Source organism: Drosophila eugracilis, unplaced genomic scaffold (genome assembly GCF_018153835.1).
Source record: "Drosophila eugracilis isolate 14026-0451.02 unplaced genomic scaffold, ASM1815383v1 contig_2147, whole genome shotgun sequence".
Lineage (NCBI taxonomy): Eukaryota > Metazoa > Arthropoda > Insecta > Diptera > Drosophilidae > Drosophila > Drosophila eugracilis.
In genome coordinates, this window is record NW_024573030.1 from 2,574,473 (window position 1) to 2,700,409 (window position 125,937).

General features: G+C 38.0%; 14 protein-coding genes and 1 long non-coding RNA gene across 16 annotated transcripts; 8 read left to right on the top strand and 7 right to left on the bottom strand.

The window, feature by feature from the left end:
- The first annotated feature begins 1,326 nt into the window (after positions 1-1,326).
- Positions 1,327-2,238, top strand: LOC108104980. Its single transcript, XM_017211353.1, has 2 exons — positions 1,327-1,600; positions 1,667-2,238. The coding sequence occupies exons 1-2, from the start codon at positions 1,358-1,360 to the stop codon at positions 1,976-1,978; spliced, it is 555 nt and encodes a 184-aa protein (XP_017066842.1). The 5' UTR covers positions 1,327-1,357; the 3' UTR covers positions 1,979-2,238.
- A 3,877-nt stretch (positions 2,239-6,115) lies between these two features.
- Positions 6,116-6,380, bottom strand: LOC108104982. Its single transcript, XM_017211354.1, has one exon. The coding sequence runs from the start codon at positions 6,297-6,299 to the stop codon at positions 6,180-6,182; it is 120 nt and encodes a 39-aa protein (XP_017066843.1). The 5' UTR covers positions 6,300-6,380; the 3' UTR covers positions 6,116-6,179.
- Positions 6,381-25,948: 19,568 nt separating this feature from the next.
- LOC108104951 (protein phosphatase PTC7 homolog) lies at positions 25,949-28,205 on the bottom strand. The gene has a single exon (XM_017211317.1). It carries the CDS (start codon positions 28,067-28,069, stop codon positions 26,960-26,962), a length of 1,110 nt encoding a protein of 369 aa, XP_017066806.1. The 5' UTR covers positions 28,070-28,205; the 3' UTR covers positions 25,949-26,959.
- A 2,973-nt stretch (positions 28,206-31,178) lies between these two features.
- LOC108104962 (mitochondrial import inner membrane translocase subunit TIM14-3) lies at positions 31,179-31,914 on the top strand. Its single transcript, XM_017211328.1, has 2 exons — positions 31,179-31,457; positions 31,530-31,914. Exons 1-2 carry the CDS (start codon positions 31,275-31,277, stop codon positions 31,719-31,721), a joined length of 375 nt encoding a protein of 124 aa, XP_017066817.1. The 5' UTR covers positions 31,179-31,274; the 3' UTR covers positions 31,722-31,914.
- Positions 31,915-35,587: 3,673 nt separating this feature from the next.
- Positions 35,588-36,401, bottom strand: LOC108104955. Its single transcript, XM_017211320.2, has 2 exons — positions 36,092-36,401; positions 35,588-35,993 (listed from the first exon to the last, which is right to left on the bottom strand). The coding sequence occupies exons 1-2, from the start codon at positions 36,149-36,151 to the stop codon at positions 35,775-35,777; spliced, it is 279 nt and encodes a 92-aa protein (XP_017066809.1). The 5' UTR covers positions 36,152-36,401; the 3' UTR covers positions 35,588-35,774.
- A 563-nt stretch (positions 36,402-36,964) lies between these two features.
- On the top strand, positions 36,965-37,631 carry LOC108104953. The gene is made up of 3 exons (XM_017211319.1): positions 36,965-37,064; positions 37,129-37,218; positions 37,286-37,631. Exons 1-3 carry the CDS (start codon positions 36,993-36,995, stop codon positions 37,475-37,477), a joined length of 354 nt encoding a protein of 117 aa, XP_017066808.1. The 5' UTR covers positions 36,965-36,992; the 3' UTR covers positions 37,478-37,631.
- A 1,647-nt stretch (positions 37,632-39,278) lies between these two features.
- Positions 39,279-39,733, top strand: LOC108104956 (phosphatidylinositol 3-kinase 2). 2 transcript variants are annotated; one of them, XM_017211322.1, is made up of 2 exons: positions 39,279-39,378; positions 39,436-39,733. In XM_017211322.1, exons 1-2 carry the CDS (start codon positions 39,304-39,306, stop codon positions 39,613-39,615), a joined length of 255 nt encoding a protein of 84 aa, XP_017066811.1. In that variant the 5' UTR covers positions 39,279-39,303; the 3' UTR covers positions 39,616-39,733. The 2 variants fall into 2 exon arrangements, with proteins under 2 accessions (XP_017066811.1, XP_017066810.1); XM_017211321.1 differs by having other exon boundaries at positions 39,280-39,378; positions 39,433-39,733.
- Positions 39,734-42,252: 2,519 nt separating this feature from the next.
- LOC108104958 lies at positions 42,253-44,030 on the top strand. Its single transcript, XM_017211324.2, has 2 exons — positions 42,253-43,372; positions 43,436-44,030. The coding sequence occupies exons 1-2, from the start codon at positions 43,207-43,209 to the stop codon at positions 43,492-43,494; spliced, it is 225 nt and encodes a 74-aa protein (XP_017066813.1). The 5' UTR covers positions 42,253-43,206; the 3' UTR covers positions 43,495-44,030.
- A 112-nt stretch (positions 44,031-44,142) lies between these two features.
- Positions 44,143-48,282, top strand: LOC108104950 (sodium-coupled monocarboxylate transporter 1). The gene is made up of 5 exons (XM_017211316.2): positions 44,143-44,872; positions 46,411-46,570; positions 46,629-46,694; positions 46,764-47,854; positions 47,918-48,282. The coding sequence occupies exons 1-5, from the start codon at positions 44,634-44,636 to the stop codon at positions 48,165-48,167; spliced, it is 1,806 nt and encodes a 601-aa protein (XP_017066805.1). The 5' UTR covers positions 44,143-44,633; the 3' UTR covers positions 48,168-48,282.
- A 2,704-nt stretch (positions 48,283-50,986) lies between these two features.
- Positions 50,987-51,629, bottom strand: LOC108104959 (exocyst complex component 5). The gene has a single exon (XM_017211325.1). The coding sequence runs from the start codon at positions 51,605-51,607 to the stop codon at positions 51,395-51,397; it is 213 nt and encodes a 70-aa protein (XP_017066814.1). The 5' UTR covers positions 51,608-51,629; the 3' UTR covers positions 50,987-51,394.
- A 1,025-nt stretch (positions 51,630-52,654) lies between these two features.
- LOC108104961 lies at positions 52,655-53,094 on the bottom strand. The gene is made up of 2 exons (XM_017211327.1): positions 52,991-53,094; positions 52,655-52,925 (listed from the first exon to the last, which is right to left on the bottom strand). The coding sequence occupies exons 1-2, from the start codon at positions 53,036-53,038 to the stop codon at positions 52,791-52,793; spliced, it is 183 nt and encodes a 60-aa protein (XP_017066816.1). The 5' UTR covers positions 53,039-53,094; the 3' UTR covers positions 52,655-52,790.
- Positions 53,095-66,949: 13,855 nt separating this feature from the next.
- On the top strand, positions 66,950-68,092 carry LOC108104963. The gene is made up of 5 exons (XR_001772326.2): positions 66,950-67,083; positions 67,147-67,437; positions 67,513-67,681; positions 67,738-67,881; positions 67,935-68,092. It is a non-coding gene; the product is annotated as an uncharacterized LOC108104963 (long non-coding RNA).
- A 13,704-nt stretch (positions 68,093-81,796) lies between these two features.
- On the top strand, positions 81,797-82,228 carry LOC108104960 (basic proline-rich protein). Its single transcript, XM_017211326.2, has 2 exons — positions 81,797-81,894; positions 81,972-82,228. Exons 1-2 carry the CDS (start codon positions 81,832-81,834, stop codon positions 82,104-82,106), a joined length of 198 nt encoding a protein of 65 aa, XP_017066815.1. The 5' UTR covers positions 81,797-81,831; the 3' UTR covers positions 82,107-82,228.
- A 118-nt stretch (positions 82,229-82,346) lies between these two features.
- On the bottom strand, positions 82,347-83,791 carry LOC108104952. Its single transcript, XM_017211318.2, has 3 exons — positions 82,718-83,791; positions 82,518-82,653; positions 82,347-82,468 (listed from the first exon to the last, which is right to left on the bottom strand). The coding sequence occupies exons 1-3, from the start codon at positions 82,934-82,936 to the stop codon at positions 82,350-82,352; spliced, it is 474 nt and encodes a 157-aa protein (XP_017066807.1). The 5' UTR covers positions 82,937-83,791; the 3' UTR covers positions 82,347-82,349.
- Positions 83,792-118,074: 34,283 nt separating this feature from the next.
- LOC108104979 lies at positions 118,075-122,648 on the bottom strand. Its single transcript, XM_017211352.2, has 3 exons — positions 122,335-122,648; positions 118,713-118,888; positions 118,075-118,647 (listed from the first exon to the last, which is right to left on the bottom strand). The coding sequence occupies exons 1-3, from the start codon at positions 122,384-122,386 to the stop codon at positions 118,252-118,254; spliced, it is 624 nt and encodes a 207-aa protein (XP_017066841.1). The 5' UTR covers positions 122,387-122,648; the 3' UTR covers positions 118,075-118,251.
- Between the last annotated feature and the right edge of the window lie 3,289 nt (positions 122,649-125,937).

A 125,937-nucleotide genomic window follows, 5' to 3' on the forward strand; every position in this document is an offset into this window, starting at 1 on the left:
ATTGAATTGATTTCCCTTGTAATTTGTCACTTGACTCTCATTTAAGCAAAAATAATAAAGCAGTTAGTGTGTAATTTTGGCTAATTTGAAAATACTAAAGTTGGAAATAAGTCCATTATATTTTATATAATTTTCCATTTGAAAATAGTTCATCAAGTGCAACCAACTAGTTACTTGCCTTTCGATTAGAAACCAATAAATAAGCCTGAAATATTTGCAGCAAACTTTCAGAGACACTTAACTTTTGCCGTGTTCTTTAAGGGGAAAACTGGGATATTTATGGTGACCCCTGTGAAACTTTCACTCCAACTTCGTAATACCAGGGGCAATCAATGCAGAGGGCCAAAAAGAAACAAGTCAAGACAGTTACCTAAATAACTTTGCAGCAAGCGGCAGCAGCAAAAGTAAAGAACGGAAAACCAGTGGAAAACACGGTAGAAACAACGGCAAACAACAACGAAGAGGAGGAGTTTGGCGGAAAATTAACGGTAAGACCGGTCGTAAAGCGGGTATAGCAAGCAGCACGGCGAAAAGTTATTGAGCAACGACCTAAAACAACAAAATCCTTAGCCGCTGAAATTTCTGGCCTGTGATGGTTCGATGAATTTATTACTTTTGATGTTCAAACACGAAAACTGCTGCAGGCCATAAAACAAGGACCTCCTACAGACCTCCAATATTTCTCATTTATACCCAAACCACCAACAAATTTTATCCATCAGACTTTGGCGGAGTGAAGCAAATGCTATTAAAAGTTTACATGTCTCAATAGAGTGTTAAGAGATTAGTTGGCATAAAATATTTCCAGAATTTCAACGGAAAAGTTGAGCAGACATGGCTACAATTGTGGGATACGAAAGTGGGAATAATGGCGGCTTCGAAAAATGTTGTATAATTAGTAAAAGTCTTACAACAAATTACAATCCATAGATTACAATAAAAAAATAAAGAAATATAAATGAAATGGAAAATTTGATTAAATTTAATTCTTTATACTTGTAAAATAAACTTGTTGTTATAAAAAATATAAATATTTAAAGCATTGTATTTAATTATTACGTAGAACAACTCTTATTAATAACTGAAGTAAGGTCATCAGAATGGTGCCAGCAGAAATTTAACAACTATATTGCGAAACAAGCCTCAACCTTGTCGCAAAATGATGACAAATCACGAACTGGCAACACACACAAACATTGCGTTATTATTAATGCAAGATACATCGAGATAAAGCCACATCATAATAGCATTCGAACAGCGATTTAACGTGAGATTGAGATTCTCTGACATACTTTGTAAAATATATATATTTGGTGATCTTTACATTCGGTGAACCAGTGTAGTTAACTGTAACACAATGGCTAGTTGCCATTTAAGCCTGGGTCTAATAACCCTTTTTATAACGACATTTTTGTTTCAAATATGTCAATCGGAAAAACCTTATAGTGTGGAGCTAAACTCCTTTGAAAAGGACCAATCCATTAATAATCAAGATAAATGGGTAGATTGGGGATCCCTGGGTATGAAAAAGGTCTCACGTAATCAATTTGTAGTGAATGGAGACTTTGAATTCAAACTGAATATGGGTGATGAGCAGAAGGTAAATTAGTGTTTAAATTTAGTTTAAATAAATATGTTTTTTTAATATATATATTTTATATTACAGATTGTTCTTGCGGTTTATGTATACGATCCCAATACCAATCAGAAGGGTAACATGGTAATGGCTATGAAGAAACCCTTCTGTGAGTTTATTAAAGAAGATAAGGATACGTATCCCAATGTTAAGAAAGTCTCCAATTTACCGGATCAAGGAGAATGCCCGTTCCCCAAGGGCAAATATACGATCGACAAATATGAAATGCAAACAAATTTTCTACCCGACAATGCACCCAAAGGTGATTATTTGCTTCAATTATCTTTGATCGATCGTGAATTGCCAGTAGCTGGACTTGTGGCCACTGTCACCCTTACATAGGGGATATTTATTTTTATTTTTATTATGATTTTTTTTTGTTTTTAAATATTTTCCGGGTGGATCTATTTGATAAGGCAAGAGTTTTTCTTCATATTTAAATTTATTTTTACCTTGAATATATCAATATTACGACTTGGCTTTCAAAGACAAGAAAAGGGTTATGGTTTCTTGGGAATGAGGGGGTATAACCACCAGTCATCAAGTGCAATATGCCTGAAATGACAAATACAAAACCAATTGCACCGCAAAATTTCAGCTTCAACACCTCATCTAATTGAAATTTCCAGAAATATCCTGTCGAGTAGATGGCCTGGCATTTGTCTCATTGGCAACGCCCTCCCCCCGCCCCGTTCCCATTTTTCCCACTCATCGTTATGGCTCTTCAGAAGTAAATTTAATGATATGTGCACGACATTTTCCCCCCATTTTCTCTATTTGCATTTTTTTTTTTTGCTAAAAATGATTATCTCCGTATTACAATCCATTGATTCCACTTAAGCACCGCTAGAATTGGACCACATGCTGGGTGTTTGGAGGGGGGTTTTTCACACACATGCGACACTTAATTAACAAATATACATTACGAACACCCGCAACGAACAGCAATTGGTTGGTCATGTTATCCCAGAAGCCCTGGGTATCAAATACCCAAGCCTCCTTTTTCTATTTTTTTGATGCACTCCCTTTTCACCACGCCAAAAAGAGCCAAGCTTAACCCTTTATTTGCCACGTCCCATCAGCAGGACCCGGGGGTCCACAATGATAACCCCTCGCAAAAAAGGGGGGGTTTCACGCGGGGTTGGCATGTGTTTAATTGAAAAATCATATGCAGCGCGCATAATTATGTTTATTGCAATAATCCGATGCAAATTTGCAAAAACTCAAACTGACACAATCACCGAAATGCTTTAGACGTTGGCAAACACCAACAGTGGCGTAGCGTTAAACGAGAGGGGATGTGTTAGCAAGTTTATAAACTGCTAAAGAAAGAATGGGGAGTAATGGTATATAAAGCTTAGGCTTAAGGCATTAAATTGATTATGCGTCGTATTCATATGCCTTTCATTCATTCATTTTCCTAACTACGACGCCACTGTATAACCCCACAGTCCTTTGCACTAGGCAACCCCTTCTAATTTCCGCCCCCATGCAACCGGTTGCTGTTGCAGCGACGCCCTTGCGCTTTTCAGCAATTGCAACTGCAACTGGAACTGCCTGGTGATTTGTGTTTGTATCCCTATTCTGCATGTGTAGTTGTGTATTTGAGTACCATAACTGTATCCGCGTATCTGTGTATCTATGTGTATAGGCGGCGAGAACGTATGTGTAACGGTGTTGTTGTTTTTGGTTGCTAGCGCGCATTAAATTGCTCTTTAAATTGCACATTTCAACGCCTACTGATTATGACAGATAATTATGTTATCGAGTGTCGCCACACGCCGCATTCAACCCTTTAACACCCACCGAAATCTTCTTACCCCTTTCCAAAATATGTATCTATGTTATGCAAAATTGCTCATTTCGGTGCATATTGAAAGATGTGTTTTTGGCTTGAGTGGTTTGGAAAATATGTCTTTCAGATTGATCTTAAAAAAGGTGTTTATATATCTTATATTTCCTGTTAGCAAGTTGGTTATCCCTTAAAGATATATTTCATTATTTTCCTTAAGAAAACACCTTCAGCGAAGTCAAAGTCAAGTGAACTCGCGATGAGTAGAAGATGGAGCCCAGGTGGTAGCATGTGTTCGCTTTGGGGACAGGTGTACTCCCTTTACAATCCACACAGAGAAACACACCTTCTTGCCGTTTCATTTCCGCAGGTACACATATTTTTAATCATCATTAACAATAATTCGAGAAATACTTTTAATTTTGTGTTAGCGGCAGGCTTAAGACGACATGTGGCGTCAAGGGCGGAGGTTTCAGTGGGGGGCGGGCTTTTGGAAATCGTTAGGTTAAGGTTTTGTTTTCTATTCCCCCTACTACCCCTTTATATATATATTTCTTTTTTTTTTTTGCGCCTCAATGACATTGCACTTACTGTCTCCGCCTTCAAGATTTATGAAAAAATTTCCCACCCCACTCCAGGGGGAATTGTTTTCGACGCCTTTGCCCGCGTTCTGTTTGTTGCTTTTCCTTCGGTTCGCGTCGCCTTGTTGTTTTTTTTTATTCTGGCATTTTCTTGTGTGCGATATTAATTATTATGGGCGCCCCGCCACCCACACAAATATATCATAAATTAAAAGCTGGGAAAGTGGCTGCCGCACCCCCGTCCATTCGTTCACTTAGACAATTTTTATCATTAAACGCATTTGATAATTAAAAATTGTCATTTTTTAGCAGCCCCAACTTTCAAAAAAAAAAGAAAAAAAATGAAAAATATTAAATTACCAAAGAGAGACGGGGGTTTAGGGTGAAGGGCATTTATCATTTTGCCAACTGTTTGTTTGATAAGGGAAAAGCCAACCGAAAAAAAAAATATTGTATATATATATAAAGTATATATACAGACATAAATAAAAATTAATTGGTGAAAAGAGGGATAGATAGAGAGAGAGGGAGATGAGCAGTTGAAGTCACATAAATATTACTTAAAACAGATTCGGAAAAGCCGAAAAGTGCCAAGCCACTCTCTTTATTTACCTTTTCCGGTTCGCTTTTCCTAAGGTTTCATTTCATTAAGTTTTACAAGCTCTTCGATTGCCTCACCAAAAAAAAACAAAAATAAAAGTATAAGAAACAAAAACCTGACGGGGGTTGGGGGGAAAACGAAGTAGACAACCGTTAAAAGTAATGCCAAAAGTGGAAACCATTATAATTGTTGTTAAATGAACCAGATAGCAAAGGCAGACGGATGTGGTAGGGGAAAATGCGGAAAAGCTCTTGGCAAATGTGTTTCCAATTGATGGAAACCCGTCCAATTGCGAAGGTTTCCACCGCCGGCGAAAATGGCAACCGAAATAAACAGTGAACACAGATGAAGGAAAATGTGGGTAAAATGGGAATACCGAAGGAAAATAATCTTGAAAATGTACATTCATTTTAATTGCTTTAATCCAATGATCATAAAAAGTAAATTGGTTACACAGACGAGGGTTTATCTTTAAGCTTAATGTTATAAAATTACTTTCTTACTTGCTAACTTTTTCTAGTTCTTATTATCTAATGACATAATTTTGTTAAGAATTATCTTGTCCTATCTATTAATAGCTGCCCCAAATAAATAATCAATTTAATTCCAAAGTTTCTAAAGGATATTATTGTCATTTCTCTGTTTGTGGAAAAATTTCCCCGGCCTTGTCATTTTACGCGTTATTACCACTTTTCGAAGGAAATAAAATATTATTAAAATTATATTTCGCTTGGCACACACACACACACACACACAGAGACGAAAGCACAGGCTGAAAATTTGGTGGCTGTAAATCAACGTCTCGCCGCCACCAAGAACGAGACGGCACTAAACGAATCGAAAGGGAGAGGGGGGTAGAGTAAAGTACTTTCTCTACTGGCTCGCCTTTTAGATCGAAAACTTTTTCACGTCTGTAGTTTTGCATGTATATAACGCTTTTCCTTCCTCTCATCGTTTTCACCTTGGTTACAGTGCAACGTGAAGAATTTTATTTGAATTTATCAGACCGCGACTCGTGTCTGTTGTGCCTTTTTGGCTCATTTTCCTGGGACTCGAGGCAAATAATTGTAAATATTTGATACACAATAAGGCAATAAAAATAAAATTGAAAATTTTTCGCTTTGTGCGCTACGTTGCCTTTTATTATAATCATCATCAACAGCATCATCAACAGCATCATCATCATCATCATCATCATCAACATCATCCTCCCCATTTCATCTGGGATTGTGTCGTAAAGGAAATTGATACATAAGTCATTTTTATTGGCATATTCTTTTGTGTAATTACATTGCAGGTAATTTAAATTTCCGTTTCGAGTTTTATCCGTGGATGCTTCTGCTGGCTGGATATAATTTATGCCTGAGAAAACCCTATTAAAAATTATACGCAATTTACGTAAATCGCATCGATTTTCAAGTCGACTGGAGATGAAAAAAAAATGTATGGAGAGTTTTTTCCCATGGATGAAAATTCGAACTAAATCGAGATAAAAATTAATAAAATTTTGAAATATTGCCGATTAATTTTTTATTGTTTCCATTTTCCAGGCGCCCGTTATTTCCCCGCTTAGTTTTCCTGGATCCGTTGGAAAAAATGCTCCAGGACATTCACACATATGCAGTAGATAAAAATGATCTTGAAACAGTGCATGCTGAACTGCAGCAGGATTAAGCGATCACTGGTCATGGCTGATACAAGCTGGGGCAGCTCAAAATCAAGGAATACGGGAGCCAATTAAAAACTGTATTTTATTACCACATTTTTTTTTTTTTTGAATATTTATAACGAAATTATTTTGACGTTACAGGAAAAGTGAGTGTCTAAAGGAAGGTTGTATTTTAAATTTTTAATTAAATGCCAAACCAAAATAATATGTTTATCTTCTTAAAAACCAAGAAAAAAAACGGATATAATTATATACCGCCTATTCCCTTAAAATATAATTGCCCAGCGAACAAAAAAGTAAATAACTTAAAAGTTTCACCAGCTCCACCACTTAACCGTTCAATTTGGGGTTCCGAAAATCCGCCAAAATTGGCCCCTATTTCCTTTACCCCCCCCCCCAAAAACATTTTCCTCTGTATTACCAATGTATGTGAATTTTCTCAGAGCTTTTTTGGTGCAAAGTTTTTGCGGCTTTTTCAATATTTTATGAGTCAAGCTTTTGCGTTAACACCTTAAGTACGGAGGGCATTGCGGTTGAAGGGGGATTGAAACGAACCCCTCAAAAAGGAAAGTTATTTGTGCGTTTGTGTGAGTTTGCCAGGATATAACGCGCAAGTTGTAAGTTTTAACTAGCGAACAACTTGCGTTGGACCAAAGGACCCGGATTCAGGAAGCCCCCCTGTTACCTATCCCTTCCAGCCAGTTGCCACCCATGGTAACCACAAAATCGAGCGCAAGGAGGGCTAAGGAAGTCAGGAAGGACGACTGTTGCGCCTGTTGAGCAAGGATGTGTTTTTGTTGTTGCCGTGGTTGCAATGAACCATCGAATATTACACACAAGCAAACCAAGAAGTTCCCACACTCCAAATATTTCCCTCTCACTCACTTCCTTTTGATTTTTCCCAGGCACAGGAAAAAATTCGAACTAAATAAATCGAAATATCAATATACAATTTATTAATTTGCTTAAAAAGGAAAAAATTACAATAAAATTACCCAAAATTGGATATAGAATCCAAAAAGTTCTAAAGGATCCTGAAATCTATGATCACAAATAATTAATTATTTCCTGTGCAGCACCTTGTAGACGTCGACAGCGATTTATTTCCCAGGCAACTTTAGTACGACGCCACTTCTCCCGGAACAATGCCCATTCATACGGCCACGCCTACGCGCCCCCTTACTCATACGTACACAGACACACCCACTTATTTGGAAATAGAGAAATCTGTGTGGGGGGAGGGGTTCATTTTTGGCGCTCCAACTCAATGAGTCGAAATTAAACAATGCAAAAGATTAAGTGCAGATTTGGGACTTTATCTGCTTGTGCCATAAATTGGTATTTAAGGGATACCTCACAAATGTCTATAGAACAAGCATACACACACACACACACAAATCTATGGTTATATCTATGGAATAGCAGCTTATGTGGGTGGCGCCTTGAAGTATGCTGCAAAGTTTGTTTTGCCAACAACAGATCACAGTACCCAAACGCAACCACACACTAAATTGCTTGCTTCCTTTTCGCAGGTGGCAACCCTGGCAGTATTAAACAAGAAAAAAACGCTTAAGTCAAGTGCTGCGACTATAAGATACCCGTTTCTGTTTTATCCAATTTACCTTAATATATTAATTGGCGAAACGCCAGCTTTTGTAGGGAAAAGCATGTTGAATAACGGATTGTGACGTCACAATGGGGCTTACACCCTACGCTTCTTAATAAATCAAGAAATAATGAAGAAAGAAGAAGAAATTGAGACCGCATGCCTAAGCCTAACTAGCTTTGTATAGCTTTTGTCATACAGTTCCTGAGATCTCAGCGTTTATACGGACAGATGGACGGACAAACGGACATGTTTTCATCGACTTGGATATTGATCGCTAAAAAGATAATATATATATAGGGAGCGCTTCCTTCTACCTGTTACATACTATTCAACGTATACAATATACCCCTTTAATCTAACAGTAACGGGTATAAAAAGTGTAGGAGAGAAGAAACCGAAAACCAAATGCAGCACAAGTTTTCCGTTTTGTTGTTTACCAATACCGTTTACCTCTCTCTCTCTCTCTCTCTGTTGGAAAATTCGAGGAGATGAAGGAGCGCCGAAACATGCACAAGATTAATTGCAATCGGTGTTTTGGCATATGTTTTATACTTTGTCTTCGGCTTTTGCCTCCAACTTCTACATTCAACTGTGTTTTGTGTGTTTGGGTTTTCTTTGTAGAAGTTTTTTCCAACCAGGGAAAATAGAAAATTCGGTAGGAAATGGAAGGTTTGGGACTATTTTCTCCGGCCAGGTGAGTGCACTTGGCACTTGAGAAGGTAATTAAGCAACTATTTATGGGGTTTTTCGGCGAAGAGACACCAAACACATGTACATGGAAAGTTTCTCCAGTGAAGAGCCCACAAGAAAGTGGGATGATAATTGCATTTCAAGTTATTCAATACAAGTCAGCATATAAGATTATAGATTTAAAAACAAAAATTATATTTTACATTTTTTCTTGTTATACATTAAAAATTTATAATTCCCCATCTATACTTCGTAACACCCGGGCCAATAAATATAATTATAGCCAGATCTTTTTGGGCAGATTGGCCTCTTAAATGCCTGGGTCCTTTGTACCATTGTTCAGCTGGATTTTCCCAGTGTCTCCACCTCTGCTGGCGTTCCTTATTCAATTTCATTTGCAGGCCAGGGCCATAATTCGATTGCCTCATGTCTTAATGGCATAATCCTGGCAACAATAACACAACATCGTTCGTGGCTTCCTTTTATCCTGTCCACCCATACACAGGCTCCCATATGAACGCGTACGAGTATTTCTCTACCTCCTCCTCTATGTGGCATCAACACCATATCATTTTGATTACTTTATTATTGGTGGGCATGCACACCTTGCCGCCCCATCTCCGGTTATTTATTTTTCTCGTTTCTCCCGATTTTTCCCCACTGATTATGGTACTTCCCCTTTCGACATAGACCTTCTTCTCATCTTCCCTCAGAAATTTCTGGCATTATCCCACTTTACTTATTAGAAGCAATAATACAAAGGGTCCAACCCCGTCGAAAAAAAAATTTCTTGTTGAGTATTGGGGGGTTATTATGGTGGAGTGAAATAAAAAGAAAAAGCAGCAGCAGCAGCAGCCAAGAAAAATAAATCATTTTTTCTGTTTTTGTTGTTGATTTATGCGTTTATTCGATGTCTCTCATTCCAAAATACTCATTCTCCCTTTGTTTATAAATGTATCTCTGGTACTTAATACACTGAAACTATTTTTTAGTATGAACTTTTTAGTTATACAAAAGTTTGTTTTATGTAAGAATTACTAGTAAACTTGGTAACCATGACTTCTCAATCAAAATTATAGAATTTTGCTCATAACTAAGCCAATAATGGTTAAAATGTGACTTAAAATAGTTACTATGACCATAATAAAGACAAAAATAATAACATATTTTTTTCCTGTGTACTGGCTTCATTTTAGCTCCTGTTGATAATGAGCCAAATCATTTTTCGTGAGATAAATTTCGCCTCGACTACGGCGGCATATAAGTAGCTGGAAAACTTATGTTCTGACCTGGCCCCAAACTCCGGTTCCTAAGCTAGTTACTATGCTTTTGTCTGGCAAGTCATTCAGTGGCCTCCCGCCTACCGCCTCCTTTTTGCTAACCCCCTTGCTCACCTTGAGAAGATTTCGTTGGGAAAATAGGTGGAGGAAATGAGAGAGAGGTGGGGTAAGTTGGCGTCGACAAGTTCGAGTTTTGGTGCGCTCCTTGAAAGCGTTATAAATCATTGACATGATTAAGCGACGCGGCACGACACGACATCCTTTTGTTGTAGTTGTAGTGCTGGAATATATATGTATTATATATATATATATATGTGTGTGTGTGTGTCTGTGGAAAATGTAGGAGGGTCTACTGGTAAACGAGAAAGTTTTCCAACAATCCATATAATCCAGCAAAATGATAATTTAATATCGAAAATTGTTTTTATTGAGTTGATTTGTAAGTCGAATTTGGGCGGGGACCAAGAATGGAGTAGGCACATGGAATCCACTAGAGATTTCAGTTCTTGAAGACTTTGACACTAACAGAAAATCATTTAAGCAATTACGTTGAGTTTTGGATTGTATTTAAACAAGTTATAAACTCCATTTGAGGTCACTTTAATCCCTCTTTAATATCTGTAAAGATGACTCCCCTGAGCCGAATCGTATGAAAATTGTGAAAAATCCGTACTTTTCAATGCAGTTGGCTGGAGAATTCGTCGTCGTTGTCGACGTTTTTATTTTATTTTTTTCTCCACTCGTCGTACTTGAAAATGCGATACTCATTCGCCACTTTGGCCCCGGCATCTTACATAATATTCCGTTTGCCTTTGCACTAGTGTCTTCCGACTTTTTTCCTGCGCACCCCAACCAAAAACCCTTTTCCCAGGACGTTTCCCATACCCAATTTTCTACCCATTTTTCCTTGGCGTTTTCACACATCAAACATATTTATGTGTACTTTAAGAAACTTTGCTAATATGTTAAAACTGTTCATTGACACCGAAAAATGAGCAAAAAGCGTGCAGGCATAAAAAAGGCCAAAGAAGGGGTTCAAGTGCTTTTCCGCTCTCCGCCATTTTCAGACCCCTCTCTGTTTGAGTTTCGTTTGCATGGAGGAGATTTTACTCATATGTGTTTGCAGTGTTGGAAAACACAAACACAAACTGTGAGCTTATTAAACGGCAGACGCCCACGGTTTTTTTTTTTTTTTGATGCTGCGGGGTAAAAACGAGGAGATGAGAGTTCTAGTCAAATAGCAGAAATAGAAACAACCGAAACAAACTTTGTTTGCCGCTTCTGCAATATTAACTGTTAATTATGGCAGTCATTTTCACCCATAAGCCATCATCCGGTACACCCCCAACGCACCCAGCACCCAGCACCCAGCCCAGCCAACCCATATTCCATTTCTATTTTATCCGGCCGTACCCCCTTTTTTCGTCTGTCAATATTTGTTGAAACACTTTCTGATAGGCGAAAATGGTTTTTGAATATGCCCGAAAAAGTTGTGCAATTGCAGAATTTCACAATTGCAATTGCTGCCACGCTCACTATTTTATTAGAAAAGTTTCCATCAACGATCTCTGGACAAGCGCTCCCCCAAAATGTTTGACTTTATGCGCTATTTTTTTAATATTTATTATGGCTGATTGCGATTCCTAGAAAAAGTCAGTGAGAGCGCCGCCATACAACAGGGTCCCCCTTTTGTGTTTGCATTGTGGCGGGCAAAAATGGTCGAAGAAGAATGAAAAAAAAAAAGAAAAAATTATATAAAAGTTTAGACAGAGGGCTGACTGCATTCACGCATTATAATTTAAGTGAAACCTAAATATTGATGTAATAAATTAATTTCTGTTAAATGGAAAGATGGAAGACAAAGTCTAGGCGAGGGAAAAAAAACCCCAGAGTTTTGATTGCAAAATAGAAGAAGGAGAGGAGAAGTTAACGTTTGAAATTTAAGAATTTTTAACATGATGGTTTTGGAGTAATTCAGATTTTCTTAATCGAAATTGATTTTGTTTTTAGAATGTAAGAAATAGAACTATTTTGGTAAGTTTTTTACCAGTTAAGTAAGAGTCCATCTTTTACTTTTCTGTCCACTGGGAATACAATTTTCATTTTCATTCGACAAAATAACAAATGACGAAGATGATATTTTTCTATCCTGTGGTGCACCGAAATTTGCCAACCCATTGTCTTTAAATGTAAAATTCAATTTGTAATTCGCCGAAGGGAAGTGGGAGCTAGCTACACTGTAGACGAAAGTTTGATGCCATTGAATTTGGATTATGCAACCCCCATTGTAATGTCGCAAATCTTAGGCTGTCTTTCTCGAGTGGTGACCCCGATCTCCTGCCTTGAGTTTATGTTAATCTGAAATTCAAATTGATTCTGTCGCTGTCCGCTTTTCAATTTTTGTTTGTTTTTCTTTGGCTTCCTGGTGTGCTGTTTTATTTGCTACTTTTAGTCTTCTCCTGAATTGAATTAATTGGTGTGAAATTCAATCATCCTCTTTTTAGTGATTTTCTGCATATTTTATCCTCCTATATAGTCAAGCAGTATCCTTTGGCCTTAGCATAGTTTATAAACTATTTATGGACTGTACAACAACAACAGCAAGGAAAAAGGTCAACTCAACTATGCAACCTCTTTTTCTGGGCACATAACTTCGATGATGTCTTCGACATTCAGTTCTCCGAGACAACAAAGAGAGCAAACAAAAAAAAAAACAAAGAAGAGGGAAAAGCATCTTCGTTGGCCTGTCTAAAGTTTGCAATTCTTGTGGGAACACTTGATCATAAGTTGCACATTTTTCACTGATTTATTCTGGCCTGCTCTTGTGCTCTTTTTGTTTTCTTTCCAACGTAGCATCATCATCTTTTGCATACTCTCAGGTAGCTGGCAAAAATTTATAGAGTCCGCCGGAAGCGGAAACCTTGTTTCAGCTCCTTGTGATTCCTTGTCCTTCCTGGGTTGCATTTCAACCCTCAACCCTCTCTTTGCCCATCTCAGCTCTGTTTTTTTTTTGTTTTTATTGTTGATGTCCTGGCACTTGACTTTGGCCAACAAGCTCTTTTGGGCCATGAGCGATATGCGATGTTAAGCGTGGAGCCAAAGTTGCCAACTTTCGCCAGGTAGTAGATAAAGCCGAGGAATGTCTGGCACGGCATAGCATGGGGTTAGCTCGTATGCCATCCTTTGCGGCCTCAGAGGGTTAATCCATCGATTGGATGGCGGATGAGGGGGTGCAAATGAAATGCCGGGTTAAGGAAGCGTCCGGTGACAGAGAAGGTTACCAAGAAAAAAAAAACCAGAAAGGAGTATCTGGGCAAAAGTGCATGTTTGTGGATTGCATGAAGCGTATTAGATTGCGGGTTAGGCAGGTGAAATGTTGTTACTGAATTAGCACTGTTGGCTAAAGTGATTTAAGGAAAATGTTGAGAAAAGTAGATTTAAGGTGACGGAAAACAGTTTCCCTAAAGCTAATAATGGAACTTCTTTATTAATAACTTAGAAATGACACCATTTTAAGACGAAAGGTTACCCTAATTTAATGAACTCTTAAGTATATATAATAATAATGTAACATTCATAATTTCAATAGTTAACCTTTCAGATCTCTCAGATTATATGGCTCATAAAATCCACCTAAAATAAAGTTGAAAACTTATATGTAGCAGACAGTTTGTCAACTTATTATGAAACCTTCCGGTAAATCTTGGGCAAATCAATTCCCTTTAGTGGCATTTTCCACATACTTTTAAGTATGCACTTGCAGCACTGGCTTAATCCACTACTGCCTTCACCCACTCTATACCCAAGAACATAACCACTTAGAGCACGGACCGAACAACCCACACGACACACCGCTGATATGCCACAAATTTGTCGTTGTCTTTTGTTGTTATTTTGCTGCTAAGACAAACACACCTTCGGGTGTTTTTTCGAAGGGGGCACAGATGATTTTAGGTGTTTTTTTGGGGGGATGGGCTGAAGCGATACAAAGTTGAGACGAGCGGTAGATAAAAGTTAGTTTTTTGTTGACTTCAAATGCACAGCTACTCTCTCTCTCTCTTTCTCTGTCTATCTAACCCTCTTAACCCCTCTCTGAACATCTTTTGTGGGTCTGTCATGTGTCTTCCACATACAAACACACATCCGCACACATACTCGAATCGTGTGAATTATTAAAATCTAATAAACCACAAGATTTTATGTTACACGGAACTCGTTCATCGTCGTCGTCGTCGTCTTTGCAGCCAAAGTTTCGTGTGGTTTTCTTTGGTTACGCTATTGAACCTTAAATTAAGTTTGAACATAACTTCCGACTCAGCCACACACGCACACACACACATCCTCACACCCACAGGATACCTTTTCTTGGGCTTGTTTACATAGGTAAGTTTAATTTTCCTGTAGCACACTTTTCGGCGCCCGGCATACAACATGTGCGTCCCAGCGATGCCGCATTTTGACCATCATAAATAGCGAATTTCAAATATTACTCTAACAGAAAGTAGCTAAAAAGATGATACGATTTGAAGGCAATTTGAATATTTGAAATATTGAAAGGATTTGTCAAAGGATGGGCAAAAGATTCTTTTATTCTTTCTATTAAAGGAGAATTCTTTTTTTCTATAACAATTCCCATATAAAATTGGAATTGAAAATATTATTATTAAAATCTAAAGAACTTGAACTCAATATATAATAAGTTGCCAAATCTAGCATCACTGGTGCGTCCCTACGTATGTGTGTGTTTGCTCATAAATTTCCTTAATGTCTAAGTGTGAAAATCTTTGCCGTTCGATGGTGCTTTTCACACCTTCCGGACCTTAGCCTTAGCCCCCAATGGCCCAGTGAAATCAAGCAGCAATGTGTAAACTTTCAATAGGTTCGTTAAAATTTTATGATTTTCCTGGTTGGTGGGGAAAACGTGTTGAAAATTGTTGAGCCACTTCCGACGCCCCAAGTTGTTGCTTTCCACTTTGCTGTCGATGAGATTTTTAAGGTTTTCTTTTTTTTTGTTGTTTTCAGCTTTTGTTTTTTTGCGGCTAACTTTCTTTATTTTGCCAAACTTTCCTGCACTTTTATTGGTATTTATAGAATATTTATAAGTTTTGGAAACCGAGCGGAAAGTTTAAGAAGTTTTTTTTTTTTTTTGGGGGAACTGCTTTGGATTAAGTCCTCTTGATTGGATCCCATGTTGCTGGTCATTTTTTAAGTGCTTTTTGATTGCATTTTTAATTTTAGTATTTTTCATTTTATATAATTGCAGATAAAGAGGAGTTTAAGCACTAAATAAAGTAGTAATATTAAGTAACATAATCTTCCCATTCCATTTAAATATTTTTCAAAGTTCTTTTGAAAGTTTTGAAACTGCAACTTGGTGGCTGGGCTTTGACAGCTGCATGTACATATGTATGACCTCTGGGGCTTTTTTTTTTTTTTTTTATTTTTGGTTAGGGAACAGCTGATTTGCCAGGACTTCTGCAGATTCTCCAGCTTGTCTGGCAAAGAATAAAAGTAGTTGAGAACAAGAACTTGTACTGCTTGCAGGTTACAGGTAAAAAGTAACATCAGAAGCTGAAGAAGCAGCTGTCAAAATGACAGTTGAGAAAACAAGAGAGGGCTCCTATGGAGTAGGTGCTGCTGCTATATAAGTTTTGCCCAGAAAACTCAGGTGAGACTTTTGCTGCGCCTGTTGCCTGAATGGAACATATTTCTGGACTTCTGGATGGCTGTTAGTAGCCAAGGGGGTGAGAAGAAAACACAAGGCAGCCAGCCGTCAGCTGGTCTCAACTTTTGACTAAACTAATTATATGCGAAAAGAAATCAAAGCCCGTGTGCACTTGAGCACTTCTGCCCGTACACGCCCACAAGAGGACTCGAATGACTTTGTACTCTTGCCACCCCCCCGTCCCCTTTCTTTCTACTTTTTTGTTTTCTTCACAACCGAATAGCCCATTCCTTAACCCCTGTACGACACCCAGTTCCGTTTGATGTACGCGACTCACAAAAGGCGATCGGCAGTCAGAGAGTACAACAATCAAAATACAAACTTCTCTCTCCCACTTGACTTTTCCACAACAACAATTATCAGAAAAAAGCAAAAAAAAACTGAAGTGTTTTTTTTTGCACGCATTTTCAATAAATTTTCAAGTGTTTCATTGTGGTTGTTTCTGATTTGGTTCGGTTTTTCTGGTATTTTTTGGGTGCTATTTGTGAGGTCTTAAAATTATGGATTTAAGCAGGGGAACTCTTAAGAAGTGTTTGGGTTTGATTTATACTTTGATATTTGAAAGATTTCTTTTTTTAATTTCCTTTGATAGTTGCTGTAATTAACTGATAAACTGATATAAAAACAACAAATAAAACTTGTGTATGGTTTTAAATGCTAAATAAGTGATGATGTGTTAAAATGTTATCTTATAAAATCTTGCTAGTATTTGGATTTCATTTTTCAAAAAACACCCCTTTTCCTTATTCCTCTTTAAAATAATAACCTGTTGCTCCCACCCACTGATTTTTGACCTGAGGCCTTTTCAAAGCCCACCCCAACCCTCCTCTGACCAAGGAAAATCTGCTTTCTTCCCAACCCCTCAGCTGCTCGCGGCTTTTCTCGAGTTGAACACCAAATCAACCATGCAAATTTCTTAAGCTCACCACAAGACGGCGACGCCCCCACTTGGAAAAGCGAAGAAAACACCAATGCCACCCACTAGTCAAAAAAGTCCGCGAGGCACAAAAACAGGAAAAGCAGGGAAGAAAGCAGGAGAAGTGGGAAAAAGCTGAGCCAGCGAGGCGGCAAATGCGTCAACTTAATTAGCAGCGTCACGTTTTGTGGTGAAAATAGGGAGGTAGTTGGGAGGTTGTAGATTGGGCAAGCCATATTGTTTAATATTGTATTTTTTTTTTTTTTTTTGGGTGATGCTCCCCATTTCCCAAAAAAGAACACCCAAAGCTACCCACCTCCTCGATTCGGTTTCGTGCTAATTGTTGCGCCTCGCACAAAATTAATGAACTCAAGTTGTTTGCCGTTGTTTTTCGGGAGGTTTTCCCTTTTTTTTTTTTTTCTTTTGGCTTGTTATTTTCGGTGAAAATTCCTTAACGGAAATTGATACGTTTAATGTGGCCAGGGTGGTGGAAAATGCTTCGTTGCTGGCACTTGAATGACATAATCTAATTGAAAAGCCATTTAAGCGTGCTGCATGATAATTTTCCTTTTTTTCCCCCGCTTTTTCCTGGGCAAATGAAAAAACTTAACGTGATTTGAATTGATAATTTGAAACAATTATCAGAAAGTTGAATATTGAAGGCGGCCAGTTTGGCACGTTTAGTTAAATGAAGTTTAATGTGACGATGGGTAAGGATAAGGACATAAGATATATGTTTATGAAATCAGTTTAAGCCAAAAGAAAGTGTTAAGTTACTATCTACGTTAATCTTTTCGTTGCACCCACCTTATCTTCAACTGCATTGTTCATCAGTTAAATCTACACCATCCACAATTTGGGCGTTTTGTTTTGTCTTTGGTTTAATTGAAAAATGTTGTCCCTGCTGCTTGTCAACATTTTGATTTCCAATATGTCGTCCTTGCTATGTATTTTGTTTATCCCCCTTTTTGGTTGCCCTTTTAATAAATGGCCGGCCAGTATGTGTGTGTGTGTGTGTTTGTGCTGAGTGCGAATATTTTTGGCTAAAAATTTCACACGTCGCCCGCGACATATGTTGCCGCCTCCTTTTTTGGTCACTGCCGCCCCTTTGGTTTTAACCACTTCCGCACAGCCATCAAATGCAGAGGTTGTCCTCTGCAAAATTCTCTTCTCACTCTCTCTTTTTGACCGACTACTCCCCCTTACCGTTAAAACTTTCATAGGCCGCATTTACCGTTAGCATATCAATAATACACACTCGAATTTGGATTCGGATTCGGATCCAGACGGGGTACACATAAAATATGGCAACGGGCGTCCGTCAACCTGCACGTGAATGAGAACGTGACACCAGTGACGCCTGCCAGTGAGTCAGTGTTGCCTTCCTGTCACGCCTTCTTTTTATAAATACTGAGAAAAAAATCCATAGCCAAGCTTAGTGGTTAAATCATAACTCAAGAGTGGATAAGGAGGAAGTTGGCTAAACTTAAGATATGAATTTAATATTTGGGAAAGGGAAATGGATATAGAATTTTGATATCTTTTCTTTCCCCTCATGACATTTTCTCGCAGTGTACTTTTGGCCATCTGGCCGCTGTTACTGTTCTATTTCGTTTGTAGCGAGCCGCGAGCCGTTTGATTTCACATTTCATGCAAATTTTTGGTGGGCAGACGACAGGCGATGTACAGGAGAGGCGGGGTGTGGAGTCGCAGAACCGACTAGCAAGGACGCAGGACGCAGGTCGCTGTCGCATCATCGGAAATGAATCATTTGCTTCGTTTGTTGGCATCCGCTTGGCGCTTATTTCCGTTGCATCTTCCCCAAACTCAACGTTTTCCCAATTTTCCACAATTTTCCCTCCACGAATTTTTTGGGCCTAAAACCTGGTCTCCGGTTTTGCCGGGGTTTTTCGGTGGACATGTGTGCACGGCACGCTTCCGTGACAAAACACGAACCGAAATCCAGGATCAGGTAGAGGTTGGTTGTGTTTGGTTTTTTTCTTTTTCATTTTTGTTTGGGTTGGTGAAAATATCTTTGGAAGAGTTTTCACGGGTTTCTTTTTTGTACTTATTTTTTTGTCAGCCAACACCTGTCTATGAATGTGGGTAATATATATCCCGAATGGGCTATCGGTTGGATAGTGTCAATCTGGAAAAGGAGCCCGCATGTGTTGCAACAACTGACGATGGAAACCCATTACACTAACCCCCCCATAATCACGAAAAGTTAACCCCCTTATTTCGACCCTTTGGGGACTCTTTTATGTGTCTGTCCCGTCCATCCATCCATCCATTTGTGTCCGCACTCATTTGAGTCCCGCATAAATCAATTGCACTTGTCATCAACTCAATTAATTTTTGGCAAACAAAGTGCAGTAAATCAATTGCTTTGTCAGCTGGGCCAACGGGTCATGGCATGGCCATCAGAGCTGCCCTTTAACCCCACTCGTTCATGGTTTAACCCATTAAATGTAGATGGAATAAAAATGAAGGGAACATTTTAAGGGAAAACGATGGTAGATGGCGAGGATTTTAAATTGAAATTTTTAGAATTTTTGATTCTTAAAATCATAATTATCTTTTCTTTTATGAATTCACAAAAATATTTGGAAATATTCGTGAAATAAATTAGTTTAAAAAATATTTGAAAAAGTTAATAATGATAGTGACCATTTTTTCGATTTATATTTTAAGATTTAAAATGAAATGATTTTGAAAACTGTTATTTTCAAGCCTTGGCAATCGATGGGTTAACCCCCTTTTGCTGGACACACTTTTTTCGCCCATTGCTGTGTTTGCTTTTGTAGGTTTTGCTTTCTTTCTGCGTTTGTCATTGGCATTTTTTCGCCATTCTGGCGCTGCTCTTTTCTCCCCACATCGCGAATATCGCAAGGATATTTTTTTTCGGGTTGGGGATGATGTCCATTTTATGAGCCTTCCCCATGCATGTGTTGACACTGTATCAAATGGGGTTAAAAAGTGATTAAAGTAGGTTTGGCAAATGTCAACAATGTTTATACCATCGGCAGGGCAGGGTCCTCGGACCTTGGTCCTTGCGTTTTTTTTGTCGTTCTGTCGAGGGCTTAGGCGTGTAACTGTCGTCGGAGTGCTCTTGACGTTTCGGTATGTAGTCCAGTCCCCCATTTCCTCGCTTTTTTGTTTCTGTTTTTGTAGCACCCTTCCCTGGGACAAAACTCGTTTGGCTACCAATTCGATTTGCAATTTTTTACACAATATCCTCGATCCATCACCCCTACCACTAACCACCATGAAAATGCACATAGATATGCGACATTGTCCTTTGGGGAATTTCCAGGGAGTGTCAGCGTTAAATTATGCCATTTTTTTGTTCTCCTTTCGGTAAATTGAATTTATGCATTTGTTTCCGAAGTTTTGGGTGCAGTGGTACAGGTACAGTATAACCCCATATCGAGTGTTAATTTAATGTGCCTACCAAATTGGTATTTCTTCTTTGTTAATAAAGAAAATCGACTTTGTTTTGTAATGGCAAATCTGAATGTTAGAAATTATGATAAGCTTAACCTTCTCACTTGGAATAATTTATAATTCTCAATTGATATCCAATCTCTTTGCTGGTCTTGTGTAAATCTCAGTGCCTAGTGCCAAAGAATATCGTCCAACGATGCCATCATCTGAAAGTATTTACTTAGCCCAAAGCCCAGCAGCTCCCCCAGCTCCTAGCACTTTCGTCTCAAAGCCTTTCGGTCATATGTCATGCTTGGGCAGGCGATTTATTCTCAACGAAATACTCTTAAAAATGTTGCGTACATAAGATGCAAAATGCAATGCAAAATGCAGGGCAAAAAGAAAGAGAGGAGATGGTGAAGGGATGTTGAGTGCACCCAGAAAGCCAAACAGACAGACAGCCAAGAGCAGGGCAAACAACTTGGATTTTTGGGATAGCCCTGGCTAGTTGCATATATAAATTACACACCCACATATATAAATTACCTTTTGATAAATCTCAGTCGTCGTCGTTTTTCGGAGGACCGACAAAACAAAACTGGAAATAAACCCCCCTCTTACTATCCCACTCTACCAGATAAACCATATACATATATATAGAAAAACAAACTCAAGGGGGGGCTAAAAGTGGCGTTCAAGTTGACTTTTGCACAGTTGAGAAATCTTTTCGAACGTAAATCAATCCGTGCAGCTACATCATCGTCCGACTGACGACGCTTTTCCGGCTCTGTTCAGGTCCGCTCTTAACCCCGAAACTCTCAACCTCGGTTTAGGCTTATAACCCACCACCCACACACCCACCACCCCAAAAACGGAGTGCTCCAATTGCTTTTCTTGATTGTTTTGTGGGCTGCTACTGTATAGCTGCTACTACTACTACTAGCTGGACCAGTGCCACATATCGAAATGCAAATTCAACTTGCAGTTAGAATATCTTACAGTGATAGAAGGGGGCAGGCAGTTGGGGTTAAGGCGGAGCCTGCTGATGCTCATGTGTATGTATGTGTATGTGCGTGGGTTAAGGGTCAACAAAACAAAACTCCGCAAAACGATAACGACACTCATCATCAACCAAAGTCGGATTTTGGATGCCGGTTCTGTGACTGCTCCAACGCCACCTTTACCCCTATGCCTTTTTGGTGTTGTTGTTATTGTTTTTGTAACTGTCGTCCCTACGGTCCCACACTTGACCCGTCTTTTCACATGCATTTCAGCAACGCAACAGTAAACGCAATTTTTGGCCATAGCCACAATTCGTTTACTTTCAACTGCTGGCTGCAATGGATGCCCATAGTCGTCGTAGTCGTAGTCGTAGTCCTTCTCTTTTGGGTTTTCTGCCACACACAAACATCACACTTTCCCAAAAATGCTGGGGTACTACTACTTTTCCTCCTGGTGTTCCTACTCGACAACACCCAAATCCCTAACCCCCCTTTTTCTGTGACTTTCCTAGGGACAATTGCTCCTCCTCAGACGTTGTTGGGCCGTTTTCCGTTTTCGTTTACGCATCGTTTGAAATTTCTATGAATTGTAGATGCAATCGTCCAGGCCATGGGTCCTGCCTAAGACTCATGTGTTACATGTGTGCCTGTCTCCTTGCCACCCCTTTCGCCCAGGAAAAGTCCATCCTCCCGCCAACTGGGGGTTATGGTTCACGAACCCAACCGACCCCAAAAGTCAGTGGAGTGCATTCACTTGCAGTGCATTTGGTAAGCTCACGACGAAGGCAAAGTTGACGATTCTCCTCCAGTTCTGTTTTTGTGGCCAGGCTTCCAGGGTCCACCAGGCAATGCAAATTGAAAACACCACCCTGTGCCCCCTTGTTTTTTTTTCGGGTGGATACGTGGAAAATCCTACACCCATCTCCCTTACCTATGTGCCCACACATTTCCCACCCATCTGAAGAAGATGAAAGCTGTAGAAAGAAATGTACAGTTGGCCCCGTTGGTTGGCAAAAGGATTAGAGTGAGAGGAAATGGAAACTGGTACCGGTAGCGGGGCCAATCTTTCATGACGAAACAAATATCCTCATAATTCAACAGGAAAATTGCCCGCAGTTGGCAGACCCTGAAGGATACACTGCAAAAAAAACTTAAACAATCGAAATTTCGATCGTGTTGAATTTGTATACTTTCTTAAGAACTGAAATTTAACTTAATAATTACATTTTAATATAGCTATTATTTTAGATTTATGGGTTTAAGATAAACTTAGGGATCTTATTTAAGTTTTTTACATTTTTAGATTAAGACTAAAAAGTATAAACTGTTAATTTACATATCTACATTCTGTTAACGGATTTCAATAATAATATTCATTAAACTCTTAATATATTGTATAAATCTTATTTTTTTAACATCTTATAGCTATAAAACTATTTCTATTTACGCAAATAATACCTTAAAATCTATGTTTTACATAATATTTTTAATATATATTTTCTCTTAGTGCCTTTACAGGGGTCCTAGGAGTTTTAGGGGCCTGAAACTGAGCCCGGGCCTACGAGGTTTTTCTGCGGCATCGTTTGTTACGCCTCCGGTTTTGTGGGCAAGGGGATCTCTGAAGGGTATGTGGCATAGCTTGTTTCGGTGGTCAGAGATGGGGGAGGTGGGATTTTGGGGAGGTTAGAAAAGGAGGTGGACCCAGAGATCCTTTGTTGGTTTCTGGTGATTTGCTTTGTCAGTGACAAAAATAATAACAGCCAGCCGCAGGCGAAGCCAAAGAGCTCCTTTTTTGCCCAGGCCACGTCACCGGTTCTATGGTCCTGTTTTCTGCTCCTGATTTGGATTCGGATGAGGATTCAGATTCTGTTTCTGCTTCTGTTTCTGTTTCTGTTTCTGGCCATGACTATGGCTATGGCTATGGCTACCCATATGTCAAGTGCTTTGGCCAGCATGTGTGTGACCATTTTTAATTACCACAATTTGAATTTCTTGAATAACTATTTGGATAAGAATCACTGACAGAAACAGAAAACAGAAGCGTAGGAGGCCTAATGGATGGGGCACACATCACAATCACACCACACACCATACACACACACACACACACACATAAAATCCTGTTGCGTTTTAATACCTTGGTAGAAAACAAATGTTTTGAAAGTTGCCTTCTGTCTGGCCAAAGTCGCGTCTCATAAATAATCAAGCAATTATTTTGCTGTCAATTTCAACACGGCCGCCGAAAACGCAATGCCAACGCCTAAAACGAACGGCAGCCAAAGGACGAAAGAGCTCTCACTCTCTCTCTCTCTCTCTATGTTCACAGGACTACTTTCGAAAAATATAAAAAGGAGTGAGCTGGGCACATGCAACCCGCTGAGTCCTTCGGACACGCTACACGGCCTCAAGGAGCAATAAATTCTTTCTAGTTGCCCCGGCCAAGAAATCCGAACACTAACAAATCAAATTAAGAGCTAAGTTAAAACAAAAATAAATTATTGATTAAATATTTAAAGCCTTTTGGATTAAAAACTAAAACTAAAACTTAAACCAAATATAAAATTCATTTAAAATTAACAATTATTTTCATAAGTTTATAATTTCTTAATAAAATCTTAGATATTATTATTGCGTATCTATCTACCTATAGAATCTTAAATATTTTTTCCAGTGTATTGAATTCACAAAGGCGACGCCAACTGTGAGGCCTTCGAGTCTGGCGGTCCGTGGCCATAGTCTGTTGATTTTGTCGAGCGGCCAAAGGATCGCGAATTGTAGAACAGAAGAAGAACTTAAAGCCTTTTGTGCAACGGTCCCCCCGCCGTCCGGTTACGTTTCGATTTCACAGCCGTATATCACTGCGATTTCAGTTACAGAGTCCTGTGCCAGTGTTGCTTCGCAGTAATATATATGTATCTTGATTTTTCCCCTGTTTTCTTTGCTTTTCCACGCACCAGTCGGAAGTCCTTTAGCAGATTATCTGGGCAGGCGAGTCCTGCGAATATTCCGTGATTTGTAATTGAAGGGCGTGTTCGCTGTTCCCGAAAAAAAAAAGAAAAAAAAAAGGAAAAGCACTCGAGCGGGGAGTTAGGAATGGAAATGAAAATGGATCCATGCGCTTGTCTAGCTGATTGCATTCCTTTCGAAAGGAAGTCGGAAGGGGCCATTAAGTGATGCCAATGATTAACAACGGAAGTATAGATTTTGCCAGACTCGTTACTTGAATTTGGATGTGGAAAGGGCTCTAAGGCAATGGCAATGGAAGGCTCGACGAATCGATGGCCTTGGCAGAGCTCCTAATGGCATTTGGCCATAAATCAAACCGCTGCCTAATTGTCTAGAATTTAAGATAAAATAGCTTTAAGATAGACACCCCAAATATGTTAAAGAAAGTTTATTTAAAAAAGATTACAAAAAGGATTTCCTACAATTAAAATATCTCCCCAATTAATAAAACATTTTAGTAATTAAGGATAATATTTTTATAACCCCAAAGGAAAAAAGGGTAATCTCAGCTCAAAGCTGGAATACAACAATAAACGTAAATAACTTTCAATTGAATAGTTTTGTAGCGGCAAATTTATGTTCGTCGCTAAAATGGGTGCACAATTCTGGGGGCCGTTACAAACCGAAGAGAGTGAGAGGACACCCGGAATTTTCGCTCGACAATGGTCCGCCATTAATAGCATTATTCTTCCAGGAGCTTCAGTAACACCCAACCCCACTCCCCCCCTTTAGGACCGACCTATAAAATTCTATATATACATATATATATAAAACTCAACCCGAACAAACCCCATCCTTCCTGTACAACATTTTTGCCGAATGCCCACCCCTCCTCCCCTCTCATATGGGTGTTACGATTTTCCAGTGCTTTTTCGTCTCATCTCCATTCCTTTACCATGTTTGATTGTAATTTTGTAATTTTCCCAGTTTATTATCTGTCAACATTATCGCACACACACTCGACCGAAAGGGGCATTAAATTCTTGGCCGTCGCCATTGCTCTTATCTTGTGTCGCATAAAACGCAGAGCGAGTTTTCCACATTTTCAGCACGCACAACAAATAGACTCATCGAATTTCTCTTGTTAATTGAAATAAAACTATTTTGACCCCCTAAATCGAGTCACAAACTTTCCATTTATTTTTGGGGTTGCAAAAGTTTCTCGATACTTAAAAGGCTACGAAATGTGGAAAGTCTTTAAGATATTTTCAGTGATAAGAACTGGATTGGCGACACATATTCCCTAAAGTAATTAAGATTATTTGGCAATCAATGAGACAGATTGTTTTTTCATATAAAAAATAAAGATGATAAATCAAATAGAATAACTTTTACCTTTGCTTCTTCTTGTAATCATCCTGACATCACTAGATCCGAATTGAAATTCTGCATTCTCGTTGGCCACTTCTGCATCGTAATACTAAGTTTTTCACAAAGTTAGTGCCAAGTTTTGGCCTAACTAAGTAAAAGCCACTTAAAAAAAGAATCACCAGTGAGTCCTAGAAAAAAAGGAGAATGAGACAGAATTAGAAGAATGAAAAAGAGACGAACTCATACACACACACACACACACACACACGAAACTCATAAAAATGCTTTGTGGTTGGGAACTTCTTTGCTCTTTTATTTTTTGCTGTTATTTTTTATTGTTTGATGGCAAGGTTTTTGTGTGTCCTAACACCCTAAACTCTTACTTCGAGTTCTTAAGCTTTGCCTCGCCTCCTGCCTTCTGCCTCTTGAGTTCTTTGTTATTATTTTTTCGTTTTTTGGTTTTTCTGCAAACTTTACAAAGCATTAACACCTCATAGATGGCAGTCACAAAAGCGGGGTTAAGAGCTCAAAAATAAAAACAAGAAGAAACGCTATAGCCGAGTGCCGCGACTATAAGATACCCATTACTATTCGAATCCATACTTTTTGTTTGAAAACATTTAACATTGTTAACACTTTCAGTTCGTATAGTTTCTGAGATCTCAGCGATCTTAGTTTTGTCGTGATTTGTGGGCGTTGGAGTGGGCGTGGCATGCTGCTGAAATAAACAGCGTAGGTACCTCAAGAAACTGCATGCTTATTGCCAATCGTGTATATATTGTAGTTGCTGAGATCTCAGCGTTCATAAGGACATACGGACGGACATGACTTAAACGACTTGACTTATTGATCCTGATTAAGAATATATATACCTTACAGGGTCGGAGAAACGCTTCTTTTCTACCTGTTACATACTTTTCAACGTACACAATATACCCTTTCACTCTACAAGAAACGGGTGTAAAAGTTAAACTCGAAACTCAAATATCGTATGTCACGACACACATTGGCAGGACCAGAGAGAAAAAAGGGAGCAAAGAACTTCGGTGCAAGGAGTGCACGTAGATGGAAGAATTTTATTAAGTTTATTAGGGCCACGACACTCACTTGACATTTTCCACAGATTTTTGTTCCCCAACTTGTTCATGGTTTATTGAACACTTAGCGGGGTTTCTTTGAGAGAAAAACAATATGTAAAAGCAGTGATACTATAAGGAAGAGACTATTAAAAGGTTCAACATAAAATATAACCATTATATAATATATTATAAGAATGTTTGTATTTGGAACCGATTAATATTTGTCAAGTTATGTATTGGTTAAATGCCTGATTCCTGATGAATTCAAAATTTTCACATAAAAGCCATAGTATTTAGTTAAGCCAAGATTTTATTACACTTTAAACAATTTAGATATCTGATTTTTGTATATACATTGCAATGTCTTCGAATAAAAGTTAAAAACCAAGAGCAGTATTATTGGCTTGGATGACAGACTGAAGGAAATGGCGTAGAATCAAGGGATAAAATAAGAACTGATTCTTTTTGGATGCTAAAGCCCAACTTCTCCAAACAGCGTTACTAGCAAATGATTGGGATTGTGGTTGTCTTAAACATTTGTCAGTAAAGTCTGCAAGAAATGGGCTGTTCATTTGCTTATCTCTATAATTCCTCAAAATCTTCATTCCATTTTCTCCGGTGTTGGGTATTGAGTCCACTAAACAATAGTAGCTAACAGGACAGTAATGTCATCCGGTTTTCCGCCCGATAACTCGATATTCATTTTTCGGGCATTCTGGCTAAATGGAGAATCGTGCTTAGGATTCAGACTTAAAATTCGAGCCATGAAGGCCAGCGCATTGGCGAACATTTGAAGACGAACAGGATCCGAAATGCCGGACATTTCCGTAAGGACCTCGATGAGAAAACTTTCCGGTACATTATCATATAAACCATCGGTGGCCAAAAGGATAACGTCGCCCAGTTCCATTGGGAATTGGATTCTATCCACAGTATCTGGACCATCGGATATTACGTTAACGTCATGACCAGGCGGTGGCGAGGCCAATTGATAGGGGGTATTGAAGCAGTGCTGCTGTTCCTGGGATCGACAAACTACAGAGCCGGATCGCACCACCAGAAAACCACTATCACCTATATTAGCAGTATACAGGGTACTGTTCCTTCTATTAAAAGTCAAAACACAGGCAGTACAGCTGCCCACAATGGGAGACTCTTGCTTCAGAAGATCACAATAGGCTCGTTCTAGCAGTAAGTGCGGTCTTTCCGGCTCAAAATCCTTTAAACACGACAATCTTTCACAGGATCGCATAAGGAACATGCTAAATTTACCAGGATCAACGCCATAATTTCGCCAACCGCCAACGCCATCGGCCACGCCCATAGTGTATGCTTCCGAATTGGAAGACATAAACCAGGCATCCTCACCGAATTTTCCACGCCGATTTATTATTGAGTCCTTGGCAAATCCGCAAACCACGCTAACTAGTTCCAGTGGCCGAGTTTCGGATTTTCCCTCGATTCCAAGAAAATCACCATCGGCACCTGAACTCCTTGATTCCAACACCTCCTTTTGGGCACTCAAATTGGAATTATGGCGTTGATTATGTTGATTTATAAACATCCAACCATCACCATTTTCTTTAGGATCATTTTGAGGAAGTTCTCGACCATTAAGCCCCCATAGACGTCGCAAAAACTGACTACCTCCATAGGTCATGGCTAGGACTATGTCGAGTAGTTGCTCGCAGCATTTAATTAAGGTTCGCCGGATAGTTCGACGGGATCCACTGCAATCCACATCCATTGCCCTGTTTTCTTAACAAACTGCTGTATATTTATGATCCACAATTGAAGTGGTTTATGTGTGTTATTCAAACGAATGCCGAACGAAAACTAAACTTTCGAGATGTATAATTTTTAGTTTAAAATTTTTTACTAGAATAGCAAAGCCACCTCTTTGATGTATTTTATCATTCTATAAGCTAGCTTATCCTATAAAAAAATCATATCTGTACAAATTCATTTTAAGCTACCTATTATAATTTTTGGAAAACCTGAATTTACTCGCCTGCCTTTATTCCTTTATCTCAATTGCCCTACCAACAACAAAATCATCTGGATATGGAGGCCGCCCGCCTCAACTCAATTATGCACAATTACGTACACAAACAGATACCAAGTGGTGCCACATGGGAAATTGGGTATGGGAATGCCCCTCGAAGCACCATCCTATAACAAACCAACTGAAATTTTTGGGGCTTCCCCCGTGGACTGTGCTGTTTTTTTTTTGGCCGTTGTCTGAATATCGGAAGGCAGTAGCTGCAATTGCAGTTGCATTTCCAGTTGCAGTTGCAGATGTGGCACTTGAATTGCATGCATAGCTCATTGCTTGCCACTCGACTGGGATTAAGTGGTGCAGCTGCAATGCGGGGTAGAGCGCAGGTGGTGCTGCACTCAAAAAAAAATCGGAGCTGTTATTAATCTGATAAACTGATCTTAGGAATATTTTATAAAATATTTCATATTCTGCTTTTTAGATACAAATTCTAATATGAAAGGATTTTAGGTTTTTAAGTTAACATTTCTTTTACGGTGTGTGGTTTTTGAACTGCCATTGAATTGCTTAAATACTCTTATCGTCGTCATCGTTTAATAGCTTGCCTTTTTTGGTTGCCATGTCTACTTGTGTTTGGGATTTGGATTCCTCTGCCCAGCCAAAAAATGACGATGCAACATATGCGAGTGGCATTAATAAACGGCCTGCTTGAACGAGAGAATGAATGCATGAATGAATGAACGAATCACTGACTGGATTGGATGCCTGATATGAAGTGCAATCAATGCAAAAACGTTTTCAAGTGGCCAGCAGCCAGGACGGGAAGCCAGTTAGTCAGTTAGTCCCCCCACATCCATCCATCCATCCATCCATCCATCTATCCAGCCATTTATCCAACCCATCCAGACTAGACAATCCCAGGCACCAGATGCAGTACTAGGACCCATTCCAAAATATGGGGGGCTTGGAAGAGAAGGGGGATGGGTAATATTAGATGCACACAAACCATGTGCCTGGTGGGTGTCGGTGTGAAAGGATTATTCACACACTATTGATTTCAAATTGAGTTGACTTCAAATCCGTCTGAATTGACAGCAGAGCAGCAGCCAACAGCAGCACATGGTAACTACGTACATATACATATCCCATTCCCATTTCCAGATTTCCCAACCGGAAGTTGACTAATGAATTTAATTTGCAGTGGGTGTTGAAGCAAATGGGAAAGCAAGCTAACAGGAATCACAGGCCTTACAGATCAGCGAACCAGGAACTGACTGATTGACTACTCCATCTATATGCCTGCCTTGATGTCTTCAAACCTGATGTGCCTGTAAGTAGGCAACTGTTTGTTGTTTGCTCACTTGAGACCTCAAATTGATTGACATTGCAATGAATGCCACAAATATATTACACCCAAGGTTATGATGCTTTTCTACATTTCTCGTTGCAGCAGGAAGAAATAATTTCTTAAAAGATAAAAAAAAATATAGAAAAATCAATAATACTTTAAAATAGATTAAATTTAAGCTTACTGATTTAATATTTAACTTGTACAGTAAAACTCTACAGGGATACTTTAATATCCTTCGGGGCACTGACACTGTGTGGTGGTCAAAAGGACAAAGGGACCTGACCGCAATTGTTGACTGACCAATGATCAATTTAATAGGAAAACAATATTGATAGCCGAGGACCACTTGGCAGGAATTTCCTGTCCTGCAGGAACAGGTCCTACAGGATGCTTGAAAAAGCGGAAGTGTTGCGGTTTTTTGGGGTAAATTCCAGAGGGGTACGGGAGTTACTACTCTAGAGTTTTGTTTGTTTGCCTCGAAAACTTGGCAAACTTTTGGTGTTGTGTGGGTTTGTGTGTGTGTGTGTGTTTGTGTGTGTTGTAACTAAATTTTCAAACGAAAAGGACAAAAGGGCAACACTTTCACTTCGTCTCGGGGAAATCTCACTGTTTGGTTTCTTGTGGTTTATTATTCACGCCTGAATTGATTGTAAATTAAAGTTTGTGTCGTTGTGCATTTTGAGGTCAGCCTATGGCAAAGTTCTCTTTTGCAAGTGTGTGTGTGTGTGTGGACTATGGGGATCTTGGGTCCTCAGGTCCGGCCTTTGTCCTCAACTTGCCCTGTTATCCTTTGTATGTTGAAGTGTCCGGGTGCTGGTTGTATAGTATAGACCGGGGTCCAGCCATATTAGAAGCCAAAAGGCATTCGAGTGCACATAAGACGATTACACATCATTTAACCGACGCACATTGCAAAACTATAGGGCAGGCAAGCCACCCCCCTCCCCCTCCTAACCCTTACCAAAAGCACATCCTTACGGATTCCTAAAGGTCCTGTGTAATTGTTGCTCCTTCTTATTGACTGCTGCATATTGATTATAGCACCCGTCGCCTTGGAGTTTCCTTACCAAGTTCATTTTCCTCCTTGACTTGACTTGACTTGATTGCCGGCATTTGTCGTTCTTGTTTAAAATTCAATCGCTGCACTCAACTGTGCACGAAATGTATTCATGTGTGTAGCTCTCTCTATTTTGGGGGTTTTTGTCTTTCACATATATGTATATATATTATATATATATATATATATATGTAGCAACGTGTGTTCGTTTTGAGACAAAATTAATTTGGTGTTAATAAAGTGAAAGTGTGGCCGGGCTTTGAACCTTTTATCTACGTTATGGAAACATTAAGTTTAAGAAGGCTTAAATTGATTGCTCTTAGAAAACTCTAAAGGGGACCATTTTGATTGGTTCCCAAGTAGGGAAAGGGTAAAGGTTGTATATTTTTTTTGAGTGATTGAAGAATTTGATTTATTTTTATAAATTTCAGATATGAAAATACTTTCGTTTTATAATGTAAGAGAAGATTTTTTAGTCATCTCTGAAATTTTCCACATTTGACTATTGATTTTTTCGATTCGTGCAACGATTATACAGTTTCTAAATGCAGACCAGTAAATCTTCCTCACAATCTGTTAGCAATTCGTTAAACTTGATGGGTATAGCCATGGCCTGCGGCTTTGCCGCTCACATTATTAGATCACCCAACAGCTCCAGTCGGCTTGCTCAGCTATGGTCACGCTTGGGGAATATTGGAACCAGACGCTTTTACAGCGGCGGCTTTCAGGTAAGTCGTAGAAACCGTTTAAGTTGAAATTTATATTTGTAAAGAATATCCTTTAATATCTTTAACTTTTAGGAACGAATGTCTGCCCGCAAAGCATCTCAAATACTGGGTTCCAGTCTCAGTGCACCATCGGGCCGAATGCAAGCTGCCCACCGACGTGTCATCCTGGCCAATCATCCAGATCGCAATGGCACACCATATTTGGCGGTTAAAATCAATGAGGCTAAGCAAGTGCTGTTGGAGCAGAGAAATAAGTCTAGATAGGGATATTGATACGGGATAGGGAAAACTGGAGACGACTCTTAGATAATAGAGGATCGACGACTATTACTTAGATAAGAACAAGTCAAAGTGAAAATTCGCCATGTATATACGTGTGGCTTTTAGAAATTTAAGTCTAACGATGTTTGTGCATTTTAGCTAAATTCATTTTCAAAAGATACCCTTAATAGGATGATATTAAATTATTAAGCAGCTTGTCGTATTTGCACAATCTATGGTAAATGTGTAAACATTTTTAAGTGTGTGGTATGGTATGGTATGGTATGGTATACATATGAGTACTCATTTTGTTCTTTTTTTTTGTTTTGCTAAAAACCCTGAAAACCTGCTGCTAGTGTCCTGTCCACAGAGGACTTCCTGGCTACTTTTCCGATCCTTTTTTACCTGTCCCACGCACGCCGCAAAGTGCCTGTTCGTTCGCCAGGGTGAAACGTTGTGTACTTGGGTCAACTGAACTGCTTTCTGCTGCTCCTTAAGCTGCCAAACTTTTGCCACTTGGTCACAGTGCTCGTTGAGTATTTGCAAGGGGTGGGCCTTGCCTTACAGGGTTAACCCCTATATATGCGTATATATCTCTATTAAATTACTGGCAATACAACTTGAAGCCTTGTTTAAAATGGTAATTTTAGATAAAGAGCGATCAGATCATGTTTAGATTTAGCTTTTAGGTTAAGTAAATGTCTTATAAAACCGCTAAATGAATCATAAAAGAGTTCAAATTGTTTGTAGAATCAAAATTGCATCGTATTTACGAAGCTATAAAATCTCTGCTGGCATTTTAGACTCTAATGGTAATTAATGGGTTAAGCGCTAAAGGATGCTACTGGCCAATGTCCAGGCATTCACTTGACGGTTGTTCTTCACGTCCCTAACGAAGAATGCAACTCCTTTTCCAGTCTTCTCTTGGACATCAACATCAAAGTTGGCAACTTTCGAGTTGAGGAATTTTCGACAAGGCAAAGGCAGGCTTGGACTTGGAGAACTTTTGTTACTTTACCTTACTTGCCATGAGAGAAAGGACGAAGGACTCGAAGACTCGGCAACCGAAAAAGGAGGTGGAATTAGAGGCGGCAAGTTTAATTGTTGTGTGTTGTTGTCCTGCCTTTTGGCCCTGGCACGAGTATAAATTCAACCGGCACTCAGGTGTCCTTAGTGGTGTTCTAATTACTAACAAACTTAATTTGCTACAAGTTATTTTCTTGCGGACACCGCTTACTCGTACTACCACTAACATTTTCCCCTGTCTTTTTATGACCAAGACCACTTGACTCGCCACTCCTTTTGGCCAGGACACTTAAGCCCACGCGAATCCTGGGCTCTTCTTCACGAGAGTTTTCGCTGCGCCAGAACACGAGGGTCGCAGAATCCCTCCCAAAAAAAAAAAAAAAAACGAAAGAAAAACTAAGCTCAGGACTAAGTCGCTAGATAGGCTCCCAAAGTAAGCATTTTCCTGGCATGCAAATGAGTGAATGTCGAAAACTTACATTTCCAGTTTTAGTAGTAGTTTTCAAAATGTTTTTAGGATAAATATTTCTAACATACATTCATCATCATCCGCTTTAAATTAATCTAAAAACGTAGTTTAATATAAAATGTAAATAGCTGATTATGCACTTAAAACGAAATCAAAACATCGCTTAAATATTCTTATTCTAACTATTACTTTAGGCTATTAATCACAGCTCTTGGAGCCTGAACTTAAGCACTGCTTTTCTTGAGGGAAACCACAATCGGTGTTAGTTATCTCCTTGGGTCCAAAACTTCGAATGATTCTCCATCGGGTGTACCCAAGATGTACTGGCCGCAACCGGCACTTCATTGGCCAAGACGGCAAACGGTGCCAGTGAATATGGTTTTTGGTTTTTTAGGGTTGGGGGCTTGAGTTTTTTGGTTGTGTCTCAGAACCAAAGAAGTCGGGGCACTACCCGTTGTAAATTATGCGCTTTGGCTTACAAATTGCATGTGCCTGGCAGCATGAAGCATGTGGCCAGTCAACTGGCTGACTTCTGCCGAGACTGTTGCTATTCTGTCCCTTGTTTTGGTATCGTCACCTACGTCCAGCTATTTTTCCCTTTGATTTTGAACATTTTTTTATAGCGTCAATAATGGGTATTACGGATTTGAGAGTATTTTTTATATTGAAGAATGGAAATTTGGCTTAAACACCACTCTCAAAATTCCACACTCTTTACTAACACCAAAATATAATAAATATTTGGTTTGTAAGATTTAAAATTTAAGTTTTTGATAATTAAAACTTTATGTTTTTTAATATTTTGAAACTATTTTGATAACAAACTTATATTATTGTGATGAGAAAGTGTCCTCGCTTTTGGTTTTGTATTTTATAAAATTAAACTAAACCAAAGCAAATTTTTCTTCTTTTAGGGTATTAAAAAGTTTAATCACCGTGATATTTCGTTTAGCACTTGCATCTACAGCCTCCAACAAATGCGTGGTCAAAGTTGTTTGCATGTCCAAGAGAAAGAGTTCGTAGCTGGGTATTCAAATGAGCGGCTTGCAACTTGTTTTTGCGGCAAACTGGGGAACTTCTTGGACATACTTTTGCCCCCGACTCAAAGGCAAATATTTTATGCTTTACGTGGTTAGGTTACTTGAGAAATTACGTGGCTTCTAGCGCACTTTCTACTCCGTTTTCATTGTCTTTTTTTTTTTTGGGTGATGTGGTGGGTGGAGGGTGGAGGGAGGAGGAAAAAGACCCTTCTTTCTTGCATTAGTATTTAACATGAGCTTCTGCTGCCTAAAAGTATGCAAAGTTATTTCTTGTGTGCGTCTTGTGGGTTAAATAAATGCTACATCCTAACTCTAAACGCATTCAACTTGACTTTTTATCTTCAACAAAGGACATCTTCTCCCTTATACAACATCCTCATCCCATTTTGCAGCCAAAATGTTTTTGTGTACTTAGCGCAACCGCAAAAAAAGTTGTAAAAATCGTGTAAAAAATTCTCGCACACAAAACGTGCAAAATGCGTTTTATTTTGTGGCCACACTGGACTCTAATAATTTATTTTAATGATAATGCATGCTAGTCATTTCAGAGTGGTCAGCCGAAAGTTGCTTTTCTGGGGTTCTCGGGGTTAAGTAACCGCGCTATTTAACTGACTGACTGAGTGTCACATTCTGGCCGACCAAAAAAAAAAGTGTTTATAAAAAGCACTCATCCTACCCTTAGCGAAAATCAGTTTCTAGGCATATTCTGGTCGCCTAATGATATGCCTGAAATATTAAGTGCTGTCGTCACGCCCACTTGGACAGTTCGGCGGGGTGGCATGTCGCATATAGCATCATTGTAAAACCCTTTCGGCAAGACAAGTGCAAAGTTTTACCCACAAAAACTTTTATGCTACCATAAAACTTGTGCGTTTTTCTACAAAACAAAGAAGAAACATTCAGCGAAAAAAAAAACAAAAAAATGGGATAAAAACATCCGAAACAGAAACAGAGTTGGTCTCATTTTTTTTTTTTTTTTTTGGCTATCTCCATCCATTGGTTAAAACATAATGCAAATAAAAAAGTTTAACCTAAGGAGGGCCGCTTTTTTCCACCTTTTAAAAATTTTTTTTTTTTTTTTTTATTACTTTCCTTAGGAAACTACTTGGGTTGAAGGTTGCTTTGGTTTTTAAAAAACGGGGAGACCTAAACCACTAAGTTGGGTGGGTTATTGGTGGGAGGATGTTGCTTTGGGCCCCCCAGGCCAAAAGCAAAAACAAAAAGGTTTGACCCAAAAAAAAACCTCGAGGGGAATCGTTCCTATACCATACAATAATGGTTTCTTATAAAATGCAAGGCAAAAGTAGAATTTCATCATGTAAAAATAGTTTTTCTGGTCTATAATTTAAAAATGAAATGCTTGTTAGGTTGCTTTTTACGCTGATTTGATTATATTTATAAATATTTATATATCAATTTAATAAATACTTTGTCAAAAAAAAATCTATTAATTATACTGACATTAACTTGATTATTTGGTCACGACTTAAAATTAATAATTCTTGCTATGAATAGGTTCCTCTATCTTCTCTTAATTACATCGACCTTTTGTAGAGGAGGAACTCGTTCCCACAATTGTCGAAAGCCTGCATCAGCTTTCCGAGGATTGAAATGGGCAATCGTATCCCTGGTATAACCAGTTAAAATTCCAGGCACCTCGGCAGAGGACTCCTCGTCCAAATGATGAACTTCATCTTCGTTTCCAAAACCGAGGTCATCCATTAACTCCAATGCAAGGGCCTGTTTTATATATAAAATTTGTTTCAAATCCACATAATTTGTCTTTTCGCCATTATAATTTTTCACAGAAATAGCAAATTTATTGATTTTCCACTTACCACGTGCAAGAAAATGGTTGCCATTACAAAAATGGCCAATACTTTGACGACAAAAGCCATGACCAGAAATTGGTAAATAAGTAGTGAGTATGTTTTTGTTTTTGGGTTTCAAATGCCTCACAACATTTTACGTTGAGCGGCGAATACGAACTGAAATAGCAAAACCACCAGCGTATTGAGCCCAGCAAATCGGCTAAATAAGGCCCAACGTGCGCCGCGTACGGAAAAAGCTTCGTTGACCCTGCTGCTTAACACACTATGTATAAGTGTAGTGTATACGGGTATATAGTATATAGCGTTTTATTTTTAGCCCACGGCGTCATACCCACCACCGCCCACTTCTCACCTTTACCATTTAACTGTCGACTCTGTTGACTCATTCAATTGCCCGCTTTAATGATGGAAATTGCTATATGCCGCCGCGTTTGATTTGTGTTTTAATTTTCATCAATGGCTTTGCGAATTATTGACCAGAACGTGAATAAAAAAAAGAGTGATAAAAAAACAGCGAGCAATTTGTGTTTAATGTATGGGGCCAGAAAAAATGTCAGTTTTTTGTATGGAAATTATGACCACTGGTCAGGTCATTGTGGTGGTTTTTGGTTATTCACAAAAATATGAAAATGCCAAATAAAAATAACTAATTAAAAATTATCTTTTAGCAATAATAAGAAAAATAAATTACAATTTCTCTTTTCATATTTAGTATTACGCTAAGACTTTGTTTGCAGATATTTATTATTATTGGAAAAGATGTTATTCTCACGATTTTTATTAAGATCACGACTTTAAACCCATCAACTTTTTTTTAAACTTAAACGTAAGCCAACAATTTGCTCCATTTTTTAGTATAAATACAACATTTAGAAGTTTCCAAAATCAGTTTAAGACAACATTCAAGATGAAGATTACCATTGCAATTCTTGCCATTTTTGTAGCCGTTTTATGCAACGTTCAAACTTCGGCTGCTGTAGTAAGATCCCTTATATAAATATCCTGGAAAATTCTTCAATTAATAAAAACTTATCCCCATCTAGTGTGATGTCCAAGCGATTTATAATCGGACTCTCGAATTTTGTAATAACAACTACTTTTTCAATATTTTCTTGTGCTCCAGCGTATCTTTCGTAAGTTAAAAATATATATATTATATATTTCCTACATCTATATACTAATAATTTGAGTTTTTTTTAGGGTATTAGCAATGCAAACTTTGTAAAATTGCTGCAACAGCAAGAGAAAATCTTCTGTGCGATTCCATTCTTTGGAGAAATATGCGAACTTTGCAATTTTGCTCTACTCATTTCCGATAATTCGAATTCAACCATTTCAGCGGGCAACAATTCAACCGCTGGTGCTCAGCGAAGTTTGATTTTCCAGAACTAATATGGTCTTCAAGGCACTTTTTGATGACACAAAGTAGCCGAACATCAAACCAACCGGACCAGAATAATGAATTTAGATTATTGCACTAAAAAGCTGTTTGAGTTTATACTTTTGCATGCCAGCCTTTAAATATATAACCGAGCATTGAAAAATATTTGACGTGTTTTATTTTAGGAAAACATTTTAACCTTTTTTAAAATAAAGAAGGAAAAAAGTTTTTCAAAAGTTGACCAAGAAGGCAACAAAAATGTGAGACCAATGGAAGTCGAAAGAATTTGTAGCTTAAGAAATTCATAATCGTCTTCACAAGTCAGAATGTATAAGCTCCTAAAGGGATTTTGATAAGCGGTATTCCATCTCCGAAGTTCAAAGAACCATTTATTTGATCAAACTATCCATGATTTGGCAACAGTTAAATTATGTGATCAACCTATTTATGCTTTTCTAATTCGTTTCAAAAACTTAATTAAGCTCGACAGCCCCAAAACAAAATTTAGTCAATCAAATTATTTAGTGGTACCTCCACGAAGAAGATTCAAAAATAAAAATCAAATATTTTTGGTATATTTTGGTCAATATCGTAATATTGTTTCTGTATTAGGCTTAAGCTTAAAGTGTGGAAATGATTTCGTTCTAAAATCACAAGGATCAAACTAAGAAAACTGAACTGGATTAGGTACCAGTATTCGACAGAATCATACTATATATTAGGTTGTCAAAGAAGTCTTACGGTATAAAAATGGTTACAATAATGCGATTCAAGTCAAATATGCGCCGTTTTGTTCGATGACGCCTTCCCAACGAGATGCCAACTTCATAATGCCCCTCTCATAGAAGATCGCTTCCCTTTTGGCAAAAAACTCGGAGCGTGGCGCATCTTCGACCACCTCTACACCAGGACGAAAACGTTGATACCATCGTTGTGCGGTGGAAATGGAACCTGTATCGGGTCCATAAACTGCACAAATTGTATTGGCGGCTTGAGATGCATTTTTGCCTTTATCGTAGTAGTACTGTAAAATATGCCGTATTTTCTATTTATTTATCTCCATGATTGCGACGCTTTAACTCACGAACGACTAAAACGAAAAGACAATCAATCAAACACGTGTTAGCGCGTGAAATGAGCTTTCCAAAAAGGTATAGTACGACCTGATTCGACGAATAAAACAAGAACTACGCGCTTTCAGCGCCAACTAGCGAAAATACCGCAAGACTTTTTGGACAACCTAATATTTCCAAAAATTCCTAAAAATAATATCTCTGTACTTATCCAGTCTATCATGCGGACGTAGGGAACATTTAGTACTTGTTGTGCTTCTTTAAAGGACAAGAGAGATGATAAATTGGATTAAAAATGCCATTTTGATAAATATTTACAAATTATCATAGTCATTTCTTTTTATGTCGGTCGTGTATACCTCATATTTCGTGGAGGGCCATCTCTGCGCCAGAAACGTGATTTCTAAGCGATATAAGAATGGAAATTTGCGACTAGGAAACTGTACTACCAATCTCAACCTTCGATCTTGTCTATAACATTCGTGTCCAACTCTGTTTTATTGTCTAATTTATAGCTACCTATTGGAAAATACACTAACAAAAATACACCTATCAAGCGAACGTTTCTTTGCAGTTTCGTTATGGAGTTTTGTAGAGCAAACTCATTTCATGTTCATTAAGATAATGAACTAAAATTTCCTATTTTTATAAGAACACGACTTCAAGTAAATGCTTATCGTTGAAAAAGCAAAGTTAAAGAAATTCTACCTATAAATATTGAGTTTCTGAACTTAAAAATTCAGTTCAAATACTTCCAAGCCAAAATGAAGATTTTCTTACCCATTCTTGGCCTATTCCTGGCTGTCTTCTTCAGTTCGCAAGTCCCAACAACATCAGCTGTAAGTTAACAAAAAACTCTTTGAAATTTATTCATTATATTGTTTATTATCCAGCAGCTGTTCTACCCCAGCCCTTCAAGACTTTTCTGCAGATATTTTCCAAGTTTTATTTTGTGCAGTAACAACAATGACGACTCCAATGGATCTAACTCTGGCGGATCAACAGAATCGAGTGCAAGCAACTCAACAACTCCTACACCATCGGCAAGCGCAGCTACAACTCCAACAAATCGCTAGATCGGTCTTCAGTTCTGCCAGTACCCTGGCTTTTTTTAAAAATTAAAATGCACTTTATCTATAAATTTTTGCACGCTGGCATGCCAATTCCTTAAATAAACAATTTTAAAAGATTTTATTTCCATAATGTAGTTACCTTATCCAAAATACTTCTCACCTCTATTTTGAGTCCAAAGTCCACACCTTTCAAAAGCTACCTTCTGGTAAAAGTTCAATTAATTGCCAGCTCTATCGGGGAATGCAATCGTTTATGAACTCATAAGTACATCAGCGCCTCCGCCCCATCCCATTTTTGCCCCAACTCTATAATACGTGGGTCTGTATTTAGTGGACATAGTTAAAGATCGTTATCCAATTAGTCAAAAGCTTGTGTAATAAATTGCCCGAATTAAGGTGTGGAATTTTAATTACATAATTTACGCGTGCGACGTTGCGTGGCCATCGAAGATCCGAGGGATGGTTAACATTAAGTCCACTGGAATTGGGAATCCTAGTCGAAATATGAACCTGGCTAACAAAAAAAAAGAAAAAAAAACCAAAACGAAAATAAAACAAACAAGTCAAGCGCAGTCGAAAAAGTGCGTTTGATAGCTCATCTTAATAGAAAAGTACACGCAATTTGGGTGCGCGGGCGGGTCATTAGAAAAATGACAGTAATAACAATAATTATGAATTTTATCCGATTAACGGGAAGAGCTAACTAACGGGTGTATACACATATATGTATATATTCAAATATTTAGTGCAATGCGTGCCATTGAACAATTAATTCTTATCTAGTTGGGCTGATGCAACAGTCCCTTCGACTTTCAACCCCTGACTCCTGACTTCTGAGTGCTGACTACCCGACCTCGGTGGCATTTTTCACATGTCATCGTGGTCGAAACTGAAAGAAAATATCATAAAATAAGTCTAACAAATACATTTGTTTAAAAAAAATCTGAAAATTATACAATAATAGCCAAAGTAGCTAAAATAAAGAAATCAAGCTAATAAGAAATGTAGCCAAAAAAATGTTTTCCAGAAAAAACAACACGAAATAGGAAACGGTACAGTAAGAAAATAAGAAATTCTTTATCTTAAGAAGAGTGTTTTATAAAATAACTTTAATAATAGTTGTAGAAACTAAGTTTAAGAACTATTTTTTCTTCTAGTGGACCGCCAACTGTGGAGCAATTGCGTGTCAAATGCGCTCAATTTTGTTATGACAATGCGATGTAATTAGGGGCCACGCATAGGCCCGATGACGATGCCAGAGCCCATAATATATGAGTCCTGCTCCCAGTTTCTCCATATCCTCATTTCCCTATTTTCCACTTTCCATTTTCAGTACCACCAGCTAGCTAGCTAATCGCTATCCCAGTTTTTGGGTGTGTTTCGCGCACTTGATAAATATTGTAAATGGCAGCACCCATTACATGCCTTTCCCAGTGACGATGACCGAAGTGTGAATGACAGTGGCTCGCTAAAAAAAAAAAAACAAAAAGTAATGGGGGGGATGGAATTTTTTTTAGAAGGGCGTTTTTGTTTTTAAGACGCTGATGGTGATGGTGGTAGTGGTAGACATTTGCATATGTTGAGTGTCACTGTGGCAAGGAGTGTTTCCATTTCCATTTCCAAATTGTTGCAGACTTATTTGCGTTCAGGTAAGGTTAAAAAATCAACTGAGTGGGTTGACTGGTTCACTACCTCCATACACAGGCCTTCTTTTGGCTTAAGAGATTTTAAGGAAACATTTTTAAAAAGATTGTTAACTACAAAAATATGGTATATTCGTATAAGTTTATATCACACATCAGTTAAAATTTGGCGGCAGGATATGCAATCACAGGTAGCACGGCCAAAAGAGGCTTAGGAAAAATCGGGGGTGTGGGAAAGTGAGGGGGCAACTAATTAAAACCACTTAACAAATGCTTTCTCAACTGTAAAGTTAGCTATAAACAACGAACACACTTATACACACATATATTTACAGAGAGACATATGCAACTTGAAACAAAATTAAAAAGCAAATAATTTTCATGGCATTTCCCGAGCAGCAGGCACGAAAAAAACACACACTCACACGGGGCGCAAAGAAAACAAGAAATTCCAACATAATTCCAAATAATATTACAACACCTGCGAAACGGTTTTGAGTGGCCCGCCAAAAGTGGGGGACGAATATATATATATGAGTATGTGTTCGTATGGGAAAAGGGCTTTTTCTTGAAAAATTGCTCCACTGGAATTAATTAATTTGCCGTTGACGCTGCTGCATTGCAAAAAAAAGAACATACATATAAATAAACAAGAAATGCGAGAGAAAAATCAGCCAGCGAAATATTAAAAAAAAAGATAGATATACTGGCATTCGCACACATAGAGATTGCAGAGTAGTAGACGAACTCAATGGTTTATGGCTTATAAAAACAGAAAAACATAAGTAAAATATATCTATCAATATAAAAAATCAACCTTCTTATGTTAAGTATTGAAACAAAATCTTCAAATTAAACATTTTAATCTTTTTTAAATATTTTTAAAAAGCCGAATTATTTTTATAATTTTTTAATGTGAAAACAAAACCCTAACTAAGAACATCTTGCGCATTTGGCAAGTGGTGTGAATTTACTGCGTACCCAAACTGCAATGCCTTTTCAAGGTGTAAAACGTATATAATTTTTGATTCTGATTTGCCTGTGTGTATATATGTATGTATCCTGGTGGTACATTTGTGTGAGTGTGTCTCCAGCTGTATGTGTAGTGGCACTTGCTGCTCATTTTATGCTTCGATAACCACTAAAGTGCAGACTCTTTTTGCTACAGCTGAAGCTGAAAACTGAAGATTTTTTTTTAGCTCAGAAAATATATGTTATAAAGAACATTCAATTTTATTAATTACGAAATGGTCAGAAATAATATTAACAAAATTCTGTTATTTCGAAGAAAAGTGAGTAGAAACCAGATTTCGGAAACCAGATTTTTATTAAGAGGTAACATCAACAACTTTTGATACAAAAAAAGGCCAAAAATTAAGATTTTTAACTGTGAAAGCAGTTTTCTTGGAAATTTAATAACGATTACAACGAGGTACGGCATTCCATATTCTGACCATTACTGGCTTAGTTATTGACAAAATACTTTTGTTTTTGGGAGAAAATAGGAGAAACCAATTCGCAATTTTGATAAAGGGCTTGCGATAAAGTCAAAAATTGTAAAATTGCATTTTGAATGCATATCTGCTAAGAATTAAAATTTTTACAAAAATACTCGATTTTCTCGATAATAATAATGGTTAAATAAGCATGTAGAAATATATTTCTCTTTTAAAAACACAAATTGCTTAGTTATTAAGTCCTTAAAAAATATTTGGCGATAACAAATAATTATTTAAGGTATCGAAAATTTGAACATCATAGTCAGGTCAAATGATGTTCAACATATTAAGCTGAGATAAAAATCGGTTACTGGTCATTTGGCAAGTATTGAAGCATAACGACTGAAACTTTTAAGTCCAGTAATCGACCATGAAAATATCTTGATAATAATGGGTCTATAAAACAGGTTACTTCTCCCATATCACTACACAGTTGGCTCACAATCCAAGCCATGAATTATACATTTTTTGTTTTTTTGGTACTAACTTTGGTCCCATTTATGGGTCAGAGATGTTGGGCTGCTCCTTCGGCCGATGATTTGGCAAAATTTGGTGAAATGGAGAAAACTATCAAGGAGTTGACCAGTTCGATCCTGGCCATGAGTGGAGCTACTCCTGGTAAGCTTATAATTTAAAGTAAATATATGATCTAGGTATCTATAATTTTTATTTAATTCCCAGGATTTAGTCCCGGCAATATAAATGCCAACAATATTTGGCCTGAAGATCTACAGGCTTAATTTTGGGATATAAACTTAGTTGGCTCGGTCTACTAAATTGTGTTTAGCAGTTCTGCAGTTTATTTTTTTTGTGTGTATATTTTTTTTCTTCTTTTTTCTGTGGATAATAAAATATTTAACGCAAGATTAACGTACTATATAACTTATCTTTTTTTTCCAAAAAATTAATTCATTCTTGGAACAAAACTAAAAAGAAAAATTCCAAAATCTTATCGTCTTTGCATCGTCTTACACCCGCAGCTTCCATAAGCAAATCCGAGACAGCAAATCCAACACTGCTGATCGTTTTTATGGAAAATTGTAGTGCGATGGCAGGGGGCAGACAGGCAGTCACACATTGCCGACTAAATCTAATCAAGTTAATTTACACAGTCGCACCCCAGAAACACAGAAACAAATTTGTGCAGAAGAAACCCAAATAAAATACCCAAAAAAAAAAAGATTAAAAAAGAGTAAAGATAAATCTAGTCTTTTAGGATGTTTACCAATAATGAAGAAAATAAGGAATACTTTTGGATATGTATGAAATTTTTGGAAAAGAGTATAGATCACATTTGTTATTTTTTGTTTTTCTATAATTTATATAAAAATATTTATTTATTTTTTTTACGTGTAAATTATTTGCTTTCTAAGTCCCTCGATTTTTGAATTCTCCAAGGCAAAGACAATGCGTTGACTTAAGTGCCATGCTGGCGACTCAATTTGCTGTACAACCACTGACTCAATTAGCCAAGTGGGTGGTTATGGATTTTTAGGGGTTGGGGTTGTTGGTGCAAATCAAAAATCAGCTGGTCCAGCCAGCCGACTGTCAGCTGTTGCTCCAGATCTAAGCAAAACTTTCAGTCGCCATCGCAGCTGCCACGCGAAAAGTGACGACGATCTCGGCGTTAGTTGAGTGTCTGTGTGTGTGTGTCATAATATCATTAATAAAAATATAAAACAATAATAGTCGGTGTGTGTGGCAACAGCACAATTGCACTTCCATCTCACTGTCATCTGAAATCTGAAAACCAAAATCCCAACCACCAGTCACCTCTGATGCGTGCCTTCGAGCGGTGCGATCGGTGCGCTTTTCTCACGTTTGTCTTATTTTTTTTTTTGTTTGTGTGTGAGTTGAGTTCGAAAAAAGTTCCGGGAAAATGCACGTGGACGAGCTGAGGGCCAGTCTTCAGAGCTTTGGATGGCTGGATTATTTGGTTTTTTGCTTAATGTTGGCCATTTGTGCCGTAATCGGAATCTATTTCTGCCTTCAACTGCGTAGGGAGTCCAGGAAACATAAAGATCATGGTGCCGAAGAGGCGGCTAACAGTGCTGCCTCCTATTTGGTGGGTGGCAGGCAAATGAAAATCTTTCCCATCACCATGTCATTAATATCCAGGTGAGAATTTAAAGAATTTTAGAAGATTTATTAGAGTAAGAAGCCAAAAAGTTTTTTGATTCTTGTATAGCAGACTTTTGGGCAGAATCTCATTTAGATAAAAATAAAATTTTTTTTTTTTTTTTTTTTTTTTAATTACTATACTTTATAATTTGCCATCTGTTTTATAAAACGAAAACAATAAGCAAATTTGTTAATTACTTATAAGCTAGCAGGATGGTTTAGACTCCAGTGAGCCTAATCCATATATACAAGTACAAATAATATTTGCAAATTTTTACAAATTTTACATGTTTCTGTGAGGCAGATCTAATATATGAAATCTTTTTAGCCGCCTGTGGGTGTCACCGTTATCCAGTAGGCCAAGTGCTAGTATGTTTTCGTGTTCGTGCAGCCTGTTTATATACTTTTCAGCATTTGCCGTCATGAGCTCCTTGACTGTGGGTATTTTGAGATCCTTGTGGATGTCGAAATTGGTCATATACCAAGGTGCGCCTGTTATGGTACGAAGGACCTTATTTTGGTACCTTTGCAGGATTTCAATATTAGAATTGCTTGCTGTTCCCCAGAGCTGCATCGCGTATGTCCATACTGGCCTTAGGACAGCCTTATAAAGTATTATTTTGTTTTCTAGGCTTAGCTGAGAGCGGGGTCCTAGCAACTTATGAAACTTAATTGATATTAAGCCGAAAAATCGAAAACATTCAATATGTTTACTATTTGAAAAATTAAGAAAAATATCCACAAAAAGCCATAACATATTTATTACCTTTAGAACTGTAAATTTCATTAATAAAACCTAAAAAGATAAATATACCAAAAGAATTTCCCTCAAATTTAACCACTTGCTAAGAATATTATATAAACCAAATGGGAAACCCCTTTCTTCTAGAAGCGCCTGATTAAGAAAGAATTAATTCAAGTTTCTTAACTCTCTCTGAAATCTATTCAGGCATTATAAAAAATATAAAGAAAAAAACCATTGCCGACATAGTGTAAGTCGCCGTTTGCTCTAGTTTTCAGTCGTTAAGTCAGTCGCTTATTTTTAGCATACTCGTTTAGTTCACTCCTATCAACGCACCAAATCAAAATGTTTCATAATTAATAATTGGCTTCCACGTTCGTGGGCCTCCAATTTGAGTTACCCGCACATATGCAGGGCATTCAAATTGCCGACGCTTGCCGTTGTTGGCGACTACGACTAGCTAGGAATCTACATTCTCATCATCCCCTCAAACCCCAAAGCTCCGAAATCCCCGTACCTCAATCGGCAAATCCAACGACTAAGGAATATATGGCGAAACCACTAAGGAATTGCGACGACATTGGTGCTAATTGAATTGTATAAAACGCACTTTGATCTCCCACAGATGATGATGGTTGATCGGTATGAGGCTTTTGCCGAAGGTCAAGGCAGTTCTACACAGAAAGAAATTTCTATTTAATAGGGTTTAGAAATAAGTTTTAACTTACTGTTAGTTTAAGTATGTAAGAAGAAGTATGTTGATAAAAGTAAAAAATTATTTCCATTTTTTTAGCTTTATATCTGGTATCACTTTACTGGGCACTCCCACAGAGGTGTATCTTTATGGTGCACAGTATATGTACATTATGGGATCACTGGTCCTGATGGGTTTTTGCATGTATTACTTCTTTCTTCCGGTCTTCCACGAACTCAATTTGATATCAACTTATAAGGTGCGTTTCTATATATCAACTATGTTAGTTTGTTGTTTAAAATATTTGAAATTTTTAGTATTTGGAACAGCGATATAACAGAAGCTTAAGACTCTTTGGATCTGTCATGTTTATTGTGGCATCGGTGAGTTAATACTTTGGTTTATATAATTCTGAAGATCTGTAAATACTTTTTTTTTTGTTATATTCCCAGCTTCTTTGGCTACCAATTGTGATTTATGTACCGGCTATAGCTTTCAATCAGGCAACCGGAGTTAATATCCATATAGTGACACCCATTGTTTGTGTAGTTTGCATTTTCTACACATGCATTGGAGGCCTGAAGGCGGTGGTTTGGACGGATGTCATCCAAACATTGATTATGTTCGGAGCAATGGCTTTGGTTTTGATCAAGGGAACATTGGACATTGGCGGACCTGGAGTTGTATGGCAAAGGGCCAAGGAAACAGCACGCTTGGAGAGACCAAATTTTAGTACGGACCTGAGCGAAAGATATACGTTTTATTCCTTGGTTTTGGGCGGTGTAGCCCATTGGCTTAAATCGAATGCGATTAGTCAGAATATGATACAGAGATATTTATCACTGCCAACGCTGCGAGATGCACGGATTGCCATATGGACTTTTATAGCTGGTGTTTTGGCCTTCTTAATGATCTGTGGCTATACGGGTCTTTTGATTTATGCCACTTATGCGCAATGTGATCCCTTGGAAACAAAATTGGCTCAGAGGAATGATCAGCTTTTGCCACTTTTGGTGATGGATACATTGGGTGCCTATCCTGGTTTGCCGGGAGTTTTTGTTGCTGGTGTATTCAGTGCGGCCCTATCTTCATTATCTACCGGATTGAATTCTCTGTCGGCTGTGGTTTTGGAAGATTTTGTTAAAACTTTCAGAAAGAGTCCACTTAGCGAAAGGCAAACTGCCTTTGTAATGCGTAGTGTGGTCGTGATATTTGGTATTATTTTCGTTGCACTCGTTTTTGCTGTCGAGAAATTGGGTGCAGTTCTACAACTTACCATAACCCTTTCATCGGTGGCAAATGGTCCACTTTTGGGTATATTTACCGCCGGAGTTATGTTGCCATGGGTTAATTCGAATGGTGCTTTACTTGGAGGATTTAGTTCATTAATTGTTATGGCCTGGATGTGTGTGAGTGCCCAGCGGGATCTGGTCACCGGCGATCTTGTCTATAAGAGGAAACCCTATTCCACGATGGGCTGCAATTATACTTTTGCTGGAGAACCGCGGGAGTTTGCCAGTCTGGCCTTCGATGGCCCTGTTAGGTAAGCAATAAACATTTTTTATACTGAATAGATCCAAAAAAAAAACTTTCTGTTTCTGTTAAGTTCCAGTCCTAGCGCACCTTTCCAGCTGTACCGCATCTCGTATCTATATTTCACTCTCTTCGGAGCTTTGGTTACCATTATAGTGGCCCTTGTTACGAGTCTTCTTCTACGGGAATCAGATTTGGATGGAGTGGACACCCGTCTGCTTACACCATTTGTGAGACGTTGGGTAGAGAGACGTCGCCATCGCCGATCAGTGATTCCAGATTCTGGACAAAAGACCAGCAATAAACAGGAGACAAAAACGTGAAGGGGAATTTAGATGGCAGTTTCTGAGGAGTTTGAGAAGGCTGACCGGCATCATCCTGGCAATGTTCCTTTTGGTAGCTTAGCAAATATTTAAAATAAAACACAATTCATAATTATTTGGGTTCCTGTATCCTGTGCGAAATGGGTTCAAAGCAGTTTTCTGCGTTGCTTTGCTCTGTAATTAGAAAAATGCCCGCAGTTATGGTTCAGGACTGGAAAAAAGGGGCGGGGAGATTGGGCACATGTAACCCGACCCGACAAATCAAAGCGCCAGCTGCCCAAAAGAAGGAAAATCACAAAAAAAAAATGGGTAAGGAAATTTGAGCTATAAAAGCGACAATTTCAATACTCTTATTGAGTAAGGCAATTTGGAAAAGTTGAGAATTCAATGAATGAGTAAACAATATTCTGAAAAATTGCGATGATTATTTATTAATTCAATAAAACGTTTCTTGGAAGAACTACTAACTAGACCAGCCATATTATAAGAATTCAAATAAAATATTTATTTCGAAGATTTATTTCCAAAAGCTTATAAAGTACTCCAAAGGCTTATACTAACGATATTAAATATTTTATAAGACTTTTCCTTTGGCTACTATGCACTATGCCCCCTATCCCTATATATATATAAAAAAAAAAAAGGATCAGAACTAGAGAAATCCCCCAGTTTTGAGTTGGGGGTTCTGCTTTCAAGTGCCTGGCACAAATGATTGGGCTCTGTGTACTCCGTCTGGCCAAGGTCAAATGGTTTGGGTTGGGATTCTGTTTATAAGTTGGATTGGGTAGAGGGCGGAAAAACCCAAAGGGTTCCGTTTTCACATTAGTTTAACCCTGTGCCGTTAATTGAATATTTACTGCTTTTCATGTGTGGTCAGTCTGCATCCGAGTGTGCCCAACTATTTTGTTGGGGTCACCAAAAAAACCCCGCAACATTATTTGTATGTTTAGGTCGTTTATGCAGCAAATTGAATTGTTAATGAGCTGACAAATGTATGCGAAATTAGTTTTTGGCCTCAAACTAACAAAATTACAGTTTTACAATATATATATATGAATATATATTAATTTACTTGACCCCAAGTTTTTTTTTTTTATAGATGATATATATAAGTATATATCTAGTTAAAAGAAAGAACTGGCTAACCACTCCCAAATTTTGTGTCTCTTAATTAGCCGACTGCAAAAATAATTTTGCACAAAAGAGAGAGAGACGTCGGCGAAAATGTCATCAGAATGCATAATGACAGTTTCCGGACTGTGTGGATTTTTAGGTTTTTTTTTTTTTTGGACAAAAGCGGAGTTGGAACAGGTGCGCCACCTCGCGGCATATTCAAAAACTATGCTGTATGCATGGCCAGTGACAGGGGTTAACGGAGCTAGCGGTTTAAGGGTTAAGGGGCCAGAGGTCAGTGCAGGGGTAACAGCGACAGTTGTCATATGGGTGGATTGTTTTTTGGCCACGGCAGGAAACGGAAGCTGGCAGCGCTAACGTGCCAAACTGCCAACTACAAAAGCCAGCAAACTTCCTCGCTCTGTTAACTTGTTTATGTCGCCGTGTTGCTTTTGTGTTACTTATTATCCTCAAACATAATTTGCCCACTCTCTCTCTCTATCTATCCCTTTCTGCAGCATATTACCCTTTTGTTTATAATATTCTCAAAAAAAAGGTTATACTAAAAAGTAAAGTCTTTGTAAAATCTATTATTGCATTTCCAAATTAGTATATCTTTTTTTTAGTTTCTAATTCAACTCTAAATTCATTCTTTAATTATTTTGTATTAAATTTTATTGATCATTTGATTTTTTTTTAACAATAAATACTAAATAACTTGCATTTATTAAAATTCAAAAAAGAGTAAAAAAGAGTATTGTTATTCCCAGAATTTCCCCAAAAGTCAAACCTTTCGCATATGTAGTTCCTTTTCTTAATTTTCACAGTTTTCAGATGCCTGTTGGCTATATAAATGCCAGTGACAATTTGCATTTGGCCAACCTCAGCCCTTAAACCCTCAACTCACCTCTACCTTCTTTTTTCGTTGGAGCAGAGGGGGGTGTCAGGAGGGAGCCAGGCACAAAAGTAATTTTTGATTGTTTTCATGAAAATGAGCATAGAAAAATTATAATTAAAATTTATATGGAAATTGTTGAAAAAAGCAGCCACTACAAAATGGAAGGCGAGAACAATGGCCCACTGATGTTGTTCCTGTTGTTGTTGTTGACCAAAAGATTTCATCTAAAAGAGACCCAAGAAATGCAGTGGTCGAAAAAGAGGGGCGCCGAGCTGCGGGTTTATTGTTTGCGGGGAACATGTGTTTTCTCCACAAAATCCCCATCCTTGGTTTCCCCCTCAATCTTTTTCCTGCCAAAACAATGTCAGCTTACAGAATTAGAAGTACGCCGAAAGGGGTTAAAAGGATGGAGGTTTAGAAAAGTGTGCAAGGCGGCCTCTACCTGCGCACCAACGCATATATGTATTAAAATAAGTATACCTAACGAAATCGGAATTTTTATCTTAATAGATATATCAAATATAGCTCATAAAAAGAACTATGTAATATATTATTTACTATGTCATTATCAATATCTTAAAAATCCTTAAAAATCTTATCAAAATGCCTTGAAATATTTGTTATATATTTGTTTGTTTTTTTCTCAGTGTAGACAAAACACAATAGTTAGAGGAGCCAGATGGAAAACGCATGCCGGCTGCTCATTTTCTTGTTGTCGTTTCATTTTTGGCACTTTTATGCGATAAAATATTTAATTATATTCGGCAGCTTCGTTTGTGCATTGTGCGGTGGACTTTTACAGCCTTTCTAGCCCATTTTACATCACCTTGGGGAGTGGGCGTGGCTGAAATTGCATTTCTACTGTCTACTGTGCAATGATTTCGGATGCCTTTTATTTTGATAGTGTGGTGTATACGGGCTTACAGAAGTGATTACAAAAGGGTTCACAGAAGATTACCATACGACGTTATGGTGGAGTGGAATGTTGTACCCCTTTCTGTTTAACAAAAGGCTTGGTTATTTTATGTATATTAATTTTATTAACTGATTGTATATTTTGGATTACCACTACGTATCATCATAGTAGATGTTAATCTGTTATTTAATTTAAGAAATAACACAAAGTTTTTAGCTTAGCCGTGGTTTACTTTAAGAATTATAGAAAGAATCATATCTTCTGTATTTAATTATATCAATTTGAAGTAATTTTTCCTTTCTAACCAGCTGCCACTGTAGTTGCTGCCGTAGTTGTTGTGGTCGTAGTGGTTGTTGTAGTTGTCGTTGTTGTCGTGGTCAAAGGTCGCTTGATTATCGTAATCCGTACACAACCGGCATGATTCGGATGATCACCAATGGGTGCGGTTTCACTAAGGATTAAACACTCCACTGTAATTAGCAGGATGAATATATATAATGTAGACAGCCTCATTGTGATCCTCGGCTATGAAACTTCAACGAACAACTGATCGTGTTTCATGGCGGTTCCATTCATTTTTATAGTTCGCACTCTTCTTGCAGGCCACAATGCCCACAATTGGCCACAATGACGGCGGAGAATTGGATATGCTGTATCAACAAATGAGATCACAAATTGCAACCTCACCTTTGTGTCCATGGGTTTTATGAACTACCCATCATCAGAGATAGCCATAATTTCATTTAATAAGCTCAAAAGTTTTGTCAAATTAATGCCGATTTATGCCGACGAAATCGATTAGGAAGTGAAAAATGCATTCATAAAAATTAAACAAAGGGTTGAAGATTTTAGATCAGTCATTAAAAATTGACACAATGGAATATTTGTTATTAATAAATTTAAGTTTGGGTTGGTTTGGAAAATATATTAGTTTGTCAAAAAAGTCTTGCGGTATAAAATTGGTTACAATAATGCGATTCAAGTCAAATATGCGCCGTTTTGTTCGATGACGCGTTCCCAACGAGATGCCAACTTCATAATGCCCCTCTCAAAGAAGCTCGCTTCCCTACTGGCAAAAAACTCGGAGCGTGGCGCATCTTCGACCATCTCCACACCAGAACGAAGACGTTGATACCATCGTTGTGCGGTGGAAATGGAAACTGTATCGGGTCCATAAACTGCACAAATTTTATTGGCGGCTTGAGATGCATTTTTGCCTTTATCGTAGTAGTACTGTAAAACTTGCCGTATTTTCTCTTTATTTTGTAACTGTAACTCACGAACGATTTAAAAGAAAAGACAATCAATCAAACACGTGTTAGCGCGTGAAATGAGCTTTCCAAAAAGGTATAGTACGACCTGATGCGACGAATAAAACAGAACTACGCGCTTTCAGCGCCAACAAGCGAAAATACCGCAAGACTTTTTTGACAACCTAATGTATAAAATCTACTTCGATATTTATTTATTACTAATCTTTGTTTTCAAAACCAAATATTTGTAATAACTAAATATTTTTACATATATCTTAATACATTTAATTAATTAAAATTCCTTTCCTTTTTGCTGGAATATTTTTTTTGTATTTTTTTAAGGAATTACATAGATCTTATGCTAACATTAAAGTTTGTTTCAAAGGTTCGTCAATAGGTTGCCGCAGGAGTTTATTTTTCCAATTTTTTTTTCACCAATCTGCTTATCCGGAAGAGCTAGCGGTGGTTGTGCGAGGTGGTGGCGGAGCACCACGGGGTGGTGGTGAACCAGTGGTGTTGCGATGATGACCAACAGCCTCCAGGCCGTGCACCAAATTCACTCCAGCCATGGAGGATTGCTAGAAAAATAAGGTGTATAAAATGTATATATAGAATATATAGAAATATCTGTAATTTTACTTACCAGCAGACAGAAGCTCAGGGCCAAAAATAACAGCAGATAGAAACGCATCTTGATGTTGAATGAATGACATTGGCCTCGAATACGGCGCTTTTATGGACCCAGATTTTGTTTACCCGATTTTAAACAAATATATATATGGAGGTACAGAGGTACCTCTGTAATTGCTCACGTAATTGGTATGTCACATTATATTTCTAATTGAGGTGTGGATTTTGTAATAATATTATTTCAACTGGTCAGCAATTATCATGTGCACTGAAGCTGTTTTTCGATTCGAAAACTGTATATTGGTTGCAGTTTATATAGGGTCTAGGTCGCGGATACATTTTAATTAAGTTTTTAAATAAATCTTCTTTTTGTAAATGCAGTTTTCTTATAAATTATTGATTTGAAATTACCTAAGACTGAAATTACTCTTAAAACATCACAACAAACTAGATTAAGTATTAAGTAGAATTTTTCACAAATAATATCCGTGTATTATTTGATTTATATTTTCAACTAGTCCCTAAGCAACACACACTAAGCACGTTCCAAAACCCCCCCCAAAAAAAAAGAAGCGCTTTTGATGCTCGACTAATGAAATGTATCTCAACGAATTGATGTCCCTTTAAGAGCAACCACCACCGAATAATAACTAATGCCATAAGCCACTCCAGATTGCGGAACTCGTGACTTGTCGTCAGGCATTTGATGAACTGCCACAGGATGTGGATATATAATATATATATATGGTAGATTTGTATTGGCATTGAGATTTCAGATTCCACAATCTAGATAAGCATAAACGTGTCGGGAAAGTTTTATGACCAGTTCCTTTTACCTCACGCAAAAATCCCCCATCGAATCATGTAACTGAACTTTGACATATTTGCAACACAGAAAAAGATTATGTTTTTACACAGAACTTTTTGTAATTTATATTTCATAATATTCAGCCGACAAAAAGATGTTAATCCATGTAGCCCTTTAAAAATATATTTATTTAATATTTTTTTATGTTACTTTTATTACTAAGATTTTTCTTTCTGTGTAGCAAGAAACTAAAACACAGTCATAAACTACCGAATGTCAAAAAAAAAAGCAGGGGAAAAATCATAAAAGTCCCCAAACCGAAGTCTGTGGCCCACTTTTATTGGATTTTTACGATAAGCCGCCTGGCTGCGTGTTTTTTTTTTTTTTTTTTTTTTTGCCAATGATGATTCGAAAAGCACTTTGGCGCAAATTGCAGCTGTTATCATTGAGGAAATGCCATAAAGGTTCGTCCTTTATTCCATATATATATATTTTTGGTAGCTACACAGGCACAAATCTGGCGAGTGTCTCCGGTTAGAATGCAAATCAAACAAGCAATAAATTGAATCAGGACATTGTTGAATGTAACAGATAGCTCGAAAAACAATGGGGCAAGGCAAGCTAAGCTGAACGCATGCATATCCTGGAGACATTAAGGATATCCTTGAGTAGATGCAATTTTCTAACCAATATAATTCATAAATTTATTTTCAATCCTTTCCGCACATAAATTTTCATATTATGCACACTCACTCACAGACAGTGACCGCCGTTGCCGTCCTTTACCTCGACCCTATTTTTCTCCCCCAGGCCTATTGTCCTGTGGCATGTCCTGTGTGCGTTTGGTTATTATTTGTCGTCGTGCTTGTCATTATTTATATGGGCAGGCGAGAGATAAGTTGCTGCAATTGTGGCATGCCACTCTTCTCCCTTTACCATAAGCCCAAAGACCTCCTTCTATCCAGGTCCTTCCCCAAACCCCCCCGTCCCCCGCCGCCAACAAAAACAGGATGCAGTCCAGGTCCTGGCAATTACACAAGCACAGATTCAAAGATACACGGATGCAAAGTGTCCTTCGGTGTGTGTTTGCAGGTTGTTGGCCCAAAACTTTGATTTATAAATGCCAACACCGAGCAGGTTATACAACCACCTCCCCCCTCCCACTCATTGCAGCCCACAGTTCCCCCAAAATTTCCCCCAGGAAACTGCAGTTACTTTTGGCTGACAAACGTCCACAGAATCTGAGGAGTGCAACTCAAGTGGCCATTAATATATCAGTTCAATTCATATTTGAAATTTTGCATTTCCTAACAGGACGAGAAATGAGGACGAGGACGAGAGGACAAACCAGAGATCCTTGCCCAGCTGGCACCTAGATATATATAACCGTTCCTTCGCCCCGGTATTCCCCCACCACCCATCCCACGCATACGATTATGATTTGTGTCTTACTTAATGCACAGAGTCCTACGAATTTCATACACTGGGCGAAATGTTCATGAAAATTTGTGGAATAAAATATGCCGATTTATTGCAGAGTTTATTTGATTTGTACATGGCTTATGAATTAGATAAATATATTGACAAGTTTTAAAGGTTTTCTTTAATATTTTTATATATTTCTCTCAAAAATGTATTTAACACTGTTAAATATTTCGATTTTAACAAGATATTTCCTTGAGATATTACAGAACAAGATTAAGATTTCGTATTTAAAATTGCTTTTTTTTTCTTCTTTCAACATTTTCTCACAGTTTAAGAACGGTGCCTAACGGCACAGAACCGAACTGGTTAGCTGTTAGCTGAGTGGAGCCGGCGTCGTCTCAATCTGATTGATTTAGAATTCCAATTGAGACTGCATGAAATATGTTTGCTTCGTGTCTGGCTTCTGGCTGCTGTCGTTGCAATGGGGCTCCTTTGGCAAGTCCTTCCCAGCGGCACAGCATTTATGCATGGGCATATCCTTTTGCGAAATTTGCATTTTCGAACAATTGCAAACGGCAGCAGCAACAGCAGCATCAGAAGCAGAAGGAGCAAAACAGCAGGAAGAGCAGCAGCAGGACAACGACGACGACGACGACGACTTATTGGTATTTCATTGATTTATGACACTTTCGAAACAATTTGGAAAATCACAGATTAGCAGCCAAGTACAGCACTAATTATACCCTGCGGTTCATTGGCAAAGCACCTGCAACTGCCAGCACTTTCTTTTAAGATGGGGAAAATTTCAAAAAAAAAAAAAAAGGGAAGAAATTCTAAGCCTTTGTCATGTAAATCTGGACTAATTGCAGACATGGGACTAACTAGAGGGTTGCATTTTAGTTGAATAAAAATTAAAGTAAATAAATTCTTGGTCGGCTCCAGTTGTCACATTTTATTTTATTTACCTCCTTAGACTGGTAGAGTGAGATTGTAAAGAGCCCTTTGTGAGTTGCCTTTTTAAATGGAAATGAAATTCATATAAATTTGAAAGCTAGCTTAGGTGTTAAGGACCAGTTAGAAACCTTAACCATAGCCTTAACCCAATCTCTAACTTAAATTGAATTTAATTGCATTTTTCTTTTACTTTAATAGTTACTTATTAAATTTGAATCTTCTTTAAATCTAAGGCGTAGGGTATCTTTAGATTTTACCAAACCGAATCAGATTAACTAACCAAAGCTCCTGCATCATCATCATCAACATCAGGAGACCTGCCGACTCGAACAATTGAACTTTGTCCTCCGGGCTATCCCCCCCTTAACCATGCCTCTCGCCTGTGTGCCTTAAGTGGCCTTCCGCACTTTCTCTGCCATTTCTGGCCATCATCTTTGCCGAACGGCGACTCCAACTAAGATTTATATGTCAGGGCAATAGGGTGCGGCAAGCTGAGCCCCTTCTTGTCCGAAAACTTCCAAGACCCCAACCCGCACCCTTGGGGACTACTGGACATGCAGTGATTAGGCTACCAGGCTACCAACGATTTGTTGCATGTTGTTGCAATTGATTGTTGCAATTTCAATTTTGAATTATGATGCCTGCTGCTTTGCCTTTAGGATCCTGGGGGCATCCGTTTCCGTTAAACCTCCCTTCGTACTGCTGATGCTGCTGCTGCTGCTGCTGTTGGTGTGCAGTGTTGGTGTTGCTGCTACTGCTGCCTGTATGCAATGTGTTGCAAGTTGCATTGGCAGCGTCATTCAAGTGTTTAGTGATTTATTGAATGCCGTTAGAGTTGTCGTTGTTTCTCCTCTGCTGCAATTGCAATTGCATTGTTGCAATTGCCTTTGGCCATATCGTCTCTGTCTGCCCAAAACCCAAATTCTGAGATTAGCACAATGGCTTTGAGCACTTTTGACAGCTAAGATTTGTTTATGCCCAAACCAGTCCTTCTCATTCTCATTCTCATCATCTCCTCTCCCTCCTAACCCATTAGCCTGCGTCTGAGAGATGTGCTCTTATCTTGCCGGAAGTCTGGGGCACTCGTGATTCATGTCTTTGCATATTGGTAACAAATTTGTGGTAATTGATTTGAAATTGATTAATTAAGTTTCCCATTCTTGGGTGCAATTTAAACGATGACTGTGCCACATTTGGCGTTAAACAATTTAAGGTTATGGGGTAAATGTAAAAATTTCTTCATTAAGGATCATAAATGCTGATTTACAGAGTTTTAAATCTGAATTAAATCATAAGAAAAGGGATCAGTAAAGGCAATTATTGCATCTACAAGGACAAAGATCATTAGAAAAATATAATAAGTTACTACTTCTTATTACCCTTTGGTCTAGTTAGTCAAGTTATGTCAACTTATAGTCATGTTATGGACTTCAAAATTCAAATAAAAAGAAGTAAAGTTAGATAATTGATAAATTTAATACTCTTAATGGCCGTGTGTAAGCATTTTAGGCGAAATCACATTGAAGCCTGTAAAATTTGCGCACAACGTGTGCCAGTGTCCTTGTTCAGGGCTAAATGTCCTGGCTGTTGGCTTCAATTTTTGGCAGGCGTCAACCACATTTTGCAGCCACAAATGGCGGCTATCGTCAGCCTGCCACATTCTGTCTTTTAACCCTATACCCTATTGCCAATAAGCCCCTTTAACCTTCCAACGAACTTTGGCTTGTTTGAACGTTATCGACACGATTTTGACATATTGAATAGCAGTGAAATGTGGCCTCCTGCCGGAGCCAGACAACATGACTGACGTCTGGCAGGATTCCGGATGCTGCCGAATCGGTAGGAGTTTGTATTTGGCCCACCATCTCCACCATTCTCTTCTTCAATTTTGCGGCTCCACTGGCGCGCATGTTTGTGGCTGGCATTTTGGCATTCAGCTGCCAAATGGTGCACATGCAAAAATATGCCAAAATTCATCCAACCATCCATCTATCCATCCATCCATCCATGTTGACACATTGCCTCTGTTCTCTGCCCCTGGAATCTTGCTACTTGTTATCCTGCTCCTGGGTGTTAACATATATCAAATATTGACAGTTTGCTTAGCACACACTCGCAATCGATCCCATTCCCCCCTCTGGTTTGCCACCACCCTCCGAGTGTGTGGTTTCCAGTTTTTGGCAGACGGTTGGTCGGTTGATTCGGGGAAAATCACAAAACTGTTTTGCGATCGAGTGATAGGGAAAGTCTGTTCTGTTTTGTCGTATATATTTAGAGAATGTATATGTATTTAAGCATGTATGTGGAGTTTGGTAAAACAGGGATTATTCTTACATCTTGTCCGGTGACCACAAAACATTCGCACATGTCCGAGCACTTTGCATAATGTCTCTCTACTTTTAAGACCTTTTGATTGAGATAATTAGTTATAGGCCTATAAAAATATACATAAAATGCATAGATGGCTTTATAACATCTTTGTGATTGACAAACTAAAATGGTTTCTCATAATTAATGTAATTTTTATAAACCCAAATGAAAATTTCTGGAAATCCTAAGGACAAGATGATGTTCGTCCACCTTTTTGTAATCATTTTTAAGGAAAACTGTTGAGTTTTCCTTCCATGGAAAACTGCGCCACAGCGTTTTATGGTTATGATTTATCAATGCTTTTAACTGCAGCCCCACTGGTGGTGGCGGTAGCGGACGACATAATTTGCATAAGACGTTTCCTCAGCCGGCAAATGGAAAATGTCAATTGAGGCTGCAGTTTTTCAGGAGGATGTCATGATTAATGGCTGTGATTTTTTCACATTATCTGCGCCAGTTTTTGGAATTGTAATTTAATTTAGAGGCAACAAACTGTCCACCCACAAGGGTCCTATGCAAATGAGTGGCTTTGTGTTTTAAGCCGGGAGACTAAGTACAAGAAAAGCGCTGAGTAAATGGGAAAAGTGTGATGGGAAAAATCGAGGGTTAGAGAAAGAGAGAGAGGAAAAGAGAGGGCAGAGACAATTGTCAATTGCATATCCTTTTCGCATTAATATTTCATTAGCAACATTTGTGCGGAAGTTTGATCTTCTGCATCAATGGTTTGTAAAATTGACTTGGCCCAACAACAACAACAACAACGATAACAACAAAGTGGAAAGTCAAGGCAACAATGTTGCCCTTTTCCCCGCAGAGTACAATGTTGCCTTATTAGATTAATTTCATTTCAGTTTTATTTTTTGCCAGTTCGTTCATCCTGTTGATTCAAAACGACTCGGGAAATTTTCTCCATCCACCAACCCCCCAGGATTTTGGGCTATGCAAATTTTCAATTTTTTTTTTTTCTTTTTTGCCAACCCTCAGAGCTCTACTTTCAATTTGGCTGCTCGCTGGCTCGACTCTAGCGTAATTTTCATTATTTATATTTTTTCCATTTTACTGATTATGATTTAAAGCCTCGGTGCCTTACCGACCCCCCCGTCCACTTACAGCGCAGTGATTGCCGCGTATCAATTTCGCCAGCGGTTTGCCAATTTCTCAAAAAAAAAAAAAAAGAAAACAGCAGCCAACACCGCTATTTTAAATAAGCCATTAACCGCAGTCGGGCCAAGGGGGCGAAAGTCGCCCGTCGCCTGTCCTTTTGGGTCCTTCGCCGATGTTCAATATATCAAAAACAGTTTCACAAGGAAGGAGAAGAACCGAAGGTTCATTCAAAAAGTTCTTAAAAATATTTTAAAACCTAATCAAAAATGTTAACTATTTTATCTCAAAGAATATTTATTAAAATTTTAGAGAGAATTTTTTATTTGTTATAATTTAAGAGAATATTTTAAAATTATATATATATTTGACTCGGAAGATATGTTTAGAATAGCAGATGCTATATTCATACATCTCTTATGTTCCCTTTCAAAGAAGCAATCATTGTGGCAACCCTCGCCAGTTGTTGGCAACATGACTGATATTTGCATGATGCCCGCTAACTACGCCTGTCAAGTGGGATTTTGTGCGATTTTTCTTGTAAGCGAGCGCGACCCCCGGATCGAACGGTGCCCAATCCACCATCTCCACCCCCGTCACTACACGACCCTTCGACCTTGTAAGGGGAGGTGGGTAGAGAGCGCGGTTGCTTGGGTGGTGCTGCGGCGGCATGCATGCCGAAAATTGCGTTGTTTTGCGTGTAACCGCGCGTGGTAATCAAACACGCAGAGCGGCCTGCGATCCGCATTTTGTTGGCCAAAAAATGGGTGGTGGCAAGAGGATGATAAGGGGGGGGGGGTCTGTAAGTGGGTGGCTGCGTTGTTGTTGCTTTAGCCTTGGCTTTGGCGTGCCGTCGTCAATGTCGCGGCTTTCATTCGTCTTATTTTCTTTTTCATTTTCAGGATAGTAGAATTATACCCTCTAAGAATGTTTTTTGGCCTTGTTTATATTTTTATATAAGCTAAAACTATAATTATCTTTATCAATATAGCAATTTCTTTAACTTAACCACTTAATGGTCTAATATTTAATGAAACTTAACTTTATGGTTTTTCTTTACTAAATTATAGAATTTTATATATATTATAGGGTAACACTTGCTTCGATATTTTTCAAATACCAGCCCACTCTGCTTAGCTCGCTGAGCTCTCTTTATTTTTTTCGCGGGCCTTCGTGCAAAAAAAAAAATAAAAACCAAGAGGGGTTACTTTCGACTCGCGGCTGTTCGCAAATATGTTGCCAATTCGGCGGAGCATTGACGTTTGCCTTTTGTTTGACGTCTAAAGGCCCGTCTCCCCCGTCTCCGATGTTGTACCATAGCACAGGCTATAGCCGCCACAGCTTCAGATTCAGCTCCATATCGGCGTCGTCAAACAGCTCGACTTAAGTTGCTAACGAGCTGTGTGCGTGGCTTTTGCCATCGGCGGGCTGGCGCAACATTAATAAAAATAAAAGGAAGTCGGCATACAAAATTTTGCATTTTTTTTTTTTTTTGCGTTGGCTTTGCACTTCATGGGTTTGGCATTTTCCACCTCACCCCCACTATTTCGTTTTTTTTTTTTTCGTGTAATTTTTCAAATATTGTTCAATTTGCAAACGCGCGTTTAACGATGTGTGCGTAATTTAAGTGCCGCTGCAGGGTATCACAAGGGGCGTAATGGTAGGGGGTTTGCTTTTTTTCTTTGGAGGTGGGAGAGGCGCCTTTTGAGGTTTCACTTTGATGCTGCTCAAATGGGCATTCGACATTCGACATTCGACATATTGTGCAATCGCTTGCACACCATCAATTCAAAATTTGATTTAATTAATTTGTTTAACCGAAAAAAGGTACAAGCTGTTAATTGAGAGAAATCAAAGGAGAGACAAGTAAAGGTTGCAATAAGTTCTGAAGTACTAAATGTTAAATAAAATATTACAAAGTTAACTTTCCAACTTTATTTCATGGCTTACTCGCTTAATTTCAGCACCCGAAATAAGACATTAATTTGGGCCTATTTATTTCTTCGGATTTCCGTTGGCTAACCACTTAAATAGTTTTTATCTTGTAATTACCGCCAACGTCAACAAGTAGACGCATCCTCCGCCTGCTCTTTAAAAATAGTAGTAGCAGTTTTTCCACCAATCTCTTAGATTTTTCCCTGTAGTAGTAATTTTTTGTGCGTTTTTTTTTTGTTCAGCTTCCTGCTTGGATTTTCTCCAACTGCGATTTGGCCCTGATTTGTTCAGCGAACCATTCCCTTCACATGACAGGCGGCGGTGGCTTTATTTTTCTTTTTTCTTGGGATGAGTGTAGGAGCGTGAGTGGCCAGGGGGGGGGGTGGTGGTTTCAGTGGGCGTGGCCCGACCAAAGTGTCCACCAACTGCTGGGCATTGCGTGTGTATTACAATCATTTTTAATTACCGGCGTAAACGTAATTATGAATTTTTATTTCGCATTTGCTTTCCCAGCCTCACAAATTTTTCCTTTTTTTTTTTTTGCTCCTTTTTCCTTGCAGTTTTCCTCATATTTTTTATTTTGATTTTCTTTATTTTTTTTATTTTTGTTTTTACTTTGTTTTACTTATATTTTTTGTTCGCTGTGTGACGTTGGCTTTTTCTACTGCCTGATCCGGTTGCCTGATATGCACAAAGGGGCTTCAAATGTGTGGGCCAAAGAGAGGATGGCGGGGCGTGGCCAGATTTTGAGTTTCTTAGAAAAGAGGTAGGCGGGCGGTTGGATGAGAAAGGAGGAGGAGAGGTGGGTGGCGAGGCGATGTCACAATCACAAGGCGCGACCGGTTGCACGCAATTATCACAAGTGACGTGGAGCGGATATGCTGGGCCAGCATTCTCCAGAAGACCCTACACCCTCTACATTCCCTTTTTTTTTTTTACCAAACCTACAACCCTCTCAACCACCAATCCTTAACCCCTTGCACTGACTCCCTGGCAGCGAATAAAACTGTATGCTGTATGCTTTCAGGCGCCACTGCGCCAAATGCTTCACGGCAGCCAAATGGCCACCAAAAGTGGGGATTTTTGTAGAAAAAAAAAAGAAACAGAACGAGGAGGTTGGGTGGTTTTGGGGTCCTGAGATTTTTATGGTTGCCCGCAGCGTAGGGCGCCTCATTACTGGCTACTGAAAAAATGTGGGCGGTAGGAGGTGCTCATCAGCCTTAACCCTTTTCCGCCAGCCCGCCCTTTTACTGCCACTGCAATGCACGAAACAAAAATATTTCTAGTATTACAGTATTATAGTAAAGTGAAATTGATTTTATAGACAGTAAAAGTAAGTTTAATTTGCCTGTACCGGGTATGTATGAACTTTTCAGACCGATAAAAAAAGGCTTAGTAGTTCTCAAAACATATTTAAGAAGTCCTTAAAGCATATTAACTTAACTTTAAGTATTACTTTTTTTTCAGTGTACTGCATCCCTAAGCCTCCGCCGCCCTCTTTTCCTTTATCATATATATTTTTTTGTAGTTTAAGCTGACGCTGCCGCTGCCGCTGCCGCGTTGCATTTTAGCTTCTTCATTGCGCTTAAGGACTTTTGACTTTTGTTTTATTAGTTGTGACCTGCTCGGCCTCCTCGTTCCCTGACCGCCTAGCAGGGGCCGCGGCCCCCCTTTGACGGACTTCTTACTTAACCAACTCATTTTTTTTGTTCAGTGTTCAGTGTCTCCCTCTCATTCTTACCCATTGCCAGCTACCGTTGTACCGCTGTCCCTGTCTGACGTAGTATTTCTCATATTTTTAATTTCTGCACTTTGTCCCTATTTATCCTGGCGTTGGCAGTTTTTAATTTCTCTGCTTTTCCGGTGCAAAGTTAATGAATAATTGTGCGCACTTTTGCGGCAAACGGAGACGGCAAACGGCGACAACTCCGCAGCTCAATGTGTGGAAGAGAGAGAAGGTATATATATATATATATATACCGCGAAAGAGAGGGTTATATGGCGGGTGGAAAGAGATGGGGTCATACACGGATAGTGGAGATAGAGTGGCGCGCTGAATGGCGCAAAGTGTGATTGCATCCGGCGCCTTAATGAGTTCTTGATTTAATTCTTTTTCAGCTGCCTTTCGTTTGGTTTCTTCACTCTCTCTCTCTCTCTCTCTATCTATGCAATTCTTCGCCACACTCTCTACCAGATTCTACCCGCCCACTGACGTTGATTTCTTGCCATTTACAGAAAGTCCACTGCCGAGGTCGCTTTTCAGTGTCATTGTGACTGGAAATTGGTTGACATGGCAAAAAAGGGGCCAGGGGGGGATTTCCTTTCGAAGGGAAGAGTGAAAGCCAAAACGAAACGGAAGCGGAAATAAGCCAAAAAGAGATGGCAAGATATAATAAAAAAAAATAATAAAATCCTTTTTAACCGATAAAAATGTTAAAGAAAAGATATTCTTCCAATGAATATTCACTATAGACTTATCTGAATTCTAAATTCCCATAGAAAGGCGTCTAAAATTAATTCGAATACGTTAATAAAAAATGTAAAGCCCCCACCATCTTTCTGTTCTTAATTTCCCATCTTCAAAAAAAGCCCTGGCACTCCATCCAAACACAGGGTTGATCTTCATCGACACTAATTTGTCTTCAATGAAGTACAAAATTCGTCGCTCAAGTGGCCTCTTTCCTACTCATTTTCCAAACTCCCCAGTTGACCATTTTCCCGCCTCTACTTGACTTCAGGAAAAGTGCGTGACCAACAACAGGACAACAAAGGCCAGGACAATGACCAGGCGACAAAAACAGCCGGCGACACAAAAAGGCAAACCTGAAATCCTGAGACTCAAACTCAAATACAAACCCAGAAACACAACAAGAAAAAAGCCCAAAGAAATACGGGACGCAACGAAATCAAACTGAAGTGCCAAAATGACAACGGAATAGGAACGGAATGCCAGGGAATGGAATGGAAAAGGCAGAAAATCCAAAAGGAAAGAGTCTCCAGCAAAGTCTGAGCCGGAACAAAGCCAATGCGTAATCAAAGTGCTCGAATGATGGGCAAGGAGGAGAAGGAATCACCTTCTCAGACCCTAAAGACCATCTATAATACACTCGAAAAAATTCAAGAAAACCCTGTAATTCAGGCATTTGAAACTGACTTAAATCTAAGATAAAGTAAAACTTTGTTTTAATTATTAATTTTTTTTTTTGAGTGTCTTTTCGAAGCAGGAGCCACAAACCAGATGACGCCACATCGTCGTTCTCGTCTTCTTAGGTGGATCAGCAGCAGCCATAGCTATTGCTATATAGAATATGGATCAGGGAGTTTCGGGTGGTGAAGGGTGGACCTTCTGCATGGGTCCCATTCGTCTGCCTGTCAGACACAATGAGCATCATTGTGTTTTAAGTGCGTTTGTTGTCCTGCCTCGGAGTCCTTTTGGCTAAACCCGAACTCCTTCCTATTCCCATCCTTTTCTTTTTTTTTTGGCTTTGGCCCTGAACAACAACCGGGTTCCACAACGCCTGGTTCGTTTGGTTGTGTATATTTATTCTTTTTCTTTCCCATCCACATTTTTGGCATCGGCTTGCCATGTATTTCCGTCCTTGTTGCAGAAGAAAGTGGACAGCCACCAGGCAGACACTTTACTTTTACCATTGTCTCTCCAATTCGAACTCCATCTCTACTATACCCCGCTTTACGAACTTATCCCCCCCCCCACCCGATTGCCAAATGAAAAGCGTGTTCAAATTAATTGATTAAAGTCCATTACAAGTTGGCTACGAAATGACAGTGGCAATTGTATGAGAAATGACTGCTCAGGAGGACTCTTGGGCGTCGCAGATGGCACTGAGGCGAAACAAATCGGAGAAGGACATTGATGATCCATTAAAAGTCGCGACTAGGGATGAAGCTGGGCTAGGATTTCACAAGGACTACACATATGGCAAGGCTCATTGACTCTGACAATGATTTCAATGATATCAAAATGAAATGAAAGGGGGGCAGGGGCAGTTATGCATAGATTTGCTTAATATTTAATTTTGCGAATAGTTAAATAAAAAACACCAATGTTTTGAGTTCAATGGTCGTCTTTATATCTATCTTGTCTTCCTATTGCCAATATTATTTCATCTAAAACAACATTATGTTAAATCGCTCAATCACAGACTGAATCCATTTGGTATTTCCTCATTTTCCTTGTTTGCCGAACCGCGGAGTTTTCCTGGACCCAAAATAAAAGGAAAAACCGTAAGTCCGATTGTAAGGATAACATTTTCCTACATCTCTAGTAGTAGTAGGGCTGTTGGATTTTATTTATGTTTGGCTGGCCAAAAGAATGCCCCTGCAATTTCTCATTGGTAACAACAAAACCGTGAGCGAATGTCAAGGAGTAGCTTGTCCTGCGGAAAAAGGAAGTGGCTCTTCGTGCACGCCGAACAGAACAAATCAAACTTGTAAATTAGCAATACTCATTGACAAATATTTCATTCAGACAGTCGACCTGCCATCTGCCAGTTTCTTCCTGAAATTCCAGGATTTGGGGTATGGGCATTTTATGAGAGGGGGGGAAAGGAAAGGAGTCTCTCTCCTTTCTTCTTCTGGTTATCATCGGTTGGAGTCCCTTTGTATTGTTTTTTGGGTCGAGTCTACACAGAGCGACGACTATGCAATATTTCAAACACGAACTTTGCGCGCCAAAGATTAATTAACTTATGTCAAAGTAATTTTCAACGTTCGTTAAGGCGACACGAGCAATCGTCCATCGTCCTTCGTCCTTCCTTCGAGGATTCTGCAGCCAAGCGAAATTGATTGTCAGTCATTCAAAGACATTTTTTCTTATTTGGACTAAGGATGGCTGGCAGGGCTCAAAGATATTGGCTTTTAATGGGGGTTGGCCGGCAGTTCGCCTTGTGGCTTACCGAAGGTCAAAGTTGGGGGCCCATTTCTCTGGAATATTGTTAGTTATTCGTGGGGGGATTCCAGAACGGAGCCGCAGACACAGTCAATAAGTAAATAAATGAATGTAATTACAAGCTAAATAAACACCAATGCGATTAATGTGGATTTCCCTTCAACATAAACGAAAATGCCAGAAAAAATAGGGAATACATGTTTGTCACGTGGCTTTACTTTTTGGTTAGCTTTAACAGCATACAAAGGTTGTATTTTAATATAAAAAAAAAATTGTTTTAAATAAAGTTGGTGTTTTGGCTATTTGTAAAAATTTTTAGTATCGTTATATTGAGATAAAATTCACATCACATTGAAAATAAGGACAGCTTTCTATGTCTTATGATTATTGCAAAGTCAAACCATACAACAAGGTAAGTATGATATTAATCGACAGGGCCATGATAATAATGTCAAATAGAGTTTGAACCTAAGGGCCCTAAGTACTCACTAAAATCAGTTTCGTTTTCGGACTTGACGGGGCAACAGCTCTGGTTTTTATTTGTTTTGGAAAAATCTTGTGTCAAAATTTAGTGTTATTAAAATGTTTTAAACTAATTTTAAAGGTTAAAAAAAAACAACATAAGGGAAATTTTTTAAAAAAAGCTTCAATTTTGAATTATTTGTAGATTTGTGATTAAAGGACACAGAACACAGAACACAAGATGTTTTTGCATGTGGAATAGCCCGCAGTTTTAATGAAACGACTCCATCCGTCTAAACTTTATGGACAAACCACTACATCTCACACCTCGGCAATTTTCGGTGCTGATGCTGATTACCTAACAAAGTCTTAAAACTATATAAGACTATATTTAACTTGGCTTTTATTCAGACTAATTGGCTATACTACTACTTTCACCAATCAAAAATGCAAAATCGGAAAAACTGGAATGTGCCGTCGAAACTGAAAACATTAGGTAGGTAATTATGATCTCCATAGGAGACAATTAGGTTCTTACTCCAACTAACCAAAGTTTCTTATTTAAAAACAGTGGTTGGATGTCGTACATTACCCTGCGGTTAGGGTTGGTTATGAGCAATAATAATGAAACTGTATCGTTTTAGTCTGAGCTACAAATATTCCAGGTATCCAAACTCTACTTTGATTCGAATTACAGTATCATACAATTCGGAATGTTGCATAATGCAACGAGTTACAAGGTTGGTTGGTATAACCCTAATTACATTTTATATCTTATACTATATTCTTTTAACAGCTTTGCCACATTTTTACTGCGTGGATACCAATATTGCATCGTACTAGCAATATAAACATTGAACTTATGCGTCGAAGTATAGTATCATAACAATATTTCATACACTATAATGCTGAAATATTGTACAATACAACGAATTATAAGGTTGGTGTTTTGGCAGTATTCTATAATAAATTTATATCCTATTCTTGTAACAGCTATACGACATTCCCACAACTCACTGCGGCGATACCGGTTTTGTTAAATCCGATTTTGCACCGTACCAGTATAGAATGAATATTGAACTTCTGCATGGAATTATAGTATCATTACAAAAACATTATACATCAAATTTAAATAAAAATAAGGATTTTAAGCTCTGAATGCAGTTTTCGTGGACAATTAATAACCATTACAACGAGGTATGGCTTTCCTCTTCGATCCATTATTGGCTGAGTTACATCGCATTGAGTCGCATTGTAGAAAGGCAAAAATTCCATTCCAAATTAAGACAATTTTTTACTATTGTATGCTATATATTTATTAAATAATTATAATAAAAGCAATTGTATTATATTGTCTTTTAACGTTTTGTCAAACATTAAGCACTTCAAAGGCATTTTCATCTCGTTTTTTAAAACAACTCTTCACTCTTTTTGGTTTTGACAAATATGCTAAGAAGTCGTGGCCGCAGATTCTGCATAAAGTAGAAATTTACACATTCTTAGCGAAATAAATACGCGGCTCAAAGCTAAAAAAAAAAAAGGTACATACAACAAAAAACAGGGCTCAAAGAAACATGCAGATGTGGCGAATGTGAAAAAAAAAATACGCCGCACAAACTTGAGTGAAAATTCTTATAATTTTTCCAACGTCCGCACACACATTTACACAAAGTAACTCAGGTCAGGCGACGGTTTCTTTCTCCTTTTTTTTCGGTGGTAAAGGCTTAACAAAAAATGCTTTTTAACATTTAAGATGGTGATGGGGGGAAAAGCAGGTTTAAGAAATGCTTTGGTTTGGCAAAAAAAAAAAACACACACACACACAGCCTCCAGAACATAAAGAAGATTTCAGCTCGTCATTTATGCGTTTATCTGTGGCCGCCAACAAACGCGCAATGTGGCAAGTTCCCTTTATCACTTCACCGCTCGCTTTTCCTCCTAAAAATGTGTTGGGATGAGGCAGCGGCTGGTTGTATGAGCATAGGGTACGACGAGTGATGCTCTTACGGCTTTTAAGCCTTTTAAGTTTTAATAATATTTATTAGAGAACTTTTTTTTTAAACGTTGATACTAAATATTATTATTCAATCTAATTTTTTAACTTATAAGCCGTTAAAATTGAGTAAAATGTATCTTCTATATAAATATTTTAAATATTTACTGAAATTGTAAAAAAAATATCCATAAAATGCCTTACAAAAATCATATTTTTATATTCTTGAGCAGAAATAATTTTCTTTTTGTGAATACCCTACCCTATAAGTCGTTACAACCGAACATAAAAGACCCCAAAATCGCGGAGTCTAAGTGACAACTTCCGACAGATGCAGTGCGCCCAAAAATTATGCAAATAGAGGTAGGCAGCAGATCAGCGAAAAGGACTCGCAATTCACATGTGCGACCGCTCCGCAAATCTTTTCTTTTACCAAGGCCTCAAAAAAAAGTAGAAAAAGGCCAACAGTAGGGGTTAAACAAACGGCACGTGGGTAAGGGAAAAATACGCGAAAATTATATTTAAGATGACATTTATATATACATATTTTTCTTTTTTGGATAGGAGAGGAAACATTTCGAGTCAGCTGCGGTTCTATCTGCGTGTGAGCCTTGTTAACCTGTTTCTTTGTTTGCCGGCCGTCTGGTAAAAAGAACAGCGGCCAATTAGCCCAAGACTTGCCCGGTTTACAAGCCATCTCTTAATTAGGAGTGTTTATGTTTATTTGCCAAAGGATTTGCCAGGGGAACAAACAAAAAACAGAAAAAAAAACCAAGTTAAAATAAAGGGATGCACACAACTTGCACTAAGCCTGGTGTCTTGGCCAAAATCTTCTAAGCCCTTCATTCTTGGGCGCTGCTTTTTTTTTTTTTTTTGTTAGCCCCATCCTCTTTTATTTTTCTCTATTATTTTTGTCCTTTTTTGTGTATGTTCTGCTGGTGCTTTTTAATTAACATTTAACACGTTTGTGACCCCCCAAACTCTGGTTAGCGAAAAAATGACATACATCAAAAGCGAGCAGAGACAGACAGATTAGGACAGTAGTGGGCGGAAACATCCAAGCCCCGTCTCCAAAAAAAGTGACGGGGGGCGTGGCTGCCATTACACGCGTTAATTTCATTAAAATTAAACACATGCATGGCCAAAAACAAAGGTGCCATCTCACTTTGGTTGGGTTAAGTAGCCAGCTGGGGTAATATAAAAATAACATTAGTCCTATGTCCCTGTGCAGGACACCTTTTTTGCCACTCTCGCAGGTATTTCATCCCATATTATTTTCCTTTTATTTTATTTCATTTTATTTAACATTACCGCCCCTTTTTTGTTTTCCGGTCAGGAACGAGGCAAAACCTGGCCGACAATGAGCTGCGTTCTACGTGTGCATCCTTGCGGTGCCATTTTACCATTTTACCATTTTTACCATTGTGCTGCGCTTTTTTTTTTTTTCCTTCCCTCAAACGTTGAATTTGTGTATCTCTGTGAGGTACGTCTGTCTGTCAAACGTGGACTGCATACTTTAAGGCTCACTATGCAGCGCACCTGCACCTTTTACCATAACGTCCTGCAATTTTTCCGGAGATTTTTACCTGCAACTGATGGTTTCCCAACCCCCCAAAACCACAAATGTAATGCCGAATGAGATTACATGGCCTTAGAGCAGCTGCTATAAATTGTGACTGTCTATAAGTGAGTGGCACTTGACAAATCGCCCAAGTGCATTCCGCTAGATGCGTCAGTATTGCTTTGGTACAGTAAATATTGTTTATAAAGTCTCATCAGATTGTACATATATTTTTTTTGCATACTTTAATATTAATTTTTACGTATTTATATATTTTCCATCAACCTATAATTTCTACAAACCCTTTTCTTTCTCCCAGTTTTGAGTTTCCCCACCACAATCCCAGATTGGAAATCAAAACGAAAGCCCCAAAAACTTTAAAGCAATCAATCCCGTACCCACACAACCCCTACTCCATCATTCAATTCAATCCGTTTGGGCAATTCGCAGGCAAAACCCATTCAAATCCACAAAACAAATAACCAAAGACGAAGACGACGCGTATTTCTGCTGGCAAAAATTAAAAGCAGCAGCTGTCAAATGCATTTGATTTTTAGTTTTTCACCCTATCCGGGCGAGTTAGCTACTCCCCTATCTTTATACACCCCATTCCTTAGCACTATTTTTGGGGCATCTCCCACAAAACATAAAATAGAAAATTATACTTCAGTAAATAAATTTGCCTATGAAATCAAGTTTCTGTATTCATGGATGTGTTTGCATGGATGTTTGGTCTGAATTTCGAGCGACTTTTCGAGTATATTTCGTATGGTGGGTGAGGCAGCATATATATGTGCGGAAAAGGTGCGATTAATTTGAAGAGTTTTCCGATGGACAGGGGGGAAAATCGGTACGAGCAGCCACTTGTGAACAGCATTACTTTAACAGTCTAACTTAATACTCTCCCTTATGCGGATAGATGTTGTGTTTCTTTTTTAAAAGATTGGGAAATATATACAAATCTCTTAATATTATTTATTAAATTTTGCTCATTGGTTAGTCTTGAATGGTAAGTTTTCTTTAAACTGGCTAACTATCATCCGAGATTTCCCTCGACGATGGCTAATTTTTTTTCTGATTTTAGTATCCCACACAGATGTGGCTGTCTCTTCTTTTCATTACACGTATGTATGTGTGCCTGTGTGTTAATAATAATAAAGTGCGTTTCGCGGCAAATATTTGGCTGTCCCAAGGATCCGCATTGAAATCCTCATCCGTATCCGCTTCAAAATCAGACAGCCGACCCTTTCATCTGAGTGCGCCCAAGAGTATGCAGGGACTACTGTGGGATGTGTGCAAATGGTTGTTTTTCAATGTGTGTGTGTTTGTTTGCCTTTAAGTTCCTTCCGCAATTTATTGTTTTCGACATATTTGCGGCTGTTGATTTGGCGCGAGGTTTCCCCACCAACAAAACCCCAAACTTCTATTTGTAAAATCTCAAAGTAACATGGAAATTTGTAGCTGTCTAGGTCTTTCTTCGGTTCTTCGCTCTTAGCGATGGCATTGCTTAATTAACGTGAACACGATTGCATCTGGTTTCTTTTCGAATTGGCGTGAGAATGTCTGGGCCGAGATTTCGATTCGGATTTTGAACAACGGGCAATGGGGCAAGTAGTTTTGTAGTTGTGATAAAGTTGCCAAAATTGGGCTTAATTTAAGTGGAAAATCCATCAATAATTGGTTGAAATATCAAACCAAAAAAATATTTAATATTATTTTGCATTCTCCTGCCGATAATTTCCACTTATGGTTGTCCAATTTAGTATATCTTATTTGATGCATCCACCTGCCTCCCAATTGGGAGATGCATTACATTGCCGTTTAGATGCTCTACCTGGACTAACCTCTGAGTAACCTCAGTTGGTTGCCTTTAAAACCATATTAGGGATTTTTAGCCGAGAGGGAGATACAATTTAAGGAGAGAGAGAGAGAGATTGCAGGGCGACAGGAAGTAAAACGGAGCGTTGACAGTAGACAACATAAATTAACCAAAGTTGTATTTAAATCAAATGCGATTGTCATCTACAAGCGATGATTACCCATCCTCCATTTTCAGTTGGCAAGCGAGCTTTTCCTTCGAATTTCTAACTAGTTTTCCTACCAATATGACCCATTTTTGGGCTTTTCGCTAGGCTGAACGAACCGTACTCCACTCTCAACCTTTGTTTTTCTTTTGTTTCGTTCGGCTTTTCATTTTGCCTATCGCAAATGTGCGATGCGGCAATTTTGGTCTGGTGCCTTGTGATCTCATTATACACATGAAGAAAATTTTTATTTTGATTTCCACAATTTGAGATTGAAATGAGATTTCAAAACCCTTAAATTCATATTTAATTAACAATAAAAAAAGGTTAAAACTTTAATCTTATTTCACTTAAGAATATAACAAGCGTCTTTAAATTTTTCCATTTTCTTGCAATTCCTTGAAGTGTATTTATGAAGGGTAACCACTGTACAGGCAACATCTATCAGCGGCCACAAACATAATTTGCCATTTAGGACAAATTGATAATCGTTTACAAGTTTTGCTTGGGGCACGCACCAAGTGCCTATCTTTCCCTTGGCCCCCCTCAAGCTGTCTCTTTTTACTAAACAGCTGCTGTCTTTGTCTTTTGGATCTGCAGCTAATTTGCATACAATGGCCAAGAGCCAAGAGTCTTTGGTCAGGTTGTTAACTTTATACGCACTTTTGGCCACATCGATAAGCGCCACTTGTCGTGGGTTAAAGTTCGTTTTTATGGGGGGCTAAGGCTAAGAAGAATTGCCCAAGAAACCTTTACCGAAAATTGCTTTTTAATATCAAAACTAAGGCAGCAGCAGAAGAAGAAGAATTGTGAATGAAAATTACTTAATAAGTACTTATTTTTCAATTAAATTAACAATAAAAAGTATTTTTTTCACTTAAAAATAAATAAAATTTTTGATTTTTCTTTCCAAAACTCACTCAATTTGTTGCATATTATTTTCTCTGTGATTTTCTCATTGAATCATACTTATTTGGTTTTCTCTCTGGTGATTTCCCCTCAATGAGCGAAAGGCATATCAAGTACAATGAGCATTTTCGAATTTCCCCATGTTCGAAAAAGCTTTTAACTCAAAGTCGAGTGAAACAGAGAACGGGAGAGAGAGAGAGAACTGGAAAAGGGGAAATCCCTGAGTGATTCAGTGGTCACTCAGTGCCGTCACATGTTGGTGGTTGAGTCGCAGAAATAACAGGCAACAATCCCGAAGGAAAACCTCAAGCCATCGAAAGAATGGAGTTGGAACTCCTCTAGCTGGGGATCTTGATTTTGTTAACTATTGAATAAATCATAATTATGGGAAAGCTTGAATGCAAATGTATTTATGTCTAGCTTAAGAAAAATTCCAAAATAGTTAAATAAGTCTGCAGTTGATAGAGAAAAGTAATTTAAGCAGTTTAACTATTTTAACTATATGGTTAGGTTATGGACTTTGGACTATTTAATACGATTGTCTGGACAAGCATGGCCGTGCATATGTTGGGATAAGAGAAAGTGTTCGAAAAGGACGCAGCACACCAAATTATGTCGTCATCATTTGTCAAAACAAACTTTGTGACATTTGCTGCGAATCGCATCGAAAGTGCGTGGCCTTCCGGCCAACGTCCAACGGCCATTCTCACCCACTACCACGAACATTCACCCACTTGTGTGGGTGGCATGCCTTATACCATACAACAAGTATCGTTTATTGACACGCTATGCCCTTACTATAGTTGAATTTAAAGGAAAGCCAATTAGGCTTTAAAACAAAAATACTACTTTAAAATCAAACTAGACTTACAATAGCCAAAAGTAAATTAATAAAAGTAAATTAATGATAAAGTTCACATAGTGACTGTGAAACCAAACTCCTTGAGGCTGTGGGATCAACCGAATACTTTTATTTAATTTCATAGTTATTAGAACAAATTAAAATAAGCAAGTTGGAGAAGACGAAAGACGAAATTGTGACACTTTAAAGAGGGCTTAAAATATCCCTTGACAGCCTAAAGAGATACCCTTCGAGGAACCACTAAACAAAAAACTGGAAAAATAAGAGATTCGAGTTCAGTTTTGAAATATTAGCTTGTCAAAAAAGTCTTGCGGTATATTTGATAGTTGGCGCTGAAAGCGCGTAGTTCTTGTTTTATTCGTCGCATCAGGTCATACTATACCTTTTTGGAAAGCTCATTTCACGCGCTAACACGTGTTTGATTGATTGTCATTTCTTGTAAGTCGTTCGTGAGTTAAAGCGTCGCAATCATGGAGATAAATAAAGGGAAAATACGGCATATTTTACAGTACTACTACGATAAAGGCAAAAATGCATCTCAAGCCGCCAATAAAATTTGTGCAGTTTATGGACCCGATACAGTTTCCATTTCCACCGCACAACGATGGTATCAACGTCTTCGTTCTGGTGTGGAGGTGGTCGAAGATGCGCCACGCTCCGAGTTTTTTGCCAGAAGGGAAGCGAGATTATATGAGAGGGGCATTATGAAGTTGGCATCTCGTTGGGAACGCGTCATCGAACAAAATGGCGCATATTTGACTTGAATCGCATTATTGTAACCAATTTTATACCGCAAGACTTTTTTGACAGCCTAATATTTTGGTATCTTTGAAATGAAAGAACTCATTTCCCAGCAGACAAAAGCAACACAGTCGACAAATTTGAACACGTTTTCTCGCAGAACCTACTTAACCCATGCTAGCAATCCAGAAGTAAAATTTATAAATAATTTATAATTATTTAAATATAAATTGAAATTTGAAAATATTTCAAGAACCAACTTTAAACATCAAAAAATAATGAATGAAACTTTTAGAGTACCCCGCACACAAATGGTTATAAATGCCATGTGACTGTTCGCTGGTGCAAATTATTATGAAATACACAATATTCGCTGAGAGAGGAACGAGGAAAAAGAAGAAGAAGAAGCATACTTTACCAAAAAAAAAAAAAAAAAAACAAAAAAACAAAAATGAAGTCATTGAGCTGGAGATGTTTTCTGCCACAAAAAGAGAAGGGTAAGAGAGAGCATGTAGAGGATGTGAGTGTGGTGTGTGTGTGTTCTGCATGGAACCCTTAATTAAATAAATTCAATATGCGCAACGGGCAGTCAAAAGCCACCCAAAAAAAGTCCCTGCTCGGGACTGCCACCAGCCCACCACCCCATTCGCTCCAACGACAGGGCAAACCCAAATATCGTCCTGGGCTGCCCAACTACAAAATAATATGGCGAAAATGTTCGTTGGAAATCGTCATGGATTTTAATATTTAAAAGCGTTTTCAAAAATTTGTCCCATGCCTGACGAACCAGTAAGAGCAAGAGAAAGACTATGAGAGAAAGAGACAGATGGCATTATATAGGGAGGATAAGAGAGAAAAGGGTTGGTTATATAGGTGGCAACCGGTCTGGCTATTTGCTGACCAACAGGGTCCCAGTTCAGAGGGCAAACGCATCGACTTCCTCCAGCCTCCCACTTTCTGGTTGTATCCCAAAAGTCGACCCAGACCCAAAAACAAGGAACCCAAGCCCATTCGACAGGCAGCGCGGCAACATTTTGATAAGCGGAGCATAGACAGTCGCCTGGGCATACCCAAACCACCAACTCACCAACCACCTACCAACCCTAACCACCCTAAAACCACCCACTACTGACCAACCAACCAACCAAGCAAGGAAATAAAAAAGTAACAGCCTCACCCAGGACACTCACTCACACTTGCATACACTAGCATACACACACACACACACACAAACACTCACTCTAGTTCGTCGCCAAAAAGGATATTATTTAATGAGCTACACTTAAAGCATTGGACATGGAGGCCCTCAAAAATTAACAGGGGAATGGGGACCTAAAAGGGCGCTGACCAAATCGAGTTGACCTGTCCTGAGAATGACTCTGCACTGAAAATATACATATATATATTTAATTCATATCTAATATTTAATCTAACCCATTAAGATGCGATATTCAGACGTCGAAGGACATTCAGACAAAGCATTAACCAATCACAGAAACTTATCACGAATAAAAGTTACAATAATATATATTTGTTGTATTTCAATTTTTAAAATTTAAATTCATTAATTTTGTTTTAAGTGCAAGTTTATGACTGTATATTTGGTAGTTTGGTGCATAGTTTCCGAGTCTCAGCCGCTTGGCTTGCATATTGAATGGGGAGCCTTTGGTCCTTTTTTGAGTTCAGCTCATTCGTGCGATTGTCCTGCCAGTGAGCTTTGGGGTCAGGCGTGTGCGTGATTAAAAATTCAATACCGAAACGAATGTGGAATTGAACGGTAAATTAAATGAGTCCAAAAGGGGAAGGGGATAAATATGAGGGGAAAAACCATAAAAGAAAATTCGCTATACAAACCGAAATTAATTTAAAGCAAAATCGTAAGGGATGACTGGTAAATGAGAATCATAAAATCTAAAAATATTTTAAATACAAAAAATATATGGTTTGCTCTTGGAAAATAATGGTTTACTAGATTTTATAGAAATAATATCCTAAAACCTAGTCCCTACTTGGAGTCTAAAATGTGGAAAATATGCGTAAAATAAATATGCATCCAGTGACTAGTGAATCCTCAAGCGTCTTGAGCCTGGTGGTTAAAAGAACCCGAACTCCAGCCCATCGAAAGGGTTAAGAAGGTGGTGTTTTAAGTGGGCCACGAGAACTGAGAGGACAGGTTCTTATCGTAATGCCCACCTTGCCTGTGCCATCAGTCTGCTGCTCCGGCGTGGAATGTTTACATAAATTCATAAAATTATTGCCATAATCAACATTATGCATTTGGAAACAAACAAAAAACCAGAAACCGCAAAAGAGTTTTCCACTCATAACCAGAGGGTGGAAAATGTACTGGTTTGTTTTTTTTTCTTCTTTTTTTTTTGGGATACTGCAGCCTCGTAATTATGCTCGCTTGATTTGCCAGCAACATTTTCTTTTTAATTATTTATATTTGGGGATTTTTAGGCAGGATGTAGTAAGCGATTCAAAGGCCTTCCAAGTTTTTCTCTTGCCACGTATGTTAGGGATGTTATTTGCATACATCTGAATGCCTGAATGACTAACTGACTGGCTGACTGGGTTGACTGACTGACAATATCATTTTATGCTTTAGCAGCCTGCAACCCCTCCATACCCAACCATTGGTTCGCTTTTTTGGGCATGTGTTTTATTAGGCATGCTAATTAAAAGACACGAAATGAAAATAATTAAAACAAGAAGGTATCGCTCTATAGTTGAGTGTCGGGACTATAGGATACCCGTTACTGTATTGTTTAATTTTAGATTTTTTAAATCATTGCCAGCAGAGATTGAGGCAGCGCCGCCTTAGAGCTTATTGTGAAATAATCTTCAGATTGGACGGATGGACAGGCGGACGGACAAGATTTAATCGTCTCGGTTATTGATTCTCATCAAAAATATATTTACTTCAAAGGCTTCCTTTAACCTGTACCACATACTTTTCAACGAATACGATATACCCTTTTACTCTAAGATTAAAGGGTATAAATATGTTTAAAAAACACACACACACACACTCACACATATAAGCAGCCTTTTACATTTCCATGTGTGATATACGAGTATATAGAACCCACAGACAAACACACACACACACACACACACACACACACACACACACACACACACACACACACACACACACACACACACTCAGATGCATAAACACTTTTATAGATAATAAAGTATCCATGGGCATACAAGGTATTGCAGTCAAACAGGTTTCATTCATTACGCTCGGTCCAGATTGCCTTTGAAAAATGTAGATTTATCAATTGAGCGGGGTATTTAGGGCCCAAGGGATAGGTACGAAATATAAGAGCTATTATTAATCATGTAAAGCTATGAAGATGGCTATTATACGAGTATGTTGCCTTTAATGTAGAATTCTTCTAATATAACAGGGTATTCCCTTTGTGTCATACACTAAAACCCACTTTGGTAACTCATATGTGGCCATGTGCAAATTACCTTTAAGAAGGTAATAAAAGAACACGTTAAGTTTAATAAATAATTAATTGAAAATAAAAAAAAAATGTGATTCGCTTGAAAGGATTGTAAAAAGAAGCCAGCTACGGAGATCATCCTTGGGAGGAACATTAATTTTCCGAGGCGCACACTTTTTCACCAGATCGCCTTATTAACTCATTGCTGTGGTGTCAATTTACACGACAACAGCAGCAGCAAACGAAAACAAAACAAAGGCTGAAATATGGCAACATTACTTGCCACCCAAACCCAACCAACAAACCCTCCTCCTCTCCAATCCCCAAACATTTTTCGCTCCTTTGTCTCAAATTTCGAAGAAGGGGGAGAAGAGAGCTTGTGATGGAAAAATGAAAACCCCCAATCTAACAATTCCCAATTGCCGGCTTCTTAAGTGTTGCTAATAACGCCTACAACTAGAAACAGCTGCGGGGTCAAAATGTAAAAGTGGTAGGGTATGGGGAGGGCTGCCAAAAAAGTGGGTGCCATGGTTGAGCGACACTTTTAAGAAATTGCAAAGTTTTCTTAACAAAGGCAACTTGAACAATACTTTGATGCGATTTTGCGGATATTAGGTGTTAATTTTTCAAAGAGCCAACGACATTGTACGCCATCCAAAACTCACACCGATTCTATGTTTTTGTAGAACCGCCCATCCACATCCCCCAGCCCCTTCTCTGGCCAATTTTATTAGCCCCCCTCTTTATTTTTCGGTGCCCTGGTTGCCATTGCCATGGAACTCAACCTTTTGTAATTTTAACTGCTTTTGGTTAACACTTTTACGCATTGCCAACTGTGGTGGCAGCTACGCCGCCTTCAACTCCACATCCACACCATCGATATCACATGGCAGCACCACCAGTACCCCCTAGCCTTAAACCCCTTTTGTCTTCCTGCCAGCAAGTCATCGATGGGAAAACTTTTGGCAACTTTTTCTTGCCTTTGCTTTTTTGTGTATATATTTTAATTGCCCCCAAAGGGGGTATTGAATGGGGTGGGTCATGGATGTTGGTTGTTGGTTGACGCCTAAAACAAGCGCTGAGTTACTGTTTTGTCAACGAAGTAAATGAGGATGGAAATTGGTTGGTGGTTGGGGGGTATGCCCATTTATTGAGCATTTTAGCCTTTCATCGATGCTTTCATCTGAAATTATTTTGCTCATTTTAATTATTATAACCACCAAGTACAGTCCGGGCAACAACAATACCATTGTTAGTAGGGTGGTGGTATGATGTTGGGTGGCTGCCCCATTTCTCCACTTGCAAGTGCCGCAAAATACAAATTTTAACGGTTATGCCACGGCGAAAAAGGGTCGACAAGAAAACGAGAGGAGTCCTTTGCTCTCATCTTATGGTTCTTGTTGTTGTTGCCGACTTGGGTTGGCGATCGTTCAGTGGGATGGTGGCCCATTTTGCGGTGACATCCTCGAAAACGTGTTCCCAAACTCCAAACTAAAGATAAACTGCCTTGTCTTTGACTACAAGACGTAAGGAAAAAGGGCCACAATGGCCATTTAAATATGATGGAAATGCAAAGGAAAATACTTGTCAGAGAAGGAATTGGGTTGAAGATAATATATGATAATATATAATGATAAGATTAAAATAAACTAGTTTTAATCTAAAAGATATAGCAGGAAATTGATTCAATAGCCTTCGTTCGGCACCCTTGTCAAAAAATAAAAAATATGTAAGGCTGTTCTGTTTTTTAAGTCAAAAGTCAAAAGTAACATACAGTACATATCCCAAAAGCCACATTATCAATCTGTTGACCTGATACCTGAAGCTTATTGACGGATCAAAGCGATGTGCATTTGTTTCTATATAATTATTGGCCTAATAATAGTGCTCGTGATTGTGGTTGCATCGTTAAACTTAACTCGCACGTGAGCCAAAATTCAAGGAATGGAGATCAAGTTCATCTAAACCAACTAGTGGAATAAAACAATGTTGCTGCCACTTAACCAATGGTTCACTAGTTTCACATTGTAGCTCTTTTTTGTTTTTTCTTTTTTTTTGTTTGTATTAGATAGTTCTAGTAAGTTTTTGGTGTTTTATTACTGTAAACATTTTCATAGAATACTGCGCTCTCTCTCCACTTCGCTCACCGCTTCTCACTGGTTACTATAATTAACTGAATATTTATTACTGCGGTAGATAAAATGTTATGCGGCTATTATTTTAGTTTTACGGCCAACCAAGAAGCCAACAAGCTAACAGGCAAACCCGGCTAACTGAGCTTAAGCCTCAGACGGAACATGAACATGGCAGGCCACCAACGTGCTGGTTACTGTGCTCGTACATGAATATGCAATCCGAGCCAAAATGCAGTCGGCACCCTTTTTGGTTTGGCCAAGCCACGTGAGGCATGAACCACCTGAACGCCTGCCTCTATGGATAAACTTAGCCAAGATACACCTAAAACCATTGAACAGACACGGCACCAATTAAGTCTCCAAAGGAATCGGTTTAGGGTTTTTTTTTAGCAAATGACGATGTCGGCTAATGAAAATAAAATTGGTTATTATTATTATTATTCTAACTTGGTTGTGCCTTTCTCTAATGTGTAAAATTTCATGGTAAAATCTTAAAAATGTTATGGATTTAATCATAAAAAAGTACTTGTAATCTTTTCTAAACCTTACAAGCTAAAAATAAATAATTTATCAAACAAAATAAACGCTAGAATATTGCCAAGTTGGCAACACAATTTCTGGTGTTGAATATCTCCCAGTGCCGGGAGGTGAAACAATCGCTAATTGTTTTAGGACCTTTGCTTCAGATGCGGAGGCAATAAGGTGTGAAATTCCAGACAGGGTTTCGACTTTTCGCTCGCGGCAAGAAAACTTTTTAGCCAGCCATGCGAAAATTACGCATACGCCGCGTTGTCTTACACAAAACATCTAAGGAGGCGAGGTAGCCAAATGAGTATAACTCATACGACACGTACCAGCTGTCAGGGTAATTATAATCATTTAATGAACATCATTGTGTTACGAGAATTATTTACTAATATACGCAAATCTCGTTAGCCATTCAGAAATTGATCTATAATGATTTAATATAAATAATCGGATTGTTTTTCTAGGCCAACTATAATTGTCAGTCTGTTGAATATGAAAAACAACAAATTCCCTCAATTTCACACCATTGCTAAAAACTTAATTTTATATTAATTGCGAGAGGATCGGAGTGTTTCGTAATAACAATTTGACACGCTCGGTCTATTGTATCGGTTCGCTATAAAAGTGGCTAGCAAAACTCAAATAGTCAACAGTTAACATCTGGACATTCGAAGAGATGCATCTGAACCTGAACTATTTTATTGGTCTGCTGCTGGTGCTGCTTTGCAGTACATTTGCGGTGAGCCTCTCTCATAACTCTTTTTAAATATATTTTGTAATTAATTTACAACTAATTTTAAATTCTTATCCATTTAGATGGCCTATCCCCAGGGACCTGGCTGTGGTCCTCCACCAAGTGGCACTCCACCTCCTGGACCTCGGCCATCGGGTCCTCCACCTGGTGGCCGTTGCGGTCCACCGCCTTCAACCACGGCTGCTTCCACCGGGTAAATCGATTTTCGACTCCAAACCACAATCACAAGGCTACCGGATATGACCTCTAGAAAATTCTTTAGTTAAGACATTTTTTTTTTAACTCGAATTCAATGAAATATATATAAAATATATATATATATATATGTGTAACATATAATGGCAAAATTTCCATTGATTTTGAGCTATATTTGTTACTTAATTTTTTTTTTCATATCACTAACTTAACAAAGTATGTTAGTTTGTTGGCTACAAATTTTACTAAACCAATGATGATCCTTTTTTACGCAGAATGGATTCGGGAATTTCATCAGCACTGACTTCCTCCTGGCATTTGTAATAATAGGCGTAGGCCACTATCCAAAAATAAATGCTCAAAACTATTCAGGAATATTAAAAATGTTAAATAAGTGATACGAAGTGACTTACGAAGACCACAGATTGAAAAACTTAGATCAAAGATATCTACATTCCAAATTAAAATTTCGGCTACCAAAAAAGCAGGAAACAGCAATGCGCGTAAACAATTTGTGACAAGAAAAATAAGTACCAAAAGGGATAGTTTCTAAGGAGGTCAAAATAATTTAGCCAAATCAAAACAAATTAACTTCAAAGGACTTAAAACTCACAAGATAAGAGGCTGCGAACAGCATTAGGCATCCAATGCAATGGATTATATCAACAATCCTACATATTATTAGTAAAATACTTTCAAAGTTATTGCAGCAAGGTTTCGTGTTTCTTATAGGTACGGCCAGTAGTTGAAAAAATAATAATATAAGAGCACTGATCATGCAGCCATTTCTTAAAGAAATTATACAGCAGCACTTTTTCAAGCGAAATATCATGGTTGGGTTTTTTTAGTATTAAATATTTTCTGACGGGGTTATCAAGGATTGTGTGTTTGGAAAAAGTATACTTTGTAATTCGAAAACTTATAGAATACGAACTTGATGATGGTCAGCTTGATTGACTGCGAACAAGAATTCTTGTCGCCAACGCTGAAACGAGTAAGAGCAAAACTCGTAAAAATTGTTTGAAAATAAAATAAATAAGGAGAATGATGTTTTTCTAAGGCAAATGATTTTATCAATAAGATGTGAATATTTCTTCAAAAACTAAAGCTCACCTATAAAATGAGGAGGGACAGCATTACGTAGACCACGTAATACCATATGTATAGAGTAAAATATATAACTAATTGAATAGTTTTAAGCACATTGCAGAAAGGTTCTGTGCGTATAAATGGAGTTAATATTATGGCAATGATACAGCGCTCTGTTGGGGGACTAATGCGTCTGCACTTTGGCAAGGAAAATGTCATATTTTTTTGGATTTTTAAGTCTACTCCATTCTTTGAAAGATGAATCACAGAATGTTCGGTTTATATAGTCTATATCTATATATTATGAATGACTGTTCGTTCTACAAAAATCATCAAATAGGAACATATTTAGTCTACAACAATTTGTTTTACTCTGCATTGAAGTTTTCCCGCTGGAAATTTGGTATTATTCCCCAGTCAATATCCAACTGGCTGATGAGGAATTTCCCTCAGCTTTCGAATTCCCCCTAATCCATCCTCCCTCCTCAATTTTTCCGCTTCCCCTCTCTCTATATTTCATTGCCCTGTCATCTATTTTGCATATTTTCCGAACTTTAGCTAGTTGGCTTGTACAATGAGTAAAAGTAAAAATTTTGCAGACTTTTCGAGACTGTAAAATATTACACCACCTACAATCCAACCACCCACAAAGCACCCGCCAGTCGATATTAAAAAAGATAAAGTTTTATTAGTTGTGCGGTGAAAATGGGCGTGGCGGTAAGAGGGATGCGAGAGATATAATAAAAGTAATAAAAGAAAATATGCAGAATACACATGCACAGTAAATGAAGATGCAGATGAAGTTGAAATGTAAATTTCGTCCGAATGGAATATTTGGTTTCAATGATTGCAAAAACGAAAGCGAACAATGCCCACCAAGTCGTCCTCAGGAAAATGACACAACCAATCCCCACTGGGGAATGAATGGCAAATGAAACGCAAGTAAATACGATAAATAAATGTTTAAATAAATAAGTAAATAAATATTTGGACAGTCAGTAAAAGGAATTGGGTAGAAAAGTGGAATTGGTTGGTTGGAACTGCTGTAGAAGCTGAGGGGGGTCCAGGCCAAAAAGTCCAAATGTAATAATTAAATTGCGTTTTTCGTCTGCGGCAAGCGAAATGGCGACCAACGTTCGAATAGCTGAGTATGTGTGCGGTCATAAAATGGATGAAAGTGGTCTACACTATCAAGATACCCTGTAAAAATATATTTTTTCTTAAGAAAAAATGCTAAATAAATTAAGTATGGAGAGATTTATTTGTTAGTCCAACAAAAATCTATTATTTATATTTTTTAACCTTTTTATTAATTACATTCTCAGATGCTTTTTAACCCCATCTTGCCCAGTATAAATATTTATTTGCCTTGACCACAATCATTGGGTGGTTCATATAAACACAAGCACGCAGGAGTGCAATTTTTCGTTTGTCCCTATTTCTTTCTCCAGAATCCATTTCTCGTAATTTACAATATTATAGCCCCCCGCCCGCCCCTCTGGCGTTGATTGTGTGCATCAATTGTTGGTTTTTTTTTTCGTGTGTATGGGAAAAGGCTTAAATTTATTTATCATTCAATTAAATATTTAAAATACCAAAAAATGCTTTCACCGCCAGTCAACTTGTTTAAATTTCCACGCCCACGCATAACACACACACACACATACCACACCACACACACCTTTAATATTGAAATTGAAATCATAAATAAATGAGAAAATTTCCGTTGGTTGGCAAAGGCTAGCACGGGTTTTACGTATGGGGTAGGAGGAGGAAAATGGAGCGCGGAAAACTGTGGGCTGTTTGTTTATTTTTGCAGCGTATGCGTAATGTGTGCAATTGCGATTCGCATTCGCTGTAAATTTTATTGTTATATATATATATATATATTTGTATATATTTATGCCCACATATATGCATTTTTTCCCCCTGTGTATTTTGCGCAGCAGTGTTTGTAAAATTAATTGACATTTTATTTGTTAATTAATTGTTATGGCCGTTCGTTTTTGTTGTTGTTGTTGTTATTATTGTTTTGGTTGGCCAGGCCGAGAGAGAGTTCACAGTTTTAGCCCGGTAGAAAATGGCCAAATGGCCAAATGGCTTTTCATTATTGTTATTACAAATGCCGCGGTCATTATTATTTGCTCGTTAAGCTAACCTCTGTCAGCTCCCCCCTTTTGGCGCAATGCATTTGTAATTTAGTTTTGTAGTTTTAATTGCAAAAATTCTTAATTTTCTGATAATTTATTTATGCATTTATTTATGTTTAGCCGCGAAAAACCTTTATGAATAAATTGGCAAAAGTTTAATGCAGTCTTCTTGAGTTTTAAGTTCTTAAATTTATTTCCTTTACTAATATAATATAATTTACTTTCATAACTAGGGAGTATAAAAATAGATATCCCCACTGAAAAAACCAAAGCAAAAAGTGAAATTTTCTAGGCACCCAATACCAGACAGACATCAACAATTTTTACAACTTTAAATACCAGCAGGAAGTAACTTAGGGATTCAGGATCACCTCCCCTAGAGCAACATTTTCCAATGGCAATAAGAAAAAAAAAGTCATAACAAAATTTTACGACAACTTTGGCGGCGTTTCATTTCGCTGTTGGTCCACCAAAATAAAAATGGAGATGGGTTTTCTTGTTTTTCGTCGGCGATACGAGATTTGGGATTCGGATGGATGGACTTGGACTGGATGCAAAATGCAAAACAAAGGGAAAATTACCAAAACACCAGAAGAAAACGATGGGGAAGAAGAAGCGGCATATTCTAATGGTTGCCATCCCGCTGGTTTCTCTACTGTAGCGTGGGGCATATAATAATCATCTATATTCATGGATTAGGATTCAATTTTTATGCCACTCTCGAGAAGGTGAAAAAGGAAAAACCTGCTAGAGAGAACAATGAGGGATAAATTGAAAATAAAGCGTTACCCAAAACAAGAGAGAGAGAGAGCAGAAGGCACACGAGAAGATACCAAAAGGAGGAAGGAGTGGTAAAAATTATTCAAAAATTTATGCAAGAAAATATTACCAAAGAGCTAATAATTTTCTCCATCCATCGGTGCCCAAAAAAAAAAAAAAAGGTGGCAAAAGCGCCGCGTGGGGGCCACCAGGGGGTGGTGGTGGTTGTTGGTTGTTCGGTGGATTGGGTGGATTTCTCCTTACCCCGGGTTTTGTATTAATGAATAATATCGCGGCTAAGGCGAAGGCAAAACGCGTTCTTCGTTCTTCGTTTTTTTTTTTATTTTTTCTTGTGGCACGCCACAGGGGTTAATAAGTAATCTGCATTTTCTGACATTTATTTATGTCTTCAAATATGTGCGTGGATTCGTTGCTTCGTTCTCGCAAGGCAAGGCAAAAAGAGCAAAAGGAAATCTAACAGCTGTTCAAAGTGTCATTAGAGCAAAATATGCCCGAGTTGTGGCCCCATCTTGAATTTTCATCTTCCTGGTAAATGAGAATTATATGCCCAGATAGACATATATTATCCTCAGGACCTCTTCTATCCTTATTGTTGTCATTTGATTAGCTAAATATAAGTATAGGAAAGTTTTTTCTTTCATTTTGGAATTAACTTGATTGACTTTCAAAAATCAAATATATTTTTACATTTAAAAGTTCTAGCGGGTTTCCTATAGTTTGTTAGTCAAGTCAAAGACCTAAAAGTGTAGTATAAACTGAAGTAAAGTGCAAACTATAGCCAAAATGGGCGTGACATTGGACTTTAGTTACCTACGTGTCTGCACAAATCTATATTTACGATTATGGAAGTTTATGGATGTAGCTTCTTTGACGTTTTAGTGTCATTCAGCGTTGGGCTGTAAAGGGCGTATAAAAACAAGGGAAGATGGTTTGGATGGATGGTGTCGTTTTGTGGGGTTGGGTCTTGCAGGCCTAATTACAAATGCCTATATGAAATGGTCACACACGCAAGGCCCTTCTCCTTCAATGCTCACTCTCTCTCTCTGTCTTGCCTTTTCCGGTGAAAGTGAAATTGTCATAAAAAGTGAAAGGCAACTGGGGAACTTGAACGCGGATGGATGGATGGCCAAACAGAGGGTCATGATTGTGGGTGGTTTTTCACATGTCAAGGTAATCTGGGCGCACTTTTTGCATTCGCCTCGTTTTATGGTCGAATTCAAATAGTTCTTTGAGCCACGCCCACACGCACACACATATGTAATTACTTAGTTTATTATATTGCAAGTATCCAAATGGAGCTGCCAACTAAGCTACTGTAAACCCCTTCCCCACCTACTTCTTACTCATTTTTTTTTTGCGCCCCCCCTTCCCTAGTACTTCCCGCTTAAAAGGCCCTTCCCACTTTTATAGTTTGGCAAATCGTAAAAACTTTTACAACATTTACATGTAAGGCGAAATTTAGAGGGAGATGAGGAAATCGTGTGGAGGGGCAAGGCAACACAGGGTTGCCCTCTGTGTCAGTTTGTCGCCGCAAAAGTTTGCACTACAGTTGCGCTCTCTATTTGTCTTTTGCCTCCAGTTTTAGCCATCCCTCAACCACCAGTAATTTTCTGCCCACTTTTCCACAGACGATGCTTTTTCAATTACTCAGGTCTGCCCTGACCCCCACCCCCCCTCTCTGAGGAGAAACCCAACCCCCTTTTGCCAATTGAGTCGCCACTTAAGTCGCCTGACCAAAAAATCATTAACTATTTTAATTTCAGTTTGCAAATTCCATGCAATTTAAATTCGAAATGGCAGGGGCGTGTCCTTAACCCCTGTTTCTCTATGTATATGTATGTGTGTGTGTGTGTGTGTGTGTGTTTGTGTGCACTTTGGTCAAAATGCTAGGCAAATACAATTAAAGCGTCTAAGAAAAAAGGCAATAATTAAATATGCACAAAACCAAAAGTGAACACTGCCCTTCATATAAGAAGGACTAAAATCTTTGGCAAGGGCAAAGTAAAAATGTTCGAAGAACTTGGAGAAAGGGAAATTGAAAGGAGTAAACTGGGTTTTTCAGAAAAGTACAAAGTAAACTCATTTGTTGGCTTAGCTGGGTAAGCTCAAAAATGTTCTGAAAGTACTGAGCGAACTTTAAATAAAAATTCAATTTCAAATTATATTTAGGTAGGAAATTTAAATAAAAAAAATACCATTAATTCAAGTAACCTTTTGAATATGAAAATTTGTCTTAATACTTCTTATACTGTGGCCACAATTTGAAATTGTTCATCATTTTTTCGGACCCGATCCTTTTTTTTTTCTCTCTGGCTAATCTAATCGAAGGCGGACATCGACGACTTTCCGTTGAGATGGAGCAAAAAGAAAACAATCGAGGTGGGCCACCAAAACGGAAACGAACGCAAACACGGAAAAGGACATGGCATATTTTCCACGCAGTTACTTGCGTTAATTTCCACGGCATAAAGCACTGGCAAACAAACAGAACAAAATAGACAAAAGGCGTCCGAGGGAAAAGCGTGGAAAATAAAACGAGAAAAAAAAGGGTCGCCGGTCGCTTCCGTTTTGTCTCACGCGTTTTTATTTACTTGGCGCGTTTTTCTCATTATTTTGGTCAGGTGGCTGCTTGAGGTTTTCAATCCTTTTTTTTTTTTGAATTTTTATTTTATTTTTTTTTTGTTTTTGTTATACCCCAGGTATTTTTATGTTGCATACTTTCCGGTGCGGTTAGGCAGAGGAGGGTCACGCGGCAAAGCCAACCGAATTGTAATAATTTAAAATTAAAATTTTCTTTTCTTTTGCTGTCCCGCAGCTTAATCGGATAATGCGATTTTGTAATCGAAGTTTGTCAAGTCCTTGTAGTTGAGGCAGATCCTTATCCTATATTTTGTCCTTTCCAAGGGGTATTTTCATGTTTTTTGTTACTTATGTAAGCTTTTTTTTACATATATTTCACTTTATAATTTTTTCTTTGCTTAGCCTTAAATATATAAGAATAATATATTTTTACTTAACTATTACTTTTTTCTTCTCCTTCTTAATTTTGTAATAAACGTTTTTTTTTTTTTCTATTAAATAACTTAAAGGGTATTAAAGGTTTCGGCTTGTCAAGGCTATTATCCCTTGCTTGTTTTCTACTAAGTTTACTTTTGGTGTACATGACTTGAGTCAATATATGCAGTATTTTATGAAAAGTTAACCCTTTTCTCGATTTGCATGTCGCGGCACAGACGACCCCGAAAACCACCATTTTCCCACCCACCAACGACTTTTGTTTTAATGTCGGCGACGTCGCTGCTCAATTGTCTAACATTATCTGATTTAGCGTTTAATGCTTAACCCTTGCCGCTGCCGCCGACACACGCTTCGGAAAAAAAGTTCAAAAAAAAAAAAAAAAAACGTTAAAGGAGAAAAACGAACAGAGGCGCAAGGATAACGAATTAAAAAATTAAAAATCGAAAAGCAACGACGACAACGAGACGACACAACAAAAGGTGGAAAAAAAAGAAGGAGATGTGAACCGAAAGGGGTGAAATGTGATTAGGCCAAGGGGGTGGTGGGTGGTTGGGTGGCTTTCCTGATATACCGCCGCTGATTAGGCAGTGCTTCAGGGGGCAAAATCAAGGGGGTTTTTTTGGGTGGGGGGGTGCGGGAAAAGCATAATTAAAACTCGCAGCGCCGTGTAATAAATGCCAAGGCAGGCACAGCCAATAAATAGCAACAAGAAAGGAAAGACAGGATGCGGAAATGGATATAAGCAACCCTTTTGTCTCCGTGAACCACCGGGAGGAAAAATTTAAGCCACCAACCCTCGCGGAATAAAAGAAACAATCGAATTTTAATCAATTCGCACACCGTCGTCGTCCTTGACGTCGTCATTTGCATTTGCATCTCGGCTTCTGGCTTTGTCTCTAAGCAACGAAGCATCCAATCCAAGCCAGGAATATCAAACAACAAAATAACCCAGAAGTTAGGAACCCCTTGCGCTTTGGTTCACTTCATTCGAGTCCCCAAGAACTCAAGAACTGTTAATGGGTCTATGGGTCTAATTCCGATCCCTCGATTATTTCACGCTCTCAAAACTCAAAAATCCTCGAATGAGAGCTATTGAGAGCATAATAAGAGGGAGATCTAAATGGGAATGGAAATCAATGGTGGTATACCATTTATATTGGTTATTACCATTCAGGGGGTATACCATATAAGGTATTTGTGGTAGGATCTATAATAAAAAAACAATGTACATATCCCAGTAGTAAATATTTTTATAAATTTTCAATATTTTCATTCTTAACACTAAAGTTAGTTGTTGTTAAAGGTATCTTTCTCCTAGTAGTCTTTTCCCTATCATAGCATTTTTGTGGACCATTTGCTTTGGCAATTTCTATTCATTGCAAGTCATCAGTCTCTCTCCGTCTACATATTGCACTTGGTTTCTTTCTCGTTTTGCCGCATTCTCGTCCTATATATACACACCATCACATATACGAGTGTATAGAGTCATCATCTGGTTTCATCTCCATTTTCCGACTCTACCTGTTTGTTATTGCGGCTCATCATCTTTCGGCTGGGAAACGAGAAACGGGGAAAGCCACCATCATGGCCATTCTTTTTGGCCTAGCATTCTAGTGGCAGGTATTTTGCAGGTGGTACACTCCGTAGTCACCATTTCCTCAGAGTTTTCCATTTTCCATTTTTGGTCGTCGTTGTTGCTGTTATTTATAATTTTCGTTTATTTGCATTCGCATCCAATTTGTTTGTTCGTACTTCAACTGGTCTTTCGCATTTTCCTCGGCTATGTCGTTTTTTATTTTGCTCCTGTGCAGAAGGTCCCTCTCCTATTTTGGATTTTCACACACAAACACACACACACATTTTCACTACTTTCGACTTGTATTTTTCCGGCTTTCTTGTCTGCCTTCAGCCATTTTACGCCATTATCAACGTCATCGTTGCTCTCGTTCTCAGTCGTTGGCATCTTTTGTTTGGCTTTCGTGGATCGTCTACACGGTGAGAATTACTACTATTCGAAGATGGTATTCTTAAGCTCAGCAGTAAAACTAAGACTTGTAGTTAATTCTAAGATCTTACAAATCTAGATTAAAACAAAAGTTTATATAAATACTATATATATTAAAACATATAATAAATCAGTCAGTTTAATCAATCATAACATTTTCTTTTTATATATACAAGTCTAGAATTTCTTATTCTAAGTGCATTGAGCACGGCATTGCTAGATTTGGCTTGGCTCACCTTTGCTGGTTGTTGTCCCATCGTTGTCGCAGCTTTTCCCCACAGTATTCCACCAATTTTCCTCAACGCTCCACCCAGTTTTCCACCCATCTCCTGACCTGCCTGCCTGTCCAGCTGTCAGGGCATATTATTGGTGTGCGGAAAATGTTCGCGTAATTGGAATGTTGACATTCGCATTTTCAGATACGGTGTGGGTGTGGGTTGTCTCCTCACCTTTGCCCTGGAATCCAACATCCATTTGAGTGACAAGACTCCTATCAAAGTGCATCCAATGACGCCAAACAACACGGATATTGCCTCGAGGCCAGATGGAAAATCTTGGCGTTTTCCAAGAGTGAGATATCATCTTGAAACGAGGGAGGGGTCTGCAAGCCCTTTTTGGACTTGCACCCTGGTCTTGACATCGCTAAAGCTTCGACAACTTGTCAAATTACCTTGAGCAACCTCCGCTTGGGCAGACAATTTCCACCACATTTTCACTCAGCCCACAGGGTCGTTTGTCAATATTTAAAATTGAAAAATACAAAAATAACCCCCCTGTCAGGTATTTCATATCATTTCAATATCATTGATGTTAAAACACTGCTCGCTCTGCTAATGTTCACATCGCGGAGCAAAGACAAAAAGCAAGTCAATGAAAGCAGGAATAAATAAATAATTTTTGAAATCGAATCGAATATGTATATACCTTTTATTAGCTTATTAAACAAAAATATATATATCTGAACATCCCAAAAGGTCGTTCTTCGTATTAAGAATAACCTTAAGAACTGAATATTTTTTCAACTTTCAAAAGTTGAATACCCTTAAAACAACTGCAAACTGAAGACAATACCCTGTAATGAGGCAAACATTTGGGTTGAATTGGTTCAGTTAGATTAAAATTATATAGGTGGGGTTAGGGAAGATACGACAACGTTGACGACAATCGGAAGACACCCTTAGACACGGAGTCACCAAAGTCACCGGGGGTAACCATTACTGACATTCACCCAGCCATTCTGCCATCTATCCATCCATCCATCCATCCAACCATCCATTCTTCCATTCATCTATTCATACTGTCGTATGTATATTTCATATGGATCGGAAAATGGTAATGGGGGAGGCGTCTTAGCATTTCTCGATGTACTCGAAAACGATTTATTAAAAAATATCTTTGGCACGGCGGCGCAGCACCGAGGCAAAACAACAAGCAAAGCTTATTAAAAATTTATTACCAAGCTTAAAAAATGTTACCCCAGTCGACCGGTAGATATATGTATATATATATAGGTATATCCCCGCATATACATACATTTGTTTCTTGGGACCCGCAGGGTATTTCTTTCAATGAGAATTTAGATGCGGGATGGCTGGATGGCAGGATGGCTGAATGGGACGGGCACCTTCGACGACAGCGAAAACACGGTGGAAAACAAAAAATGCCAGAGGCGGAGATATTGAAAGGTATTTTTGGCTGATTTGTTTGAGTTAGAAATTTAATTTACAACTGTAAATGGTTTTAAGCGGGCCAGGCCAATACGGTGGAGAAATGGAAAAGCCTTGGGCTGAAAACTCAATACAAGGTAAGTTGGATATCTCAAAAATATTTACACCCAGAAGCCCAGAGGATAGGTAATAATCAGTGATTAGGGTATAGAATGAGAAATTTTTGATTTCAATTATTAAAAAACGAATTAAAAAAGCATCTATGATAGAAATAAATTAATGATAAAAAAATTCTTTATTACTAATGAGCAGACCACCAACTGCGAACTGTGAACCCCAGCAAAAAGGATTTTTCTCTATATACATATATGAGCCTATCTCTAAGGCCATTAAGTGACATATCACTGGCTGGCAGAGATGTAACCTTTTTCTTTTATGGTGTTTTGTTTTGGGTATTGGTCATCATCATCATTAGTAATGAGCGAAACCCAAAACTGAGCCGCCACCACCACCACCACCCATACATATATATAGATACAGAAAAATATATACCATATATATATATATAGGTAACCCTTGATTCCTATTCCAATTCCTATTCCAAACACTGTCTCAAGTCCAATGACAAATGATCAAATGTCACACATGGAATTTAAAGTAGCTGCAGCTGCTGTGCGGGATTGGAGTGGAATTCCTCCATGGGTTGGAGGTGGGTTTTTGGTTGCTGCTGGAGGGGCTGTGGTGTTATTAGCCAGGGGTGGCTACCACTATTTTTTTTTGATAACTGAAACTCATCAGCGACGTTGTGTCATCATTTTTATGATTTAGCCGAAATGATGAAACGAAAGCCCATGAAGGCTTAAGTGTCAGGCACACATGGGCGTTAGGTTAGGGTTTTATTTTGGTTAAGTTCCTGCTGACTGACACACATGTGTCGGTAAGCTCCTAGGCATTTTTCAATATTTGACAAACATTCGGTCCGGTGCAGTGTTCTAGTTACATTCTACAGTTCTTATGATAAATGGCAAGTTTGACAGCCTGACACTTGAGCCACTGAATTCAGTAAGTCTTGTCTCATACAGTTGCAGGCAAAATAATAGGATTATTTTAGATATAGTTTAAGAAATATTTTCGGAAATTTTCATTGGTTTCTTTGTAACTTTTTTTTTTCCATTCAATTTTTCTTTTATTTTAATTTATTAATATTCATTTCTTTGATAGTATATTTTTTACCACCACTGTAAAAAAACACACATGCATTCCTATCAGTTACTGGACTATTTCTATTTCAACGGTCTTCCTTCCTTCCTAAACCATCACAAATTTTGGGGTTACGAAATTCTTGGAGCTCTTTCCTTTTCCCCAACCCATAAACATACCAAAACCCAACCCCTACCCACCCATCAGGAACCACCCATTCCGCTGGTGATTGGCTGATATTTTGACAGCCAAACGTCACAGCTGACAGCTGAACCATTTGTCAAGGAACCCAGGAGCCCTACTCCGAAGCTTTAATTAGTCGATTTTTGGGCGCGGGTTAGCTAAATGAAGATGTCTCTGCAAGTGAGTGTTTGAAAAGTAAGGGGTCACTTAATTGGCAGTGAGTAGAGAAATTAAATGTATATATAATTATATATATATATCTATATGTTAGATAGTTTTATTAGTTGATTAGCGAGAAGGACAAATCAAAAACCCATGAGTATTAGTTCTTGCACTTATTATTCCAAATCTGACTTAACTTATCTTTCAATTATCTCGAAAAATACTATAATATTGACTAACTTAACGCCTAATCCTAAACATTTGTCTCTCTTATGAAAATGTCAGCTCGTGTTGTTTTTCTCACTCGTCATCTTCATCTGCAGCACCTTATATCAACTCATTAATTTCTATTTCTGTTTGTCTTGGGCCCGAGAGAGAGTGCAACAAGCTCTGGCCCCTCCAGAACTGCACGAACCTCCCTCCCCCCCTCTAACCCTGTTTTACCCAGTTCCCTAACCCACCTTTCGTAACCCCTTCGTTTTAAGGGCAGCCTCCTACTCATGGGTGCTACTACACATATCTGAAATTATACTTTGTCCTTTCTATAACAATAATTATTATTTTGCTTCAAGCATCAGCTACAGCTACAACGAGCAACGACCAAGGAAAAAAGCAGGGGTGGTGTTGCTTGAAATGGGAATGGGAGGGAAAGAAGGGGCCGCTCAAACAATCAGAATGCTTTCTGCAAAAACGGGGGGGGGGAGTCGTTTTTTTTTTTTTTTGAGGGGTTATCGTCGGAGACGCTTACTGGGCAGAGCCAGTAAACACTTAAAAATGCTAAATAAAACATATTCCACTTATACACACACAGCTATATATGTATACATATATACATATATATATATATATATATATATGTAAGTAAGGCAACAGCAGGGGTTTGGTGCCTCTATAGGGTTAAGAGGGGGGGGACTGTAGGGGGTTAGGTGCCAGCTCACAGGTGCCGCTTGTTAAGAAGCAACTTGGCATACATGTCTAGAAATTAGGAAAGCAACCTTAAGTTAACTTTTATTTCATATACATTTAAAGATATTTACATAAGTAATTATTATAATAAAATCTTTAATGATTTTCATTAATTTCTTATGATACCTTATGCTTTTTTTTGTTTTGTCAATCGATATATTCTATCTATGCTCCAAAATCTTCTCTATATAACATACATTAATATATCTTATATTCTATTTTATATTCTATCTTATATTCTATCTTATATTCTATCTTATATCCTATAGTATATAACTGATCTAATCTTGGGTATTTATATAAATAGTAATATAGCTTACATTTAACCAATTAGTTTATAAGAATAAAATATATTTTATCTCAGTGCAGGCCCTAATAAGAGGCTGGGCTGGCGTCTAAATATTTTTTTTTTTTTTCTTGTTTTGCTTTTGGAATGGGTTTTGGGGTTTTGTGTTGGATTGGTGGGCCTGGGTTATTTGCAATTCATATACAGCAGACATCGCACACACACACACGCAGTAAAAAAATAATTTGTAAAAGTAGCGTCGTGTGACAATTGCCGAGGCTCAGACCCAGCCCGTCCCCTTTTTTTTTTTTTTTTTTTGGATCTTGAGCCTAGGCCTTACTGGGCAAGAGTGAAAAAAGAGAAGAGGAGAAGAGCGAACGGAAAAACGGAGCAGGGGCCTGCTTTTCGTGCCCAACTACAGTTGTTGTGTTGTTGCTATTTGAATTTTGAGGACATTGTGATGAGGCTTTAGTTTGCAAATCTCTTGCGCACACACAAACTCATACACATAGCGAAATATAACAATAACAAGAGCAAGCCAACGATGGGCGCATCTTTTTAAACAGCCCACCCAACCCAACCATTTTCCTAACGCTACTTCAATGCTTGATATCACATAGCCATGGCCAGAATATATTCCATATTCCATCTAGTCAGGTGTGTTCTTGGCTCCGCATTTGGCATTACATTTTTTTTGAGGACATTTTCGCAGTTTGCATTTACATTGAAATAAAGGGATATATCTAAATAAAGGATATTTTGATTACTCATAGTTGTTACTTATATCGATTATTAAGTAGAAAGATAAACGATATCATTTACAGATAATCACAAGATCAAGATTTCTCACATCAAATTCATATATATTAATCATGTTCAAACAAGCAGAATTTCATTTAGCATATTAACTTGGTTCTAAGGTGGAAATCTTATCTCTCTTTGCTTATTTGGCTTTTACATTTTTCTTTCTTTTATATTTTTCTAATGTTTAAGACATTTAGAAATATTTTTTTTATAATAATTTCTTGCTTGTCCTGCTGAGCACTTTGTGTAAAAAGGGATGAGGTGGGTGTGGGGTAGGGCATGGTGGTTGCATCATCTACATGGTGCAGGTGTCACGCCCAGCTTGGATTGTCGAGTGCGCTTATGGCTGTCATGACGCCCATAACATTGTCATCAACATTAGTTTTCCCTCTATGTGAAAGTGTGTGTGTGTGTGTGTGGGTCTGCGTTTTTGTGCTTTGGAAATGGCCGCTAGGTGGTGTTCTGTCTTTTCCTTAGCATTTTCTTGTGTTTTTTAGCTTGTTTTTGTTCTTGAAATCGTCACGAAAATTGGTGCAAAACGCTTCAGTTTGGTTCACTGTGCCTTTGGTTACACTGAGAACAATTATACAAAAATAAACAACGAAGTAAAGGGTAATCTAGGTAGCTATGTATGCAAATTGAAGTTGCACACTGATGAGTACACCAACTAGTAACCGGTAAAAGGATTAATCACTTTTAACTCTCAGTTTGGTTGTAGTGTTACTTATACTTGGGTCTTTGCAGTATTTATCAGTGGCCGCCAAAAGTAGGCTACTTTAAAACGAAGAAATTATAAAAAGTTCCGTTCAATAGGGTGGACCAATGTAGCTAAATAATTCTACCGTCTATAAATTTATCTTTAGACATGTTCTAAAACCCACCTAAGTTAATAGATAACCTTGGGAGTTTAAAATAGGTCGTTTTAGGGACTTTTAAGGATTTTTGGTTTTATATTTCTTTTTTTTGTATCTTTTCCACATGGTACATGCCTAATAGTTATCCTCTAGGCTTACCATTAATCTCCGGTCCTACACGCACCCACACATAAATAAGCCTTGACTATTCGTAATTTTTAATAAGACAGCCAGGTCCTGCAAACATCACCACCCCTGGCCCCCAGCCCACTATTAAGCCATCTTTTTTCCCCGTCCGTTGATACCATTTTTGCACCGACAAAGCAGCACCCATTCACAATATAAAATAAGCATGAATAATTAGAATATGTTAAGTGTTTGGTGGGTGGTTTTGGGCGAAATATGCACCGCATATTGTATATTTATATACAGTCAGTGAGTCAGCCACGCCCACAGCCTCACACATATATAGATATATATATATATTTATACTTATATATATACATATACAGAGGTGCTCGAGTGGTGGCCCACCTGACTTTTTGTCATTCAAATGAAAACTGTACATACGTTGTCGTCATCGTTCTGAGATTCTTTGTCGTCACAGTCATCATCAACAGCTCAACATACACGCACTCACACATACGTCATACACACAACATACAGACACAATCCTAACACACGCCTACACAGTTACACCTGCTCTGATTGCTTTGTTCAGCACTTTTTTTTGTTTTTTGCTCACAATTCCTTTTCTCTGTTTCACTTTTCTGCATCTTTTTGCGTTGCATACACTTGGGCGCGAGTTTTTTTTCACTTGCCTCTGGTATATGTAGGTGTGTGTGTGTGTGTGTTTTATTTTTTACATTTGTATGTGTTGCATAGAAAAATTTACAATGCAATTGAGTATGCAAATATTGCCTACTTGTCATGTAGACAAATACACATTCAGCGCTTTCTTACTCCCTCTCTTTCACTCTTTCTAACATAACGTCTACCCCGACTCTTTTACATACTGTCCCATACATATGCAATAGCCAAGATGCATATGCATATGTAGGTGTGGGTTTGCGTGTATTTGTTATTGCTGAGAGTACTGCATTGTGATTGTTGCAATTTTCGAAATTAAAATAACAATATGACTAAATCTTAGCGTACACAACTGTACCCTATATCATTTACAGAACGTAAAAAAAAGACCCTCTTAGACCAATTTTGTATTTTTTTTTGTAAATCCTCAAACGACTGCCTAATTTTAATGTTCCGAATTTGATTTTAATCAATCTTCTGACTCATTTTCAGATTTAAATTTCTAAATATTTGTTTATTTTATCCAAGAAATTCATGAAAAAAATTGTAACATCTACCATACAATACAATTTTCTTCATTGCTGGATCCACTGTTCATCTCAAGGTTTAAAATCCTGCCGTAGCTGACATTTATGCCACTGCCATTTTATTTATTACAAATTGTTTGATATTAAAATTGTATGCCAGCGAAACTTTTTGTTCAGAGTAAATCATTATTTTAAGGATGAGGCTCTTGGAAATTTTGTGAGGGATGCATATGCATATAGAATGTCAAGAAATTAATGGCACTTGGCGGAATTTATGAGCATTCTGATATTCATGAGTCTTCTTTGTGAGAGGTCCTTCGAGACCCATAGCTCAATATATATCATTGTTCAAAGACTTTACATAGTCATCACAGCATAACCAAAAAAAAAAAACATATAAAATAAAATATTCAGCCCACTTACCCTGTCTCATTTCATTAATGGCCTTGTTTGGGGTTCCAGTAATTTTTGGCATTTTGTAGTTGGTTGGGTTTGCCCTGGACTCTCTTCCGACTTTGGTCAGTGAAAAGGGTTTTCGTTTTTCTCTGTAAATAAATGCAATTTACAAAATTAGTGCGTGTGTGTGTTGGTAATGCAATTTATTAGGACTCATAATAAAAATTAATAACAAAAACGTGTCGGGCCAAAAAGTTTTGTTGATATGACCCACTAATATGACGTGGCACAAACGAAAAAATACAATAACAATAATAATATTAGAGAAAAGGGGCTTTATTTTGTAGCCAAGGTCCGGTTAGTGCTCTCACATATTGTCTATCTAATAAAAATCAAACAAATTATGCCAACACACAAGATTTTATTGCTGCCGTTCGTTGCCTTTTTTTTTTTGTTGTCGCCCGGTGATTTGCTCAATAACCCTTGTAATATAAACACGAAACCCACATATATAAATACCCACCCACCCACACTCATATATGGCCAACATGACGTGACTTTCTTTTTGGCAGCAGTCCATCAGGGTGCAAACACCAAACACCAAAAAGGAGCAAAAAAGGACATGACTTGAAAATCTCTTAATCTACTTGGGTAGCAAAGAAAGCGGAGAAATGGAGATGGGAAAACAAACAAAGAAACTGAAAACGAAACCGAAACCCTTTCGACTTGAGCGTCCCCCACCAAGAATATGCCCAAAAAAAAAGGACAAAAAGGAAGCTCATGCGGGCTATAAAGTGATTGCACTTAAAAAAAATATTGAAGAAAATATAAGAAACATCAGTAAAATAAATAATAATTCAATTCGAATTGATAAAAGCTGATCGGAAAAGCCTTTCTCTCAGTGCACAGCTGAGTGGGTTAAGGATAAGGGGTCTGGGGTTAGCCGAAGGACATCCGCACTAAATAAACAAACCATGAGAACGGCATATTTCATATATGAGCCAAGGCGTGCAGCGAAATTATTGCAAATCACTAAAACCAACAACAAAACAAAGCAAAAAGAAAAAAGGCAACCAGCGAAATTGCAAACAAGCGACATCACCCAACAAAAAAAAAAAATAAGTAAATTGCCGAAAGGGGTTGGTGTTGTAATTGAATTCAATCAAAATTGTTTGGACCATCAAACAGACAATTACAAGCAATACATTCTGACAAACATCCCAGAGAATTGGCAACACAATACGTACGGTTTCAGGCTGGCAATATATGGTATAGATTTCACCCTCTATATATACTTGTTTATATATAGAGTTGTCAGTAGTCCACACACGAACAAACCAGAAAAATCGCATTATTATGGCAAGAAAAACCGAGGAACACACACGTAGACAAGCAATTTGTCAATCGCTCGATTTGATGAGCTTAACATTCGCATCCGCAATCCAACAAAAAATCTACAATCCCCGGAATCCATGGAACCACCGATGAATCGGCAATAAAAAACGGCCAAAGAGTTGCAATTTATTAAAGGGGGGAGTTGTTGGAAATTGGGCCAAACACATGTCATTGAAAGTGGTTGAATTTTGGTCTCTTTAGGGAATATAAGCACGGTACTCGCATTATAGAGGAATATATTGTATTCCTTTACAAGTATTAATTATATAGTTTTGGCTTGGACAAAATAGTTTAGTTTTAAGGGGAAATTGGGATCAACCAATCATCAAATTTTACTAAAAATGCCCAAAAAGAATTGTTTCCTAGCTAACAGATTCGCTACGTCTTATTCAATTCGATAGCCAAGTCCTTGAGCTTTATTTTTCGCTTGGCCTGGTGACTTCCTTCCAAATAGATCAACATGCCCTTTAGAATCTTCCTTATTACCCACTTCTTGTTGGTCCGTTTTCTGTGTTAAATCACTTGACCAATTTGTCAACTGGCACTAAAGCATGTGCGTATTTTTTTTTTTTCGGTTAACCCAGTATACAATATATCGTTTTTTTTCTTGGGGGTTGCCGTGGCATACTTTGTTGTTATAGTCGTCCTGTCGCCTTCTATGCGGTGGTCTTTTGAGAGTCTGCCATTATCCCTGTTCCCAATTTGCATGTATTGTGGTGCCATTTGGCAATCCCAAAACCCCCTCTTAATACACATTGGAAAATATTATCTATTCCTTAAAAATATATTTACATTATAACATTTTTTTTGGTCAAAAAGTTGAGTATAAAATATTTTGATAGGAAAGGATAGAAAGCAATATTAATCAAAGGAATAATCTCATGTGAAAATATGGTTTATTTTCGCTCTGTGTATGCCAATCTCAAAATCCAGCCCTACTTCGTTAAACGCAAAAAAAAAAATATTCATTTCATTCATCCATACATCCATTTTTCTTGGGTTATCGAGGCCAGCGCCGAGTTAGTGATAAAAAATCCACTTGTCATTGCTGCTATCCCCCATACCTAAAAACCCACCCCTCAAATTCCTGGATCTTAACCCTCTGGCCACTTATGCTCGCCTATTTGCTTATTTTTATGATTTTATTAGCTGCAAAAACAAGCAATCCTGCAACAATGTTTATTGGTTATAGTGTTCTTCTGGGGATCCACAAATATAAAAAAAAGGAACACAAAAAAGGGGTTCGTCTTGGGTCTTTGATGTGCCCTTAAAAATCATAAGCGTGAGTTATGCTTTAGTCCCGAGATTTCTCAGATCTTCGTGTGTGATTGGGGTTGTTGGCCTATGTTTATAACAGCTATATATGTATATATATTATATTTATATATATATATAGAGATGGCCGATGTTTGCCAACGGCAAATTGCTACAGCGATTTGGCCTGATTTGTGTGATTTGATTTGATTTGATTGTGTGTAATGTAATATGAGTGGAATATCTCGGATTTCCGACTCCGATTTTGGGTCCCAATTAGGCCATTCATTGAGCTCTCGGGATCAAAGTGCACACCATCAATCTGAATCAATCAGTAAATTATTGATGGCCGGCACATTATGAGGCGCGGATTGTTGTTTTTAAAGGAATTTCTTTGTGCTGCAAAATTGATATTTCAAATGGAATTGAAGTATGAAATGTTGAAAACATTTTATATAAAATTAAAGATCTTCAAAATGATTTAAAATACATATTCCTTTTCTTATGAATCAATAATTATTTGATGTTCAGCAACGTAATTACACATTTTAAGGGTAGCTTGAGCTCTGACCGTCTGATCATTGGTCAAATGTCTTGAAGACATCTTATTGTCCAGAGCCCAGCCGGATGGCCCTTAATTGCCAAGTGACCCCCGGGCCAGGTCATCGCTAAGTCGTTCACTACCACTCCACTCCTCCTCCGACCACAAAAATGTTGTAGCCAGAATTCATTTGAGCCATGGCCATTTCATTAACTGGCCCAAGGCGAACCGAAAACGCTGGGGCGATTAGTTCACAGTCATAACACACGGCCGATTCCTATTTGGACAACCAGCCCCACCCCACGGAACTATAAAATTTTATGACTTTCTACAGGACACTGTCCCACGCCCTCACAGACACGCACATATACACATGTACACCACCACGTAGACTCGCGCTCAATTGGTTTTCGGTTTTTTCCATGTTTGCAGGTAGTTTAAGGCCCCAATTTTGCCGACCCCCCCCTTTTCCCTAGCATTTTTCTGCCAAATTGCGCAAAATGTTAACAAGCAATTGAGCAGACAAACAAACAACTGTTGCCGTGGGGTGAACTAAAAGTGGGTGGCACTGCGTTGATTAGTTTAACGCGTCCAACGTAGCGGAAAGTTGCGACGTCTGCTCATTAAATTGAACCAGCCTTATTAGTTTGAATGTCCTTGCCGCCCCATTCGCCACCCATTCAAAGCAACCGCCCAACCACCTCCTCAACGATTGCTATAAAATGTAATTTTATATTGAGTCGAGCAACTACTTTATCTGCAGTTAGCCGTGTGCGGTTTTTATGGCCTGTAAACGATCAAGTACAGTCCAGTATAGTAGTATAGAAATTTGATTTATTCTGATTAAAATTAATTTTGAAGCTTGGTTGATCCGATCATTTTTAACCAAGTTATATGATCTCTTAATCTCCGAGCATACGCAATGCAGTTGAAATTCATATCAGTCTTTTGGCCAAAGTAAAATTAAATAGAAAGAGTTGGGAAGACAGCAGAGCTTAACTTTCAATATTGACACTTCGCACAAGTTTGCTCGCTTCAGTTTCAGTTTATCCACCCGGCGGCGCATAATAACTGTCAAAAATCTTTTAAATTTTAATCAACTTTATTTTTGGCCCAGACGCACGTCTCCTTCCTTTACCACCCCTTCATCAAACTGGAAAGTTGGTTGGCTTCTTTTTTGGCCAAACAAACACATATGAACATTAATGTAAAATGTGCGACGAAGGAGGATGCCTCTACTGCCTTCTACTTTTCTGTTTACCATCGAAAAGTATTAAAGACGCATTTAATTAAGTTGAAATTGTTGGTTGAGGTTTTGGGTGGCTAAACAATCAACCAAGTTTTTGGCCAGGTAATCTTTGTGATGCAGACTTCTTGATTTTGGGGAATTCGTATTTCCTGGTGACATATTGATAAAGAAATTAAAAACTATATAACACCTTTAGGGTGACATGGGTAGTGCTAATGCTAATTAAAATTTGTCCATTCGCGGACTTTGTTAAAAATATCTTGGCTTTTAAATGATATCTAAAACTTCTTTAAATTTGTATATTAAATCCCACATTTTAATTATAGTTTTTTTCTTATTAATTTTTCATAATATCCTTTTGACCGCACTGTACGTTTTAATGGATTTCTTTTTACGGAAGCTCATAAAGCCAAACCCTCAACCAGAGCAATTACAATAAGACCTTTTTTGCTCTCACTCCACCAAAGATGCCAGAAACTTTGATATATTGTCAACTATGTTTGCCCAGCGCTTAGGACATCGTTCCACTCCCCTTATATATAAGTGTATATAGATCTAAATATATATGCAAAGATATCCCCACCGACGTTGCTACTTTGTCTTGGCCATGCCAACAATAATTTTTGATTAAAGATGAATTTTTAATTTAATGTATCTCACAGATAGAGACGCAACCGTTGGCCATGGCCATCCGTATCCGTATCCGCGGTAAAAAAGGACCGATGAAAAACATCAGGAAAATGAGGGAAAAAGCGCACGAAAATGTTTTTTAATCTCAACGGCAAACGGAAGAGGAAATCAAACGACCAGAACAGCGGCCGAAAAAGCTAAAGCCAAAAAAAAAAAAAAGAAAAAAAAAACTGAAGAAGTAATGTAAGTGGTGGCATACGATTTTTGGGGTGTAGGTGGGGTGGGGTGGGTTTATCACTGCTTTTACTTGGTGGACTGGGACTGGGGGGGTGTGCCAGTAGCGACCAAAGTATCAAACAAAATTTTTAATGTCTTCGTTCGAGTCTGTTGGATTTTTTTTCTTGGTGTCTTCTGCCTGGGCGCCTTGTTAAAAAGCCCGCGAAATTCTACAGCCCAAAATTCTCACCCTCTTCGGGAAATGGCCTTTGATTTTTTCCGAAGTTTTTAACTTTTTTTTTTACTTATTTTTTGACTGTTGCTCTTCGCTTGGCTCATTAGGAATTTTCCTTTGCCAGTTTGTTGGAAAACCGATAAAAATTTTAGAGGCCCCCCGCCAAATGGTGTTTAATGATTTATGAATAATCGCCATTTTGCATTTGAGTGGTGGTAAGTCAGTCAGTCAACGGAGACCCCAAAAAAAAAAAGTAGAGAAAAAGTCCATTTGCACGTTTCGCTGGAGAAAGGCGAAGGCTACTTTTTTTTTGTTGCTTAATTTTGTAGGAGGGGCTGACAGCAAATTTTCCAAGCCTTATCAATGTTTTTTGGGTGGTTTTGTCTACATATTATTTGGATATTTTTTTTTGGAAAATGTCGTTTTTTTTTAATCAAGCTTTCCACTTAAGCGTGAAATATTTTTGACAATTAACACGCGTCGAGCTTAGGCCGTCTGACGTTTGGCAATTAAGAATTTTTTCTAATTGAATTTCCGGTTATCTGTTTATTAATATTGTTTAGGAACATATTTGGTAAGAAACTTAAATGCTTTGAAATTAAACTTATATATTATAGTTTAAATTATGGTTATAAAATTGATTTAATAATGCGAGTTTCTTTGCAAAACTTTCAGGAATTTTAAAAGGTTTGTTTATCAAATCTAATATATTTGGTTTTTCTTTCTGACAAGAATTTTCCCACATTTTATAACTCCAGTTCCTTACATCCTTCCCCCTTCAATCGTGTATAACATCCGATTAGACCCATCAATTAACCCACACCAGGCATTTCCCAACGGATAAAGCGATCAATTTCGTTTTGAATCAAATTCAAAATCGCACATGTCAGTTGCCATTTAACTCCTGACAGTAAAGGGGCCTTAACAAAAAAAACAACATGAGAATAAAACCAAGGATAATAAAAGTATCAAGCCACACACACACACACACACATGTCGCACTCCCGTTTGCCTATCAAAAAGTTTTGATCTTTGATTGTCTGGCTCGGCTTTTTAACTAATTTGCGACACCAAGAACCCGCAGCCCATTTAAATTTTTCCACCCACCTTTTACCCTGAGTCACTCCCATACGCTAATTTCGCCCCCACAAACGATCAAATGCTTGGAAAACGCGAGAAAACCGCAGGCAAAACGCGTCACATATAGTCTCTAGGGAATTAACTCCCCACACACACACACACTAACACACGCGCCCTTACACTGCTCGCTCACATGTTTTGCATACACTGAGAAAAAACGTTTCTTTTATCAAACTCATTTATTGAAGATCATAAATATACATATCGGTTTTTACTTATTCAACAAGACAATTAAACAAAATCTATTTCATATTTTGTTAAAAAAAAGTAAATAAATTTAAACCAATGTCACAATTTTTCTAATATTTTAATTCTCTGTGCACTTTTCTTTCTTTTACTTCAAGCTGGTGGTAATCTCACCCCCATTGACGGCACCCCTGACTTTATTTGCGCAATATTTTTCTGATAATAACAAATTCGCGAATATGTTTATCTGCGTTTTCATTGTCGTCTGCCGTTTCCCGTTTTTCTTTAGCCATTCAATTTTTTTTGTTTTTTTTTGGTCCTGCATTGTATGGAGCTTTCGTTTGGGGTTCTTATTTGGATTTGTCCTTTCTACACAGGTCTTTCCGTCTTCTTTTATTTTTCAGCGTGCCACTAATTCCATTTGAGACGTAACGAAAACGAAAATGACATCAATTTATTTGTGTATTGTTGTTTACTTGTCTCTTCATTTGTATTGCCTCCGCTTTTCCTGCTTTTCTCACCGCTTTTCATTGGCCGGGACCGCCCACGGCTTTTCATTTCTTGGTGACAATATCTTGAGGGGGCGTCGGATAAAAATAAAAGAGGGTACATGGATTCCACATTGCCAATTGCTTACCAAACTTTGTTAATTGTGTTTCCACCTTTTTTGCTGGTTCTTAACAAGCATATTCGTATTGGTTTTTATCACTTATTATTAAAAATAAGTAATAATTAAACTGGTCCTGGATTAAATATTATTTACATTATTCTCCTATTGTGTTTTTTCTATTTTTGGCATCTTTGAGTTTTAAAATGCAAACAATAACAACAATTACACCCAAAGGATCAGTTGAAAAGTCAATAAACTCCCGCGCGGGCAGAATGTATTGGAAAATGGGGAAAAACGCGAAACCGCAAAATAACCGCAAAAAGTAAACAACGACGGAGAGCTTACTTTTTATACTTTACCCTTCCGCACAACGCCCTCAGTCTAACCCACTATATATACAAATATATATATATAAATATATTTCTGTGGATATCCCTGTGCCCCTTTTCAACTGCCCCCGTGGCGCAACCTTTTCGAGGATTTTTTTTTTTTGGCGTTATTTACAAAAACCATAAATCAATTGGACACGCCCAACACACCCAGACAAACAAACAAATGCAAATCTATTTTTAAATGCGAAATAATACGGAACCCAAAAAGTAAAATGGTTGGGGTGGACCAAAAAAAGACGCAGAAGACAACCCCTGAGGTTCATGCGTTGAAAATCGCGAAAAACCCGAAAAACCAAGTATAAATAGGCAAAAAAAAAAAAAGAGAGAATGCCAATGCCTCTAGGAAAAGCCAAGAATGGGGTGGGAAAAATGAAGGGAAAAAGGAGGCAGGTGGCAGGACAGTGGGCAAAAAGCCTCGCGGGAAAAGGCACTGATACGACATGTGGGAAAAGTCGAATAGTCACTGGCGAAAATCTGGAAAAACCAAGCTTACTGACACCTTTTAAAATATATATATATATTCTATATAAGATAAATAAGGGACAAAAAACTATTTGGAGGACATTTTAAAATTAACTTTATATGCATACGTAGGTAATAAAAATTAAATATTAAAATAAAAACGTATTTAATACAAATTATAAATGCTTATTTTTATATGTCTTATAATTTTATATTTGTCAATACAACTTTAAAAAAATTTAAGCTATATTATACAAAACTATTGCTTTTATAAGACATGCATACGTTAACATAATTTTAAGTAATACAATATACCCCTCAACTTAAAGTGCAGAAAGTATGCAAATATAGACAAGGGGGCGTAAAGTGGGCTAAGGGGTGTGGCAGATCAACGGCTGAAGATGCGCCACCCGCTGCCAATAAAAGAAAAACACGAACAATAAAAATTTTACATTTTGCAGGCCCGAAAAAAGTGAGAGGAAAACTGAAGGATAAAAAAGCGGGGGCAAAAAGTGTGCACCGTAAAATGACACACTTTAAGGTCGAGTTGCGGTATCCCCAGAAAAGAAAGCAAAAAAAAAAGAATAATAATAAAATAAATAAAACAGCAGAGTCCACTTTGTTCTGCCCTCCGGTGCTTTAGATGATTTTCTTTTGCTTTTCCTTCACTCCAAAGGCGAAAACAATATGGGCGCCGAAGACATTGTAACATTAGTTTTGATAGACTTGCACGCATGTCCTTTTCGCCATCCGTCTTTTTGTTATGCAAACAAATCAAGCCCAAGAAATGCCAGACACAAATCTGATTTCCGTTTGACGGCCCACCACTTCTTAACCCCTCCACATTATGCATACCTTAACCCCTGGCTATACGCACGGTATTCTTTCGGTGGCAAAGTGGCTGACTTATTGGCTTTCGGAAAAAGGGTTCCATCTGTGGTCCCCCCTCAAGCAGCCCTTCCGTATGCTAAATAAGTTTTAGCCACAAAAATTCTCAACAATTTGCAGAGGGAAACGATTTTGCGGAAAACAAATATATTATTTTTTAAGAGTTTTTAAGCATAAAATTTATATATATACATTTAAAATACAAATTTAAATTGATAGTTTGGGATATAATCTGAACCTCCCTCGTCCAGTTTGCCTTTGACAAAACTGAGTTTTCGGGGAAAAAAAAGTAGGAAAATAGGTGCAAAATTGAAGCAAAAACGCATGATGGAAACACGCCGGAGAAAATGGTAAAAAAAAAAAAAAGAAGCCGACTCCCAGCTAGTGACAAAAGAAGGAAAACAAAAGCAAAAAAGCGCTGAAGAAAAAATAGATGGTGCGCACTTACTCAAATTAACATAAATCAAAAGAATTTCCAGTGCAGAGAAATGTAAGAGTGAGTTGAAAAAAAAAATAGGTGGTATGGTTAGGAACGTGTGGAGAAATAATTTTCCAGAAAGCCAAAATTTCATAAAACCTAAAACTAGCCGAATTTAAGTAAGCTAATTTTGAGGGTATAAAAAAAGAATTTAACAATATATATATGTTAAACAATAATAAATTGCAAAACGAAAGAAACAAAATATTTCCAAAATAAAATTTTTTAAATTAAGACAATTTGGATTTCAACTTTGTTTAAAAACTGTTATTATCTTTTGAATAGTTTTTTTCCCCCCTTTCTTTTAGGTTTTTCAAAACGATAAAAAACCTCGAGGACTTTGCGTCGGAAAACCTCAAAAGTCGACATCCGTTTTTCCACCTTATGTCGTGCTGTGTGTGACTAACGCTAACATTTTTGTAATTTTTCATCTTCATCTCTTTTCGCGTTTTTTTATTTTTTATTTTTTGTGATTCACACCTTTTGCGGCTTTGCTTCATTCGCCGACGCATTTCCATTTCCATTGCCACTTCCGCTTCCGTTGATTTGTTGCTGGCGCCCTTAAGAAAAAGAGAATCGGGGCAGGAAGTGCCTGCTTAAAACGACGCACTCACAAAAAGGAGTGAACAAAAATATGGAATATTCTAAAAAATAGAGGAACGAAGCAGCTGACGCTTATGCTGCGCATAATTTGTAACCATTTCACACTCTTCCTTTTGAAATAGGTGGAATTTTCTTTTAATATATTTTTTATTTGCTTGATGTGGAAAGAGGAGGAGGTGAACCTCTTCAAATTGCTCCAAATTTAAAATAAACCAAAGGCGACTACCCAAGGAAAAACATCACTCTATGCTCCTCCTCCCTTCAAACTTTATAATATTTCTTCTTCTTCTTCTAACCAGTTGGCTGCTTCTTCTTCTGAATATTCATCTATATATATATATTCTTTTTTTTTTTGTTTTTGCTTATTTTTACGTATACGAGTATATGTGAATATAAATGAAATTTTTGTTGTTTGGACGTGACACATTTAGTTTGAATATATGGCAACTCAGTCGTCAGTCAGACGAGCATCGGAACGTATATGGTTTTTTTCTTTTTTTTTTTTTTTTTTGAGGCAGAGAGTAAAATGTCAGGGGGTGGGGTATGGTTGAAATATGGTTTGGTATGGGGGTTGACTGGCGACTGCTGATGACGTAAATGCAATTTGGTTTACAAAACGGCAAGAAACTGTCAGAAGCCAAAGATATCGATATTCAAGTTTGTTTGTTGTTTTTTTCATAATGGTTTATCTTGGCATATCAATTACATTTCACTTATATATTACATTTATTTGGAACTTATTAACAGGCTTTTCAATGGGTTTAATAAGCATATTCACTTGCTGCTACTTGAAGAGCCAAACACTTTATAATATAGAAATGTTAAGATTATAAGATTCTTAAAGTTTTAAAAATAAAATATACACCATTTCCAGTTCATAATATTTCAGTGACATTGATAAACGATTTGAACACCTGTTTAATTCGGATTTGTATTCTGAATAAACCCCTTTTACCGACTTTATTCAGCTTTTCCGCTTACAAATGTTGCACCTTCCATTCACATTTCTACCTCAACCATTGATCCACCAAAGAAAGCCTCCAACTCTTCGAATATTATTATTATTTCAACATCCCCGTACTCTTGTCGTTGGCAGGCAATGCCAAAAAGAAGTGGCAAAAATCCAACATAAATCACAAGCACTCAATGTCAACTCAATGAACTGCTCATGCATGCAACGACCCTTTCCTCGAATCCTTGGAAGATTCCGGTAAAGTGAGTGCAAGTGGAGCTGGCATCGCGTTATTTGTGGAATTTCCTCGAGTACATTTCGATGATAAGGAACTGGCTAAAGGAGTCAAAAAGGAACCCACATGTTATGTGGGTGGTTGAAAAAGCGGAAAAGGGCCTTTCCACTGTGCTCTCTTAACAATTTGTCATGCAAGAAACGCCAAATATGCCGAAAGTAGAAAAATGTATTAAAAGCAGCTGCGAGTCCTGTGTGGAAAACCTAGAAATGCCACAAATAAATCATTTTCTTTTTGCCATCTTGAGATGTGGATGTGTGTATCTATAGGGGGATTCGGGGGGGAGTTTCTAAAGACACCTCAGGATAAGTTTATAGTACAGGAAAAAAAATAATTTTCATATTAATATTAAATTTATAATACTTTTTGAACTTAAATTATATTTTTTGAAAGTTAAGAGATTTTCATTGCTATTATTTTAACCAACATTGTATAATTTTTTGAGTTAGGTTGAAAAATTGAGTTTTGATTAAGTTTGACTTAGGATGACTGTCTGAAGTAGTTTTGGTTTCGCTGGAACTCGAAATATTTTCACGTGTCTCTAACAAATGTCAAAAGCACACAACACGCACATACACAAACACAGCGGCAGATACAGACGCTCACATAAATCAAAAAACGAAGGGATTGAGGCGAAAGTATTGAAATGTAACGCATTTATTTTCATTACAACAAACCGAGCCCGCAAAAGTATGCTATGCAAAAATATTAGGCTGCGATGCGTCGCTAATGTGACAGACAAAAAAAAAGAAAAAAGGGTCCTTTGGCCATAAGCCACCGTTGCGATATAAGCACTTTATTGGATCATCAGACTTATGTTGATATGTTACCAAATATGTATGTATGACAGAAATTTTGAAAAAGGCGGAGGCATTGACATTTTGCAGCCAACGAGGACCATAAATTCTTGTCATATCAAGTTATTTTCATTGCTTAACATTTCTGCATAGTATTGTGGCGCATCTCGAGCACGTATTTTTCCCTGCCTTACTACTTTTTGACAAATCTACTTAGGCATCTCTCCAATTTTTGGTTTGTTTATTTATGTTTATTTGTGATTTATTTCGATAACATAATAAATATCCCCTTTAGCAAGCCTGTGTATGCTGCTGCCTGTGTGATATAATGGAATGTGCCAATTATATGTGAAAGCCATGCCTGAGCTGTAATTTCATCTGGTTGAATATTTAAATCACCATCAAAGATGGCATGGAAATGGACTCAAGGTTCATCAGCCCTTTTCAAGAGTTTACTTTAATAGTTTGTCTTCTTTAGAAATGACAATTTACTTTGCTAAATGCTTTTATAAATGAAAATAACCAAAACTATAACAGGTACATATTTACATAGGTAAGTTTCTTCATTCAAGTTCTTATTGGTTCACTGATCCCAGTGTATAACGAAAATTTTATCAAAAATACCTTAAATGCTAAACTTTAGGACTCGTACAAATTTGTTAACATTTGCATATCAAATGCCGCAAAGAAATACATTAAAAATTAGACACTAATAGAGAAAATCAAGTTAAGGACACGACATCAACTTATCTTATCCACCCAGTTTTTCCCGGCTTTCCCCATTTTCATGCTTCATTAGCGTGGTCCGTGGAGCTCTGCGAATTAAAAGTAATGTTAATTGCGCCTCGACTGCGTTCATCCATAATCAATTTTAGCCGCTGGCCCTGCACGGCACAAAAAAAAAAGAGAAGAACGGAAAAAAAAGGAAAGAAACGCACACAAAATATGACATAAAAATTTTTCATTTCCTTAAGGAAAAAATAAAGGAGCGTAAAAATCGACAAGCAAAGCGTTGCCCGGTGGATTTTTCAAGCTCAATTCCCGACGGACGACGAACTTTGGCAATGAAGTAGAAAATGAAGTAGCGCCACGCCCACTTATCCCCCCTTACAATCTACCACCATAGCGTCTCAGTGGGCCAGTGAATGTATTCATCAATGCAACACATTTGCATATTTCGGGCGTAAAAATTAATCACTAATTTTAATACGCAACAAGGCCGAAACTCCGAGGGAAAGACCAGGAAAACAAAAAAAAAAAAAAACGAAAGCCAAAGGAAAACTGAGGGAAAACCTCGCCCTTAAACTTGTTAAGTGGGCAACACTAATGTAGCAATTTTGAAATTGATGAAAAAATAAGAAAGAGCGAGATAGCCAGATGCAAGGTAAACAAATTGCGCGATGAGGCGTTGTCATTTATAAGAGAAAAAAAGACCCAAAGATATTTCCTGTTTCCTTCATAATAATAAAAAATAAATAAATGGAAAATGAGAAAACGCAGCTCGAACATAAAAATGACCAAGGCATCCGTAGTGAGACCAGTAAAATCGCCAGGGGGGAGGTTTGGGGGTGTTGGTCTTTGAAAAATGGTTGTATGAGGATAGCGGGGGTAGGAAAAATCGTCGGGAAAATCGTCCGTATATCAAAAACGCTTGCCGAATTTCACCTGCAGCGTTTTGATAGCCAAGATGGAAGGGCGCGATGCGCTGCGCACACCTCCATTAAAACTAATGGGAAATTTGCTATAATTTGATTTCACAGACCGAGAAGAAGATGTTTCTTCGAATCATCTCTAAGGCCCAAGGAATATTGAAGTTGGGAAATTGCTTGAGATTTGATTAATTGCAAATTGGAAATGAATTTGTGCAGACAATGACAAGACTGTTGGAATTCTGTTGAATAAAATTGGTTTCATCCAGTTAAATTTTGAATTTTATAAGTTTTCTTATATATAGTAGTAAGATTAAAGATTAAGAGAGTGTCTATTGCTTGCAATATTTACATAGTTCTCAAAACCCAATATATAATATTCAATATTTTTTATTAATTTACCAAAAGTCAATACATTTTGACCCAATTGAAAATATGCCTTTCGGACTTTAACACCCCCCTTTTTTTATAGAATTTCTTCACTTCTTCCCTCTATCTTGACTCGATGAAAAATAATGAGGCGGGCGTAGAATCAAAGGAAAGGGGCAATTGGGTAGTGGCAACTTGAGTCTGGGCCAAGTACACGCGCCTGCACATGCGAAATGAGAAAACTTTTCGACCACAACATCGACGTGGTGGCAAGCGTTAACAGCCGGCGGCCCACACACAACTACAACACAAATACAAACACCCGAATGCTCGTGAAAAAGCGCCAAAAACCCAGGCCCCAGTTAGCCCCTTCTTTTGCACCCAACACAACCGCCCACTTTTTCGCAGTGCCTCGTTGTTGTCTGCCCGCAAAAGATTGCTTTTAGAAATTTATAGTTTCAATAATGTGGCGACCGCGTTCCACGAACCGTTGCATTGTTGGTTGGTTGGTTCGTTCGTTGGCAAAGCGGGTTTGAAAAAATGAGAAGCAAGGAGGTTCCTAAAAGATGTATGGATGTGCGCTTGTGTGTGTGTGTGTTCATTCTCATGTGTATTTTCAATTTACGCGTCTATTATTTCAAGTTTTGTAAGTTTACCTACCGAGCAACACCCGAAGGAACAAGTTGTCGACGGGCCACATATCGAACACTTGAGCAGCAGCCGCACACAGATTCTCTCTACACATACTATTCTATAGTTATAGTGTTGCAGCTTAAATCGGAGCTAAGACTAAAGCGGTTCCGAAGAGAGATATGCACTGGAGGAAAAATGTTCTCTTCTTTTTCCTAATTTCATTCCGGATATACATCAGTTCTATTAGACTTTTCTCGCCTTAACATTTATATTAACTAATAATTTGCCATAAAAAAGGCAATTCATATTTTTATTAGATAATAAATTTTAGTAAGCATATTTTTTTGGAGTGCTCAATCTGGAGATGAGACTTGGGACTAAAACTGAGACCGAAACTGAAGCAGTTGCCGTTTCCGCAATTACAAAACTTCCGCAAAAATAACAAAACACTCGCGCGTCAAACACCGCTGAATGCCGAAGTACGAGTTTGTGAGGGAAAAATGGAGGAAAATTGTAAGTGGACAAGCTGGGAGCACATGTGCGCACCAAGCCAAAACACACACACATTTCCCTCCATGATTTTTCTAGGGCAGATTTTAATTTCTTAATGTAGAAAGGGCATAACAAGGGGGTTAAGTGGGTGGATACTGCTGTGTTGGACTGCCAAAAGGGTTAAGCACCACACGACTACTTTGTCTTCGTGCATTCGCAATGAGAAAAACGGTCGCATCTGTTGCCAGTCAAACTGCAAAGTCAATTCCGGAAAAGAAAACTCCATCAAAAAAAAAAAAAAAGAAATGATGTATGTGATGGATATGTGCTTTGTTCTTCCTATTATATTCCTTATTCCATATTTTTTTTTTGATTTTTTTTTCGCAATTTTTCTTAACTGCCATTAGTTGGCTGTCGACCAGCAGCCATTGGCCTCGTTATCCCAGCTCAATTTTCTCATTACCTACCATATTTTCCTTCCACATAGATAGTAAACTCGCCTGCATCAAAAGAAATTCATAATCTCTTAATAAGCCGAGGGGTAAACAGTCTTAGAGAATTCCTTCCTTAGCCGAAAAACCAACAAACAAGCATCTTCAAAAGGAGTTTTCCAGACACGTGTTTGTGTGTGTGGGTAAATGGATGAGATCTCCGATATATATTATATCCCCAAATCGCCCAATCCAAAAACTCTCTCTCGGACAACTCCCTTTTGACACGCACACAAATCACTTGATTCAATCATCTCGAAAATTGATAACATGCCATTTACAAATGACATCACTGGAAAAAAGCAAACTCATTGAGCGCGCCTGCCACAAATTATTTATAGACCAAAAAAGCACACAAAAAAAAAAAAGAAAAACAAGAAGATACCCCAAAAAATTAGGACACGTGCCGCCAGTTGACCAGCCTCTTGGCCACGCCCCTTATTATCCCGGGTGAATGTTGCACTGGCCAAGTGAAAGTGAAAGTGAACCTTCTAACCGCACACGGCACGCACCCAAAGAAAATACAGGGAACCAAAAAAGTCTCCCAACTAATAGAGTTTCTGTAATAAAAAAAAGATTACATTAACTTAAGAAAATTATAGAACTTCCTTTCAGATTTTTTTAAGTATCATCTTCTAAATCTTAAATCATAAAACTAAGCTTGATCTAATAGTTTAATTTGTATATTTTCTTTGAATGTAATTTCCAACTTATACTCAAAACCAATACACCCCTTTTAGTACTGGGTGCTAGAAAAAAAAGGGAATACAGCGGCCGAAAAATTTCACCACCATCACCTAACTGCCTCATTTCGGATGCGTTGCACGCTGAGCTTTTCATTTCAATTTGAACGCATTTTTTTGCGGCCAAAACAAAGGACACCAAAAAAAAAAATTGTAGAAGATAGACAGAGGCAGGGAAGACCAACCATCATAATCTGAACAATCGGCGCAATCGGACAATTGATTCGAACGCATTTGCGTGCTTGCCTGAAATAACTGCAAATTATTTTCAGTCTGTTATATTCTTTTGTAATGCTGTATGTTTGCCGGGGGATTCCCCATTGTGCCATCAGCCTCATCAGGCGGCAAAATACCAAAATGTGGGATGGTAATGGAATCAAGTTAAGTGATTCGCTACGTGATGCTTATTTGGGACCAAGCATCGTAAAAAGGTTCCAGCAAAAAGTGGAAATGAACAAAAATGATAAAGATTCACCAATGTCTGAAGTGCAGGAAAACTATTCCTCAAAAAGAATATAAAATGTTATTTAAATTTTCATAAATAGAAGGATTACACAGTTGACATTTTTTAATATAGTTTTCATAAAAATTTTAGCAACAAATTCCTATTACATACTTGGTTACATTCAAGTTCAAGTTAAATTGAAAACACAACTTGTTTTATTAAGATAACTCTTTGGAAGATGTATACATATAAACCACCAACAACTATAAAACTCATTATGACCCAAGGCTAACCGATCCATTGAGCATTAAACAGTTGACCAAACTTTAATTAAGAGCACAACGAAAACAGGCAAACAAACCCCACAGAGAAAGCCAAACAATGGAGTGAACTAAAAGAAAGAACTAACCAAAAAGTCAGTAACACTTGAGCCAAATGTCAAATACACAAATATCCAGAAATTCGAATGGAAATGGCAATGGCAATGGCAATGAAAATGAAAACGCCCTCCGGGGTGCATTTACCATACAAAACTAACTGACCCGACCCTATATACGAACCCGATTGAATAGAAACTATAACGAGAGAGAAACAATAACTTGGAACCCGGGAAAGGTTAACACTGACCTTCTCCTCACCACCCCCATCCATACATTTCTGGGTATTGATAGCTATAGTTTGTTCAGGGTAAACCGGAGACAAAAAATGAACAAGAAGAGTTAACGCCAAAGCAAAGTGACAATAACAAGCACAAAATGGACATCTCCACCACTACTACCAGCCCTTTGGGATGATGATGATGATGACAATGGACCCGAGATTCTTCTCCTTTTGGACGACTTGACATCCGGCATAAATGTCAAACGACAACTTTGACCGCAAATTTAGATGGTAGATGGTTGGGTCAATGCATCGGCACAAAAAAAAGGATAACGAATGACCAAGCAACAGCAGAACACAAATATATTCATGACGATTTTGTAAACAGGACCTGCTCGAGTCCATCAGTTGCCATCAGACCGAAACTAACATATATACAGGCAATATATGTATAGATGTGTATATATATATATACTGGCCGTTTCCATTTAAAGCACATCTCGCATCCGCCGCTCCCGTTTTGCCATACCAATTTCTATTCTCATGCCCGTTCTCAACCCAAATCCAACCAAATGCGTCGCTTAATTACAAAACGAACTACGCATAAAAACCAACAGAGACAGCGTTCGTCGATGGGCCACCACCTTCTATACCCCCCCAAGGAAGGACACTATTGTCTAACGGGACTCAAAGCCATACCATGCCATGCACAGACAAAAATTGGTAAGGCTTAAAATTATAAAAAGTGAAAAAATAAAATGAGATCACAATCCCATATAGGGTGATTTAATATTAAAGATATCTCAGCAAGACAATAAGTTTAGATAATATTAAAGTCCATTATTTATTTTATAACTATACTTTAATATATCTTTGGCTTTTTAAAAATTATTCTTCCAGTGCCTTATCCCATATCCCACCGTTCTTTCACTGGCCGCCTCATCGTTTGACATTTGCAATATTTGACATTCAAGTAAAGGCATAAATTTGCGTTTAATGAAATCCAAAGGCGCCCATCTCTCTCTATACCGTGGTGTCTGCACCATATGACTGTTGTTGAAGGGAGGAGGGTTATACTGAAATGGGGGTCCTTCGGCCCCATATCTCCGTCCCCATTGACGACCATTAGGAGGCCAACCGCAGCGACAGCTGGCAGGGCCAGCAAATTACAACAGCGGATACGAGGAGAGTCTATTGAGCGGCCATTGAACATGATGATGCCAGATACGTGTCTTGGACTGCCTTTTTGAATACCACCCATCCTTTGGCTTTATTTTATACGAAAAATTGTTAGTCTATTGAAATAATTTTATACAATAAACTGTGAATTTTGTGGCAAAAGCTAAGTTTATAATCATAGTTATGGTGTTTAAGGTTCAAATGCTTGAGGTTAGAAGTCAATTAAATTTCTCGTTGTGCGGCGAATTTGTGCGTGAAAAAATATATAAATTAGAAAACAAAAAAAATAACAAAAAAGCGACAGACATCGTTTAGTTTTTCCCCATTTATGAAGAATCATCAATTGGTTGACTCAAGAATTTATAACTTTCTTCCCGTGTATAGATGGTGACGATTTTAGAAATTCCAGAGTACTTCATTAGACTGTCACCACCAGCTTTGATATCATAGGATATATCTAAGTAATCATCGTCATTCTTTAAGGAGTGTAATTCATGTCTTCCGCGATATGCAACTATCTTTCCGAAACCAGTCTCTGGGGATGTATCAGTCGAAATGTTAGTATCGGCTCCGTTTTTAGTTCCAGTTCCGTCTTTTTCCGTATTTAATTGGTTGTATTTACCGGAGGAGTCTTTCCCATTCTTCACGTTCTCATGCACATCAGAATCTAATTCACTTGACGTGCCAATTGAATTAAATTTCGGCAAATTTCTTATAACGGTCTGGGATTTAAATTAGTATGAGAATGACCTTTGGACGAGATTCAATCATCATTTCCTAAACTCACCAAATACATTTGCGATTTTATAATCAAAGATATAATTATGGAGAACAAGGTCATGGCGAAAAGAGTTATTCCCATAACATTAACGGTTTCATAATGTGTCTCATGACGATTCATAATCATATCCACAATCTTATGACCCAGCAAGGAGATCCTGTTTATAATGCCAGCGGGCCCATCTGCAATATTGTAAAAGTATTTAATCGAAATAACTATAATTATTGTAAAATACAGGTAAGTCTTCTGGAGATGTTTCCATATGCTCGTGTGTGAATGATGTTTTCTGAATGGGTAAAAGAGATTTGCAATTAAAAACTTGAGATCTGCGCAGCGAAAGCAAATAAAATGCAATTAGCAAGATTTGAATTAATTAAGTAGTAAGTACAGTCGTCACCGGCTACGGCAAACAAGTTGATATGGAAACCCCAGGCTCAAAGTTTCACTTTATTAATAGCTGAAATGTAGTGGGGTAAACTTGGTGTGTTCTAGATGTGGGTGGAAGGCATGGAAGACATGTGCCAGACAACTCACACACAAACACATGGCTTTTGTTTATCTTTCGCACAGACATACGTAAAGTGGGCGGAAAGTGGGTGTTTGTTGGGTGGTTCGATGGTTGGACTACCCTTGCAAACTCTTTTTGGCAAGGACGAAAAGAAGCTAAAGCAACGGCAGCAGGAGCAGCAACAACAGCAAAGTGCAATTATCGCAAAATACCTTAAGGTTTGCATCGTCGTCAATGGGGGGAAAGAGCAGTAGAAAGCGGTGGGAAAAAGAGAGGAAAACAGGAAAATTCAGAGTGGCCCACAGGTGTGCTACCCCCACCACCCCTTCAATGTCTGCTGGTGTTTACCCAAGTGCTTTGTATTGAAGTGCATTTTGCCATGTAATTTGTAGTTCTTTACTATTTGATTTTTGAAGCTGTGAGCTTAACCGAAACCATTATGTTAAACCTGTATTTGAAATGGTTTGCTCTAAGAAACTCATACAATATAAAAACGATTATTATACCAATCAAGAGGAAGCCCAAAGAGTAATAATCTCTAATATTACCCCCATAACCAAAAATCAACAGAATGATTTTCAAGCCGCGATCAAATTTGTATGATGATCAGTGCTGAAAACCGAGAAAATCGACTTATACAACAAGATGGGAAAAGGTGCCTTTAAAGTTCGATAATTGCGAATTCCTTGTGCATGTTTCAGTTCGCATCAAATCGTCGCGCCATGATCGGATTTAAATCAGCGGCGACTGTGGCACAACCAAATTGATCTTTTATCGCTTCAAAGACGCTTCTGCTGCGGCTGCTCACGAGGAATCGAGAGGATCGTTTCGAATCAGATCGAAATTAACGGTAGGGGGGCGAAGACTGCTACTACTGCTGCTGATGGGATGGATACACCTATGGGATCGGTTTAGTTGGTTTTTGAGAGCTCTCTTGGTAGCCGGCGCGTAAAAGCTTACAAAGTGGGACAACTCACAGAAGCGCATAACTCAGCAGATGGAGCAAGAGGCAATGCAAACCGAGATGTTGTAGTACATTGAGAAAAACGAAACTACTATTAAGAGGAATAAAGTTTTGTAAAACAAAGTCTACTTTGTAATAATAATAATAACTAATTAACCGAGCAATATTTTTATACTTTTGGTTTATTTATTTACTAATAAATATGCTTATTATGTTTTATTTTTTTCGGTATACTAAAGCTGAAACTGCTCATGGGATTGGGACATGGGGATCGGGATCGGGATCGACGACAACGACGACGACTACATTCACGCGCTGGGATTAAATCGGAAGTTATGCGAATGTCAAAATCTCGTCTCCCGCCCCTCGTGGCACCTTGATTGGTGTGGAACCACGAGATTCAGATACGGCCGATGAAGAGATGGCCATTCGGTTGCCGGGAGAGTGATGAAGTAAAAATTGTTACCGTATCGAATGCGGATTAAAATCAGCTAAACAAGTTGCCACTCGCATTGGTCGCTCAATGTCTGTCGAACCGCCACATTTTTTTTTATTTTAACTTGGTTCGACTGTTCTTTTTTTCTCCTTTAGCAAAATTGATGGACCGTGGAGAGGTTCAAAGCGAATCGATAACGAATCAATTAAGCGGTATTTGTTAAAGAGTATTGGGAACTTAGATAGGGAATATTAATTATTTGAATAACGAGGAGTAGACCAAGATCCAAACTTTTAATAAACGTCAAGAAACGAACACCATAAAACCTCTTTCCATTTGAGCTTCAGTTCTTTTTCTCTAATCAGCAACATTTCAAGTGGATGAGCAAGAAAATAAATTAAAAGAAAAAAAACTGACGAAAATGAAAGGGATTAAATAAATAAATCACTTGGCTCCGTTTTCAGGACATTTTCGTCTATATTTTTCACAAAAAGGCGAGGAGAGTGAAACAAAAAGGGCAAAAAGCAAAATCAAAAAATAAAAAAAGGGTTGCCCATACCAATTAATGAGTTAAAAATTGTGCATTGAATGAATTGGAATGGATAGAGGGCGAAAGATTTCCCGCTGTCCCGCAGCAAAAGAGCAAAATTAATGAAGATATTTCGCTGTCGACGGGGGACGGTCAAGAGAAAAGGGGGCGGCGAAGACTTTCGAGGACCGAGAAAAAAATCATTTGATTTTTAATTACGCTGCTTTTTTATATTAGAACGGAAACAGCTTGGAATAGCAAACACCTTGGAAATTAACACGCTCCAAGTTGGGCCGAAATACTCGACTCGGTGACTTGAGCCACTTGAATTCGGAGTCTCGGGGGTCTGAAGATTCTCAGATGGCACTGCCAACTGGCCCTGGCACGCACGAAAGGGTTCAACTTAATTAAACCGTTTCTTTTTTTTTTCGTATACATTTTTTTTGCCCCTTTTTGACGCAATTGAAAAACGGTTGGCAATATTAGGAAGGCGAATGGTGAAAGTAGAGAGTGGATGGGAGGGTCTAAACTGGCAACTGTCATCGTATTGGACACAGCGAAGTGGGCACAAATTGACATCTAAAGTGCTTAAAATTTTCTTTAATTAAGTGTGACAAACTGTGGGCAAAATAAGCCAAGACGGATGAAAAATATAATGACAAGGGATAGGCAGGATGAAAAAAAAACCAATTATTGCCTTTATTAATTTATTTATCTAATTGAATAACCTATTTAGCTGACAAGCAAACTTTGTTCTTTTTTCATAACTAACAAGTAGGCTTTTCTAACTTTGACATTTGAATACTAGGTATAAGAATTTTAAATAAATACAAGCCTCTTGCAAATAAAACCTCAAATATGCGACGTAAACCTTTCCCTTTGCTGACTAATCGAGTGCCTTTTCAGCATCCCAATAAATAACTCAAAAGCAAAAGATGCAGATTGCACAGCGAGGGGAGGACAAAAAGAATGAAGACTGCAAAAAAAAAAAAATGGAAATGAGGATGAGTAGCTGCCCACGCACAAAACGGACGACACTCAATGGAAGTCATTTGGAGCTCGTAAATAAGCAAAGTGCAGCATTAATAGTTGCTGATTAAGGAGCGCCTACGGGAAATTCAAATTAAGTAATTTAGACCCACGTTGTACTTAGTTGCCGAAATGCCAAAGAAAAATAAAAGTAAAACTTACTGAAGTTACCATCGGGTTTGTTCGAGTAGCGAAAAGCCTTTAGAAAATCCATTCAGCACGAATAATAATATATTATTTTTTTCACAAATATTATTTTTTTTGAAAATATTGGAAAAATATACCAGTAACAAATATATGATCTGCTTTTGACCTTAGCTGTTAGTCAACTGACAATATGACTAGGAAAAAGTAAAAGGTATTGACAATCCGATCTCAAGGCTTAGTTGTTGAATGTTTTCAAAACTATGGGAAACTAAGTGTTTTGACCTACGACATGATAAATTTAAATTAAGTATTAAGTAAGCATAAGTATAAATCTCGAACAGTTTTCATAACGTAATAATAATCATAAAATTAATAATAATAATAATAATAATAATAAAAATAATAATATCCTTTTAATAAGCCAAATTCTTAGATCCAATCTTACTCCAATTAGTCTGGAAATATATGGGGGATGAGGCAATTGCTTCTCGTCCGACATAAATAATAATCAATTTGATATCAAATCGAGCCAACAACAGTCGACAATGTCCTTGCCGAAAAGCAAAGAAAAAACAGAAAGGAAAAGAATCAGAATTGATGATTATTGCTTTTTGACAGAGATTCGCCAAGGCGACAATAAAAACGAGACGGGGAAAAGGAAAAGTCTGTACTCACATGCCCTTTTATGGGGATGCGTGGGTTTTCTGTGTTAGTATCAATAAAATAGCCACACACACACACAGTCTCACACGTACAAAAGTCGGTAAATAGGGGCCGAAGGAAAAATATTTATGTGCATGTTATAGTAAGTGCAAAATAATAGCCGGCGGTCGAAATTACAGGGGCGGAGTGGCAAAAAAAAAGAAAAAGGAGGTGAGAAATGGGTGGGCAAAAATTGGTGGATGGAGTGGCAGAAAAGGACACAGACACGTCGCAAGCAGACTAGTACTAAAAATGTTTCAACAATTACCAAGGAAAATGATATGTGCTTGTGTTTTGGGTCTTGCGTGGGCTTAAGCATATGTGCGTCAGTTTCTTTATATATATATATTTAGTTATACACACACATGCATAAATATTGTGTGTGTTTGGCAATAATGCACTCGACACATTTATTTCTTTTTCATTAGCCAAGAAGCGACTCCCTTTTCTTTCCACTCTTTGGGTCGTGACCTTCAGATGTGTGTGTTCCGCCATCACCAACCAAAGCCAAAGAAAAATTGGCGGGAAATTTGAAAAGAGAAAGGTATTAGCTAATATATATTGTACAACATTTTTTTCTTCGTTACTTCTTCTTCTATTTGTGAACTACACATACAAAAAAAAAAACATTTACTAAACAAGAAAACTTCCATCTTTGTTCTATATAAATTTAAGGATTTATGTAGAAGGCCGGAGAAAATGGCTCTGTTCTGTCATAATTTCTAATACCCTGAACACCAGAAGATAGCAGGCACCACAACCTTACTTTATTGGCAACATAAGACTATGTGAGAGCCAATAGTTTGCAATTAACTGGCGAGCAATAAAAACGACAATCAACATAAAAATAATCGAGAAAAATCGTAGTACTGTGGTAATAAAGATAATTTTATTTGGTCTAACGCAAAAAATAATTGAACATGCATTGCCCACTATGTATTTAACCAAAAACAACTGCGCACATTTCCCACCGCAAAAAGAAAATCTATTAAAAAAAATTTCGGGCAAAAGTAGCCAAACAAGAGTGTGCGCGTTGTAACGTACAAATTACGTAAACATCGAGGGGGTGAAAATTATGAACCTTGAGGCAGATTGAAGTAAAGTATTTTTTTTTTTTTTATTCTTGGGTTGCAAGGCGAAAAAAATACAGGGACAACTGCGGGCCCAGATGAAAAATTCGACCCTAGGCAATATTTACAATTAAAAAATTAACGTAAAGCAGGCCGAAGTTGGGCCAACAACTGGGGGTTGTGGCTGCGGGGTTTCTTTGAAAAATATAAAAATTTGCGGGAAAAAAAGGCTATGAAAAAACTGTGAAAAAGCCCTCAAATCAATAGGAAAAACTTCAAGAGGAGTGGGGACTGTGAAATAACTGACAATGTTAAATTTCTCCAGATGTACACTTAGAGAAGTTTTTGTTTTATTTCTATAAATTTTTCTGTGAAATTTTTCAATGGATATTCACCAAGTCACCTTTAATTGTTTCTCAATTAAAATTTTCACCATAAGAATCATCATTGGCTTTTATTCTTTGAGTACTCAGCTTTCAACTTTAGAAATAATAATATAAATATAATAAAATAATCACATAAGTAATATTTAAGTAAAATTTTCCATTAACTATTTCGTAATATTAAAATATCATTGCAAAGGATTTTATCTTTATATTGAAAACTTAACGTATATGAATAAATGATGTTTTTTCTCTGTACATCTCTTATGTGGATAAGGAAAAGCATGAATGTGGTTCAAGGGACTTTCTGCGAGGCCTAATGGAAATTGTATTTATCTCGTTTGAAGTTTTTCTCGTTCCACCACCGAAAATCATGTCTCGCACCTTCACCCCCTACCACCTTAGTTTTCTCCTCCCACCAAGCGACACTTGGCCTCACCTTGCATCCCCCCCCACTTCCCAAATAAAACCCCAACCACCTCTTGTCCATGAAAATGCCTTAAGCGTTCTTTATAAATTAAAATACGAAGAAGCGGCAGCATAAAATGATCAGAAAAACGGGCAAAAAAAAAGGAAAACGAAATTAATATTTTTTTTAGTAATTTTTCTGGCGTTTCTATCCTTAGTTTGCGGCTGTCAAAAACGCTGGGAAAAATGGGTAAAATATTTTCATAGGTAGTTCGGTGGTGGGTTGGGATTTTGATCCTTAGTGTTTTTTTTTTGGGCTAATTTAAGCGTTAAACCGACTCCGAGCAGCAAAAAATTTAGAACCAAAACCGAAAAAAAAGGAAGCTGTAAAATGAACAGTTGGCTGAGTGATGGGCGGATGGCGCATGTGGGCGGAGGTTTGAAAATCAGTAGGGTTGGCCACCAGAACTGATTATTCAAATCTAGAAAATCTATGAACTCAATTTAGCTTCTTGGTACAAAATATCGATGAAATAATTTACTAAATAGGCTAACAAAATAAGATATTTAGTGAATGATAATGCAAATGCAAATAACGAAATTGTTTTGACGGTACATTTAAGTTGATACTTACTAGGATTAGTGCAATAAAGCTTAGAAGTCAAATAAAAACCGTTAAAAACAACATGTTAGAAAATCAACGCAAACCAACTATTTTTCTTGGCACGTTTCAGCGCTTTACAAAATAGTCAAAAATGGCAAATAAAGTTTTGAACAATGAATATTCACATTCACAATCGGACACGTAAAATGTGTATAGAATATATGTGAAAAGGGTGGCGGCTAGGACGTGCCTGGTTTGGCCAATTGCCTTTTACGTTTCGATGATGGGAAAACTTTTTCGATAATACTCAGAAATAAGTGCGAAAATTGTTGAATATTGCACATGCAAAACATACAAACAATTGACAGAGTTATAAACACAGACGCACAACTACAAGACAACCGTGCATTAGATTTTATTGTTTTGACTAGGATGAAAATTTGAATTGAAA

Excerpts from the sequence above, each read along its gene's own strand:
- LOC108104980 (XM_017211353.1), top strand. The coding sequence starts at position 1,358 with ATGGCTAGTTGCCATTTAAGCCTGGGTCTAATAACCCTTTTTATAACG. Across the intron at positions 1,601-1,666 it reads ATATGGGTGATGAGCAGAAG|ATTGTTCTTGCGGTTTATGT; the intron begins GTAAATTAGTGT and ends TTTATATTACAG.
- LOC108104982 (XM_017211354.1), bottom strand. The coding sequence starts at position 6,299 with ATGACCAGTGATCGCTTAATCCTGCTGCAGTTCAGCATGCACTGTTTC.
- LOC108104951 (XM_017211317.1), bottom strand. The coding sequence starts at position 28,069 with ATGGATGTGGATTGCAGTGGATCCCGTCGAACTATCCGGCGAACCTTA.
- LOC108104962 (XM_017211328.1), top strand. The coding sequence starts at position 31,275 with ATGCAGACCAGTAAATCTTCCTCACAATCTGTTAGCAATTCGTTAAAC. Across the intron at positions 31,458-31,529 it reads TTTACAGCGGCGGCTTTCAG|GAACGAATGTCTGCCCGCAA; the intron begins GTAAGTCGTAGA and ends TTTAACTTTTAG.
- LOC108104955 (XM_017211320.2), bottom strand. The coding sequence starts at position 36,151 with ATGGCTTTTGTCGTCAAAGTATTGGCCATTTTTGTAATGGCAACCATT. Across the intron at positions 35,994-36,091 it reads CAACCATTTTCTTGCACGTG|GCCCTTGCATTGGAGTTAAT; the intron begins GTAAGTGGAAAA and ends TATATAAAACAG.
- LOC108104953 (XM_017211319.1), top strand. The coding sequence starts at position 36,993 with ATGAAGATTACCATTGCAATTCTTGCCATTTTTGTAGCCGTTTTATGC. Across the intron at positions 37,065-37,128 it reads TTCAAACTTCGGCTGCTGTA|TGTGATGTCCAAGCGATTTA; the intron begins GTAAGATCCCTT and ends ATCCCCATCTAG. Across the intron at positions 37,219-37,285 it reads TGTGCTCCAGCGTATCTTTC|GGTATTAGCAATGCAAACTT; the intron begins GTAAGTTAAAAA and ends AGTTTTTTTTAG.
- LOC108104956 (XM_017211321.1), top strand. The coding sequence starts at position 39,304 with ATGAAGATTTTCTTACCCATTCTTGGCCTATTCCTGGCTGTCTTCTTC. Across the intron at positions 39,379-39,432 it reads AAGTCCCAACAACATCAGCT|CAGCTGTTCTACCCCAGCCC; the intron begins GTAAGTTAACAA and ends TTTATTATCCAG.
- LOC108104958 (XM_017211324.2), top strand. The coding sequence starts at position 43,207 with ATGAATTATACATTTTTTGTTTTTTTGGTACTAACTTTGGTCCCATTT. Across the intron at positions 43,373-43,435 it reads CATGAGTGGAGCTACTCCTG|GATTTAGTCCCGGCAATATA; the intron begins GTAAGCTTATAA and ends TTTAATTCCCAG.
- LOC108104950 (XM_017211316.2), top strand. The coding sequence starts at position 44,634 with ATGCACGTGGACGAGCTGAGGGCCAGTCTTCAGAGCTTTGGATGGCTG. Across the intron at positions 44,873-46,410 it reads ACCATGTCATTAATATCCAG|CTTTATATCTGGTATCACTT; the intron begins GTGAGAATTTAA and ends CCATTTTTTTAG. Across the intron at positions 46,695-46,763 it reads TCATGTTTATTGTGGCATCG|CTTCTTTGGCTACCAATTGT; the intron begins GTGAGTTAATAC and ends TTATATTCCCAG.
- LOC108104959 (XM_017211325.1), bottom strand. The coding sequence starts at position 51,607 with ATGAGGCTGTCTACATTATATATATTCATCCTGCTAATTACAGTGGAG.
- LOC108104961 (XM_017211327.1), bottom strand. The coding sequence starts at position 53,038 with ATGCGTTTCTATCTGCTGTTATTTTTGGCCCTGAGCTTCTGTCTGCTG. Across the intron at positions 52,926-52,990 it reads CCCTGAGCTTCTGTCTGCTG|CAATCCTCCATGGCTGGAGT; the intron begins GTAAGTAAAATT and ends TTATTTTTCTAG.
- LOC108104960 (XM_017211326.2), top strand. The coding sequence starts at position 81,832 with ATGCATCTGAACCTGAACTATTTTATTGGTCTGCTGCTGGTGCTGCTT. Across the intron at positions 81,895-81,971 it reads TGCTTTGCAGTACATTTGCG|ATGGCCTATCCCCAGGGACC; the intron begins GTGAGCCTCTCT and ends TTATCCATTTAG.
- LOC108104952 (XM_017211318.2), bottom strand. The coding sequence starts at position 82,936 with ATGATATTTCGCTTGAAAAAGTGCTGCTGTATAATTTCTTTAAGAAAT. Across the intron at positions 82,654-82,717 it reads TGTTCGCAGCCTCTTATCTT|AAACTATCCCTTTTGGTACT; the intron begins GTGAGTTTTAAG and ends TGACCTCCTTAG. Across the intron at positions 82,469-82,517 it reads TTTTTCAATCTGTGGTCTTC|TTTTGAGCATTTATTTTTGG; the intron begins GTAAGTCACTTC and ends ATTCCTGAATAG.
- LOC108104979 (XM_017211352.2), bottom strand. The coding sequence starts at position 122,386 with ATGGATTTTCTAAAGGCTTTTCGCTACTCGAACAAACCCGATGGTAAC. Across the intron at positions 118,889-122,334 it reads CAAACCCGATGGTAACTTCA|ATGGGCCCGCTGGCATTATA; the intron begins GTAAGTTTTACT and ends ACAATATTGCAG. Across the intron at positions 118,648-118,712 it reads TAAAATCGCAAATGTATTTG|ACCGTTATAAGAAATTTGCC; the intron begins GTGAGTTTAGGA and ends TTTAAATCCCAG.